General features: G+C 42.4%; 1 protein-coding gene across 2 annotated transcripts; it reads right to left on the bottom strand.

The window, feature by feature from the left end:
* Positions 1-70,430: 70,430 nt before the first annotated feature.
* ZNF567 (zinc finger protein 567) lies at positions 70,431-130,772 on the bottom strand. Of its 2 annotated transcripts, none has more exons than XM_059666884.1 (6): positions 130,673-130,772; positions 128,145-128,245; positions 125,442-125,511; positions 75,138-75,264; positions 74,768-74,854; positions 70,431-72,905 (listed from the first exon to the last, which is right to left on the bottom strand). In XM_059666884.1, exons 3-6 carry the CDS (start codon positions 125,448-125,450, stop codon positions 71,185-71,187), a joined length of 1,944 nt encoding a protein of 647 aa, XP_059522867.1. In that variant the 5' UTR covers positions 125,451-125,511; positions 128,145-128,245; positions 130,673-130,772; the 3' UTR covers positions 70,431-71,184. The 2 variants fall into 2 exon arrangements, with proteins under 2 accessions (XP_059522867.1, XP_059522868.1); XM_059666885.1 differs by having other exon boundaries at positions 74,783-74,854.
* Positions 130,773-144,179: the final 13,407 nt, after the last annotated feature.

Here is a 144,179-nt window from a genome sequence, read left to right as displayed (position 1 = left end):
CTGATCAACTGAACACTGTCTCCGTGTCCTTCCTTCTTCGCCTTCTCTGTCCACACCTTTGGGGATCCCTGGACCTGCTGGGGTTGGACCCCGGCAGCATGTGGCCATATTCGTCCACACCTCCCTGCTTTTGGTCATAAATCAATCCTAAAAATGACCAAACTTTTGGTTGGATAATGAGGTCCCATGGTGCTAGGAAGGCTTATTGTTAAGAAGTCTCATTATAGTGTTTACTCTGCTGAACAAAAGACCATTGGGGATGGGACAAGACAATAACCTTGGATGGAAGTCAAGGCCGATTTTTTTTTTCCTCCAAAGTGAAAGGCAGGTAAATGGGAGGCAGTCAGTAGTTCAGGGACTGTATTAAGAAAAGCACTCTGTATTATTTTTAACCTACTGGCTATTATGATCCAAGTTTTGTTGACTGTCTTACTTTTTTATATTTTGCATTTAATATAACATTCATTTTTAGTTGGAGGGTGTAATATACACTGTTTCACTTTTTATAATCTGACCATGAGAGGGGTTTTTATTTACTATGGTCCATTTACTTTCCATTGGGAATGAAACTGGAGAACCGATGAGTCTGGGCTACCTGCCACTACTTGAGCCAATTAAGCAGAGACAGGGTTGAATCATGTATGAGCGTTTATTCCAATAATGCCTGCAAAAAAAATAAAACAAACAAACAAAACCCTCCAATAATGCCTGCAGTATGGGAGAGCAGCAGGTCATCCATGAAAATTTGCTCTACCCTTCCCCATAAGCAAGCTGCTTATATTGGGTAGGAGGACCCCAATATAAGATTACATAGGAAATTAGGAATTATAGGCATGGGGAAGTAGGCATGATTATAGGTTACAGGGAATGCTAGCTGGGGTCCCCAAAGGGTCGGCACATCTGGGACCAGATTGTTTTAGCAACAAGGTTGTTACTCTTTCCATGATGATAGGCAGTTCTTGGAAAAAGAGAATGTTAACTCTCATGTCCTTGGATGTACAATTCTGAAGCCAGGTTAGAATATGCTTTCTCTAATCAAAACATAACAGAACAATGGAGATTAAAAATGGCGGCAGAGTAAGTGGATGCTACACAGACATGATCCCAGGACCAAACTGGAAATACAACTAAAATATAGAAAAACTCACTGAATAATCAACTGAAGACTCACTGGAGAGAAACCTGATAACTAAAGACAGAAAGTGGAGACTGCATAGAGACTAGTAGGAGGGGCAGAGGTGTGAAAAGGCTGGCTGGGCTCCCACAGACAGCAACTGAAATTCTGGAGAGATATCTCAGCTGTGGGGGATTGCCATTGAGAACTCTGGGGTCTAATCCCCAATCTGGGCCCCCCAGCGGAGAGCACCAGAACTGATAAAGATAGCCACATAACATCTAGCTGTGAAAAGCAGCGGGGTTGCTGTCTGCTGGGGAGTGATGGCTAGAAATGCAGGCAACCACTTAGAGCAGTGGTTCTCAACCTTCCTAATGCCGTGACCCTTTAATACAGTTCCTCATGTTGTGGTGACCCCCATCACAAAAACAATATGTAATTATATATGTGTTTCCAATGGTCTTAGGTGACCCCTGTGAAAGGGTCATTTGACCCCCAAAGGGGTCGCGACCCACAGGTTGAGAACCGCTGACTTAGAGGGCCAATGCACAAGATTCCCTGTGGAGCTGCTCAGCCCGTGCTCTGATAGAGGGAGTGCAGAATGGACTGGAGCTGAGTGAGCAGAAGCTAGGGTTGGGGGCTGTAGGGTTAGAACATAGAAGGCAGACACCCAGGTATCCTGTGCTGAGTCATTACCTCAAACTTTTTTGAAGTGTATTTTATCACATATGAGTATTGATACCCCAGCTTTTTTTTTGTTTCCATTTGCATGGAAATGTTTTTTCCATCCCTTCACTCTTTTCTTATGTGAGTCTTTTGTCATCTTTTTCATGTAAGTCATCTTTTTCATGTAGACAATTGCTATCTAGGTGGTTATGCCTAGGGGGAAGACGGTTGACCCACCATATTGGAAAACACCTTGCCCCACATTGTGGAGTTTCTGAGGCCTATTAAGAGACTGGCAATAACAGTTAGCCTCTGGGCAGAAGCAATTGCCCCACCATGTTGGAAAAACTCTCGCCACACCTGTGGATGATTGCCTGAGGACTATGCAAGACTGAACCCAATCAGTCTGTAGGCAGAGGTGGTCTTTGGAGACTTTGAGTCTTTGCCTGATCTAATTAGTCAAAAACAGTGTTTGTCACTGTCCTGCACTAGAGATTGAGAGGTGTAACAGATCTATTTAATACATAGTCACAAACCCAAACAGGCAGCCAAAATGGGGAGACAAAAAAACAACTCCAAAATGAAAGAACAAGAGAATTCTCCAGAAGAGATAAATGAAATGGAGATAAGAAATTTATCTGATATTGAGCTCAGAATAATGATGGTAAAGATGCTCAACAGCATGAGAAAAGATATAATAATGATGAAAACAGAAATAAAGAATGACAACAGAAATAACACATTGGAAGAAATACACAGCAGATTAGGGGAAGCTGAAGATCACATAAGTGAATGATAAGACAGGGTAGAAAAAAGCATGAGGTATTCATGATAATAAAAAGCAAAGTTTTGAAACCAAGGTTACTATATCCAGCAAGGCTAGCATTCAAAATAGATGGTGCAATAGAACTTCCCAGACAAAAAAAAGGGCTAAAGGAGTTTATCACCACCAAACCAGTGCTACAAGAAATGCTAGAGGGATTGCTACAAGGAGAAGAAATAGAGAGAATAACTTAGGCATAAAGACCTAAAATGGCAAAAAATAAGTACCTGTGAATAAAAACCTTAAAAGACTCACATAGGAAAAGAGTGAAGGGATGGAAAAAAAATTTCCATGCAAATGGAAACAACAACAAAAAGCTGGAATACACTTCAAAATGAAGGCCATCACAAGAGACAACACAGGTCACTACATAATACTAAAGGGAGCAATCCAACAAGAGGATATATCCCTAGGGAACATATATGCACCTAATATAGGAGCACCTAAATATGTAAAAACTTCTAGAAGAATTTCATGGAGAGATCGACAGCAATATAGTCATAGTAGGGAACTTTAACACCCCATTGACTTCACTGGATAGATCTTCCAGACAAAAAATGAACAAGGAAATAGTGACTCTAAAAACACACTGGATCAGATGAATTTGTCATTTGTAAAACATTTCACCCCAAAGCAGCAGAATATACATTCTTCCTAAGTGCACATGGGTCATTCACAAAGATAGACCACATTTAGGACACAAAACAAGTCTCTATACATTTAAAAAGCATGAAATCATATCAAGCATCTTCACACATCATAATGGAATGAAATTAGAAATCTACAATAAAAATATTCAAAAACATTCAAACAAATGGAGGCTAAATAGCATGTTATTAAACAATAAATGGGTTGCCAATGAGACCAAGACGAAATAAAAAACTTCCTGGAAACAAATGAAAACGAACACACCACAACCCAAAATTCATGGACACAGTGAAAGCAGTCCTGGGAGGAAAGTTCATAGCACTACAGGCCTACCTCAAAAGAGAAGAAAAATGAATAATAAACTATTTAACCTTACAACCTAAAAAATTAGAAAGAGAACAACAAAATCCCAAAGTAAGTATAAGGAAGAAAATAATAAAGATAAGAGCAGGAATAAATGACATAGAGGCTAAAAAAAATATACAAAAGGTCAATGAAACCAAGAGCTGGTTCTTTGAAAAGTTAAACAAGATGAATTAACCATTAGCTATACTTATCTAGAAACAAAGAGAGAGAACCCAAATAAATAAAATCAGAAACAAAAGTATTGAAGTAAAAAACCACTTGCACCTTACCCTCCAGGGGGGCGGGGGTGGGGTGGGGAGGGGAAGTATTGAAGTAAAAACTGACACCACAGAAATACAAAACATTGTACGAAAATACTATTAACAACTATATGCCAATAAACTGGACAACGTGGATTAAGTAGACAAATTCCTAGAAAAATATAATCTTCCAAAACTCAATCAGGAAGAATCAGAAAACCTGAATAGGCCAATAACAACTGATGAAATGGAATTAATAGTCACAAAAGAACCAAGATGGTGGCGTAGTGCCGGAGACCAATTCCAGCATGTACAGCAGGGCTGCATCTGGGAATGGCTAAAGGCATTTCCCCAAACCTGAATAGGATACATTAAATTGATTCTTGGCTGCCACACAGCTAAAAGGCATCTGAATCTACATGTTATTGCCTCCTACTGGCCAAACACCTGAACAGCCATAGGCTAATTCCCCTATTCTGACAATGGACTCTGTACTAAACCCTGACCCTTTGAAGTGTATATCTCTGCCTTGCCTCAGGACAAGTTGTGTTAATAAAAAGCATGGGGTCCTGGGGATGGAGAGAGAACTTAAGACCTTAGACTTAAGACCTTAGAACTTAGCTCCTTTAGCTAAGCTCCTCTGACCCCCAATGCCTTTCTAAATTATATTTTGTCTCCCGACTCTTTATTAGTCTCTGGATTCCTATTTAACATCTACGCACAGCCTTCTCCAGATTCCTGAACCCTTCTAGATGCTGGGACAAGAACCCTGGCAGCATAGGCAAATGCCTGTACTTACTGCCTCCCACAACCACATCAAAATTACAACTAAAATACAGAACAACCATCATTCAGAACTTCTTGAACCTGGCTGAATGAAAGTCCAACATCAAGAGAAGTGAACAAGAAAGCACATTGAGACTGGTAGGAGAGGCAGAGGGGTGGAATGGGCTGGTCTTACACCCATGTGTGCCGTTTTTTTTAATTGGGAAGAAGATTGTCTCTGTGGAGGCCACCCATGAGGAGCACAGGATCCTAGTCCCACACCAGACCCTTCAGTCCAGTATTCCAGAGTTGGGAAGAGAAGTCCTTGAAACTACAGGCTGTAAAAACCAGGGGGATTATGGTCACTGTGATATGGAGTGATATGGAGGCTGCTGGAGACCCAGGTGTTCCATCTAAAAGGCCAGCACATGTACTAACTCAGACTCCCAGCACCAGGTTGCTTTGGGGAACCAGACACATACTTGGAAGAACTGGATTGTCTGGCATTGAGACAGGAACTCAGGGGTGGCTTTCTTCCAGAGCGGGGGTGCTCTCAGAGGTCTCGTTCCTGTGTTGGGACCTCTCACATTCCCAGACCTGACTGGCAGCCATATCTGACTCTTCATCAGTCAGAAGTACACTGTTTGCCCCACCCTGGAGAGTCCTTGAGACCCCACCCCATCCAATTTGCAGCCCCATCCAAGCAGTTTGCAGCAGCTTTTCCATATGAATGGCCTGTCCTGGCTCAGGCTTCAGACTTTGCTAAAATCTCTCAAATAAGCTTTAGCTCATGACAGGATGCCCCAAATCTATCAATAAAGGGCCCAAGACCAGCACTAGCACCAGGCTGCCTTGCTTCACAGCTGGGCCTCACCTGGGCACCTCAAAGCCCAATACAAATAGCAATAGCAGCCATCTGCAGATCCCTCTGTAGCTCCTGCTGGGTGGCCCCAGGAAGTGGCTGACATTGCACCTCCCTGGAGGCCCTAGAGCCAGAGCACTCAGTGGAAAGCTTCATAGCATAGTAGATTACAACTCTACACATTCACAATCTATTTAAGAGGCAGACTCAGTGAGCACCAAAACCCCACTGAAGCAAATCCTGGGTGTCTCCTGTATAGGAGCTCTCCCACTGTAGTTTCAGCTAGTCCTCACAGCTAATTGGCTGGAGATCAACTCCTACCAGTGATGCCAACAGCAATTAAGGCTCAACTACAAGACTCTGCACAAAGCCCATACAGGGGCACATCTAGAGTGCCCAGCTCAAGAGACTGGGGAGGCTGAGTCACTGGGCTCTACAGGACACCTACTACACAAGGCCACTCTACCAATTCCAGGAGACATAGCAGCTCTACCTAATACATAGAAACAAACACAGGGATGCAGCCAAAATTCAGAGACAAAGAAACATGTCACAAATGAAAGAAATGGAAGCAAGCAAACCACTGGATACAGAGTTCAAAACCATGGTTATTAGCTTACTCAAGGATCTTCATGAGACTTTCAAGGATCTTAGTGTGAATGTCAAAGACATGAAAAAGGACCAGTCAGAAATTAAGCATACACTATCTGAAATAAAGAATAATTTACAGGGATTCAACAGTAGAGCAGAGGATTTGGAATATGAAGAAGCAAAAAATACCCAATCTGAAGAGCAAAAAGAATCAAAAAATATGAAGATAGTGTAAGGATCCTCTGGGACAACTTCAAGGGTACCTTGCTCAAGAAAGAGATCAAGATATTGAAAACCTATTTTAAGAAATAATGACAGAAAACTTCCCCTACCTGGTGAAAGAAATAGACTTACAAGTCCAGGAAGCGCAGAGAACCCCAAACAAGAGGAACCCAAAGAGGCCCACACCAAGGCACATCATAATTAAAATGCCAAGGGTTAAAGACAAAGAGAGAATCTTAGAAGCAACAAGAGAAAAGCAGTTAGTTATCTACAAAGGAGCGCCCATACAACTGTCAGTTAATTTCTCAACAGAAACTTTGCAGGCCAGAAGGGAGTAGCAAGAAATATTCAGTGATGAGTAGTAAGGACCTACAACCAAGATTACTCTATCCAGAAAAACTCTCATTTAGAATTGAGGGTCAGATAAAAAGCTTCACAAATAAAAAGCTTCACAAATAAAAAGCTAAGAGAGTTCACACCTTCAAACCAGTATTACAGGAAATGTTGAAAGGTATTATTTTTTTTAAAAAAAATATTTTGATTGATTTTAGAGAGGAGAAGGAGAGCGAGATAGAAACCTCAATGATGAGAGAGACAATCATTGATTGGGTGCCTCCTGCACACCCCCACTGGGGTCTGAGCCCGCACTCCAGGCATGTGCCCCTGACCAGAGTCAAACCTGGGACCCTTCAGTCCACAGGCTGACGCTCCATCCCCTGAGCCACATAAGCCAGGGCTTTAAGGGTATTCTTTAAGAAGGAGAAGACGAAGGAGAAGAAGGAGAAGTAGGAAAAGGAGGAGAAGGAGGAGGAGGAGGTGGAGGAGGAGGAGGAGGAGGAGGAGGAGAAGAAGAAGGAGGAGGAGAAGAAGAAGACAGCCCTAGCCAGATTGGCTCAATGGATAGAGCATTGGGCTGCAGACTGAAAGGTCCCAGGTTCGATTCCGGTCAAGGGCATATGCCCAGGTTGTGGGCTCGATCCCCTGTAGGGGACGTGCAGAAGGTAGCCAATTAATGATTTTCTCTAATCATTGATGTTTCTATCTCTCTCTCCTTTCTATTTCTCTCTAAAATCAATAAAAATATATTTTATTTTTTTAAAATATATTTTATTGATTTTTTTACAGAGAGGAAGGGAGGGGGATAGAGAGCCAGAAACATCGATGAGAGAGAAACATCGATCAGCCGCCTCCTGCACACCCCCCACTGGGGATGTGCCCGCAACCAAGGTACATGCCCTTGACAGGCATTGAACCCGGGACCCTTCAGTCCGCAGGCCAACGCTCTATCCACTGAGCCAAACCAGTCAGGCAATAAAAATATATTTTAAAAAAAGAAGAAAAAAAATAAAAATATGAGTAATAAAATGGCAACAAAAACATATCTATCAACAATTGAATCTAAAAATCAAAATAAATGAACAAGAGATCTAATGAACAAAATAAACTGGTGAATAAAATAAAATCAGAGGCATGGAAGCATGGAACACACTGACGAATCTCAAAGGGAAGGGGGATGGAAGCGGGAAGAGTTTAATCAAAAATCTTACCTATGGACACAGACAGTAGGGTGGTGAAAGCCTGGGACAGGTTGGGAATCTGGTGGAGGGTACAATGGAGGGAAAAGGAGGGACTTCTGTAATACTCTCAACAATAAAATTTTTAAAAAAAGAACAAACAATATGCAAGATTGTACATAGCTTGTTGGAAGTGTGCATGGAGTACTGAAACAATTCATAAATGCCCCAATGTGTGGATCACAAACATCTGTAGTACTACTGCCAAATGCCTCCCATAGGAAACTATTATTCTAGGTTTGCCTGGTGTCATGGACAGGATACCTGTTACTCCTGAGAATTTCCTGTTTGAACTCAGCTTTGAATCTTTACAAGTTCCTTCCTAGAGCAGACTGAAATTTCCAGGACATTTATTTTAATATTAATATCCTATATAATAAAAGCCTAATATGCTAAGTGTCCAGTTGTCTGGTCATCCGTTCAACCACTCAAAGCATAATATGCTAATGATATGCTAAGGCCGCTCAACTGCTCACTATGATGTGCACTGACCACCAGGGGGCAGACAGTCGACTGGTTGACCCATCGCTATGACGTGCACTGACCACCAGGGGCAGACGCTCCAACCGGTAGGTTAGCTTGGTGCTGGGGTCTGGCCAATTGGGACTGAGCGAGACGGGCTGGACATGCCATGGAGCCCTCCCAGCTGGCCAGCCTCCTGTGTTCCTCCACAGGCCTGATCATGCACCTGTGGGGTCCCTTGGCCTTGCCTGCATCCTCTCGTAAACTGGGCTGAGGGACCTCCCCAAGTGCACGAATTTCGTGCACTGGACCTCTAGTATGTATATAAGTAAACATAGTTATTATTATTAATTTTTATTTGGCAAAGCTACCCATGTAATATCTCAAGCATCTTTTGAAATGTAAACTTTGGGAAGGTTGTCAAGTATGCTTAACCAAATGATTATATTAGAAATCTTTTGTAAATTTAGATTCAGTTTTATGGTATAACTTCAAAATCTATTAATTATATTTAAACCAGTTTAAATATTAAATATTTTGTCTAAACCATAGAATCTTGTTTAATTTTCTGTAGACCAACAAGATATTATACCTTAGTAAGTGCCATCTGGAGGCAGAAAACACATTTTAGATAATATATAGACAAATACATAAAGACCATATACATGAATGAAATTACTAATTTTGTAGAGAAGACATAAGATTTTTTACTTGCTTCTGATGGCTTTTAAGAAGGATAGAATATGAGAGAGAAGTTCCCAAATACCAACCTGGAAGACCTGTTGAGACTTTCAATGAAAGTGTTAAGGCCTGTGAATGAGTGGTGTGAACAAAGAAAGTCTAGGCTCCAATTTAAGGGCTTAAGCAAAAAAGAGAGCCTTGGCGGGGTGCTTTAGCTCACTGAAAAGTTAGAAATCCTGGGGACCTAAGATGTAACACAAGAGTGGGTTGTTAGAAATACTATGAGAGAAGGGGTTCTTCGGATGTCAGGGATGATCAGGTCGTGACTCACTGGACCCAGTTGGGTCGCCCAGTGTCACCTAGGGATGGTTGTGTGGGCAGGTGACTCAGTATCCAGAGGGCAGTTTTATTTATTTATTTTTATCTCAGCATTGCTGCGTTTTGAGAAAGGACTTACTCCTCAGCTGGACAGGTAGATTTCCCCCACATTGACAAAGAACAAGAGAAAGTGTAATGAAAGCAACTCTAGGTCCACTAGGGAGAAATTAGGTGGAGGAAGGGGACTGGAGCCTGACTGTTTTTTTTACAAACTTAAAACATTTACATATAAGCATAACCAATGGACATAAGACACTGGGTGATAGGGGAGGCTAGGGGACTGTCTAGGGCGGGGGGATAAAATGGATACATATGTAATACCCTTTGTAATACTTTAAGCAATAAAAAAAAAAAAAATTAGATGAAAAAAAAAAAAAAAAACATTTACAAACTTTTGCAACCTTCACAACCTCTTACAAATCTTTCTACAATTTGCACAACCCCTTTTTACCCATTTAGAAATAACCATCATTAGAATAACTCAATTTCAATCCCTTGTCCTGCAAAAATGTGTTTTTATACTTTTTGCCTTCTATTATAATAACTATACAATATCTTTTTCCATTTAATTTGAATTTTTAATTCTTAGAAACGTCAATTTTCAATGTTAACCAAAAAGTAAATAACTAGAATTTTAGATGAATGATTATGAACATACTAGGGGCACAGTGCACAAATTTGTGCACCTTGAAAAGAACTGTGGGCCGTGAGGCTGCAGTGGGCATAGGGGCAGATCTTGGCCCATCCTTTGTGCCCCTGCCCAGCCCCTCCCACCGCAGCTCCTGGTCCCCTGTCTGCCAGCAGCACCATTCCTGCCGCTGCTGCCCCCACGTGCTGACAGCTCAGGCCCCGCTTGCACTGCTGAGGGAGTGGAGCAAGTGGGGCCGGGCGCCAATTGTGGATGCGAGCAGCGGCTGTTGCCCCAATCAACCCTCAGGAGCAGGGGAAGGTGGAGAAGCCCTGAGGGGTGATCAGGGCTGGTAGCTGCCGCTCACACTCGCTGATGGAGCCGAGTGATTGGGGCCGGCACTGGGCACTGGTAGCAGGTGCGAGCGGGAATGGCGCCAGCAGCAGGTGCGAGTGCCAGGCGGGACTGTGGCTCGTGGGAGCAAAGAATTTTCAGTAATCACCAGAGGTTTGCCCCGATGACAGCAACTGGCACCCCGGCTTGGTCTGGCACCCCCCATACCACCTGCTGTCAACGCTCGCCTTGTTCCGTGTGCACCCCCTGGTGGTCAGTGCATGTCATAGCAACTGGTTGTTCAGTTGTTCTGTCGTTTGGTCTATTTGCACATTAGCCTTTTATTATATAGGATTTTAAACATACTTTTACTTTCAAGAAATTACACCTTAAATAAAGCACAAGACATTACATCAAAAGTTCCAAATCCACTTTATAGACTTTCTGTAATAAAAAGCTAAAAAGCAGGTGAACTTAAAAGTTATCTAACAATTAATGTTTTATTATTTTATGTTATTTTAAAACACTTAAATGTTCAATAACTTTTATTATTTAATCCAGCAATGCTTCAAGTTTTTAAGTCACCAAAGACTTTGAAAACTATGTATAGGCATATATAACCATCACTAAAAAGCTTTAGTAAAAACCCTTCTTTTCGGTGTTGATGTAAAAACATTGAAACCTGTAAAGAATTTTTGGGAGTTTATTTGAGCCAAACTATCAACAATCCTGGGAAGCAGTATCTCAACAGATAGGAATAGTGCTCCAGAGAATGGCAGTTTCTCATTTTTTTATTGTTTTATTGCTTAAAATGTTACACAGAGTATTACATATGTCTCCTTTTTTTTCCCGCCCTTGACAAGCCCCTAGCCTCCCCTACCCCCCAGTGTCTTATGTCCATTGGTTATGCTTATATGCATGCATACAAGTCCTTTAGTTGATCTCTTACCCCCCTACCTCCTGCCCCCCAACCCTCCCCGGCCTTCCCGCTGCAGTTTGACAATCTGTTTGAGGCAGCTCTGCCTCTGTATCTATTATTGTTCAAAAGTTTATAATGGTCTCTATTGTCCATGAATGAGTGAGATCATGTGGTATTTTTCCTTTATTGACTGGCTTATTTCACTTAGCATAATGCTCTCCAGTTCCATCCATGACGTTGCAAATGGTAAGAGTTCCTTCCTTTTTACAGCAGCATAGTATTCCATCGTGTAGATGTACCACAGTTTTCTAATCCATTCATCTACTGATGGGCACTTAGGCTGTTTCCAGATCTTAGCTATGGTGAATTGTGCTGCTATGAACATAGGGGTGCATATATCCTTTCTGATTGGTGTTTCTGGTTTCTTGGGATATATTCCTAGAAGTGGGATCACAGGGTCAAATGGGAGTTCCATTTTCAGTTTTTTAAGGAAACTCCATACTGTCTTCCATAGTGGCTGCACCAGTCTGCATTCCCACCAGCAGTGCACAAGTGTTCCTTTTTCTCCACAACCTCTCCAGCACTTGTCGTTTGTTGATTTGTTGATGATAGCCAGTCTGACAGGTGTGAGATGGTACCTCATTGCTGTTTTGATTTGCATCTCTCGGATGATTAGTGACTTTGAGCATGTTTTCATATGTCTCTTGGCTTTCTGAATGTCCTCTTTTGAAAGGTGTCTATTTAGGTCCTTTGCCCATTTTTTGATTGGATTGTTTATCTTCCTTTTGTTAAGTTGTATGAGTTCCCTATAAATTTTGGAGATTAGGCCCTTATCAGATATGTCATTGGCAAATATGTTTTCCCACACAGTGGGTTTTCTCGTTGTTTTGTTGATGGTTTCTTTTGCTGTGCAGAAGCTTTTTATTTTGATGTAGTCCCATTTGTTCATTTTTTCTTTAGTTTCAAGTGCCCTAGGAGCTGTATCAGTGAAGAAATTGCTTCGGCATATGTCTGAAATTTTCTTGCCTTTGGATTCTTCTAGAATTTTTATGGTATCCTGTCGTACATTTAAGTCCTTTATCCATTTTGAGTTTATTTTTGTATATGGTGTAAGTTGGTGGTCTAGTTTCATTTTCTTGCATATATCTGTCCAATTTTCCCAACACCATTTATTGAAGAGACTATCTTGGCTCCATTGTATGTTCTTGCCTCCTTTGTCAAATATTAATTGAGCATATTGGTTCGGGCTGATTTCTGGGCTCTCTATTCTATTCCATTGATCTATATGCCTATTCTTGTGCCAGTACCAGGCAGTTTTGAGAACAGTGGCTTTGTAATACAACTTGATATCTGGTATTGAGATCCCACCTACTTTGTTCTTTTTCAGGATTGCTGCAGCTATTCGGGGTCTTCTTTTATTCCAGATGAATTTTTGGAAAGTTCGTTCTAGATCTCTGAAGTATGCTGTTGGTATTTTAATGGGAAGTGCGTTGAATTTATAGATTGCTTTGGGTAGTATGGACATTTTAATGATGTTGATTCTACCAATCCAAGAACATGATATGTTCTTCCGTCTGTTTATGTCTTCCTCTATCTCTTTTTTCAACATCCTGTAGTTTTCTGAGTAGAGGTCTTTTACCTCTTTAGTTAAGATTATTCCTAGGTAGCTTAATTTTTTTTGGTGAGATGGTAAATGGGATTGTTTTTTTAGTCTCTCTTTCTGAAAGTTCACTATTGGTGTATAGAAATTCCATAGATTTCTTGGCATTAATTTTGTATCCTGCTACATTGCCAAATTCATGTATTAAGTCTAATAGTTTTTTTTTATGGAGTCTTTAGGGTTTTTTATGTATAATATCATGTCATCTGCGAACAAGGCCAGTTTTACTTCTTCTTTTCCAATTTGGATGCCTTTTATTTCTTCTTCTTGTCTAATTGCAATGGCTAATACTTCCAATACTATGTTGAACAGGAGTGGTGAGAGTGGGCATCCCTGTCTTGTTCCTGTTCTTAGGGGAAATGGTGTTAGTTTTTGTCCATTGAGTATGATGTTGGCTGTGGGTTTGTCATATAAGGCTTTTATTATGTTGAGGTATGATCCTTCTATTCCCACCTTGCTGAGAGTTTTTATCAAAAATGGATGTTGGATTTTGTCAAATGCTTTTTCTGCATCAATTGATATGACTATGTGTTTTTTTTCTTTCAATTTGTTTATGTGATGTATCACGTTTATTGATTTGTGGATATTGTACCATCCTTGCATCCCTGGGATAAATCCTACTTTGGTGTATGATCTTTCTGATGTACTGCTGGATCCGATTTGCTAAGATTTTGTTGAGGATTTTGGCATCTATGTTCATGAGGGATATTAGCTTGTAATTTTCTTTCATTGTGTTGTCTTTACCTGGTTTTGGTATTAGGGTGATGCTGACTTCATAGAATGAGCTTGGAAGTGTTCCTTCCTCTTGAATTTTTTGTAGTAGTCTGAGGAGGATAGGTTTTAGTTCTTCCTTGAATGTTTGGTAGAACTCCCCTGTGAAGCCATCTGGTCCCGGGCTTTTGTTTGCTGGAAGCTTTTTGATGACTGCTTCAATTTCTTCCATAGTTATTGGCCTATTGAGATTTTTAGATTCTTCCTGATTAAGTTTTGGAATGTTGTATTTTTCTAGGAATTTGTCCATTTCATCCAGGTTGTCTAGTTTGTTGGAGTAGAGTTGTTCATAGTATTTTTTAACAATCCTTTGTATTTCTGTGGGGTCTGTTGTTATTTCTCCTCTTTCATTTCTGATTTTGTTTTTTGGGTCCTCTCTCTTTGTTTCTTAGTGAGCCTGTCTAGAGGTTCATAAATCTTGTTTATCCTTTCAAAGAATGAGCTCTTGGTTTTGTTGATCTTTTCTATTGTTTTTTTTTTTTTTGGTCTCTATGTCATTTATCTCTGCTCTGATATTTATTATTTCCTTCCTTCTGCTTACACGGGGCTTTTCTTGTTGCTCTCTTTCTAACTGTTTGAGTTGTAGGGTTAGGTAATTTAGTATCATTGTTTCTTGTTTTTTGCCGTAGGCTTGTAGAGTTATGAACTTCCCTCTCAAGACTGCTTTCGCTGTGTCCCATAGGTTTTGGATTGTTGTCTTCATTGTTGTTTGCTGCCATGATGTTTTTTATTTCTTCTTTGATCTCTCTGGTAACCCAGTCATTGTATAATAGCATGCTATTTAGTCTCCATGTGTTTGATTTTTTTGGATTGTTTTTATTGTAGTGCATTTCCAGTTTTATGCCATTGTGATCTGAGAAGATGCTTGACATGATTTCTATCTTCTTGAATTTGAAGAGACTTTGCCTGTGACCCAATATATGGTCTATCTTTGAAAATGACCCGTGTGCACTTGAGAAGAATGTATTTCTGTGGCTTTGGGGTGAAATGTTCTGAAGATGTCAATTAATTCCATCTGATCTAGTGTGTCATTTAGGATTGCTGTTTCTTTGCTGATTTTTTGTTTAGAGGATTTGTTCAATGGTGATAGTGGGGTGTTAAAGTCCCCTAATATGACTGTACTGCTGTCAATCTCTCCATTGATCTCCTCCAGAAGTTTTCTTATGTATTTGAGTGCTCCTATATTGGGTGCGTATATGTTTACCAGAGTTATTTCTTCTTGTTGCATTGCTCCCTTTAGTATTATGAAGTGGGCTTCGTTATCTCTTTTTACGTCCTTCACTTTGAGATCTAATTTGTCAGATATAATTATTGCTACCCCAGCTTTTTTTTCATTTCCATTCGCCTGAAAAAACCTTTTTCCAACCCTTCACCATCAGTCTGTGTGTGTCTTTTTTCCTGAGGTGGGTCTCCTGTAGACAGCAGATATATGGGTCATGTTTTCTTATCCACTCAGTTACCCCATGTCTTTTGATTGGGGCATTTAATCCATTTACATTTAAAGTTATTATTGATAGATACTTGTTCGTTGCCATTTTAATTCTTTACCCCTGTGTTCCTTCTTTGTTTCCTATTTTCTTCTTTTACAGCAGACCCTTTAGCATTTCTTGCATCGCTGGTTTGGTGGTAATAAACTCCCGTAGTCCTTTTTTGTCTGTGAAGCTCTTGATTTCACCTTCAATTTTGATTGATAGCCTTGCTGGGTACAGTATTCTTGTATTCAGATTCTTCCTTTGCATGACTTTGTATATTTCATTCCATTCCCTTCTTGCCTGATGTGTTTCTGTTGAGAAATCCATTTCTAGTCTGATGGGGGATCCTTTGTAAGTAACTTTCTGTCTCTCTCCCGCCACTTTTAAGATTCTTGCTTTGTCATTGGTGCTTGCCAATTTAATTATAATGTCCCTTGGCATCAGTCTTTTGGGGTTCATTTTGTTTGGGACTCTGTGGGCTTTTTGGATTTGTGTGAGTTTTTTCTTCCCTATATCAGGGAAGTTTTCTGTCATTATTTTTTCAAACAGGTTTTCTATTCCTTGCTCAGTTTCCTCTCCTTCTGGCACCCCTATTATGTGGATGTTGTTTCGTTTCATGTTGTCCCAAAGTTCTCTTAGGCTCTCCTCCTGCATTTTAAATTTTTTTCCTAGAAGCTGCTCTGCTTGGGTATTTTTTCCTATCTTGTCTTCTAGCTCAGTGATGCAGTCTTCTGCTTCTTATAGTCTACTGTTGATGCTTTCTATTATAACCGTGGTTTTGAACTCTATGTCCAGTAGTTTGCTTTCCTCCATTTCTGTCATTTGTGACCTGTTTCTTTGTCTCCGCATTTTGGCTGCTTTCCTGTGTTGATAGAGTGGCTTTCTGTGCTACGGGTCCTACGGGACCCAGTGCCTCAGCCTCCCCAATTACCTGAGGTAGACACTCTTGGTGCACCCCTTTGTGGGCTGTGTGCACAGTCTTGTTGTAATTAAGCCTTGATTGTAGTTGGTATCACTGGGAGGAATTGACCTCCAGGCCAATTGGCTGTGAGAATCAGCTGTGTCTACGGTGGGAGAACTTCTGTACTGGAGTATTACCCTTATGCGGCAAGACTCGCTTCAGCAGGGCTTTGGTGCTCACTGAATCTTACCCCTGAGTGTGTCCCTTATGGATCTGAGGAGTTGTAATCTGGATGGTCCCACTCTGACCACTGGGTATACGGGCACTTGGATCTCTAAGGAGGTGCTAATTTAACTCTGCCTTAGGCTACCCAGCAGGGGCTATGGAGAGATCTTCAGATTCCTCTTCTTTTTTTGGGATTTGGAGGTGCCCAGATGAGGCCCAGCTGTGAAGCAGTGCAAGCTGCTATGGGGCCTTGGGCCTTCTTTTGGATGTTCTGGGTCTCTTTGACCCAGCTGCTGTTTGTTAGGTAATGTTAGATTGCAAAGAGCCAGGTCATTCATATGCAAAAGCCTCTGCACACACCTTGGGTGGGGCGGAGACTCAGGGAATCAACAGAGTGGAGCAAACAGCTATGGCTGCTCCTCAGTCCTACCCTAAGAGGCCCCATGTCTCAGTGTCCTGGTAATGTTGAGCGTCTGCCCCCTGGTGGTCAGTGTATGTCATAGTGACCAGTCATTCCCAGTTGTTCTGCTGTTAGGGTCAATTTGCATATTATCCGTTTATTATATGCCTGGTGCATGGGTGGGGGCTGGCTGGTTTGCCATGAAGGATCTCCTGGATCAGGGTGGGAGTCCCGCTGGGGTGCCTGGCCAGCCTGGGTGAGGGGCTGAGGGCTGTTTTCAGACTGTCCACACACCCTTCAGGGAGGGGGCTTCTGCTGGGGTGCCTGGCCAGCCTGGGAGAGTGGCTGATGGCTTTGCAGCCTGGCCACAGCCTTTTCAGGTTGGGGGTCCCCACTGGGGTGCTTGGCCAGCCTCAGTGAGGAGCTGAGGGTTGTTTGCAGGATGGCCACACTCCCTTTAGGGTGTGTGTGTGTGGGGGGTCCTGCTGGGGTGCCTGGCCAGCCTGCATGAGTGGCTGATGGCTGATTGCAGGCTGCCAAGACCCCAGCGGGGACCCTCACCCCATGAGGGTGTGGCCAGCCTGGGTGAGGGGCTGATGGCTGTTTGCAGGCTGGCCAAGGCCCCCAGCCACCCAAGCTCCCAATGGAGGCTGGCTGGATGCAGGTATCTGGGATTTATATCTTCTATAATTGAAACTTTGTTGCCTTTAGCGGAGGCCACAGAGGGCCAGGGCAGGAGGGAAGCTTGGCTTCCTCCATTGCCAGGGCAACCAAGCCTCTTGCTCCAGCTCCGTCGCTTCCAGCCGCCATCTTGGTTGGGTTAATTTGCATATAGTCACTCTGATTGGCTTGTGGACGTGGCTTGGGGCATACAAAGGTATGGTCAATTTGCATGTTTCTCTTTTATTAGATTAGATTGTTTGAAAATATCATCTCCCATTCAGTTGGTTTCCATTTTTTAAATTATTATTGTTGGTTTCTTTTGCTGTGTAGCAGGTTTTTAGTTTTATATAGTCCCATATATTTATTTTTTGCCTTTACTATCTTGCCTTTGGGGTCAAATGCATAAAATGTTCTCTACAATTAAGGTCTATAAGTTTGGTACCTATGTTTTCTTCCATGTATTTTACTGTTTCAGATCTTATATTTATGTCTTTGATACATTTTGAATTAATTTTTGTACATGGGGATGCAGTGTAATATAGTTTTTTTCTGTTGCATGTGGCTTTCTAATTCTCTCAGCACCATTTATTGAAGAGGCTTTCATTTCTGTATTATATGTTTTTGGCTCCTCTGTCAAAAATTATTTTCCATATACATATAGTTTTATATCTTCAGTCTCACTTCTGTTCCATTGATTTGTGTGTCTATTCTTCTGCTAATACCATGCTGTTTTGATTACTATAGCTCTATAGTATTAATTTAAAGTCAGGTACCGTGATACCTCTGTGAATGTTGGTACGCTTGAAGTTATTCCAGAGGCTCCTTACACTATCTTCATATTTTTGGATTCTTTTTCTTTTTCTGTTCTAATTGGGTGTTTTTTGCTTCTTCATATTCCAAATCACTGATTTGATTCTCAGCACCCTTTATTCTATTGTTGATTCCTTGTAAATTATTCTTCATTTCAATTAGTGTATGTTTCATTTCTGATTGGATCCTTTAAAAGAAATCCTTACCAGAGGGTATTTTTTCCATTGAATTTTTTAGAGAGAATGGAAGGGAGGGGAGAGACAGAGAGAGAAACACGGAAGTGAGAGAGACACGTAAATTGGTTGCCTCCTGCACACAACCTGACCAGGCCAAGGACTGAGCCTGCAACCAGAACATGCCCTTGTCCAGAATTGAAACCGAGACACTTCAGTGTTCAGGCTGATGCTCTAACCACTAAGCAAAACTGGCTAGGGCCTGACTGTTCCTTTTATATATATATATATATATATATATATATATATATATATATATATATATATATATATTATTGATTACAGAGAGGAAGGGAGAGGGAGAGAGATAGAAACATCAATAATGAGAGAGGAAAGAGGGAGATTTCGAGAAACCAAGATGGCAGATGGCGGCATAGGTAAACACCTGAAATTGCTGCCTTGCCCAACCACTTCAAAAATACAACTAAAAGACAGAACGGACATTACCTCGAACCACAGGAAGGCTGGCTGAGTGGAAATTCTACAACTAGAAGGAAAGAGAAAAGCATACTGAGACTCAGGGGAGGTGCGGTGCGGAAGTAAAATACTAAGGTGCAGAGGTGCATGCGGAGCAGGCTGGCGGCTGAGGGTGCGGTTGTCTTTTTCAATCAGGAGGGAGTCTCAGGCTCTGAGCTCCAATTCCAGGCGAGTCTCTGGGGACCCAGACTCATACGGGAGAAGCGGGACTGTCTGGCATTGGTCGGAACTTGAGGGCAGCTTTTTCTCCGAGGTACTTGCAGCAGTTGCTGGGACACTGAGAAGCAGAGCCTCTGAAGGCAGGACTAAGAGTAGCCATAACTGATGACTCAGCCCACCCTGTAGATCCCCTGGGACCTGCCCCGCCCAAGCCTTGCATGGAGGCATTTGCTGGATAGCAACAGGCAGAGGCTAGATTAGCACCTCCCTAGAGATCAGGACAGAAGTTCTCCCACTGAAGACACAGTTGATTCTCACAGCCAATTGGCCTGGAGGTCAAATCCCCCCCAGTGTTACCTACAACAATCAAGGCTTAAGTACAACAAGACTGTGCTCAAAGACCACAAGGGGGTGCACTAAGAAAACATTAAAAATGCGAAGACAAAGAAACAGGACACAAATGACAGAAATGAAGGAAAGCAAACTGCTAGATATAGAGTTCAAAACCACACTTTTAAGGTGTTTCAAGAAGTGTCTAGAAGCCGCCGATAAATTTAGTAAGGCCCTCAAAAAGACTGGTGAGACAGCCGAAAAATGTAGTGAGATCCTCAAGAAATCTAGTGAGACCCTTGATGTTGTGATAAAGGACCAACTAGAAATTAAACATACACTGACTGAAATAAAGAATATTATACAGACTCCCAACAGCAGACCAGAGGAGCGCAAGAATCAAGGCAAAGTTTTGAAATATGAACAAGCAAAAAACACCCAACCAGAAAAGCAAAATGAAAAAAGAATACAAAAATACGAAGATAGTGTAAGGAGCCTCTTGGACAACTTCAAGCGTACCAACATCCGAATTATAGGGATGCCAGAATAAGAGAGAGAGCAAGATATTGAAAACCTATTTGAAGAAATAATGACAGAAAACTTCCCCTACCTGGTGAAGGAAATAGACTTACAAGTCCAGGAAGCACAGAGAACCCCAAACAAAAGGAATCCAAAGAGGACCACACCAAGACACATCATAATTAAAATGCCAAGAGCAAAAGACAAAGAGAGACTCTTAAAAGCAGCAAGAGAAAGAAAGTCAGTTACCTACAAGGGAACACCCATACGACTGTCAGCTGATTTCTCCACAGAAACTTTGCAGGCCAGAAGGGAGTAGCAAGAAATATTCAAAGTGATGAATACCAAGAACCTACAACCAAGATTACTTTACCCAGCAAAGCTATCATTCAGAAGTGAAGGCCAGATAAAGAGCTTCACAGATAAGAAAAAGCTAAAGGAGTTCATCACCACCAAACCAATATTATATGAAATGCTGAAAGGTATCCTTTATGAAGAGGAAGAAGAAGAAAAAGGTAAAGATACAAATTATGAACAACAAATACATATCTATCAACAAGTGAATCTAAAAATCAAGTGAAAAAATAATCTGATGAACAGAATGAACTGGTGATTATAATAGAATCAGGGGCATAGAAAGGGAATGGACTGATTATTCTTGGGGGGGAAAGGGGTGTGGGGGATGTGGGAAGAGACTGGACAAAAATCGTGCACCTATGAATGAGGACAGTGGTTGGGGAGTAAGGGTGGAGGGTGGGGTGGGAACTGGGTGGAGGGGAGTTGTGGGCGGGGGGAAGAGGAATAAATGAAATAATCTGAACAATAAAGATTTTTTTTTAAATATATTTTATTGATTTTTCACAGAGAGGAAGGGAGAGAGATAGAGAGAGTTAGAAACATCGATGAGAGAGAAACATCGATCAGCTGCCTCTTGCACATCCCCCACTGGGGATGTGCCCGCAACCCAGGTACATGCCCTTGACCGGAATCGAACCCGGGACCTCTCAGTCCGCAGGCTGACGCTCTATCCACTGAGCCAAACCGGTTTTGGCTGAACAATAAAGATTTAATTAAAAAAATAATGAGAGAGAATCATTGATTGGATGCCTCCTGCATGCCCCACACTGGGGATTGAGCTTGGAACCTCGGCATGTGCCCTGACTGGGAATTGAACCGTGACCTGGTTCACAGGTCAACATTCAACCCCTGAGCCACGCCAGCCAGGCATGGCTGGTCATTTTTTTTATGTGGTTGATGTTCCAAGTTTCTTGAAGGTGTCACTAAGTTCCTTGAAGTTGTCCCTGTTCCTTGAAGTTGTCACTAAGTTCCTTGAGCATCCTTATAACCACTATTTTGAACACTGTATCCGGTAGTTTGCTTGTCTTCGTTTCACTTAGCTCTTTTTTTGGAGATTGCTTCTGTTCTTTCATTTGTGACATTTCTTTGTCCCCACATTTTGGCTGCTTTCCCATGTTTGTTTCTGTGTATTAGGTAGAGCTGCTATGTCTCCTGGAATTGGTAGAGTGGCCTTGTGTAGTAGGTGTCTTATAGGGCCCAGTGGCTCAGCCTCCCCTTCACCTGAGCTGGACACTCCAGGTGCGCCTCCTGTGTGGGCTGTGTGCACCATTCTGTTGCAGTTGATCCTTTCTTGCTGTTGGCATCACTGGGAGGGATTGACCCATAGGCCAATCAGCTGTGCAGACCAATTGTGACTACTGAGGAAGAGCTGCTATGCAGGAGATGCCCCTATGGAGCAGGGCTTGCTTCAGTGGGGCTTTGGTGATCTCTGAAACTGCCCTCTGAGTGTATTGCTAGTGGATGTGGTAGGGTTGTAATATGGAATGGTCTGAAGCTGACCACTGGGTGCACTGACTCTGGGGCCTCTCAGGAGGTTCAAAGCCAGCTGGGGCCACCAGTGATCTGAAAATGGCTGCTACTTGTGTTGGGCTTGGAGGTGCCCAGGAGAGCCTAAGCTGTGAACCAAGGCAGGCTGCTGCTAGTGCTGTGCTTGAGGCCTCTTATTGAGAGGTATGGGGCATGCTGAAGCCAGCTGCTGCTTGTTTGAGAGATTTTAGGAAAATCTGAAGCTTGAGGCAGGACAGGCTATCCATATGTGCCGGGGTCCAGCCCCAGCGGGTCCAGGGGTCCCCAAAGGTGTAGACGGAGTCGGCGAAGAAGGAAGGGCATGGAGACAGTGTTCAGTTGATCTCTTGCCAGGCTCCGCCTCCAGGCTCTGAGGCCAGTCCCTGTCCAGGATCCTCCAGCATGCTCTCGCCAGTGAAGTCCTTCTGTCTCTAGAGAATGTTCTGTGTAGGTTCTGTGCCTAGGCTCTGTCTCTCTTGGTCCTGTCTTCCAAGCCCTGTGTCCTTAGTTCTGTGTTCTGAGTTCTGTCTTCTTGATTCTGTTCTAAGTTCTGAGTGTTTCTGTCTTGTTACAACTGTATTTATACCAGTTGATTCAATCCTACCAATCTCTATTACAAAGGTTAGGGCGTTTCTTATCTCCATTCCAGGGAGAAAAGATTATGTAGTTTAAGCATGATTGTTCGTAGTTAAAGGGATTAATTACCCGCCTGGCACTTAGTTGAGGGGTTTTATTCCCTCCCTAACTTCAGGGGAAAATCCCTACCTGGGGATTCAACCTTTCTCGGAGAGGTGACCTTGGTTAAAACACAGCGCCAAGAAGGTGAGCAAACATATTAAGAAAAGTATGCCATATATGCCAGGTCCCTTGAAACAGCAAGCATGGACCGGCTCCTGGCACATATGGAAAGATCACTGCAAACAGCTTGGGTGGAGGTGAAAATGGGACAGTTTGGGGTCTCAAGGATTCACCAGGGCAAGGCAAATAGTGTGAGCCAGGTTGATAGAAATTCAGATATGGTGCTTTCCAGTAGGCTTTGTGGTGGGGGAGGTCTCAGCATAGGAACAATGACCTCTGCCAGCACTTTTGTCTTGGATAAAGCTTCCCCCAAGTTCTTGCCCTGATGGCAGACTATTTAGTTTCTCCACATATGTCCCTGGATCCTTTCAAGGTGCTGCCCCAATGCTGGAGCTCAGAAGGAGTAAGTCTGTGTGCCAGCACTTTAAGAAACACCTGGGACTCCAGCAGCTTGTGTGTCACTCAGACACAATTCCCGTTATTTTTTACAGCCTGAAGTTATGGGGACTTTTCTTCCTGGTACTGGAACTATGGGCTGAGGGGTCTGGTGTGGGGCTGGGACCCCTTGCTTCTCACATAGATCTCTGCAGTCAAGCTATCCCTCCCAATTAAAAAAACCTGCCACACGTGGGTATCAGACCAGCCAGTTCAGCATCTCTACCAGTCCTACCAGTCTCAATGTGACTTATTTATTTTTTTTAAAATATATTTTACTGATTTTTTACAGAGAGGAAGGGAGAGGGATAGAGAGTTAGAAACATCGATGAGAGAGAAACATCAACCAGCCGCCTCCTGCACACCTCCCACTGGGGATGTGCCCACAACCGAGGCACGTGCCCTTGACCAGAATCGAACCTGGGACCCTTCAGTCCACAGGCAGACGCTCTATCCACTGAGCCAAACCGGTTTGGCGACTTATTTTTTTTTAATAATGTTTATTTCTTAAAGTATTACAAAGAGCATTACATATGTCTCCTTTTTCCCCCCCATTGACATTCTCCCAGCCCCTACCCCCCCCCCCCCCCGGGTGTCTTGTGTCCATTGGTTAATCTTATATGCATGAATATAAGTTCTTCGGTTGATCTCTTAATCCCCCCCCAAACCCTCCCCAGGCTTCCCACTGTAGTTTGACAGTTTGTTCAATGTTGCTCTGCCTCTGCATCTACCCCTGTTCATCAGTCTATACTGGTCTCCATTGTCTGTCCCAACCTCACTGGAGCAGTCCCAACCTCACTGGGGCCGTCTCAACCTCACCAGGGTCATCCCGACCTCACTGGGGCCGTTTCAGCCTCACCTGAGCCGTCTTGACCTCACTGGGGCCGTCTCAACCTCACCAGGGCTGTCCCGACCTCACTGGGGCAGTTTCAACCTCACCAGGGCCGTTTCAACCTAACCAGGGCCATTTCAGCCTAACCTGGGCTGTCCCGACCTCACCGGGGCCGTTTCAACCTCACCGGGGCAGTCTTGACCTCACCAGGGCCGTCCCGACCTCACTGGGGCCGTCCCGACCCCACCGGGGCAGTCTCGACCTCACTGGGGCAGTCTTGACCTCACCAGGGCCGTCCCGACCTCACTGGGGCCGTCCCGACCCCACCGGGGCAGTCTCGACCTCACCGGGGCAGTCTTGACCTCACCAGGGCCGTCTCGATCTTTCCGGGGGCATCCCGACCTCACCGGGGCCATCCCAGCCTCCCCGGGGCCGTCCCAGCCTCACCAGGGAAACACGAAGTTTGGCCCTCTGTCCCCTGCCGAGCGGCTCCCTGCCAGACAAAATCTCCAGATGTTCCAGGTGGCTGAACATCCAGCACTCCTGCTCGGACCACACCCTCCACCAAGTGCACAGACTGCCCATCTGCCGTCCCCCAGCGCCCCATGCGAGACTGGAACTGGTGGGCATGTTTGTGCGCCTGCTGGTACAGTGGTTCCACAACACTGGCCCAGCTGGGCCCAGCCCCAGCCTGCCCTGAACCCAACTCCGCCCCCCGATTGCGTCCCTCCCCGATGCAAGGACCTGAAATCTGCAGCCTGCTGGGTTGGGCTCTGTACTTGGTGCCTCTGCACATCCTACTCAGTCTCAATGCTCTTCTTTCTATGTGAGGAGTTGAAATCTGCAGTTTGTTGGGTTGGGCTCTGTACTTGGTGCCTCTGCACATCCTACTCAGTCTCAATGTTCTTTCTTTCCTTCCAGTTGTAAAGCTTCCACTGGGCCAGCTTTCCCATGGTTCCGTATGATCGCTGTTTGTCCTATAGTTGGTAGTTTCAATGTTGTTGTGTGAGGCAGCACGCACAGGTCTCTTCCTTACACCGCCATCTTGGTTCTCCTGGGTCTGCTTCTTGAGTGTGTCTCCCATGGCTGTGAGCAGCTGAAGTCTGCAATTTGTTGGGTTAGGCTGCAAAAGCGCAGGTGGGTCTTTTTGTGCACCTGGCACAGCTTGGATGGGGGTGTAAATTGATTAGGGCTGGGTCTCAGGGAGTCGCCATGGCGGAGCAAATAGCACTGGCTGCGTCTCCATGGCCCCTCACCTCTCTGGGACACCGGGGCTTCATGTCCCCCAGTGCCGGCGAGCAGCTGTGCGAGGGAGCCTCCCTCGCTTTCTGACGGCTGCAAGGCCAAGCCGCCTCTCCCCGTAGGGTCTGGTGCCTCATTATCCCCCTCGAACCAGCTCAGTGGATTTGAGTTTGCAAAAGCACAGGCGTTTCCTCTTGTGCCTCTGGCACAGCCCGGATGGGGATGTAAATTGAGTAGGGCGGGGTCTCAGGGAGTCACGGGGGGGGGGGGGGGCGGAATCTCAGCGGCCCCTCGCCTATCCAGGACACCGGGACTTTGCGTCCCCCAGTGCTGGAGAGCAGCCGCGCGCAAGAGCCTCCCTCGCTTTCTGACAGCTGGAAGGCTGTGTCAACTCTCCCCATGGGGCCTGGGGCCTCAGAGACCTGCCCGAACCAGCTCAGTGGATTTGAGAGTTTGTAAAAGCACAGACATTTCCTCTTGTGCCTCTGGCACAGCTTGGATGGGGATGTAAATTGAGTAGGGCGGGGTCTCAAGGAGTCACCAGCGCAGAGGAAATAGCAATGGCGGTCTCCGCGCCCCACGCCTCCCTGGGACACCAGGACTTCGCGTCCCTCAGTGCTGATGAGCAGCCGCCAGCCGCGCGTCAGAGCTTCCCTCGCTTTCCGACTGTTGCAAGGCCGTGGCCGCCTCTCCCCGTGGGATCTGGGGCCTCAGAGACCCGCCCCGAGTAAGCCCAGAGGATTCGAGGGTTCGTAACCGCTTCCGATTGAAAAAAACCCGCAAATCCAGTTGCAGCCCGCCTGGCGTGTGACTGCGTACCTCTGTTTTTGGCGCCTCCGTAGCTCCCACTCAGTCTCACTGCGCTTCTTTCTTTTCTTCCAGTTGTAGATCTCCCACTGGGCCAACTTCCGCATGGTTCTGAGTGGTGGATGTTTGCCTCATAGTTGGTAGTTTCAATGATGCTGTGAGAGAGCAGCACGCACAGGTCCACTCTCTACACCGCCATCTTGGTTTTCTCGTGACTTATTTTTTAAATTCCCTAGTTGTAGAACTTTCATTCAGCCAGATTTCAGGCAGTTCTGAATAATGGTTGTTCTGTGGTTTAGTTGTAATTTTTATGTGCCATGTTTATTTATGCTGCCATCTTGACTGGAAGTTCTGTGCTTGGTATTTTATTTTATTTAAATTTTTTTTTTATTGTTTAAAGTATTACATGTCTCCCTTTTCTCCAATTGACCCCCTCCCCACCCCCACCCCCGTCACTCCCGCCCTTGTGCTTGGTATTTATCCAAGCAGCTACTCTGTGCCTCTTAAATTGTGAGCTCAGTCCATTTACATTTAGGGTGATTATTGATATACTAGACTCTATAGTAACTAGAGGCCCAGTGCACGAAATTTGTGTGTGTGTGTGTGTGTGTGTGGGGGGGGGGGTTCCCTCAGCCCAACCTGCACCCTCTCCAATCCGGGAGCCCTCAGGGGATGTCCTACTGACAGCTTTGGCCCGCTCCCTGTGGTTCTCTGGTCTCTGCAGGGCCTGCCTGCTCAACGCCATGGCAACCCGTAAGCAGGCCCTGCTGTCTGCTCTCTTTGGGCCCGCTTGCCTGCTTGCCTGGTTGCCACGGCAACCCGCAAGCAGGCCCTGCTGTCTGCTGTCAGCAGGGCGCTTGCCTGGTTGCCTGGTTGCCATGGTGACCTGGAAGCAGGCCTTGCTGTCTACTCTCTGCAGGGCCCGCTTGCTGGCTTGCTGCCAGTGGGACTGAAAGGACTGGAGGACTCCTGGGGGCAGGTCTAGCTGCGCCACCTGCCTGCTGCTCCCCCGGCGGGGCTGAGGGGACTGGGCACCATCTGGTGGCTATGGGCACCACCATATTTGTGACAGAGTGATGGTCAATTTGCATATTCCCTCTTTATTAGATAGGATATGAGGATTTCATATAGCAAATTTATCTTTGGTTTTCTGTTAACTTTGTGCCTCCATTGTTTCTTTCCCCTTGTGTTTCTGTCTTTTGTTTTAGCTTGGTGGTGTTTTATAATTTTCCCCCTTTTAAACTGAATTTATTGTTTCTCCTTTTTTCGCATCAAGTGCTTGTTTTCTGTGTGTGTGCATGTGTGCGTGTGTGTGTGTGTGTGTGTGTGTGTGTGTAGTTACCATCAGGTTTATGTAAGAGAATGTTTCATATATACCGTAGTCCTTTTTTTCTTCAGAATGCATCTAATCTCCATCACCCTTAACAAATTCAGACCTTTATCTAAATGTTTTCATTGTAAAAAAATGATTTTTTTTATTGGTGCTGTGAGTTTATTTTCAAATTGCAGTAGCTATTGTCTTCTTCCTCTTTTTAAAATGTCATTACCCTTTTTAACCTTTATGTGATTTTTAACAGGGTTGTAATATTTTGTTTCTGTTTGCCTATTGGTGATCTTATTCATAGTTTTGTGTTATTTTCTTGTTTTAGGTAGAATACCCCCTTGAGTCTTTCCTGCAATGGAGGTCTTCTGGTTGTAAATTCTCTCAGCTTCTCTATGTCTGGGAAAGTATTTCTCCTTCATATCTAAAGGATAACTTTGATGGATGTATTTATTACTCTTGGTTGGTAATTTCTCTCTTTCAGTAATTTGAATATTTGGCTTTACTCTTTCCTAGTTTGTAGGTTTTCTGCTACAAAATCCAATGCTTTGCATCTCTCTGATGATCAGTGACTTTGAGAATTTTTTCATATGTCTTTTGGCCATCTATATGTTCACTTTGGAGTCATGGCTACTTAGGTACTTCACCCATTTTTAATTGGATTGTTTGTCTCCCTTTTGTTAAGTCGTATGAGTTCCTTATATATTGTGGATATTCACCCTTTATCAGATGTATCATTGCCAAATATATTGTCCCAGGTAGTGGGCTCCCTTTCTGTTTTGCTGATGGTTTCTTTTGCTGTGCAGAAGCTTTTTATTTTGATGTAGTCCCATTTGTTCATTTGTTTATTTTCTCCTAAGTTTCCTTTGCCCTAGGAGATGTATCCATAAATATATTGCTATGAGAGATGTCTGAGATTTTGTTGCCTATGGTTTCTTCTAGGGTTTTTTATTGTTTCCCAACTTACATTTAAGTCTTTTATTATCCTTTTCGAGTTTATTCTTGTGTATGGTGTAAGTTGGTGGTCTAGTTTTATTTTTTTTGCATGTATCTGTCCAATTTGGTATCACTTCACACCTGTCAGAATGGCTACCATCAACAAATGACAAGTGCTGGCAAGGATATGGAAGGAAGGGAACCCTAGTACATTGCTGGTGGGAATGCAGACCAGTGCAGCCATTATAGAAAACAGTATGGAGTATCCTCAAAAGATTAGATATGGAACTGCCATTTGATACAGTTATCCCACTTCTAGGAATATATCCTAAGAAACCTGAAACACCAATCTGAAAGAATGTATGCACCCCTATGTTCATAGCATAGCAATTTACAGCTAAGATTTGGAAACAGCCCTAGTGCCCATCAGTAGACAAGTGAATAAAAAAGTTGTGGTACATTTATACCATGGAATACTATGCAGCAATAAAAGAGAAGAATCTCTTACCTTTTGAGACAGCATGGAGGGACCTGGAGAGTATCATGCTAAGTGAAATAAGCCAGCCAGAGAAACACAAGTATCACATGATCTCACTCATATGTGGAATCTAATTAATAAAATAAACTGATCCAGAGACATGGAAGCATGGAACAGAGTGAGGAATCCCGAGCAAGGCACGGGAGGGTGGGTGGGAGATAATCTATCAAAGACCTTGTATGCATATATACCTAACCCATGGGCACAGACAATAGGGTGGTAAAGGTCCGGGGTCGGGTCGGGGGGTGGGCTAGATTGGGTTAATGGGGGAAAAGGGAGACATATGTAATACTCTCAATAATAAAGATTTTAAAAAATCCAATGATAATTAATAGAATTTCCTTTATAGATTACTGTCTTATTTTCCCTGGCTGCCTTGAGAATTCTTTTGTTGTCATTAATTTTTGACAGTTTTAATAAAATGTGCCTCAGAGAAGGCCTTTTTTGGATTGAGATAATTAGGTATTCTTTTTGCATCTTGGATTTGAGGATCAAACTCTTTACATACATTTGAAAAGTTCTCATCAACTATTTGTTTGAATAGGCTCTCTGTTTTCTTCTCCCTGTCTTCTTCTTCTGGCACACCTATTATTCTTGTACTAGAGGCCCGGTGCATGAAATTTGTGTATGGGTAGGGTCCCTAGGCCTGGCCAGTGATCAGGGCCGATTGGGGCCTTGTGGCTGCCAGCCGGGCCTTCCTTCATTCTGCATTGCCCTTTTCCTTCGTTCTGCACATCATAGTGAGAGGTTGAACTCCTGGTTGGTCGAACTCCCAAGGGGACAATTTGCATATTAGCCTTTTATTATATAGGATTACTCTTTCTGATGGAGTCATATAGTTCTTGTAGAGTTCTTTCTCTTTTTTTTATGCCCAAGTCTCTCTCTTCTCCCATCTGCATCATTTCTAGATTTCTATCTTCAATATTGCTAATTCCTTTCTCCAACTGGTCAGCTCTATTTCTTATGCCCACTAGTTCATTCTTTATCTTTTTTAAATTGAGTTCTTCATCTTCAGAATTTCTATTTGGTTATTTTCTAAAGTTTTAATCTCTTTTATAAAGTACTTTTTTTTTTATTGCTTACAGTATTACAAAGGGTATTACATATGTGTCCCTTTTTTTCCCCCTGCCCTTGACAATCCCCTGGCCTCCCCTACCCCCCAGTGTCTTATATCCATTGGTTATGCTTATATGCATGCATACAAGTCCTTTGGTTGGTCTCTTACCGCCCTCCCTTTCTGCCCCCCACCCCTCCCCGGCCTTCCCGCTGCAGTTTGACAATCTGTTTGAGGTTGCTCTGCCTCTGTATCTATTATTGTTCAAAAGTTTATAATGGTCTCTATTATCCATGAATGAGTGAGATCATGTGGTATTTTTCCTTCATTGACTGGCTTATTTCACTTAGCATAATGCTCTCCAGTTCCATCCATGCTGTTGCAAATGGTAAGAGTTCCTTCTTTTTTACAGCAGCATAGTATTCCATCATGTACCACAGTTTTCTAATCCATTCATCTACAGATGGGCACTTAGGCTGTTTCCAGATTCTAGCTATGGTGAATTGTGCTGCTATGAACATAGGGGTGCATATATCCTTACTCATTGGTGTTTCTGGTTTCTTGGGATATATTCCTAGAAGTGGGATCACAGGGTCAAATTGGAGTTCCAGTTTTAGTTTTTTGAGGAAACTCCACACTGTCTTCCACAGTGGCTGCACCAGTCTGCATTCCCACCAGCAGTGCACGAGTGTTCCTTTTTCTCCGCATCCTCTCCAGCACTTGTCGTTTGTTGATTTGTTGATGATAGCCAATCTGGCAGGTGTGAGATGGTACCTCATTGTTGTTTTGATTTGCATCTCTCGGATGATTAGTGACTTTGAGCATGTTTTCATATGTCTCTTGGCTTTCTGAATGTCCTCTTTTGAAAAGTGTCTATTTAGGTCCTTTGCCCATTTTTTGATTGGATTGTTTTTTTTAAATTAAATCTTTATTGTTCAGATTATTACATTTGTTCCTCTTTCCCCCCCCCCATAACTCCCCTCCTCCAAGTTCCCGCCCCACCCTCCGCCCTCACTCCCCACCCACTGTCCTCATCCATAGGTGCACGATTTATGTCCAGTCTCTTCCCACATCTCCCACACCCCTTCACCCCCAAGAATAGTCAGTCCATTCCCTTTCTATGTCCCTGATTCTATTATGATCACCAGATTATTTATTCACTTGATTCTTAGATTCACTTGATAGATGCATGTTTGTTGTTCATAATTTGTATCTTTACCTTTTTCTTCTTCCTCTTCTTAAAGGATACCTTTCAGCATTTCATATAATACTGGTTTGGTGGTGATGAACTCCTTTAGCTTTTCCTTATCTGTGAAGCTCTTTATCTGACCTTCAGTTCTGAATGGTAGCTTTGCTGGATAAAGTAATCTTGGTTGTAGGTTCTTGGCATTCATCACTTTGAATATTTCTTGCCACTCCCTTCTGGCCTGCAAAGTTTCTGTTGAGAAATCAGCTGACAGTTGTATGGGTGTTCCCTTGTAGGTAACTGAGTTTCTTTCTCTTGCTGATTTTAAGATTCTCTCTTTGTCTTTTGCTCTTGGCATTTTAATGATGATGTGTCTTGGTGTGGTCCTCTTTGGATTCCTTTTGTTTGGGGTTCTCTGTGCTTCCTGGACTTGTAAGTCTATTTCCTTCACCAGGTAGGGGAAGTTTTCTGTCATTATTTCTTCAATAGGTTTTCAATATCTTGCTCTCTCTCATCTTCTGGCACCTCTATAATTCGGATGTTGGTATGCTTGAAGCTGTCCCAGAGGCTCCTTACACTATCTTCGTATTTTTGTATTCTTTTTTCATTTTGCTTTTCTGGTTGGGTGTTTTTTGCTTCTTCGCATTTCAAATCTTTGCCTTGATTCTTGCGCTCCTTTGGTCTGCTGTTGGGAGTCTGTATAGTATTCGTTATTTCAGTCAGTGTATGCTTAATTTCTAGTTGGTTCTTTATCATAACATCGAGGGTCTCATTAGATTTCTTGAGGATCTCACTACATTTATCAACGGCTTCTAGACAGTTCTTAAGAGACCTTAAAAGTGTGGTTCTGAACTCAATAGCCTCCATTGACAGTTTTGTCCTGTTTCTTTGTCTCCGCATTTTTTATGCCTTCTTGGTGCACCCCCTAGTGGTCTTTGTGCGCAGTCTTGTTATAGTTAAGCCTTGATTGTTGTCGGCAATACCGGGGGTGATTTGACCTCCAGGCTACCTGGCTATGAGAGTCCGCTGTGTCTGCAGTGGGAGAGCTTCTGTGCTGGATCTCTAGGGCGGTGCTAATCTAGCGTTTGCCTGAGGCTATCCGGCAAATGGCTCTGTGCAGGGCTTGGGCGGGACGGGTCCCCGGGGATCTACAGGGCGGGTGGAGCGAGCAGTTATGGCTGCTCTCAGTTCTGTCCCTAGGGGCTCTGCCTCACAGAGTCCCAGCAACCGCTGCAAACCTCGGAGAGAAAGAGTTCCGACCGAAGCCAGACAGTCCCGCTTCTCCTGTTTGAGTCTGGGCCCCTAGAGACTCGCCTGGATCTGGAGCTCAGAGTTTGAAACTCCCTCCCGATTGAAAACAACAACCGCACCCTCCGCCACAAGCCCACTCCGCATGCACTGCGCACCTGAGTATTTCACTTCAGCACTGTGCCTCCTCTGAGTCTGGGTATGATATTCTCTTTCCTCCTAGTTGTAGAATTTCCACTCAGCCAGCCTTCCTGTGGTTCTGGATGATATCTGTTCCATCTTTTAGTTGTTTTTTGAAGTGCTTGATTGAGGCAACAATCTACCGGCGTTAACCTATGCTGCCATCTTGGTTTCTCCTTGATTGGATTGTTTATCTTCCTTTTGTTAAGTTGTATGAGTTCCCTATAAATTTTGGAGATTAGGCCCTTATCAGATATGACATTGGCAAATATGTTTTCCCACACAGTGGGTTTTCTCGTTGTTTTGTTGATGGTTTCTTTTTCTGTTCAGAAGCTTTTTATTTTGATGTAATCCCATTTGTTCATTTTCTCTTTAGTTTCAAGTGCCCTAGGAGCTGTATCAGTGAAGAAATTGCTTCGGCATATGTCTGAGATTTTGTTGCCTTTGGATTCTTCTAGAATTTTTATGGTTTCCTGTAGTACATTTAGGTCCTTTATCCATTTTGAGTTTATTATTGTGTATGGTGTAAGTTGGTGATCTAGTTTCATTTTCTTGCATATATCTGTCCAATTTTCCCAACACCATTTATTGAAGAGACTATCTTGGCTCCATTGTATGTTCTTGCCTCCTTTGTCAAATATTAATTGATCATATTGGTTCGGGTCGATTTCTGGGCTCTCTATTCTATTCCATTGATCTATATGTCTGTTCTTGTGCCAGTACCAGGCAGTTTTGAGAACAGTGGCTTTGTAATACATCTTGATATCTGGTATTGAGATCCAGATACTTTGTTCTTTTTCAGGATTGCTGCAGCTATTCAGGGTCTTTTTTTATTCCAGATGAATTTTTGGAGAGTTCGTTCTAGATCTGTGAAGTATGCTGTTGGTATTTTAATGGGAAGTGCGTTGAATTTATAGATTGCTTTGGGTAGTATGGACATTTTAATGATGTTGATTCTACCAATCCATGAACATGGTATGTTCTTCCATCTGTTTATGTCTTCCTCTATCTCTTTTTTAAATGTCCTGTAGTTTTCTGAGTAGAGGTCTTTTACCTCTTTAGTTAAGTTTATTCCTAGGTAGCTTAATTTTTTGGTGTGATGGTGAATGGGATTGTTTTTATAATCTCTCTTTCTGAAAGTTCACTATTGGTGTATAGAAATGCCTCAGATTTCTTGGTGCAAATTTTGTATCCTGCTACATTGCCAAATTCATGTATTAAGTCTAGTAGCTTTTTGATGGAGTCTCTAGGGTTTTGTATGTATAATATCATGTCATCTGCAAATAAGGACAGTTTTACTTCCTCTTTTCCAATTTGGATGCCTTTTATTTCTTCTTCTTGCCTAATTGCGATGGCTAATACTTCCAGTACTATGTTGAACAGGAGTGGTGAGAGTGGGCATCCCTGTCTTGTTCCTGTTCCTAGGGGAAATGGTGTTAGTTTTTGTCCATTGAGTATGATGTTGGCTGTGGGCCTGTCATATATGGCTTTTATTATGTTGAGGTATGATCCTTCTACTCCCGCCTTGCTGAGAGTTTTTATCAAAAATGGGTGTTGGATTTTGTCAAATGCTTTTTCTGCATCAATTGATATGACCATGTGGTTTTTTTCTTTCAATTTGTTTATGTGATGTATCAGGTTTATTGATTTGCAGATATTGTACCATCCTTGCATCCCTGGGATAAATCCTACTTGGTCATGGTGTATGATCTTTCTGATGTACTGCTGGATCATATTTGCTAAGATTTTGTTGAGGATTTTGGCATCTATGTTCATGAGGGATATTGGCCTGTAATTCTCTTTCATTGTGTTGTCTTTACCTGGTTTTGGTATTAGGGTGATGCTGGCTTCATAGAATGAGCTTGGAAGTGTTCCTTCCTCTTGAATTTTTTGTAGTAGTCTGAGGAGGATAGGTTTTAGTTCTTCCTTGAATGTTTGGTAAAACTCCCCTGTGAAGCTGTCTGGTCCTGGGCTTTTGTTTGATGGAAGCTTTTTGATGACTGCTTCAATTTCTTCCATGGTTATTGGCCTGTTGAGATTTTTAGATTCTTCCTGATTGAGTTTTGGAATGTTGTATTTTTCTAGGAATTTGTCCATTTCCTCCAGGTTGTCTAGTTTGTTGGAGTAGAGCTGTCCATAGTATTTTTTAACAATCCTTTGTATTTCTGTGGGGTCTGTTGTTATTTCGCCTCTATCGTTTCTATAAAGTACTTTTTTGTTCATTGATTTGATATTTGAGATTATACTGCCGTTTTGTTTTCTTGCATCTCATTGAATTTTTTTCAGAACTGCAATCTTTAATTCTATGTAATTTAAATCCCACATTTCCATGTCTTTAAATTCATTTTCTGGAGATTTCAAATTTTCTTCTTGAGCTGTCTTGTTACCTTGGTTATTCATGGTTTTTGATGGATTCCTTCTTTGTCTAGTTACCTATGTATGAGTAATATTTCTCTAGTAGATTAATAAGAAGTCTTTTTATTCTTTTCCAGTAGGTGATACTGAATCACAAGTTTTGTATTTCTCTTGCACTACTTTGGCTTTTCAGATTTCTCTGGGCTGGTATAAGATATCCTGTGTTCCCTAGGAAGGTAGGCATCTCCTCTGTGATCAGTCTCAGGGGATCAACCCTGAGATTGTGGTGGGTGATGAAAGTTTAAATCCATGAAATCCCAGTTCTGTCCCCTGTAGCCAGATGCATCTGTCATTGCAGCCTTAATGGGTGAGGATGGTGTGAACTGGCAGAGGCTGGCTGGTGCCTTTGTTGCTTTGTTCTCTCAATAATGGTTCCTGGCAAATATTTGCAGCCTCACCTCTGTATCTCCACTTGACTATGAGATTAGTCACAGAGTGTGCCTGTCATTCAGGAAAAAAATATTTTTAAATTCCAGTTCTCAGGCTTGCAGATAATGTGCTCTGCAACCTGACACTCACTACTATACCTTCTTTTGGGGTGCACTGCTAGCTCTGGGAGCATGAGGGGAAGGGAGCTCTGCGGGGGTGGGGAGGTGGCCAGGCTCTGTGGCTTTGTTTTTTGGCCTGGAAAAATTGCTCGACAATTGGAGCTGCATCTTTGTGCTTTGTCCTTGCCCAGGTCAGTGGGTTCATCCATAGCACATACTGACAACTCCCACAGGAATGCTCACTGTATTTTGCTGCTTCTCCCAGCTGAAGGGAGTGCAAGAAGCAACCTGATTTCTTCTCTCTTCACAGTGAGATTTGGGCTACATCCCTGGTACCATCTGAGCTCTTCTTTCTTCCCACCTCCTTGGTTGGCTCTCTTGCCCAACTTCGGATGTTTTAATGCATGGGTATCTCTGACTAGTTTGTGATGAGCAGGACATCTTTTGTTGAATTATAGCTGTTCAAATTGCTGAAACTTCAAGGGGAGAGATTAAGAGAACCTTGCAGGTGACCATTCCTCTAACATCACCTATCTCATGTATTTAAAAATCTCTTTGTACTACTGAAGTTCCACCTTAAGAAACACTAAATTTTTTAAAAATGATCTCTCTCTCTCTTTTATTGATTTCAGAGAGGAAGGGAGAGGGCAAGAGATATTGAAACATCAATGATGAGAATCATTGATCAGCTGTCCCCCGCAACCTGGGCATGTGCCCCTGACTGGAATCGAACCCAGAACCCCCAGTCCGCAGGCCCAACACTCTATCCACTGAGCCAAACCAATCAGAGCGTTAGCTCTATCTCATACTGAACTTTCTGTTCTGTTCTATTCATAATGCCTGTATATTTATTTACCAGTCTCACAAAGTTTTTATTATTTATAACATAATATACAATGTTTATATTATTTGTAATACAATGCAACATAACATAATACAGTGTAACATCTGGTATGATATTTCCTACATTGTTGCTCTTCTAAAAATATTTTCATGCTATTCTTGCTTATTTTTACATAAGAACTTTAACATGTCTAGTTGTAGAAAGGCTATCTGCTGGTTTTTTTATGGGAATCACATGAAGTTTGTAATAATCTAAGAATATTGATATTTTTGTATGATGTTGAGTTTTCCTATTCAAGAATAGAATATGTTTTCCATTGTTTAAATGCATTTTTCTATCACGTAGGAGTGTTTTACTGTGTCCTTCATAAATTTTTGTTAACTTTATGCTTTTAAAAATATTAATTCCAATATGAAATGAATTATTTTTATATATGAAGGTATGAAATTTCTGTATGAATAAAGGCGAGCACCTGTGTATGTGTGTTTGTTTGTTTTTTGCTTTAACAGGAATGCCTCCAGTGTTTCCCTAAGTTCTTGGCTTTTAGACTGCAATATATGTATATATCAATTCATATTTTAAAGAATTTTAAAAAAACAAGATTGGGTTTTGAATTTTTCACTTGCTTTTAAAAAAATGTTTTTATGGATTTCAGAGAGGAAGGGAGAGGAAGAGAGAGAGAGAGAGAGAGAGAGAGAGAGAGAGAGAGAGAGAGAGAGAGAAACATCAACGATGAGAGCAAATCATTGATCAGATATTTCCTGCATGACCCATACTGGGGATCGAGCTCATACCCATGCCCTGACCAGGATCTGAACCATGACCTCCTGGTTCATAGGTCAATGCTCAACCACTGAGCCATGCCAGCTGGGCATTTGAACATCTAAAAGGAGAATTACATGATTTTTCTCATTAGATCTAACATTAGTGTTAATCATATTAACAGATGATCTAGTAGTGACCAATTTGTTATTTCAACTAAGTCCAACTGAGACACTATAAAATAACGGTCCCCCCAAATATTTACGTTCTAACCCCTGGAGTCTATAAATATATTCTTACATGGAAAAAGGGATTTTGCAGATGTGATTAAGTTAAGGATCTTGAGATGAAGAAATTATTCTAGGTTACCTAAGTAAGTCCAGTATAAACGAAAGGGTTCTTATAAGACTAAGAGGGAGGAGTGACCATGACCCAGTGACGTGGCATACCCAGCTACCTGACCCTGCCATCGCAACCCAGCATGCCTGACCCTGCTACCACTGCCCAACCTCACTGCCACCCAGTGCACTGGTCCAGGTTGTGTGGCCCCACTACCAGAAGTCAAGGCTGGGAACTAGTGTTTGTTGGAGAGGGGGATGTCGCCTACCCTGGGCCAGGGTGCTTCTAGCTAGGGCCAGATGGAGACTGAAAAAGCTACAGGTCTGTGGGAGCTCTTGGTGGATAACAGGATGTGGACTGGACAGTGAGTTCTCGGAAGGAAGATCAGTCCTGCCCAACTGGAGCACAAGAGAAGTACTATTTACCCCACGTGCAGAAAGGTTACTTCTGCCCTGCCCTGCAGTGACCTAAGGCAAGAGAGAATGGTGCTAGACAGGAAATCTGCACATCTGCAGCTGGCTCTGGAGGTGCAAGGGACTTAGGCATTAGCCCTTGTTGGAGCCTGGGTAGAGTGCCCACCCAGCAGGAGCCAGCAGTGTTGAAAGTTTGGAGTGTCAAGCTGGGATGATTTTTATTAATATTATTATTTTTTTATTTCAGAGAGGAAGGGAGAGGGAGAGATAGAAACATCGATGATGAGAGAGAACCATTGATTGGCTGCCTCCTGCATGCCCCACACTGGGGATCAAGTTTGCAACCGAGACATATACGCTGACTAGGAATTGAACTGTGACCTCCTGGTTCATAGGTCAATGCTCAAACCCTGAGCAACACTGGGCAGGCTATTTTTATTAACATTTTAAGCACCTCCTGCTTGAGGTGGCAGTGAGGGGGTGCCAGAGAGTCTGAAGAGCTGAGACATTAAAAGTAGAGGAACTGCCCACCCCACTACCCCACTACAAGCTACAGACATGACTCCCAACGAATCTATTCAAACCATTCTGGTCAGGACCATGTCCACAGGGGCAGGGAGCACAGCTCAGGACAGGGACATTCAAGGTGTGAGACTTGAGGCAGACCCAGCCTCTGGGCTATGGAGGCCCCACCCACTGGACACCTTGGGGAAGTTCCTCATAAAGGGCCTGCAAAAAGACTTACTTGGACTCACTTCTGAGCTCCAGCACAGACACAGCAGTTTGAAAGGCATTAGAGACATATGGGGAGGAACTGAATTGTTTGGCATCAGGGTGAGAGCTGGAGAGTAGCTTTCTCCCAGACAGAAGTGCTGGCAGAAGCCACTGTTCCTTTGATGACCCCTTCCTCCACAGAGCCAGAAGACTGGTGACATATCTGCGTTTCCAACAATCTAGTTTACATTGCTTGCCCCACCTGATGATTGGTTCCCTGAGGTCCTGCCCCACCCAACTTTCCAGCCCACCCAAGCTGTCTCCAGTGGCTTTAATATCAGGCTTCAGATTTTCATAAAATCTCTCAAACAAGCAGCATCTAGTCTTTAGCAAGCTGATACCACTCGCTAAGTGGCCCCAGGCCCATCACTACCAACATCCAGCCTTGGTTTACATGTTGGCCTGGCCTGGCACCTCCAAGGCCAGCATAAGAAGCAGACATCTGCATATCACTTTGCACCTATGGCAGTGACTAATCTTGGCCTGCATCTCCTGGGAGGCCCCAGAGCCAGCACACCCAGTGGCAGTTTTAGACCACTTCAAAGCATCACCACCCAACCATCTCCACAAGTAACACACTCAAGGGTTGACTCTGTGGGTACTTCAGAGCCCTGCTGAAGTAAGCCTTGCTCTGTGTGGTGGGCCCCTGCACAGCTGATCCTCCAAGGTGGTTGGAGGTGGGTGGGCAGTGGCTACATCTAGTCCTTGCAGCTTATCATCTCAAGTAAATGCATCCCATTGATGTGCCCACAGCAATCAAGACTCAATTACAACAGAAGGGTGGATAGCCCACACCTTGAATGCCCAGCTGGGGTGATCAGCAAGGCTGTGCCATTGAACACTACAGGACACCTACTACATTAGGCCATGCTACCAAGCCTAGGAGATGTAACAGCTCAACCTAATACATAGAAACAAACACAGGGAGGTGGCTAAAATGAGGAGACAAAGAAACATGTCCCAAATGAAAGAACAGAACATAACTCTAGAAAAATAACTAAACAAAATGGAGACAAGCAATCTACTAGATTCAGAGTTAAAAACAATGGTTATAAGGATGCCCAAGGAACTTAGTGAGTACCACAACAGCATAAAAAATAACCAGTCAGAAATGAAGGATGCACTAACTTAAATAATGAATAATTTAAAGGTAATCAACAGTAGAGTAGGTGAATCTGAGAATCAAACCATCAATTTGGAATATAAGGAAGTAAAAAAACACCCAATCAGAAGAGCAAAAAGAAAGAAAAATCCAAAAAATGGGGATAGTGTAAGGAGCTTCTGGGACAACGTCAAGCATACTAACATTCGCATCATGGGGGTGCTAGAAGGAGAAGAGAGAGCTCAAGAAATTGAAAATCTATTTGAAAAAATAATGACAGAGAGCTTCCCTAACTTCATGAAGGAAACAGACACACAAGTCCAGGAATCACAGAGTTCCAAAGAAGAACACAAAGAGGCTCATGCCAAGACATATCATAATTAAAATGCAAAAGGTTAAAGACAAAGAGAAAATCTTAAAAGCAGCAAGAGAAAAGCAGTTAGCTACCTACAAGGCAGCTCCCACAGACTGTCAGCTGATTTCTCAAAAAGAAAAGAAAAGAAAAAACAACAAAAACTGCAGGCCCGAGAGAGTGACAAAAAATATTCTAAGAGATGAAAGACAAGGAACTACAATCAAGATTATTCTATCCGCCGAAACCGGTTTGGTTCAGTGGATAGAGCGTCGGTTTGCGGACTGAAAGGTCCCAGGTTCGATTCCGGTCAAGGGCATGTACCTGGGTTGTGGGCACATCCCCAGTGGGGAGTGTGCAGGAGGCAGCTGATCGATGTTTCTCTCTCATCGATGTTTCTAACTCTCTATCTCTCTCCCTTCCTCTCTGTAAAAAAAATCAATTAAAAAATATATATAAAAAAAAGATTATTCTATCCGGCAAAGATATCATTTAGAATCACTGGACAGATAAAGAGCTTCCCAGACAAGAAAAAGCTAAAGGAGTTCATCAACATCAAACCAGTGTAATTTAAAATGTTAAAGAGTCTTCCCAAAGAAGAAATAATGATAGACAACTTCCATAATCTGGTAAAGGAAAAAGTCACACAAGTTCAGGAAACACAAGAGTCTCAATCAAGATGAACCCCAAAAGACCCACACCTAGACACATCACAATTAAAATGGCAAATCTTAAAGACAAAGAGAGAATCTTAAAGGCAGCAAGAGAGAGACAAAAAGTTACCTACTAGGGAGCTCCCATTAGACTACCAGCTGATTTCTCAATAGAAACACTTCAGGCCAGAAGGGAGTAGTATGAGGTATACAAAGTTATGAAAAGCAAGGGACTCAATCTAAGACCACTCTTTCCAGCAAGAGTATCATTTAAAATTGAAGGCAAAATAAAGAGCTTCCTAGACTAAAAAGACTAAAGGAGTACATTATCACCAAGTCATCATTGTAAGAAATGGACTGCTTTAAGAAGAAGAAAATTGGAGAGGAACAAAGGTATAAAGAAAAAAATGGCAATAAATAAGTACTTCTCATTAATAATATTAAGTGTAAAAGGACTAAATTCCCCTACCAAACACATAGTGTAGCTGAATGGGTAAGAAATTCACCTGTATCTATGCTGTCTACAAGAGACCCAACTTAGAACAAAATATTCACACAGACTGAAAGTGAAGGGATGGAAAAAAATATTCCATACAAATGGAAACAAAAAATAAATTTGGGTAGCAATACTCATATCTGAATTAATATACTTCAAAACAAAAGCCATAGCAAGAGACAGAGAAGATCATTACATACTACTAAAGGGATCTATCCAACAAGAAAATATAACCATTGTTAACATATATGCATCCAATACAGGAGCACCTAAATATATAAAAATATACTTGGTGGACTTTAAGGGAGAGACAGACAGAAATACAGTTATAGTAGAGTACTTTAATATCCCACTGACATCACTGAATAGATCTTCCAGACAAAAAAAATCAACAAGGAAATAGTGTCCTTAAATGACACACTAGATCAGTTGTATATAATTGATATTTACAGAACATTTCATCAACAAATGGCAGAATATACATTCTTTTCAAATGCACATTGATCATTCTCAAAGACAGACCATATGTTAGGACACAAAATAAGTCTTAACAAATTCAAGAAGTTTGAAATCATATCAAGCACCATCTCAGATCATGACATGAAACTGGAAATCAACTACAATAAAAAAACTCAAAAACATTCAAACACATAGAGGTTAAATATCATGTTATTAAACAATGAATGGACCACCAATAAGACCACAGAATAAATAAAAAAGAAATGCAAATGAACACACAACAAACCAAAATATATGGGACACAGCAAAAACAGTCCTGAAAGGTAAACTCATAGCATTACAAGCCTACTTCAAGAAACAAGAAAAAGCTCAAATAAGCAATCTAACCCAATAACTGAAATAATTAGAAAGAGAACAACATGAAAAGCCCAGAGTAAGTAGAAGGAAGAAAGTAATAAAGATAGGAGTGGAAATAAATGGCACAGAGAAAAAAATCAATGAAACCAAGACCTAGTTCTTTGAGAAGACAAACAAGATTGATGAACCTTTAGCCACACTCATGAAGAAACAAAGAGAGAACCCAAATAAGTAAAATCAGAAATTAAAAGGTGGAGTAACAACTGACACCACAGAAATACAGAAGATTGTAAGAAAATAGTATGAACAACTATGTGTCAACAAACTAACAACCTGGACGAAATGAACAAATTCCTAGAAAAAGACAATCTTCTAAAACTGAATTAGGAAGAATCAGAAAACCTGATAAGAAGTAATGAAATTGAAGCAGTAATCAATAAACTCAGCAAACAAAAGTCTGGACCACATGGCTTCACAGGCAAGTTTTACTAAACATTCAAGGAAGAATTAGCACCAATCCTCCTCAAACTATTACAAAAAATTTAAGAGGATGGAACATTTCCAAGTTCTTCTTATGAGGCCAGCATTATCCTAATTCCAAAACCAGATAAAGATACTACAAAGAAAGAGAATTACAGGCCAATATCCCTGGTGAACTAATATCCTCAACAAAATATTAGCAAATCAGATCCAGCCATACAATATAAATATTATACACTATGACCAAATATGCTTTATTTAAAAGATTCAAGGCTGGTACAATATTCACAAATCAGTAAGTGTAATACATCACATAAACAAAATGAAGATTAAAATTCACATGATCATATCAATAGATGCAGAAAAAGCATTCAACAAAATCCAACACCCATTTTTAATAAAAACTCTCAGCATAGTGGGAATAAAGGGATCATACCTCAACACAATAAAGGCCATATGACAAACCTACAGCCAACATAATACTCAATGGGCAAAAACTAAAAACATTTTCCTCAAGAACAGGAACAAGGCAGGGATGTCCACTTTCACCACTCTTATTCAACATAGTACTAGAAGTCATAGCCACAGTGATCAGACAAGAAGAAAAAAATAAATGGCACCCTAATTGGAAAGGAGCAAGTCAAATTGTCATTATTCACAGATGATATGATATTGTACATAGAAAACCCTAAAGACTCCACCAAAAAAAACTACTAGTTAAAAAATATGAATTCGGCAAGGTAGCAGGATACAAAATCAACATACAGAAATTGATGGCATTTCTTATACACCAATAATGAACTCTCAGCAAGAGAAACTAAAAAAAGTCACTATTGCAACAACAAAAAAATAAGATACCTTGGAATAAACTTAACCAAGGAGGTAAAAGACCTGTACTTGGAAAACTATAGGACATTGAAAAATGAAATAGAGGAAGATACAAACAAGTGGAAGACTATCCCATGTTCATGGGTTGGAGGAATTAATATCATTAAAATATCCACACTACCCAAAGCAATATATAGATTGAATGCAATCCCTATTATAATACCAACGGCATATTTTACAGATTTGTAACAAATGCTCCAAAAATTTATATGGAAACAAAAAAGACCCTGAATAGCTGTAGCAATCTTGAGAAAGAACAAAGTTGGAGGAATCATAATACCAGATATCAAACTATATTCCAAAGCTATTGTAATCAAAACAGCCTGGTACTGGCATAAGAACAGGCAGATAGGTCAATGGTACAGAAGAGAGGACCCATAAATGAACTCATGCCTTTATGGTCAATTACTATTTGACAAAGGAGGCAAAAACATACAATGGAGTAAAGACAGTCCCTTCAATAAATGGTGCTGGGAAAATTACTCCTGTACATGCAGAAAATGAATCTAGATCATCAACTTAGACCATCCACAAGAATATACTCAAAATGGATAAAAGAGTTAAATGTAAGTCATGAAGCCATAAAAATCCTAGAAGAAAACAGGCAGTAAAATCTCAGATATCTGAAGTAGCAGAATTTTCACTGGTACATCTAGGTCAAGAGAAACAAAGGGAAAAAATACAGAAATGTGACTACATCAAACAGCAAAGGAAACCATCACAAAAATGAAAATAGAATCTACAGTATGGGAAAACATATTTGCTAATTATACATTTGATAAAGGGTTAATTTCCAAAATACATAACGAACTCCTACAACTCAAAAAAGGAAGGCAAATAACCCAATTAAAATGGGCATAGGTCGAAACCGGTTTGGCTCAGTGGATAGAGCATCGGCCTGTGGACTGAAAGGTCCCAGGTTCGATTCCGGTCAAGGGCATGTACCTGGGTTGCGGGCACATCCCCAGTAGGAGATGTGCAGGAGGCAGCTGATCGATGTTTCTCTCTCATCGATGTTTCTAACTCTCTATCTCTCTCCCTTCCTCTCTGTAAAAAATCAATAAAATATATTTTTAAAAAATGGGCATGGGGCATGAGTGGGGGGGGGGTAGGGGGTAATGTGGGGATAAGGACACAAATGTAATAACTTAATCAATAAAAAAATTAAAAAAAATAATAAATTGCCCTGGCCGGTTTGGCTCAGTGGATGGAGCGTCAGCCTGCAGACTGAAGGGTCCCAGGTTCGATTCCAGTCAAGGGCATGTACCTTGGTTGCGGGCACATCCCCAGTAGGGGGTGTGCAGAAGGCAGCTGATCGCTGTTTCTCTCTCATCGATGTTTCTAACTCTCTATTCCCTCTCCCTTCTTCTCTGTAAAAAAAATCAATAAAATATATTTTAAAAATAAATTTAAAAAAATGGGCATGGGACCTGAATTGATACTTCTCCAAAGAGGACATACAGATGACCAAAAGATATATGAAAAATGCTCAATGTCATTAATCATCAGAGAGATGCAAATTAAAACTTCAATTAATAAGTTATCACCTCACACCTGTCAGAATGGGTACCATCAATAAATTATCAAACAACAAGTGGGGCGAGGATGTGGAGAAAAGGGAACGCTAGTGCACTGCTGATGGGAATGCAGATTGCTGCAGCCACTATGGAAAACAGTATGGAATTTACTAAAAAAAATTAAAAATGGAACTGTCGTTTGATCCAGCAATCCCACTTGTAAGAATATATCCTAAGAATCCTGAAACACCAAGCAGGAAGTATATATGTTTATAGTAGTGTTATTTACAACAGCCAAGATCTGGAAACAGCCTAAGTGCCTATCAATAGAGGAGTGGATAAGAAATCTGTGGTACATTTACATGATGGAATACTATGCAGTTGTAAAAAAGAAGCCACAGCATGGATGGATCTGCTGAAATAAGCCAATCAGTGAAAAACAAATATCACATGATCACACTTATATGTGGAATCTATTGAGCATAATAAACTGACAAAACAGGTCCAGAGGCATGGATGCATGGAACAGATTGACAGATCTCAGAGTGGAGAGGGGTATGGAGATGGGAAGATATTAACCAAAGAACTTATATACATACCAGAGGCCCGGTGCATGGGTAGGGTCCCTAGTCCTGGCCGTCAATCAGGGCCAATCAGGGTCTTCCCACTGCCAGCTGGGCCTTCCTTCATTCCGTGCTGCCCCCTGGTGGCCAGTGCACATCATAGTGAGTGATAGAACTCCCGGTTTCCCAGTCGAACTCCCAAGGAGAAACTTTGCATATTAGCCTTTTATATATATGCATAGTCCATGGACACAGACAATAGTGTGGTGAAGGCCTGGGATTGGGGTGGGGCCTGGGTGGAGGGGATCAAAGGGGGTAAGAAATGGGGGACACATCTATAATATTGTCAATAATAAAAAAATATTAAAAAACATGGTAAACTAAGTTTAGGTCCATCCACTCTCTGGAAAGTCAAGCACAAAGTTAAGAAAGAAGAGGAATCAGCAAATACCGAGCACATCTCAACAACCCTGTCGAACAGGTTATTATGGTCTCTATTAGGATGAGAAAAATGACTGAAAGATTAGATAACAGTCACAAGGACTCTGCTACTAAACAAGGAGGGTTTGAATTAAGATCTGTCTCCAAAATGCCTCCAAATATATCCAAATGACTTTTATTATTTCTCTAAATTCTCTTGAAGACAGAAGTTACTGATAAAGATTATGTTGCAGTTGTGCCCATCTTCTCCTAGTGTATTTTATTGCACTAGACATCTGCACATTCATTTGCCAGCTTTATTTATTATATCTAGCTAATATGCAACTAATTAATTTGCTACATACAGAAACATCAATCTTGATAGTAATAATGTTATTTTAATAGGTTACACATTTAATCCCATTAATCTTTCTTAACATACATTTTTTAATTAATTACTTTTTCAAATATGTTTTTATTGATTTCAGAGAAAGGAAGGGAGAGAGAGAGAGATAGAAACATCAAGGATGAGAATCATCCATCGGCTGCCTCCTGCACGCCCTCTACTGGCGATCAATCCTGCAACCCGGGCAAGCGCTTTGACCAGGAATCGAACCATAATCTCTTGGTTCATGGGTCCTCACTCAACCACTGATTACACTGGCCAGGCAACATGCAAACATTTTAAAAGAAGTAAGATTAAAGAAGGACTTACTGTCAGTTTTATTATACAAAACTACAGCAATATATTCTTTCCAGAACCCTCCACTTTTCTTCCACTTGATAAAAAATAGTTATTATCCAAAAGTAAAATTACAAAAAGTAAGTTTGTGATGTGGACAATTAGAGAGTGAGAGAGAAACAGAAAGATTGAGGGAAAGAGAAACATAAAACTGAATATCATACCCATTCCCACCCTAAATATAAATCATAAAGGAGCCCAATATGGTTTCCCCTGGTATCACGCTGTGTGACTAAGGCACTGAGTCCTTGCAGCTAACAGTACTCTGAGCTGGTAGAGCATACATAATTAAGTAGACTACACATGAATACCGCTGCAACATCTGGATTAGTTATCAAAACAGCAAAACCCCATCTGATACCCCAGCATAAAGCACATGTTCTGGAACTCTTTCTGCTATGGACTACTTGCTTGAATCACAAAACTACCACAACATACCCAATATGAAAGAATTAATGTGAATAGTCAAAAACCATTTAGGAAATTAAATCTGTAATTAAAATCTCCCCCAAAGACAAATCTCCAAAGTCAGATAATTTCACTGGAAAATTCTGCCAAATGCTTAACAACTACAATTCTTTCAGAAAATAGAATGCTAATATTACCTTGATACTAAGACAGACAAAAACTGTATAAAATAAGAAATATATAATCTAATATACTTCATGAATATAGACACAAAAATCCTTAGCAAAACTGTAGAGAATTCAGCAGTATATAAAAACATTTTACATGACCAAATGGAGTTCACTCCAGGGCTTTGAAATTAATATAATCTACTATTTTAACAAACTGAAGAAGAAAACAATCATATCAATTGAGACAGACTTAACATTAGTTAAAATTCAACACCCATTCATGATAAAAACTCAGAAAAATAGGAATAGAGAAACTTCAATTGATAAAAAATACCTACAAAAAAACAACAGTAAATATTATACTTAATGGTATAATAGTAAATCCTTTCTCCTGAAGACCAAGAAGCAAGAATTTCTGCTCTCACCACTCTTATTTAACATAGTGCTTGAAGTTTTGTGTGTGCAATAAGGAAAGGCTATAAAAGGCATACAGATAAAACTGACCTTATTTATAGATGACATGACTGATTTATGTAGAAAACCTCAACAAGTCATTAAAAATATTCTAGAACAAGTGAGTTCAGAAAAGTCACAAGGTAGAAGATAAACATGCAAAAATCAGTTGTATTTCTATATACTAGCAACTGACATGTGAACACTGAAATTAAAAATATGTACACCCTGGCCAATGTGGCTCAGTTGATTGAGCATCATCCCGTGTATCAAAAGGTGCTGGTTCAATCCTGGTCAGGGCACATGCCCAGGTTGTGGATTATGGAAAGCAACTGATGGATGTTTCTTTCTTTATTTCTCTCTCTCCCCTCCTTTCCTCTCTCAATAAAAAAAAAAATCAATAAAAAACCATATTATTTATAATCAGTAAAAAATACATAGGTGTAAATCTCAAAACATATATAGGATTTGTGAAACTATACAACACTGGTGAAAGACATAAAAGATATAAAAATATATAAACACTATTCCTATGGATGGAAAGACTAAACATAGTAAAAATGTAAATTCTCTCCACATTGATGCAATTTCTGTTAAAAATCCCAGCAAGAATTTTTGAAGACATATTATTGCTGCTGTAACAAATGGTTTAAAAGAATACAAATTACCTTAGAGTTCTGTTTAAGTCCAAGATGGGTCTTACTGTACTAAAAGCAAGTGTGAGTAGCAGGGCTGCATTTCCTTCTGGAGGTTCAAAAAGGGCCTTCTTATTTTTCTTCCTTCTCCTCATTATTATTATTGTTATTGCCATTTCCAGCTTCTAGAGACTGCCTGCCTGCATTCTTTGGCTCATGGCCCTCTGTATCCATCTTCAAAGCAGGCAACAACAGGTAGAGTCCTCACAGCACATCACTCTGACTTCTTTTACTTTCCTCTTCTGTTTTAAAGACCTTTGTTATTACATTACACCCACCTGAATACTGTAATCCAGCATAATTATACTTAAGGAAAGATGGTTAGCAACATTGATTCCATCTGCAAACTCAATTCTCCTTGCCATGTAACAGAGATTCACAGATTCCAGGGATTAGGATGTGGATATATTGTAGGGCCACTATTTTGTTACCAAAATAAATATAGTTCAGATTACTCTAAAATTTATATGGAAAGACATAGGAACTGAATTAGATAAAGTAATTTTGATAAAGACTAAAGTGGAAGGAATTAACTCTACCCAATTTCAAGACTTAATGTATAGATACAATAACAAAGACTGTGTGGTATTGGCAAAAAGTGACCCATAGGTTAATGAAACAAAACAAAGAACCCAGAAAGAGATTCACATAAGCACACCCAACTGATTTTTGACAAAGTTGTAAAAAAAATTCAATGGAGGTAAGCCAATCTTTTCACAAATGGTGCTGAAACAATTGGGGTTTCATGGGCAAAAACAAAACAAACCAAAATTATCTGCCTAAGTCATATGCTTTTAATTCAGATAAGATTACTCATATGATTACAATAACATAACACAAATGAACAAAAAATGGATCATAGAATTACATGCAAAAACATAAAACTATGAAACTTTTAGGAAAAAAACACAAAGAAATATATTTGAGGATGTAGAGCCAGACAAAGAGATCTTAGAATGGAAAACAAAATTATGATTCACAAAAGACAAATTTGATAAATTGGACCTCTTCAAAATGAAAATCTTGCTCTCTTAACATGTCAGTTCTGCCATACTCAGAGTGGTCACAGAGCCCACAGACTCAAGGAGAATGGATACAGACTACAACTGTTGATAGAATTGTAAATAACTTATGCACATCTTGAATATGTCACAGCTTTCTATCCAAAATGATTTAATGTTACTCCCACATGCAAAATGCACTCAGCCCCCCCCCTCCCAAAACTCCAGAAGTTTCATCCCAATACAGCATCACGTTCAATATTAGGATCCAGGATTTCATCATCTAAATCAGGCTTAGGGAGACGGAAGATGGCGGCGATATAGGCAGACGCGTCCCAGGTCGTGTCCGGGAGCAAATGGAATGAGCAGCTGAAACTAGTAACACCCACACCGAATTGGCGAAATTGCTCAGCTGGTGAGACAGTTTGCAGCCGGGAAGAGCAGAACTCCCCTGGAAAGGTAAAAAAACCAGGGATTTGGGCAGGAAAGTTTGCCAGACCTCTGAGCCCAGAGGGTCCGAGGGAGACCGCGTGGCAGACAGCCGCGTCCCTTGGGACAGGCACAGCCCCTGACGGGGGGGGGGGGGGGGGGGGGGGGCGGGGGGGGGGGAAGGAGAACGCCGGGATTCCTGGCGCCGCCAGGGAAATTGAGAGCTGGGTTCTGTGATCACAGAGGACTGAGCCTAAAGGGGGTAGCCTGAAGAGCTGACCTGACCATGCAGTCCCGGTAAGAGAAGAAGCTTACAGAAACCAAACCTTCCTCGTTTCCGTGGCCGGCGTTTGTTTGTTTTCACTGAATCCTGTTCATGGGACATTTCGGATACAGACACTCACCTGTGCTGAAGAGAGGGAGAGTGTGCGGAGGAGTGGAATCTGGGGAGAGACTGGGGAGAGAGGGGGAGCCGGGAGAGGTGGCAGCGAATTGAGTGCTGAGACACCCCTGAGCCCAAGACTGGGGCAGCCATTCTCTCCAGATAGTGAGACTCCTCCCCTCAGCCCCCAGGCAAGGAGCATAGCCACACCCAGATTCCACCCTGTACGAGATCAAGGATTAAAATAACCTTATCAGTCCCTGGGAGTTAACAGGGTCTGGCCTATAGAGGGATTTTCAACCCCAGCAACAACACAGCGCCAGTAACTAACTATTACGCAGTCAGCTCTGGGCAGTGAACTTCCACTGGACAGAGAGGCCCTATAGCCTCAGAGGCCAACCCCAGAACACTGCCACCCAGAGGCTGACCCACAAACTGACTCTTTGCTAAACACAAAATAAGGCAGTCTGGGAAATAAATGCGGCCTGCTTTACAATAAGGACTGTGGTTTACAACACAGAGGAACAGTATATCGCAGGGAAACTCAACACTCTCCTGAATACCTGGCAGGTCTAAGGCGAGCCACACTGAAGAATAGAAGAACCGAAGGACCTTCACTACTGCATTTTTTTCTTTTTTCACCTTTTAACTAAGAAACCATTTTTTTCCTTTTTTTTTCTTTTCTTTTTTTTTCTTCTTTTTCCATCAACTGATTTTACCCTTTTAATTACTACCTTCTTATTTTTAACCAGTATTATTACTGCTACCATTTTACCATTTTTTAAAGTGCCATTTTATTTTCTCTTTATTTTATTTTGGGATTAGTGTTCTCCATTCTATTTTCATCGTTATATTATTGGTTGTTTCTAGTCTGCATTCATCTCCAGGGAACTGTTGCTGGAATTTGTTGGGATTAATGGCTGTTCTATAGGAGTATTCTCCTCATATAAAAAGTCTCTTCCCCTCTTCCACTTCATTCTCTCTTTTCGCTCTATTTTTTTTTCTTTTCTTTTCTTTTCTCGCTTTTATTTCCCCCCCTCCTTTTTCCCAATTTTATTTTTGCACTCCTTTTTTTGGTCCCTACTTTTCTTTTCTTTTTTCTCTTTTATCTTTTTCTCTTCCTTCTTCCTTATCCCCTAATTCTCTTAATTCGGGTGGTCACCTTTATTTGGGGTTATTAATATCGTGAATATATTTGTGTATAGTGCCTGGTACGTGGTGCCTTGTTGTGTTGTATTTTGTGCCTTTAAATCAACGCAGCAGATCCAAGCAACAGCAACCTCCTGAACACCACATCCTCTGCTGAGGAACAGCAGCTGTACGTGAAACCTCGCCCCACCAGCCAGAAGAGCCACCACAGCTGTGAACAGCACCCACCAGAGGAGCTGCTGCCAACTGAAGAGCAGCTGCTACCGCAACCGCCCGAAGAGCAACCACAGACCAAGGAGTCACTGCCACCAAGGGAGCAACCACTGAACGACTCAACGTCTAGATATGTCAGTGAGATCAAACATGGGTAGACAAAGAAACCCCCAAAGGAAAGAGAAGGAGGACTCTCCAGAAAAGCAGCTAAGTAATACAGAGGCATGCAACATGACAGAAAAAGAATTCAGAATAAGGGTCCTAGAGTGCATAAACCGGATGGAGGAAAAAATCGACAACCTCTGCAAGAAGCAAGAAGAAACAGATGAAAAAATCGATAACATATGGAAGAAGCAAGAAGAAACAGATGAAAAAATCGATAACATATGGAAGAAGCTAGAAGAAACAGATGAAAAAATCGACAACCTCTGCAAGAAGCAAGAAGAAACAGATGAAAAAATCGATAACATATGGAAGAAGCTAGAAGAAACAGATGAAAAAATCAATAACTTAAGTAAGACCCAAGAAGAAATGAAGAGTGATATAGCTGCAATGAAAAACTCGATTGAAAGTATCAACAGTAGACTAGTAGAAGCAGAGGACTGAATTAGTGAATTAGAAGACAAGGAAGCAAAACACACCCAAAATGTACTGCAATTGGAGAAAAAAATTAAAAGACAGGAGGAGAGCCTAAGGGAGCTTTGGGACAACATGAAATGAAACAACATACGAATAATAGGAGTACCAGAACAACAGAAGGATGAACAAGGATTAGAAAACCTATTAGAAGAAATAATATCAGAAAACTTCCCTGAGGTGGGGAAGAAAAAAGTCACACAAGCCCAGAGAGTCCCAAACAAGGTGAACCCGAAAAGACCCACACCAAGACACATCATAATTACCATGGCAAATGTTCAGGACAAAGAGAGAATCTTACAGGCTGCAAGAGAGAGACGGAAAGTTACATACAAGGGATCTCCCATTAGATTGTCAAATGATTTCTCAACAGAAACACATCAGGCCAGAAAAGAATGGACTGAAATTTACAAAGTGATGCAAAGCAAAGGACTGAATCCAAGAATACTCTATCCAGCAAGGCTATCATTCAAACTTGAAGGGGAAATAAGAAGCTTCACAGACAAAAAAAGGCTAAGGGAGTTTATCACCACCAAGGAATGCTAAAGGGACTGGTATAAAAAGAAGAAATAAAAAGCTCAGAAAGAAAACAGCCACACACACACACACACAAAGAAATGGCTACAAACAAGTACCTTTCAATAATAACTTTAAACGTAAATGGACTAAATGCTCCAACCAAAAGACACCGAGTGGCTGAATGGATAAAAAAACATGACCCATACATCTGCTGTCTACAAGAAACCCACCTCATTAGAAGGGACTCACACAGACTGAAAGTGAAAGGATGGAAAAATATCTTTCAGGCAAATGGAAAGGAAAAGAAAGCTGGGGTAGCAATACTTATATCAGACAAAATAGACCTCAAAGTGAAGGCCATAACAAGAGATAAGGAAGGCCACTTCATAATACTAAAGGGTTCAATACAACAAGAAGATATAACCCTGGTAAACATATATGCACCCAATGCAGGAGCACCCAAATTCATAAAAAAACTCCTGGAAGATATCAAAGGAGAGATCGACAACAATACAATCATAGTAGGAGACTTTAATACACCACTGACAGCACTGGATAAGCCCTCTAAACAAACAATCAGCAAAGATACAGCAATCCTAAATGACTCACTAGATCAGATGGACTTAATAGACATCTTCAGAACACTTCACCCCAAAGCCAGGGAATATACGTTCTTCTCAGGTGCTCATGGGACATCTTCAAAAATAGACCACATATTGGGTCACAAGCAAAGTATCCCCAAATTCAAGAAGATTGAAATCATAAAGAGCGTCTTCGCAGACCACGATGGCATAATATTAGAAATAAGCTACAATAAAAACAACCCAAAATACTCAAACACCTGGAAGCTGAATAGCATGCTATTAAATATTGATTGGGTTACCAATGAGATCAAATAAGAAATTAAAAACATCCTGGAAAGTAATGACAATGAAAACACAACAATCCAAAACCTATGGGATGCAATGAAAGCAGTCCTGAGAGGGAAGTTTATAGCTCTACAGGCCTATCTCAAAAAAAACAAGAAAAAATGGTAGTAAATCCCCTAACTCTACAACTCAAAGAATTAGGAAGAGAGCAACAAGAAAACCCCAGAGTGAGCAGAAGGAAGGAGATAATAAAGCTTAGAGCAGAAATAAATGACATAGAGACCAAAAAAAAACAATACAGAAAATCAATGAAACCAAGAGCTGGTTCTTTGAAAGGATAAACAAGATTGACAAACCTCTAGTCAGACTCACCAAGAAGCAAAGAGAGAGGACCCAAATAAACAAAGTCAGAAACGATAGAGGCGAAATAACAACAGACCCCACAGAAATACAAATGATTGTTAAAAAATACTATGGACAGCTCTACTCCAACAAACTAGACAACCTGGAGGAAATGGACAAATTCCTAGAAAAATACAACATTCCAAAACTCAATCAGGAAGAATCTAAAAATCTCAACAGGCCAATAACCATGGAAGAAATTGAAGCAGTCATCAAAAAGCTTCCATCAAACAAAAGCCCAGGACCAGACGGCTTCACAGGGGAGTTTTACCAAACATTCAAGGAAGAACTAAAACCTATCCTCCTCAGACTACTACAAAAAATTCAAGAGGAAGGAACACTTCCAAGCTCATTCTATGAAGCCAGCATCACCCTAATACCAAAACCAGGTAAAGACAACACAATGAAAGAGAATTACAGGCCAATATCCCTCATGAACATAGATGCCAAAATCCTCAACAAAATCTTAGCAAATCGGATCCAGCAGTACATCAGAAAGATCATACACCATGACCAAGTAGGATTTATCCCAGGGATGTAAGGATGGTACAATATCCGCAAATCAATAAACGTGATACATCACATAAACAAATTGAAAGAAAAAAACCACATGGTCTTATCAATTGATGCAGAAAAAGCATTTGACAAAATTCAACACCCATTTTTGATAAAAACTCTCAGCAAGGTGGGAGTAGAAGGATCATACCTCAACATAATAAAAGCCATATATGACAGGCCCACAGCCAACATCATACTCAATGGACAAAAACTAACACCATTTCCCCTAAGAAGAGGAACAAGACAGGGATGCCCCCTCTCACCACTCCTGTTCAACATAGTACTGGAAGTGTTAGCCATTGCAATTCGGCAAGAAGAAGAAATAAAAGGCATCCAAATTGGAAAAGAGGAAGTAAAACTGTCCTTATTTGCAGATGACATGATATTATACATACAAAACCCTAGAGATTCCATCAAAAAGCTACTAGACTTAATACATGAATTTGGCAATGTAGCAGGATACAAAATTAACCCCAAGAAATCTGAGGCATTTCTATACACCAATAATGAACTTTCAGAAAGAGAGATTATAAAAACAATCCCATTTACCATTGCACCAAAAAAATTAAGCTACCTAGGAATAAACTTAACTAAAGAGGTAAAAGACCTCTACTCAGAAAACTACAGGACGTTGAAAAAAGATATAGAGGAAGACATAAACAGATGGAAGAACATACCGTGTTCATGGATTGGTAAAATCAACATCATTAAAATGTCCATACTACCCAAAGCAATCTATAAATTCAACGCACTTCCCATTAAAATACCAACAGCATACTTCACAGATCTAGAACGAACTCTCCAAAAATTCATCTGGAATAAAAAAAGACCCCGAATAGCTGCAGCAATCCTGAAAAAGAACAAAGTAGGTGGGATCTCAATACCAGATATCAAGTTGTATTACAAAGCCACTGTTCTCAAAACTGCCTGGTACTGGCACAAGAATAGGCATATAGATCAATGGAATAGAATAGAGAGCCCAGAAATCGGCCCGAACCAATATGCTCAATTAATATTTGACAAAGGAGGCAAGAACATACAATGGAGCCAAGATAGTCTCTTCAACAAATGGTGTTGGGAAAATTGGACAGATATATGCAAGAAAATGAAACTAGACCACCAACTTACACCATACACAAAAATAAACTCAAAATGGATAAAGGACTTAAATGTACGACAGGAAACCATAAAAATTCTAGAAGAATCCAAAGGCAACAAAATCTCAGAAATATGCCGAAGCAATTTCTTCACTGATACAGCTCCTAGGGCACTTTAAATGAAAGAGAAAATAAACAAATGGGACTACATCAAAATAAAAAGCTTCTGCACAGCAAAAGAAACCATCAACAAAACAACGAGAAAACCCACTGTGTGGGAAAACATATTTGCCAATATCATATCTGATAAGGGCCTAATCTCCAAAATTTATAGGGAACTCATACAACTTAACAAAAGAAAGATAAACAATCCAATCAAAAAATGGGCAAAGGACCTAAATAGACACCTTTCAAAAGAGGACATTCAGAAAGCCAAGAGACATACGAAAACATGCTCAAAGTCACTAATCATCCGAGAGATGCAAATCAAAACAACAAGGAGGTACCATCTCACACCTGTCAGACTGGCTATCATCAACAAATCAACAAACGACAAGTGCTGGAGAGGATGTGGAGAAAAAGGAACACTTGTGCACTGCTGGTGGGAATGCAGACTGGTGCAGCCACTATGGAAGACAGTATGGAGTTTCCTTAAAAAACTGCAAATGGAACTCCCATTTGACCCTGTGATCCCACTTCTAGGAATATATCCCAAGAAACCGGAAACACCAATCAGAAAGGATATATGCACCCCTATGTTCATAGCAGCACAATTCACCATAGCTAAGATCTGGAAACAGCCTAAGTGCCCATCAGTAGATGAATGGATTAGAAAACTGTGGTACATCTACACGATGGAATACTATGCTGCTGTAAAAAGGAAGGAACTCTTACCATTTGCAACAGCATGGATGGAACTGGAGAGCATTATGCTAAGTGAAATAAGCCAGTCAATAAAGGAAAAATACCACATGATCCCTTCATTCATGGACAATAGAGACCATTATAAACTTTTGAACAATAATAGATACAGAGGCAGAGCTGCCTCAAACAGACTGTCAAACTGCAGCGGGAAGGCCGGGGAGGGTTGGGGGGCAGGAGGTAGGGGGGTAAGAGATCAACTAAAGGACTTGTATGCATGCATATAAGCATAACCAATGCACATAAGACACTGGGGAATAGGGGAGGCTAGGGGACTGTCTAGGGTGGGGGGATAAAATGGACACATATGTAATACCCTTTGTAATACTTTAAGCAATAAAAAAATAAATAAAAATAATAATAAAAAAACCCAAAAAAACAAAAAACAAAATGAAAATCTTGTGCTCTGTGAAAGACCTTGTTAAAAGGATAAAATACAATCCTTGCAAATCACATTTCTGACTAAGTACTAATCCTATCTAATAAAAGAGAAACATGGTAATTAGCTGTATGACCGCTACCCTTCCCATTGCCTAATCAGTGCGATATGCAAAATAACTGCCAGCCAAGATGGCGGCCAGCAGCTTGAAGCGAACACGAGGCCTGCTTGCTTCAGTGACGGAGGAAGCCAATGTTCCCCGCCTGCTGCTGCCGGCCTCTGAGCTTGCAGTTTGAAACATTGTTACAAATATAGAAGCTAAACAAAACCCCAGTAACCTGCTTTCAGCCAGCCGGGATCTCAGAGCTGGAGTTGAAACAGTGTTTCAATTATAGAACCCAAACAAACCAGATACCTGCTTTCAGCAATGGAGGCCTAAGAGCTGGAGCCAAGCCGCAGAGCTAAAGCTGGCCCAGAATAAAAAAAAAGGAAAAAGAAAAAATGGAGCGGTTGGGAGCTTCAGTCACCCGCCAGCCTGAAAATAGCCCTCAGCCCCTCACCCAGACTGGCCAGGCAACCCAGTGGGGACCCCCACCCTCAAAGGTGTATGACCAGCTGCAAAAAGCCATCATCCCCTCATCCAGGCTGGCCAGGCACTCCAGTGGGGACCCCCACCCTGATCCAGGACACCCTTCAGGGCAAACCAGCCGGCCCCCACCCGTGCACCAGGCCTCTATCCTATATAGTAAAAGGGTAATATGCCTCCCAGCAATGGGATCAGCGGAGCTGAGAGGCCTCCCTGCACCGGGATCAGTGTGATAGGGGGCAGTGCCCAAACCCCCTGATTGCCCTGCGGCTCTGTGTGTGACAGGGGGTGGGGCCACAACCTCCCTATCCACCCTGCTCTGTTCGTGACAGGGGAAGGTGCCCCAACCCCCTGATCAGCCCTGCTCTGTGCCTGATAGGGGGGAGCTCCCCAACCCCCTGACCACCCAGCAGCTCTGTGTGTGACAGGCTGTGGTGCCACAACCCCCTGATCGGCCCTGCTCTGTGTGTGACAGGATGCAGCGCCCCAACCCCTTCCCCACGGGCCCTGCTCTGTGTGTGACGGGGTAAAGCCATAACCTCCCCATTGGCCCTGCCCTGAGTGTGAAGAGTGGTGGCGCCCCAACCCCCTGATCCGCCCTGCTCTGTGTGACAGGGGGCGGTGCCCCAACTCCCCTATTGGCCCTACTCTGTGAGTCACAGGGGGAGCTCCTCAACCCCCTGTTTGGCCCTGCTCTGTGCGTGACAGGGGGAGCTCCCCAAGCCCCTGATCGACCCTGCTCTGTGCGTGACAGGGTACGGAGCCCCAACTCCCTGATGGGCCCTGCTCTGTGAATGACGGGGCAGCGCCCCAACCCCCTGATTGGCCCTACCCTCAGCGTGACTGAGGGTGGCATTGCAACTTCCCGGTCCGCCCTGCTCTGTGCATGACAGGGGGTGGCGCCCCAACTCCCCAATCGGCCCTGCTCTGAGCCCAACCAGGGGCTGCACCTAGGGATTGGGCCTGCCCTCTGCCACTCGGGAGCAGGCCTAAGCCAGCAGGTCGTTATCTCCCGAGGGGTCCCAGACTGCGAGAGGGCACAGGCTGGGCTGGGAAACCCCCCCTCCCCCCAGAGTGCACAATTTTTTGTTCACCGGGCCTCTAGTATCTAAAATAAATGAAGAACTCCCAAAATTAAAAAGTAAATCCTGCCAATAGGCAAAATATATTAACATTCACCAAAGTGATTAGATGGATGGCCAGTAAGCACACAAAAAGTTACCAGTCCTAAGCAAACTGAAAATCCAACAGAGCAAATTCCATTAATTTTTAAGGTTTGGGAGTAATTCTCTGTGGCTTGAGACTTTGCCCTCAAGTTGTATCTCAGCTCTCAAGATCCACAGTTCCTCAGGCTCTGCCTCTGTGTCCAGAGTCATTCATCCTTTTTCTTGAAGGACCACACATGTTTGTGGTCAATTATCTCTATTAATCCATTTTCTGTCTGTGTCTCTTCCAGTTCAAGCTAGTACTGTTTCTGCTGATCTAACATTTGACAAGACCTGGTGTGTCTCCTATTTGTCACAGGAACTCACACAATTAGACCAGAGGATCCTCCACAGATCATTCTTGGTTGGGTAAGACCATTTGTATTGTTTCTATTTAAATGGTTGATTGGATCTGTGAGTCACTCAATGCTTCAGAAAAAGGTGTACACATCCTCTGTCTAGAGCACACTTTCCCCACAGTGAATCTCCTAATTTTAGCGTGCTTACAGTTTGGATAAGCTGAAAATTTCCCAAATGATCAAGTTTTGGTTCCTTTTTGCTTAAAATTTCCTTCCTAAACCTTTTTCTCTAACATCTATAATAATAAAATTGTAATATGCTAATTAGACCAGACAGCTGAACGACCTTCCGGATGTCATTCCAGACAACCTTCCGGACGACCTTTCAGACAAAGCTGCAGCTGCAAGGGCCGAGCCCCTTGCATGAATTTCTTGCACTGGGCCTCTAGTTTTAGTATAATCAGCAAGATAGGTGGCCCCACCTTCAACATTTTCTTTAGAAACCCCTTCAGCCAAATATCCATGTTCCTCACTTACAACTTTGCTTTTCTGTGTAGATGCGGCTGTACACAAAAACAAACTCCATCTTTGTGTCTTCGATTTCATGCTGTGACTTTTAACCAATCTTACTGTCCTTAGCAAGCATACCAAAGCCTTCTTCTAGTTGAAGATTATTTGTGCTCCTTAAACTTATACAATGTAGTGATAAATATTTTTGTTAGTTACAGCCAGAATGGCATGACCACAGAGATAAATATCATACTGGTGATAGTATCAATTATAATTATAAACAATCGTCCATTACAAATCCAACAGGAGGTATGGATTCTGGCACATACTGCATTCCCTTTGCCTTGTCAATCATTTGTACCTGAGTTATACTATAAGAAAAAGTACTGGGCGGATGGAAGATGGTGACCGGCAGGAAGGTAGGGAGGGAGAGAGTGTGAGAGAGTGAGGGAGAGTGAGGGAGCAATAGAGGAGTGTGTGGACTTGTGTGGTGTGTGTGTGAATGAGTTAGGGATAGTTAGATTCTGCAGGTCTTCCAACGGGCTGCCAAACTGGGCAGTCTTAGATGGCAGAGCCCCACTACCAACGTGGACACTCTGGGGTGACCAGCGTGGACACAGAGTCCACGCCATCTTGAGAAACAGAGCTGCTTGAGACTAGGATCCTGGCCTCAGCACCACCCAGTCTGGTCTCAGATGCAAACCAGGATCCTGCAGCCACTGGGGACAGAGACCTGCGACCACAGCTGCAGACCCACAGATACCAAGAATCCAGACAACCTGGCCGCAGATTTCTGTGAGTCACAGAGCCTATCCCCTCCCCACAGGCTAGCGGGCATCACCATAGTAACTGATAGACCCTCCCCTCGCACGGGCCACTACAGGAATTTGAGCCTAGGAGCATGTGGACACTGGGAGTCTGTTCCCGCAGCCGCTACAGGAATTTGGGCCTGGGAGCGCACAGACACTGGGAATCTGTTCCCCGCAATGCAATCGGGCAACCAAACCCGAAGCCCATGCAGGGCGGCAGTGCCACCTGACTTTGATTCTGGGCAAGCGCACACTGATGTCTGTTTTCCACAGTGCAGGAACAGACCTTCTGCTGACAAAGTGCTACTGAGCAACCCAGTCCCCCAAGCTGACCGGGACCCCGATCCTCTGGGCAGGAGGCAGAACTAAGCACCAGTGACTTGACTCTGTTTCTTATCACATGCGCCTAGGATCTCTGACTCCCAGTGCATTCACACTTAGAGCCGCTGACTCCAATTCTTAGTGCATGTGCACACAGGGACCCTGATTCTCAGCGCAAGGCTATGTGAAGCAACAGAGACTCTGATACTGGATTCTTGGGGGAACTCTGACTCCTGGCACGCGCTAGGGGGCTCTGATTTTCGGCACACGCTAGGTGTGGGGGGCGTGTCTCTGTTTCAGCACGGTGCAGGCGGGGTCCCTGATTCTAGGTGCACACAAGAGGCCACACTGAGTGCTGGTAACAATGACTCTGGGTGAGCCTGGTTCCCACCAACCCATGGCAGCCACACATCTTAGTGTCGGAGCACTTCAGTGACACTAGGGTGGTGCGAAGCTCCCACTGAACACAGCCCAGGCCCACACAACTTGACCTTTGAACCTTCTGGTAATAGTCAGATAGGGGAGACGACACAATCCCCAGAGGAAAGAAAATGGAGTTGCCAAGAAAGGAAATTAGTGAAATTGAAGCATGCAACATGTCAGAAAAAGAATTCAGAGTAATGGTTGTACAATTCATTCACCGGATGGATGAGAACATCAACAACCTATGAAAGAATCAGGAAGAAATGAAAAGTGATATAGCTACAATCAAAAACACCATGGAAGGTTTCAACAGTAGACTAGAAGAAGCAGAGGACCGAATTAGTGAGTTAGAAGATAAGGTAGAGAAACAAGCTCAATCTGAACAGCAACTGGATAAAAAAATTAAAAAGCAGGAGGAGAGCCCAAGGGAGCTTTGGGACAAAACAAAACAAAGTAAAATATGCATAATAGGACTGTCAGAAGGACAAGTACAGCAGCAAGGATTAGAAAAGCTGAAGAAATAATAACAGAAAACTTCCCAGATATGGGGAAGAAAAAAGTTACACAAGTATCGAGAGTCCCAAGCAAGATGAATACCAAAAGACCCACACGAAGACACGTCATAATTACAATGGCAAATGTTCATGACAAAGAGAGAATCTTAAAGTCTGCAAGAGAGATGGAGAGTTACCTACAAAGGATCCCCCATCAGATTATCAAATGATTTCTCAACAGAAAAACATCAAGCTAGAAGGGAATGGAATGAGGTGTACAAAGTGTTGCAAAGCAAAGGACTGAATCCAAGAATATTCTATCCAGCAAGACTATCAATCAAAATTGAAGGGGAAATTAGGAGCTTCGCAGACAAAAATAGGCTAAGGGAGTTTATCACTACCAAGCCAGCAATGCAAGAAATGCTAAAGGGAATGCTGTAAAAAGAAGAAATAAAAAGGTAAGAAGGAACACAGACATAAAAATAGAAATGACTACAATCAAGTACCTTTCAATAATAACTTTAAACGTAAATGGAATAAATGCTCCAATCAAAAGACGCTGAGTAGCTGAATGGATAAAAAGACACGACCCATATATATGCTGTCTACAAGAAACCCATTCCAGAACAAGGAACTCATACAGACTGAAAGTGAAGGGATGGAAAAATATCTTTCAGGCAAATGGAAATGAAAAAAAAGCTGGGGTAGCAATACTTATATCTGACAAAATAGACCTCAAAGTGAAGGCCATAACAAGAGATAAGGAAGGCCACTCCATAATACTACAGGGATTGATACAACAAGAGGATTAACCCTGATAAACATATGTACCCAATGCAGGATCACCAAAATACATAAAAAACTCCTGGAAGATATCAAGGGAGAGATTGACAACAACACAATGATAGTAGGGGTCTTAAAAACACCACTGACATCACTGGATAAATCCTCTAGACAAAAAAAATCAGCAAAGAAACAGCAATCCAAAATGACTCACTAGATCAGATGGACTTAATTGACATTTTCATAACATTTCACCCCAAAGCCACGGAATATACCTTCCTCTCAAGTGCACATGGGACATTTTCAAATAGAGACTACATACTGGGTCACAAGCAAAGTATCCCCAAATTCAAGAAGACTGAAATCATACCAAGCATCTTCTAAGACCACAATGGCATAATATTAGAAATAAACTACAATAAAAACAATCTAAAAAACTCAAACACTTGGAAGCTGAATAGCATGCTACTACATAATGATTGGGTTACCAATAAGTTCAAAGAAGAAATTTAAAGCACCCTGGAAAGTATTGACAATAAAAGCACAACAATCCAAAATCTATGGGACACAATGAAAGCAGTCCTGAGAGGGAAGTTTATAGCACTACAGGCCTACCTCAAAAAACAAGAAAAAATGATAGTAAATCATCTAACTCTACAACTGAAAGATTAGAAAGAGAGCAACAAGAAAAGCCCAGAGTGAGCAGAAGGAAGGAGATAATAAAGATCAGAGCAGAAATAAATGACAGGATAAATAAGATTGATGAACCTCTAGCCAGGCTCAACAAGAAGCAAAGAGAGAGGACCCAAATAAACAAAATCAGAAATAAAAGAGGCAAAATAACAACAGACCCCACAGAAATTCAAAGGATTGTTAAAAAATACTATGAACAATTCTACTCCAACAAACTAGACAACCTGGAGGAAATGGATATATTCCTAGAAAAATACAACCTTCCAAATCCCAATCAGGAAGATTCTAAAACTCTCAATAACTATGGAAGAAATTGAAGCAGTCATCAAGAAGCTCTCAGCAAACAAAAGCCCGGGGCCAGGTGGCTTCACAAGGGAGTTATACCAAACATTTAAGGAAGAACTAAAACCTATCCTCCTCAGATTATTCCAAAAAATTTAAGAGGAAGGAACACTTCCAAGCTCATTCTATGAAGCCAGTATTACCCTAATACCAAAACCAGATAAAGATAACAAAATGAAAGAGAATTATAGGCCAATATCCCTCATGAACATAGATGCCAAAATGCTCAACAAAATTCTAGCAAATCGGATCCAGCAGTACATCAGAAAGATCATACACCATGACCAAGTAGGATTTATCCCAGGGATGCAAGGATGGTACAATATCCGCAAATCAATAAATGTGATACATCACATAAACAAATTGAGAGATAAAAATTACATAATCATATCAATTGATGCAGAAAAAGCATTTGAGAAAATCCAACACCCTTTCTTGATAAAAACTCTCAGCAAGGTAGGAATAGAAGGATCATACCTCAACATAATAAAAGCCATATATGACAAACCCACAGCCAACATCATACTCAATGGGCAAAAACTAAAACCATTTCCCCTAAGAAGAGGAACAAGACAGGGATGCCCACTCTCACCACTCCTGTTTGACATAGTACTGGAAGTACTGGCCATTGCGATCAGAGACGAAGAAATGAAAGGCATCCAAATTGGAAAAGAAGAAGTAAAACTGTCCTTATTCGCAGGTGACATGATACTGTACATAGGAAACCCTAAAGACTCTATCAAAAAATTATTAGACTTAATAAATGAATTCAGCAATGCAGCAGGATATAAAATTAATGCCAAGAAATCTATGGCATTTCTTTACACCAATAGTGAACTTACAGAAGAGAAACTAAAAAAGCAATCCCATTTACCACCGCACCAAAAAAATTAAGATACCGAGGAATAAACTTAACTAAGGAAGTAAAAGACCTATATGCGAAAAAATACAGGACACTGAAAAAAGAGATAGAGGAAGACATAAACGGATGGAATAACATACCATGTTCATGGATTGGTGGAATCAAAATCATCAAAATGTCCATACTACCCAAAGCAATCTATAGATTCAATGCAACCCCCATTAAAATGCCAACAGCATATTTCACAGACCTAAAAAGATCGTTTCAAAAATTCATCTGGAATAAAAAAAGACCTCGAATAGCGGAAGAAATCCTGAGAAAGAAGAACAAAGTTGGTGGGATCTCAATACCAGATAGCAAGCTGTATTACAAACCCACTGTTCTTAAAACAGCCAGTACTGGCACAAGAACAGACATATAGATCAATGGAATAGAATAGAGAACTCAGAAATCGACCCAAACCACTATGCCCAATTAATATTCAACAAAGGAGGCAAGAGCATATAATGGAGTCAAGACAGTCTCTTCAATAAATGGTGTTGGAAAAATTGGACAGATACATGCAAAAAGATGAAACTAGACCACCAACTTAACCCATACACAAACATAAACTCAAAATACATAAAGGACTTAACATAAGATGGGAAACCATAAAAATACCAGAGGAATCCACAGGCAGCGAAATCTCAGACATAAGCTGAAGGAATTTCTTCACTGATACTGCTCCTAGGGCAATGGAAACGAAAGAGGAAATAAGCAAATGGGACTACATCAAAATAAAAAGCTTTTGCACAGCAAAGAAAACCATCAATAAAACAACAAGAAAGCCCACTGTATGAGAGAACATATTTGCAAATGTTATCACCGATAAGGGCTTAATCTCCAACATTTATTGGGAGCTCATACAACTTAACAAAAGGAAGATAAACAATCCAATCAAAAAATGGGCAACGGACCTAAATAGATACTTTTTGAAAGAAGACAGAAGGAAGGCCAAGAGATATATGAAAACATGCTCAAAGTCACTGATTACATGAGAGATGCAAATCAAAATGACAATGCGGTATCATCTCATACCTGTGAGAATGGCTATCATCAACAAATCAACAAACAACAAGTGTTGGAGAGGATGCGGAGAAAAAGGAACTCTCCTGCACTGCTGGTGGAAATGCAGACTGGTGCAGCACTGTGGAGAACTGTATGGAGTTTCCTCAAAAAACTAAAAATGGAACTCCCATTTGACTCAGTGATCCCACTTCTAGGAATATATCCCAAGAAGCTAGAAACACCAATCAGAAAGGATATATGCACCCCTATGTTCATAGCAGCACAATTCACCATACTAAGATGTGGAAACAGCCTAAGTGCCCATCAACAGATGAATGGATTAAAAAACTGGTACATCTACACAGTGGAATACTATGCTGCGGTAAAAAAGGAATTCTAACCATTTCCAACAGCATGGATGGAACTGGAGAGCATTATGCTAAGTGAAATAAGCCAGTCAGAGAAAGATAAATACCATATGATCTCACTCATTTATGGAATACTAGGGGCCCGGTGCACGAAATTTGTTCACTGCGTGTGTGGGCGCGGGGGGGAGTGTCCCTCAGCCCAGCCTGCCCCCTCTCACATACTGGGAGCCCTCAGGCATTGACCCCCATCACCCTCCAATCGCAGGATTGGCCCCTTGCCCAGGCCTGATGCCTCTAACAGAGGCATCAGGCCTGGGCAGGGGACCCACATTTCCCCCCATCACTGGTTCTGCCCCAAGCCCAGGCCTGATGCCTTGGCCAGAGGCGTAGACCCCCATCACCCTCCGATTGCCTGATCGGCCCCTTGCCCAGGCCTGACGCCTCTGCCAGAGGTGTCAGGCTTGGACAGTGGACCCCCATCTCCCCCTGATCACTGGCTCTGGCCCCCGCCCAGGCCTGAGGCCTCTGGCCCAGGAATCATGCCTGGGCTTGGGACCCCCATCTCCCTCTGATCGCTTGCTCCACCCCCCGCCCAAGCCTGACGCCTCTGACCCAGGCTTCAGGCCTGGGCAAGGGGACCATCATATCCCCCCAATCCCCGGCTCCCCCCCCCGACCCAGGTCTGATGCCTCGGCCAGAGGAGTTGACCCTCATCACCCTCCGATCACCAATCACCGGATCGGCCCCTTGACCAGGCCTGAGGCCTCTGGCAGAGGTGTCAGGCCTGGGCAGGGGACCCCCAGCTCCCCGTGGTTGCAGGCTCCGCCCCTGCCCAGGCCTAACACCTCTGGCCTAGGCATCCGGCCCAGACAGCGGGGACCCGCAGCTGCAGCGGCCCCGCGATCGTGGGCTTCGCTTTAAGCCCAGGCAAGGGACCCCTAGCTCCCGGGACTGCCAGCTTCGACCATGCCCAGCTCCCATCGCTGGCTCCACCCCTACTTCCTGCTATCACTGGCCAGGGCGGAAAAGGCGCCTGATTCTCCGATCATGGCTGGGGGGCAGGGCAAAGGCGGCCCCGGGGCCGCCTTTGCCCTGCCCCCCAGCTCTTAGCTCCCCCCTGGGTTTCCGATCACTGTCAGTGGCAGGGGCCTTCTTCCTGCTTTCCCTTTCGCCTCCCTGCATTGTGCCTACATATGCAAATTAACCGCCATCTTGTTGGCAGTTAACTGCCAATCTTAGTTGGCAGTTAATTTGCATATAGCCCTGATTAGCCAATGAAAAGGGTATCGTCGTACGCCAATTACCATTTTTCTCTTTTATTAGATAGGATAATGAACAACATAAACTGATGAACAAAAATAGATGCAGAGACAGAGAAGCAGAGATCAGGCTGTCAAACCTCAGAGGGAAAGTAGGGGAGGGTGGGGGTAAAGGGGGGAGATCAACCAAAGGACTTGTATGCATGCATATAAGCCCAACGAATGGACACAGACAACAGGGGGGTGAGAGCATGAGTGTGTGTGTGTGGGGAAGGTTGGGGATTAATGGGGTATGAGGACACATATGCAATACCTTAATCAATAAATTAAAGATTAAAAAAAAGAAAAAGTACTGTATTAGGAGTCTGTTAGTGAAGAGGGCTGGGTCATTTGTCTGTTTTGATCCTACAATCCTATAAATGACCCTATAATAAATTCATTATATTCTATGGAGTTGCCATTTCCTGGTACCAAAATATGCATATTAGTTTTCTGTGGCTGCCATAACAAATCACTACAATTTTAGTAGTTAAATCTACAAACTTTAGTGTATTTTTTAAAAATTATAGTATATATTTTAAAAAGTGATATCCTATCTAATAAAAGAGAAAAATGGTAATTGGCGTACGACGATACCCTTTTCATTGGCTAATCAGGGCTATATGCAAATTAACTGCCAACTAAGATTGGCAGTTAACTGCCAACAAGATGGTGGTTAATTTGCATATGGAGGCACAATGCAGGGAGGCGAGAGGGAAAGCAGGAAGAAGACCCCTGCCACTGACAGTGATCGGAAACCCAGGGGGGAGCTAAGAGCTGGGGGGCAGGGCAAAGGCGCCTTTGCCCTGCCCCCCAGCCATGATCAGAGAATCAGGCGCCTTTGCCGCCCTGGCCAGTGATAGCAGGAAGTAGGGGTGGAGCCAGCGATGGGAGCTGGGCACGGTAGAAGCTGGCAGTCCCAGGAGCTAGGGGTCCCTTGCCTGGGCCTAAAGTGAAGCCCACGATCACGGGGCCGCTGCAGTTGCGGGTCCCTGCTGCCCGGGCCAGACGCCTAGGCCAGAGGCGTTAGGCCTGGGCAGGGGCGGAGACTGCAACCGCGGGGAGCTGGGGGTCCCCTGCCCAGGCCTGACACCTCTCCCAGAGGCCTCAGGCCTGGTCAAGGGGCCGATCTGGTGATTGGTGATCGGAGGGTGATGAGGGTCAACTCCTCTGGCCAAGGCATCAGGCCTGGGTGGGGGGCGGAGCCGGGGATTGGGGGGATATGATGGTCCCCTTGCCCAGGCCTGAAGCCTGGGTCAGAGGCGTCAGGCTTGGGCGGGGGGTGGAGCAAGCGATCAGACGGAGATGGGGGGTCTCCTGCCCAGGCATGATTCCTGGGCCAGAGGCCTCAGGCCTGGGCGGGGGCCAGAGCCAGTGATCAGGGGGAGATGGGGGTCCCCTGTCCAAGCCTGACACCTCTGGCGGAGGCGTCAGGCCTGGGCAAGGGGCCGATCAGGCGATCGGAGGGTGATGGGGGTCTACACCTGAGGGCTCCCAGTATGTGAGAGGGGGCAGGCTGGGCTGAGGGACACTCCCCCCCCCCCCCCCACACACCCAGTGCACGAATTTCGTGCACCGGGCCCCTAGTATATTTATAATATTAAATTTGACATAGTTTTAAATGGAAAAGCTAAAATTTAAAAAACAGAAAAATCATATGAAAAACAATTTGCCACTTCTTTGAATTTTTGCAGGGACACTTCAAGTAGGATAACTTTAAAAATATATATTTTTATTGGTTGTAGAGATGAAGGGAGAAGGAGAAGAAACATCAATGATGAGGGAGAATCATCGATTGGCTGCTTCCTGCACGCCCCTCACTGTGGATGGAGCCTGCAACCCCAGCATGTGCTCCTGACCAGAATCAAACCCAGCACACTTCAGTCTGCAGGCTGATGCTCTATCCACTGAGCTAACATTTTCTTTAGAAATCCCTTCAGCCAAATATCCAAGTTCTTCACTTACAACCAGCTAGAGCTAGGATAGCTCTTTATGGTCAAACTTTTGCAGAATGTCTTTTCATTGCTCCTCTCCCCTCCAGCCAACTGAGATTATATATATAATGTTTCAGATTTGCATGAGGATAGTTTAATATAGAATTTGGAAAATAATGGAAATATAAAATGTAAAAATAAGTTTAGGATATTTATTATCTGCCCTAGGATGTGACTGGCTTGAGTTTTAAACATTTTTTATTCGAATGAATATATTGGCAATGTGTTTCTTCTAATAATACCCCATCTCTTTCCTTCCTGAAAGTGCTATATATTTTGGTGGGTATAGCAACTATGATAGGAGAGTAAAAATTAAGATCTTGGGAAATAGCCAAGAAATGGAGAGATAAATATGCTATGTAACAGGATAAATATGGAGAGATACCCAATGATAACTATACAAATAATTTTATAACTTCCTATATTAACAGTTCTCTTAGGTAAGAAAAAAGCCTAATCATCTGTCAGTCTATAACTGTACCTTTAAGTTGAGTCATTTAAAAACTGTCCATTAGTACACCATACTTTCTAGTACCTCATACACAAGACCTACAAAACATGAATATAATGTCCTACCTATAAAAATAAAGTAGCAAAAACAAGGAAGAGTAGACTGTCCAAGAAAATGTGACTCACACATTTCCAATACCTTTCATGGGTCGAGGCTAGAACAAACAGATGCAATTAGATCATGCCTCCCACTTACTACATACCCAGAAAATAGAGGAAGGCTTGCACCCCTGCTCATGAATACAATTCTTTTGTTAGTTACCATTGATAGTACCATTCACCTACAAACAGATTTATTTAAATGAATAATTCTTAGGTTTTCATAGTTCTGAATATAGGACCTGTAATCTTAACTACTTGTAGTTATTTTATATGTTCATCTTGTCTGTACTCTTAAGCATGATTCCATTTACTACCCACTGGCTATTGTTAACCTATAGGCCAGAGGGCTTGTTAAACATTTTTTTTTTTGCCAGATAATTAAGCTATCAACCATGTTCCTGCTTACTTAGATCTGGTTTACAGTTCTACCCATTTGAGAAAAAAAACTTCATGGTTATTTTAATTTCTACAAAATTTTATTACACACAATAATTGTATGTAGTAAATATAGGTTAAAATTAACCTCCTCAAGGGCATTTAGTAACACAATTCAAGTTGCTGCTGAGCTTACTGTTTTCACAGAGATGTATAGATACTACTGTCTTAGCAGATTTTGAATTTTCAAACATCAAAACCTCTTCAGTGAGTTTTCATTTGAAATTTCCAGAGACCAACATGTTCTGCAAGATAAATCAAGCTATAAAAAGCTTATTTTATATAGGCATATTATATTATATATAGCCTTACTTATACATATTTCCTGTAACTGTGCCTACTATAACAACTATACTCCCAAATTTTACTCACCTATGTTCCTTCTTAACCTCCCTGTCTCTAGAATGAACTCTTTGATGTTGAATTAGGTGTAAACTATGCCTAAAATTACCCCTTTAATCATGACAACTATAGGATTCCCTCCAATAGCATTGTGTAAGGATTCAGCCACAACTAAAGATCTTTCTACATTAATGACATTCATATATTCATGATTAACAACATTCTCACAAGTATGACATCATAAGGATTTGATTTAATAGGAATTCTCCAGTTGAATGATTACTAAAGACCTTTCTCCACATTGATTACAATCAGAGCTGTTACTTTCCAAAGTTGAGAAAGGTCCGAGATGTTTGGCAGTATCTATCATAAACTGAAAAAGCTTACATATTCCCTTGGATGGAATAATTCCAGTCTTAATGTAAAATCAACAGAAATACATACACACATGCACAAAGAAATATACAAGAATACTTATAGTAGTAACTTTATTATAACACAAAATTATAAAAAATACAAATAACCATCAAGAGGATAAATAGCAGGCTCTTTTTAAAGTGGAATACTATACAAAATAAATATGAAAACACTACTGCCACACAATGCATGAATCTTCAGAATGTTGCGTGAAAAAAGACACAAAAGAATTCATGATGTATGATAAAAATATGTAAAAACATGCAAAAACTACTTCATGCTGTTGTAAGCCAGGGAAGTGATAATCTTTGGGGAAGTAATAACTATGTGTGTTTTTTTCACCGAATGCAATGAGAAATATAGTTCATATTTCATTTCTGTTATGAAGACTAATGCTTTTGGCCATTTAAAATTCTTGCCTCTCCCTGTATACATTTTTAAAAAGTAAATTGAGTCATCAGAACTTGAAAACAAAAATTAGATTCACTGCTGATAGAGTTCAGTAACAATGATCATACCAATTTATATGCTAGTAAGCAGTAAAAAGTTATGCTGTATGGTACTTTAAATTAATAACATCTGTTATTAAAATGACCTTATTAGCATGCTTTTAAAAACTAAAGTTTTACAATAACTTGGGAAGGAAGGCTTCCCAAAGAAATCACATTTTATTGCATGTCCATTTTTTCTCCCTTGTGAGTTCTCTGATGGACAATGAGGTTTCTCTTATAACTAAAGGACTTACCACACTCATTACAAATATAGGGTTTCTCCCCTGTGTGAGTTCTCTGATGTACAATGAGATTTGTCTTCTGGCGGAAGCACTTTTCACATTCATTGCACTTGTATGGTTTCTCTCCTGTATGAGTTCTTTGATGATGAATGAGATAGGACTTCCTGCTAAAGGCTTTCCCACACTGAGAACATTCATAGGATTTCTGACCCGTATGTATTTTGTGATGTACAGTGAGGGTTGCTTTCTGGCGAAAGGACTTCCCACATTCATTACAAATATAGGGTTTTTCCCCTGTATGGATTCTCTGGTGTAGATTGAGATTTGTCTTCTGACTAAAGGATTTTCCACATTCATTACATTCATATGGTTTCTCTCCCGTGTGAGTTCTGTGATGATCAATGAGGTATGATTTCATTCTAAAGGCCTTCCCACAGTGAGGGCATTCATAAGATTTTTCCCCAGTATGTGTTCTCTGATGTGATACAAGGGTTGTCTTCTGGCGGAAGGACTTTCCACATTCATTACAAATATAGGGTTTCTCCTTATTATGAGTTTTCTCATGAAGAGCAAGAGTTGTCTTCTGGGAAAAGGATTTCCCACATTCATTACAAATATACGGCTTTTCCCCTGTATGAGTTCTCTGATGTACAGTAAGGTTTGCCTTCTGGTGAAAGGACTTCCCACATTCTACACAAATATAAGGCTTCTCTCCTGTATGAATTCTCTGATGTAGAGAGAGTGTTGTCTTCTGGCGGAAAGACTTCCCACAGTCATTACACTCATATGGTTTCTCTCCTGTATGAGTTCTCTGATGACGGATTAGATGTGACTTCAATCTGAAGGCATTCCTACACTGTAGACATTCATATGATTTCTCCCCTGTATGTGTTCTCTGATGATCAGTGAGGGCTGTCTTTAGACGAAAGGACTTACCACATTCATTACAAACAAAGGGTTTCTCTCCTGTGTGTGTTCTCTGATGATCAGTGAGATATGACTTCCTTCTAAATGAACTTCCACACTCATGACATTGATAGGGTTTTTCCTCTGTGTGAATTCCCTGATGCAGAATCAACACTGACTTCCTGCAGAAGGACTTTCCACATTCAGTGCAAATATGTTTTTTTTCAATATTGGTTGCTCTTCTCCTTTTATTATATTCAGATGTGTTTTCTTTTATGTATGTTCTCTGATATGTAAGTAAGCTTCCTTTTTTAAGCAATAATTTCTCGCAGTCATTATATCCAAATGACTGTGCTGGAGTTTCCATCTTACGATACTGCATCCGAACTTCATTATGACTGATAGCCCTACCATTTTGATTATGGGATTTGACTCCATAGTGAGCTGTCTCTGATTTAGCAATAAAGAGTGGCTTCTCATATCCATCACACTCACTATGCCTCTTTCTTGCAGGACTTATATTATTGATGATTAATTCTGATACATTTTTAAAAATCTTTCCATAATGGTTATATTCAGGAATTAGATTTTTTGAATTTATAGGGTTTTTGCTTAAAGTAAGTGTGTTGTCATACACATTATTGTTCTCCTGAATCAGTGTTTTGTGACTGATGAATACAACTGATCTAGAATACTTAGGTTGGTGTTCCTTGAATTTCACTATAAAGTCTTCAGCTTTCCAGTTTTTTTCTAGAAAAGAATATAATAATAACTTGTGAATGTTCACACATTTGCTATGAAAAGGAATTGAACTAAGGTCTATTATGTGAGGCAAAAGAAGACTTCAGACAAATTACTCACTGCATGGGACACAAAAGCTAAATGAAACATCTGCTTCAGTGTGGAAAATAAAAAAATAAGCAATGAATGCTAATAACTTTTCCACTTTGCACCAGAACATCATACATAAAGGTGACTGAACATAAGAAGCAGTGAAGAGAAGACAAAAATAGTGGAAGAGGGATTGATGTTTTGATAGGTAGATTCATAGGCAATAAAGTGAAACTATCAAGGGCATTAAGCTTTAAGTAGGATGGACAAGATTAGTAGATAAGCTTATTCAGGGAAAATATTAGAGAAAGGATTACTTTGGGAGGACACAGATCCGAGCCTATACTTTTAATTATCACTTTTGGATTGCAAGGTAAAACACTTCTAGTTGTTCTACCACCCCTGTCCTTGTAGCTATCAATAGTTAATTAATGATTCTAAGCATCAATTAATTTCCTAGTGTTTAGAAAAACTATCCTATAGTCTTAGTCTACTTCTCCATATAGCTGGGAATCATTATCTCTTCTGAAAAAAAAACAAAACACAACAACAAAAAAACAAAACTAAGAGAACACAACAGGAAATTTAAAACTGACTAGGGTTATACTCACTGGTGTATTCAGATTGCTGTTACTACCAATTCTTTCAGAATTGTTAAAAAAAACCTCTGATGACCATCAATTATAACTATTCCTCTTTTTAATTGCTGACTTATTTTTTCAGGTTTAAAGAAAGACTGTTCAATTTCCCCAATTTACAGTAACATTCCCAACTCCAGATGAGATTGTTCATTCTGGTTCTAGATTGTTCTTTAACTTTCACCTTCATTTCTCTTGTAAGTTTAGAGCTATATTTGACTTCTGTTACTTTGCAATCATCCAAATCTAGTGGGGCAATGCTAAACCTAGGCTCACAAATATTTTTATGCCTTGAGTCCATTACCATCAATACTAACATACAAGGAATTTATTCTGTAAACAAAACTTTAAACCCCTTAGAATCACTCTTCATATTCAAGCAAGTTTTAAGGGTTGTTCCTATATCTGACAAATCTCAGCCATAAAAAGTTTACATTGATTTTATGTGTCATAGGTAGTGTTTGGTAGAAACAAAACATTTTATTCAGAATGCATACTGCCATGGCCTAAACAGGTATATCCTGAAAGGAACTTATAAGTACATGCTTTCTGAATGAGGGAAACAAGATATCTCCCCTGTATAGCTCCACAAAAAGTTCATGAAGCAAGTACTAAATATCTACAGCAAAGACTGAAACAAGGGATCTTATCTTTGAGGGAAAGGATTCTTAAGCATAAACCATGTACAATCAGATATTACACTATCTAATCATATCCAACTACTATATATGTTATAATTCATAAGTAGCAAGGGAATTAACAGAAAAAAACACAACAGTGGATACGATGAGTAGTCAAGCAATAATTTGTGGAGAAGAAATCTCATGACTGAACCATAAGATACACAGTTTGTGAAAGTGAGAATACAATACAATGAAAAACACAGATATGACAAATCCTACATTGTTGGAGAAAAGTTAGTAGACTGGATTAAGTGGAAATTAGGAAGAGTTTCCAAGAGAGAAATAAATTTGAAAAGACCAGATTAAGACTTATTATGTTAATCCTTGAATAATTAAGCATTTCAATTTCATATAAAAAACAATAATAAGTAACAAGTGATAGATATCTTATCACCAACTTCATAACCATTTAAACCTTTATATTCCACTAGTTTCATCTGTTTTAGAGTCAGAAACTCACCTAAGCAGGTCTGACCTGTCAATGATGTCCATGGCTCTTCTCCTCGTTCCAGCTTCAGGATCACATCAGGCTTGGTCATGTGACACCCTGATAAGGAAAGATTTGGATTAAGTTGCTTAAGGTTCAATATACTTGGAAAAAACTAGTAAGGTTTTTTTTAATACTGCATTTCCAATACTGCATATTAAGATACACCTTTGTGTAACAGTAAACTTAACACCTTGTACTGTGCAAGTGAAAGATATAATCATTCTTTCTGTTAACCACAAAGGAATCATCACCTGTTATCCCTGAAATTCAAGATCACACATACTTTAGGCACTATGAAAGAAAATACATGCTACTGAAAGTGTCAGAAAGGTTTTCTTACCCACAGAAATGAGGTGACAATAGTTTTCCAACATCACATCCATGTATAGAGTCTTCTGAGCAGGATCCAGGTGCTGCCATTCCTCCTGTGTGAAGTCCACAGTTACATCCTTGAAAGACACTAATCCCTGCAATGAATAGAAACTGTGTTCACAACAAGTTGACTAGATATTAGGCACTAGTTTTGATCCTGTTTCTTTGTGGCATTCATAAGAAAACTTGTAAAGAAAGCCTGTCATTTTTGTGATTTACATTGTGAGGAAAACAAAATCAAAGTATAAGTACCTGCCACCAAATTTATTTAGTAACTTATTTTAAACTATTTACTGTGAAGTCACTTTGTACCCTAAATCTGCATTCATTCACTGGGATGCCAAGACATACAAAACAGCTCAGCCAGTGTGGCTCAGTGGTTGAGCATTGACCCATGAACCAATAGGACATGGGTTTGATTCCTGGCCAGGGCACATGCCTGGGTTGCGGGCTTTATCCCCAATAGGGGGCATGCAGGAGGCAGCTGATTGGTGATGTTTCTCTCTCACTGATGTTTCTATCTATCTCTTTCCCTTCCTCTCTCTCTAAAAATCAATAAAAACATATTAAAAAGAAGACATACAAAACAATGTCCCTGCTTACAAGAAGTTACAGCCTCAAAACTTGTAACATATACCTTCAAGAAAGCATGTGTAAACACAAACCTGCAAGGTATTACAAGTAGTACAACAGAAGTATGTACAAGATGCAGTATGTCATAACAGCAGAACAATTTTCTCAGCATCCAATGAGGAGGTTAATTTCTCCCCCTTCAAGATTACTGTAATGTGCAAGAAGAATATGGTTTTAAAATGCATGGAAGTGAGTTTTGGCATGAAGTGATCATACAGTGAATTGGCCAGGAAAACAATACCTCAGATCCTATATAATAAAAGACCATTCGACCATTTGACCAATCGCTATGACGTGCACTGACCACCTGGGGGCAGATGCTCCAACTGGTAGGTTAGCTTGCTGCTGCGGTCTGGCCGGTCAGGATTGGGCGAGACAGGCCGGACATGCTTTGGAACCCTCCTGCAGTCCTTCCCTGGCCAGCCAACCTCCTGAAGTCCCTCCCTGGCCGGCTGGCCTCAATCAGCCCCCCATTGGGGCTGGGTGAGATGGCCTCAATTGGGACTGGGCAAGAGGGGCCTGACACACCTTGGAGCCCTCCTGCGGTCCCTCCCCAGCCGGCCAACCTCCTGAGGTCCCTCCCTGGCTGGCTAGCCCTGATGGTCCGATCAGGACTGCGTGAGATGGGCTGGACACGCCCTGGAGCCCTCCTGCAGTCCCCTCCGGCCCCAATCATGCACTGGTGTGGTCCCTGGGTCTGGCCTGCACCCCTTTGCAATCCGGGACCCCTCAGGGGATGTTGGGGAGCCTTTTTTGGCCTGATCCCCGCAGACCAGGCTGAGGGACCCCACTAGTGCACAAATCTGTGCACCAGGCCTCTAATCTCTCTATATAAAAGCCTAAGTGACTGAATGACTGAACGACCAAATGATCAGTCAACTGGTAGCTATGACATGCACTGACCACCAGGGGCAGATGCTAAATGCAGGAGCTGCCCCCTGGTGGTCAGTGCACTCCCACAGCAGGAGCGCTGCTCAGCTAGAAGCTGGGCTCAAGGCTGGTGTGTGCAGCTCTGGCAGCACGAGCCTCTCCTGCCTCCACAGCAGCAGGTGCCACAGGGCTGGGATGAGTGGGAGTGGCTCCCGGCCCCGGCTTGGGCTCTTCCCCAGCCATCTGCGGCTTTGTGTACTGCTACATCCCCAGAGTGGTCCCGGGCTGTGAGAGGGTGCAGGCCAGGCTGAGGGACCCCACCAGTGCACCAGGCCTCTAGTAATAATGATAAAATCTGAATACAATATATAATAACCAACTAATAGCACTGAAAGGCAACCAAAACAAGCAGAAATATCCTTAAAAGACAGCACCTACAATGGGTAAGACTGTTAAGTTTGTGGCTTTTTTGCATGAAGTATTGTACCCCAAATCACATAGCTGTTAAGGTAGAAAATCACAGAGTACTTCCTCAAAGGTGGTATAGAACAGGATGGCAGACGAGCTGAAGAATTAGGGATAAATTCTTAAAGCTAGAGAACTGTAGAAGAGATAAGACCTAAATTCTGAGTCTAAACCATGACATACTGTATCTTGTAACTCGAGGGCCACAATGGGTTCTTAAACTGGACCGGAGGGCCGGAACAAAAGCATGGATGGAGTGTTTGTGTGAACTAATATAAATTCAAAGTAAACATCATTACATAAAAGGGTACGGTCTTTTTTTTTTTTAGTTTTATTCATTTCAAACGGGCCGGATCCGGCCCGCAGGCCGTAGTTTGCCCACGGCTGGTCTAAACTCTGCCAGAACTCCAGGTTGAGTTAAATTAAGCAATTGTTGGAGAGATCACAGAGGGCTTAGGAAAAGCAGACAGAAAGATATCAGAATAAAGTTTTAAAAAATAAAAGTGCTCCTAAAGAGATTGAGATTTCTGTATTTTTTATTACCAGCATTCCACAACTTGCTGATAGCTCAAAGAGAATAAAACTTAAGTCTTACAGGCGCAGGTATTAGAAATTGAGGCTGACAAAACAGTAGGATAGTATAAAGGGTAAAACCCTGGGAAAAAGAAAACAGCAGAAAGTAAGCCCCCAAAGCTATGTATAAGCACTAATCAACTCCTTGCCTGAGAGCTAAAGAACATGAGGAGAAGGAGAACCTACCTCTCCTTAGTGGGCCAGGGTAAAAAGCAGTAGCTGGAGTTTAAAAAACTAAGCAAATATATGAGCTGCTTCATACTTGAAGTGGAAATTGAGGGTGGGGATGGGGGGCACAGTAGGGCAGAATATGAAGCTTGAATCCAACTAAGTGAATCATCTGCTAGAAAAAACACACAATAATCATTAGAACAATAGATATAACTGATTTTGAATTACTATAAATAAGTATTCACAAAGCCCAAGTTTTTAGCTAAAATGACTGAACATGCAAAGAAAACAAAACAAAAACAAAGGAGGGAGAAAATGACCCATATTCAGAAAATGATAGAGTAACTAAGTAATTAGTGGGCCACAATGTTGTATTTTGTCCCAAAAGGCTTCCAAGTATTTATTCTAAACGTTTCAAAGAAGTATGGAAAGCTTGGCATGGAGTGCCAGAATGTAAACTATAAAAAAGACCAAATAAAATACTAGAATTAAAAGTACAATAACTCATATGAAAACTTCACTACATAGACTCAGTAGCTGGCCAGAAATAGAAAAAAGAATCAGCAACCTTGTAAACAGGTCAATAGAAAGTAAGCAATCGGAATAGAAAGAATAAAGAATAAGGAAAAATTAATAGAAACAGAGATCTGTGGGTCAATTTCAAAATAATCCAATAAAGATGTAATTAATGTGCCAGAAAGAGAAAAAAAAAGAGCTTGAAAAAATTTTAAGGTAATAATGGCCTAACACATTCATAGTTAGCAAAAACTTTAGCTTCCATATACCAAAAAAGCATAATGAATCTCAAAAGGACAAAAATCAGAGAAAACCACACCCTAGAAAACCCTCATCAAATTGTTAAAAGTCAAAGATAATGTCAACCAAGAATATTTAAGGCAAAATTATCTATTAAAAATAAAGACAACATAAAAGCTCTTTTCAGGTAAAATCTGAGATAATTCATCACTAGCAATACATAACCACGTAAAGGAAGTTCTTCAGATTGAAGATAAAAAAATGTCACCCAATGATAACTAAGATCTTTAGGAAGGAATGAAGAGGATGAAAAAATTTATATTATGAAAGACTATAAGTATTAATTTCTTTCCTTCTTTAAAAGACATGACTACGTTAAGCAAGTGTTGGTGAACATTTTCTGTTCTTTTAGCATGAAAGCAACCACAACAGTATGTAAAATGAATGAGCAAAGTGTGTTTCAATAAAATTTCAGGTATGGACACTAAATCGGAACTTTATAAAACTTTCATAGAACAGAAATATTTTACTTTTGCATTTTTCAAACATTTGTGAACTATAAAAAAAATTCCTAACTCACAGTTTGTACAAAGGCAGATAACAGTTTGGATTTGGCTTGTGGGTTGTAGGTCGTTGATTTAAAATAAGCATTCTAAAACCAATTATTTACAAACATAAATATCCCATACATGGCAAAACCAAAACCAAAACAAACCCAAAAAACAAAAGATGGGGATATCAGGAAACATATCTATAATGTTGTAAGATTGATGTATATTCCTTTAGTAATTCAGTATTCTCTCTAAGTAAATCATAATGAGTTAAAGATGCATGCTGTTCCTGGCTGGTGTGGTTCAGTGGTTGAGCATCGACCTATGAACTATGGGTTGTGGGCTCAATCTCCAGTGGGGGTCATGCAAGAGGAAGCCAATCACTGATTCTCTCTCATCATTGATGTTTCTACCTTTCCCTCTCTGAAATAAACAAATATATTTTTAAAAAAGATGCATGTTGTAATCCTTAAAGCAATACTAATACAGCGATAACTAAAATGTCAATAGATAAATAAATATATATTATTAAAATGTATTTGACTTACACAAAATAAGAGAAAATTAGGAAAAAATGAACAAAAACATGTTAGAAGGAACCTTAATGAATATTATGAAGTGTAAGACACCAATCAAAGACTACATACTTTATCATTTCAACTATACAAGGCAAAGGCAAATTTATTGAGACAGTAAAAAGATTAGAGGATGCCAGAGATTAGAGGAGAGGAAGTGATGAGTAGGTAGAGCACAGAAGATTTTTAGGGCAGTAAAACTGTTCTGTATAATACTATAATCTATACTAATAATAGTGGAATATGCAAATTGTCCAGGACGCTGTCACAGTATTAGTAATGACTGAACAGTAGGCTGGCAGGCTGTGTGGGGTGACAAAGCTGGCAGGGGGGTTAGTGAGGGACGACCAAATGACTGAACAGCAGGCTGCATAGGGTGACCAAGCTGGCGGGGGGCCAGTTGGGGTCAACCAGGCTGGCATGTGGGGCAGTTGGGGGAAACCAGGCTGGAAGGAGGGCAGTTGGGGGTGACCAGGCCCGCAGGGGGGGGCAGTTAGGGGTGACCAGGCCGGCACGGGGGGCAGTTAAGGGGCAACCAGGCCTGCAGGGGGGGCAGTTAGGGGCGATCAGGCCGGTGGGGGGGCAGTTAGGGATGACCAGGACAGCAGGGAGGGCAGTTAGGGGCAATCGGGCCAGCAGGCAGAGGTGGTTAGGGGTGATCAGGCCTAAACCAGCAGTCAGACATCACCCGGGGGGTCTTAGATTGGAGAGGGTAAAGGCTGGGCTGAGGGGACCCCTCCCGTGCATGAATTTTGTGCATCAGGCCTCTAGTGGTGGATATATGTCATCATACATTTCTCAAAGTGTATAGAACACACAACACCATGAATGAACACTAATGTAAACTATGAACTTTGGGGGATAATGATGTGTCAGTATGGAAGATGTTGATAGTGGAGGAGGTTATGCATTTGCGGGGTAGGGGGTAAATTGAGACTCTCTGTACTTTCTTTCTTTCTATTTATTTATTTATTTATTTATTTATTTATTTATTTAAAATAAATCTTTATTGTTCAGATTATTACAGTTGTTCCTCTTTTTGCCCCAATAGCTCCCCTCCAGCCAGTTCCCCCCATCCCCTTTCCACAAGTCCCTCCCCACCACCGTCCTCATCCATAGGTGTACGATTTTTGTCCAGTCTCTTCCCACATCCCCCACACTCCCTTCCCCCTGAGAATTGTCAGTCCACTCCCTTTCTATGCCCCTGATTCTATTCTATTCACCAGATTATTCTGTTCGTCAGACTTTTTATTCACTTGATTTTTAGATTCACTTATTGATAGATATGTATTTGTTGTCACTTTGTTGTTCATAATTTTTACCTTTATCTTTTTCTTCTTCTTCCTCTTCTTAAAGAATACCTTTCAGCATTTCATATAATACTGGTTTGGTGGTGATGAACTCCTTTAGCTTTTTCTTATCTGTGAAACTCTTTATCTGACCTTCAATTCTAAATGATAGCTTTGCTGGGTAATCTTGGTTGTAGGTTCTTATTATTCATCACTTTGAATATTTCTTGCCACTCTCTTCTGGCCTGCATAGTTTCTGTTGAGAAATCAGCTGACAGTAATATGGGTACTCCCTTGTAGGTAACTAACTTTTTTTCTCCTGCTGCTTTTAAGATTCTCTTTGTCTTTTGCCCTTGGCATTTTAATTATGATGTGTCTTGGTGTGGTCCTCTTTGGATTCCTTTTGTTTGGGGTTCTCTGTGCTTCCTGGACTTGTAAGTCTATTTCTTTCACCAGGTAGGGGAAGTTTTCTGTCATTATTTCTTCAAATAGGTTTTCAATATCTTGCTCTCTCTCTCATTCAGATGTTGGTACACTTGAAGTTGTCCCAGAGGCTCCTTACATTATCTTCATATTTTTGTATTATTTTTTCCTTTTGCTTTTCCAGTTGGGTGTTTTTTACTTCTTTGTACTTCAAATCTTTGACTTGATTCTTGTGACCCTCTAGTCTGCTGTTGGATCTCTGTATATTACTCTTTATTTCAGTCAGTGTATGCTTAATTTCTAATTGGTCCTTTTTCATATCTTTGAGGGTCTCACTATATTTCTCGGAGGTTTTTAAAGATTCCTGAGTAACCTTATAACCATGGTTTTGAACTCTATATCCAGTAGTTTGCTTTCCTCCATTTCTTTCATTTGTGACCTGTTTCTTTGTCTCCGCATTTTGGCTGCTTTCCTGTGTTGATAGAGTGGCTATGTGTGCTAGGTGTCCTATAAGGCCCAGTGGCTCAGCCTCCCTAATTACCTGAGGTAGACACTCTTGGTGCACCCCTTTGTGGGCTGTGTGCACCACCTTGTTGTAGTTAAGCCTTGATTGCTGTTGATATCACTGGGAGGAATTGACCTCCAGGATAATTGGCTGTGAGGAACAGTTGTGTCTAAAATGGGAGAGCTTCTGTGCTGGAGACACCCTTATGGGGCAGGTCTTGCTTCAGTGGGGCTTTGGTGCTCACTGAGTCTGCCCCCTGAGTATGTCTCTTATGGATCTGAAGAGCTATAATCTGGATGGTCTCACTCTCACCACTGGGTACACTGACTCTTGGATCTCCAAGGAGGTGCAAAGTCAGCCACTGCCTGAGGCCACCCAGCAGGAGCTACAGAGAGATCTGCAGATTCCTCTTCTTTGTTTGGGGTTTGGTGGTGCCAGATGAGGCGCAGCTGTGAAGCAATGCAGGTTGCTGACGAGCCTTAGGCCTTCTTTTGGAAGCTCTCGGGTTCTCTGACCCAGCTACAATTTGACAGGTTTTTAGGTGGAGAAAAGCCAGGCCATTCATATTCAAAAGCCTCTGCACAAAGCTTGGGTGGGGTTGTTAATTGGGTGGGGCGGGGTCTCAGGGAATCACCAGGGCGGAGAAAACCACAATGGCTGCCAGTCTGCTTTGCCTCAGAGAGGTCCCAGTGTCTGTGTCCTGCGGCCCTGTGCTGGAACAATGAACGCTGCAAGTACCTCTGCGAGAAAGCTGCCCTCATGTTCCTGCCCAATGCCAGACAGTACAGTTTCTCTCCGTATGAGTCTGGGTCCCCAAATTCTCACTCGGAACTGGAGTTCAGAGCAGTCGGGAGCTTGTATCTCCCTCCAGATTGAAAAAGACAACTGCGTACCAAGCTGCCAGCCCCTTTTGCGCGCGCCTCTGTACCTCCACACTTCCACACCTCTGCACCTCCTACTGGACTCAATGTGCTTTTCTCTTTCCTTCTAGTTGTAGAATTTCCACTCAGCCAGCCTTCCTGTGGTTCTGGATGATATTAGTTTTGCCTTTTAGTTGTAGTTTTAATGTGGTTGTGCGCAGCAGCAAGTTCAGGTGTTTATCTATGCCATCTTTGTTGTCCAGACTCTCTGTACTTTCTATTCATTTGTACTGTGAACCTAAAACTCCCCTATAATATAAATTATATTAAATGGGTTAAAAAAACAAACAGATTAGGCAAACAGAAAACAAACACCAAAATGGCAGCCCTAAATCCAATTATACCTTTAATTGTGTTAAAAGTAAATGGACTAAACACTGCAATAAAAAGGGCAAAATTATTAGAATGTCTAAAAAGCAACATTCAAATATGTTCAGTCTATAAAAGACATACTTTAAATAACATAGTCACAAATATACTAAGAGAAAAAGGATGGAAAAACATATAAACAGTAACTATGGAAAAGCTGATTTGGCTATAGTAAAAGCAAAAAGTCTATGATAAAAGTAAATACACCATTATGTAGTAAAATATAACAATTACAAATGTATACATATGTGTACAGTTTCAAAATACATGAAGTAAAAATTGGCAAAAGTAAAATGAGACTTTAAAGTCCCAAATGAGGTTCCAAGATGGTTGCAGAGAGGCTGGAAATGGCAGCCACTTGCTCCCAGCCCCACATCAGATTTACAGCTAAATTATAGACCAATTAACTTGAAAAATCACTTGAAGTATAGCTGATCTGGAATATTATAACCAAGGAGTACAGAAAAAGCCACAGAAACTGTTAAAAAGGGCAGAGATGGGGAAGGGGAGATGCAGGGGCGGCTGAGAAGCTGGAGGGATATATCACTGTTACAAAGCTTCCCCTCTATAAGAGCATGGGGTCTCAACCCTACACAGGGATCTCTAACCCAGAACAATAGATTGAAAGAGAAGCCTGTATAGCATCAACGGTGAAAAAATCAGTGGAATTCTGTCTGCCTGGGAGATTCTGATCACACCATGTCAGGGAAGGAGTGCTCCTATTGTTACAGCAAGAGTCTGGAGAGTTTGCTCTGGTCTCCAACTGCTGGAAAGGCCATGCTTTTGTAACTGGGCCCTGCAGAAGGGTCTGCTGGCTGAACCTGGCAGTGTCTTTAAGAGGCCCTCTATTTTGGGGCGGAGATCCAGACAGTGACTAAACTGTGTGGCTTGGGGAAGAAGAACGGTCTCCCCCAACTTGTTGAGATGCATGGATGGCTCCAGTCCTGCTAGGTTCAGCAGCACAGGGGAATGGCACAGGGCTGGGATATTTGGCCTGTACTGCTGGGTTCAGAGCCCAAGTGAAGCTGGAAATTTTAGCCCTGGACTGCTGGGACTAACTTCATGGAGAGATAGGAATGCTCCATAGGGCTGATTTTCGGCCCACTTCTGCTTGGTTAGGTGGTGAGAAGGTGCAGGGGAGTGGTACCAGAGCTGGGATTTTCAGACTGTGTCACCTGGGGAAGCTTTTGTCTAGGAGCCAGACAGGTAAGTGATGGGCTCTGAGGCTGCTTTGCGGGTAGGAGGGCAGGTTCAGACTCCCCTGTGAGTTCAGCCCATGCCACCATGGAAAGGAGGAGTGCCATAACCCTCCTACAGGTTACATGGACCACCCCAGATGGTAAACTGCTTGGATGAGCCCTGCCAATACTGGATACTCCACTGGGTACAGTTCGGTGTGTGTGTGTGTGTGTGTGTGTGTGTGTGTGTGTGTGTGACGGGGGGTGGGAGAATGGCTCAGAATGAAGACATTCAAAGTGTGAGACCGTCAGAGGCTATTATTTTCAGATAGTGAGGAAAGTGATTCCTCTTCCTGTGGGCTGGGCCAGCAACATCCTCAACGGGAGACTTCTGATTTAGCCCAGGGTGGCTGAACTTGCTCCAGCAGAGAAGATTGGCTATACACAACCCTAAACAGCAGTGAGCTTCTTAAGGGGGATTAGAGTTGGAGACTACTTTCCCCTCATTGAGTGCCTGAATGCATGATCCCCAAGTAGGGCAGCCACAACCCCTATCTTGGATAGCCTGAGTTCAGCTTAAAGTTCCATGTTGGAAGGTTTTGAAGGAAGACCAGGAAACCTCATGGGAGAGGAAGAGTAGCTAACAAGTGGAGAAGGCCCTTAGTGAGCCTCAGTCCTATAAGGTTCTGCCACCAGCTGGAAGTTGGAAGAAGCTGACCCTTTTACACAGATTGACCCCTCCAATGTAAATGCAGATCTAGAAGATGCAGACACAAACAATGAACAGTGTGATAGAAACAGGCAGCCCAAGGTCAGTTACACAGCATGTCTGACAGCAACCTGCACCTGAAACCCACCCAAGAGCAAAATCCAACTATCCACACAAGTGGCACACCCTAAAGGGGATCCCGGTAGGCATCAGACCCTGCTGGAAACAACCCTGCTTCAGGGGCAACCCCTATACAGCATGTCATAAACAGTGATTGATGTTTACCCTTATATTCACACAGCCTCTGAAAGGTTAACTCAAACCACAAAAGGGTCAATAGCAATCAAGCCTCAACTACAACAGGGGGTACACATAACCCACAAGAAACATTGCTGGAATACAGAGCTCAGGTCATCTGGAAAAGGATGCCACTGAGACCAATAAGACATCTCGAAACTGCACCTGCACAGCAGCCTGCACACATGGTCAAGGTTAAGCCTGAATATTGTTCCCACCCATGAATGGGCCAACAGCAGTCAAGACCCAATTACACCAGGAGAGCCCACATAATCCACAAAAGGGACACTCCTAGAGAACCCAGCTCAGGAGACCAAGGAGACCACTCCACTGGTCCCAAGGGACACCTACTAATTAAGGCTACCTGATGAAGTCTGAAACACATAGCAGTTCTATCTAATACATAGAAATAAATACAAAGAGATAGCCAAAATAGAAAGACAAAGAAACAGGCCTCAAAGGAAAGAACAGGAAGAATCTCCAGGAAAAGAGGTAAATGAAATGGAGGTAAGCAATATTTCAGATATAGAGTTCAAAGTAATGTTCATAATGATGCTGAAAAACTTAGAACTATATCATGAAGAGACACAGAAACAATGAAAAATAACCAGTCAGAAACATGAATAACATATATGACATAAAAAATACACTGGAATGAATAAAAAGTAGGTAGGATGATGCCAAAGATTGAATCAGCAATTTGGAAGACAAAGTAGGAAAAAAAACACCCAATCAGAACAACAAAAAGAAAGAAGAATTAAAAAAAGAATAAGGCCCTAACTGGTTTGGCTCAGTGGATAGAGCGTTGGCCTGTGGAATGAAGGGTCCCAGGTTCGATTCCGGTCAGGGGCATGTGCCTTGGCTGCGGGCACATCCCCAGTGGGAGGTGTGCAAGAGGCAGCTGATCGATGTTTGTCTCTCATTGATGTTTCTAACTCTATCCCTCTCCCTTCCTCTCTGTAAAAAATCAATAAAATATATTAAAAAAAGAAAGAATAAGGAAAATTGAAGGGAACTTTGGGACAACATGAAACATAACATCCGCATCAGAGGGGTGCCAGAAGGAGAAGAAAGTAGCAAGAGATAGATAAGCTCTGAAGAAATAATCCCTAACAGAAAACTTTCCTAACCTGGGGAAGAAAAAAGTCACAAAAGTGCAGATAACACAGAGATTCCCAATCAAAAGGAACCCAAAGTGACACACACCAAGATACATCATACTTAAAATAGCAAAGGTTAAAGACACAGAGAGAACCTTAAAGGTAGCAAGAGAGAAACAATTAATTACCTACAAGGGAATTCCCATAAGGCTGTTGGCTGATTTTTCAACAAAAACTCTACAGGCCAGAAGGAAATGGCATGAAATATTCAAAGTAATGAAAACCAAGGACCTGAAACCAAGTAAACACTATCCAGCAAGGCCATTATTTAAAATTAAAGGTGAAATAAGGAACTTCCCAGACAAGAAAAACAAAACCAAAACCAAACTAAAGAAATTCATTACCACCGACCCAGCATTGCAAGAAATGTTAAAGGGACAGCTTTCAGAAGTAGAAGAAATACAGAAATACACACACACATACATACACACATACACACACACACACATATACTAGGTGTATCGGTTAATAATGCAGATTTTTCTCAATAGATGGAGTTACACATATGTTGATATACATGCGATTTAATATGTATGTTATTTTGTTGTATTGACAAGCTTCAAAACTTCATATGTCAAACTTTCAGAAGGCGTTAACATCATAGATATTTTTATGCTTAAAAATGTCAAATTTCGTGCCAAAAAAAGAGCATTTGTGGGAAGTTTTAATTCATTACTTTATTTTGAAGAAAAGTGCTGCTGAATACTTCAGGAAGCTTTCATGGTTTCTGTGTCTCTTACATGCTCCATCTCAAGATATTTGTGAATGCTGGTTTAAATGCTTTAAAAGTGATGATTTCAATGTGAAAGACACAGAATGTCCAGGTCGACCGAAAAAGTTTGAAGACCAACAATTACAAGCATTATTGGATGAAGATGCGTGTCAAACTCAAAAACAACTTGCAGAAAGATTAAACGTTGCTCAGCAAACAATTTCTGATCGTTTACAGGCAATGGCAAAGATTTTAAAGGAGGGGAGAACCAAGATGGCGGCATAGGTTAACGCCGGAGTTTGCTGCTTTGAACAACTACTTCAAAAGTGAAACCAAAAAACGGAAGGGACATCACCCAGAACCACAGGAACGCTGGCTGAGTGGAAGTCCTACAACTAGGAGGAAAGAGAAACGCACACGGACACTCAGAGGAGGCGCAGTGCTGAAGTCAAATTCTGAGGTGCTGAGTGCGCAGAGCGGGCTGGCGGCGGAGGGCGCGGTTGTTGTTTTCAATCGGGAGGGAGTCGAAGACTCTGAGCACCAGATCCTGGCGAGTCTTTAGGGACCCAGACTCAAACGGGAGAAGCGGGACTGTCTGGCTTCGGACAGAGCGAGTGCAGCTTTCTCTCCCAGCTTTGCAGTGGGTGCTGGGACTCAGAGAGGCAGAGCCCCTGGGGACAGGACTGAGAGCCGCCGTAACTGCTCTCTCTGGCCCACCCTGTTGATCCTGTGTGACCCGCCCCGCCCAAGCCCTGCACAGAGGCATTTGCCGGATAGCCTCAGGCAAAGGCTAGATTAGCACCTCCCTAGAGGACAGAAGTTCTCTCACTGCTGACACAGCTGATTCTCATAGCCACTTGGCCTGGAGGTCAAACCCTCCCTGGAATTAGCTACAACAATCAAGATTTATCTAGACTGCGAACAAAGACCACTAGGGGGTGCACCAAGGAAGCATAACAAAATGCGGAAACAAAGAAACAGGACAAAATTGTCAATGGAAGAAATAGAGTTCAGAACCACACTTTTAAGGTCTCTCAAGAACTGTTTAGAAGCTGCCGATAAACTTAATGAGATCTACACGAAAACTAATGAGACCCTCGATCTTATATTGGGGAACCAACTAGAAATTAAGCACACACGGACTGAAATAACGAATATTATACAGACGCCCGACAGCAGACCAGAGGAGCGCAAGAATCAAGTCAATGATTTGAAATGCGAGGAAGCAAAAAACATCCAACCGGAAAAGCAAAATGAAAAAAGAATACAAAAATACGAAGATAGTGTAAGGAGCCTCTGGGACAGTTTCAAGCGTACCAACATCAGAATTATAGGGGTGCCAGAAGATGAGAGAGACCAAGATATTGAAAACCTATTTGAAGAAATAATGACAGAAAACTTCCCCCACCTGGTGAAAGAAATGGACTTACAGGTCCAAGAAGCACGGAGAACCCCAAACAAAAGGAATCCAAAGAGGACCACACCAAGACACATCATCATTAAAATGCCAAGAGCAAAAGATAAAGAGAGAATCTTAAAAACAGCAAGAGAAAGAAACTCAGTTACCTACAAGGGAATACCCATACGACTGTCAGCTGATTTCTCAACAGAAACTTTGCAGGCCAGAAGGGAGTGGCAAGAAATATTCAAAGTGATGAATACCAAGAACCTACAACCAAGATTACTTTATCCAGCAAAGCTATCATTCAGAATTGAAGGTCAGATAAAGAGCTTCACAGATAAGGAAAAGCTAAAGGAGTTCATCACCACCAAACCAGGATTATATGAAATGCTGAAAGGTATCCTTTAAGAAGAGGAAGAGGAAGAAAAAGGTAAAGATACAAATTATGAACAACAAATATGCATCTATCAACAAGTGAATCTAAGAATCAAGTGAATAAATAATCTGATGAACAGAATGAACTGGTGATTATAATAGAATCAGGAACATAGAAAGGGAATGGACTGACTATTCTTGGGGGGGAAAGGGGTGTGGGAGATGTGGGAAGAGACTGGACAAAAATCGTGCACCTATGGATGAGGACAGTGGGTGGGGAGTGAGGGCAGAGGGTGGGGCGGGAACTGGGAGGAGGGGAGTTATGGGGGGGGGGGAAAGGAACAAATATAATAATCTGAACAATAAAGATTTAATTAAAAAAAAAAGATTTTAAAGGAAGGAAAATGGGTGCCACAACAACTGAATGAAAGACAAATGGAAAACCGAAAAGTCACCAGTAAAATGTTGCTTCAACAGCACGAAAGAAAGTCTTTTCTGCATTGAATTGTGACTGGTGATGAAAAGTGGATTCATTTTGAGAAACCCAAATGCACAAAATCATGGGTTGATCCAGGTCAACCATCAACATCGAATGCAAGGCCAAATCACTTTAGAAAGAAGACAATGCTCTGTGTTTGGTGGGATCAGGAAGGTGTGGTGTATTATGAGCTTCTAAAACCAGGTGAGACTGTTAATACTGATCACTAGCGACAATAATCAATTTGAACACGCTTTGATCATGAAATGACCAGAATGTGCCAGAAGACATGGCAAAGTAATTTTGCTTCATGATGACGCACCATCACACACTTCAAAACCAGTTAAAGACACATTAAAAGATCTTGCCTCGGAAGTATTATTCACCAGACCTTGCTCCTTCAGATTACCATTTGTTCTGATGATGGCACATGCACTTTCTAAGCAGCACTTCAAAACATACAAAGAAGTGGAAAATGAGGTCTCTCAATGGTTTGTCTCAAAACAAGAAAAGTTCTATTGGGACGGTATCTACAAATTACCTGAAAGATGGGGGAATGTGTAGCTAGCAATGGACATTACTTTGAATAAAGCACTTCTGATGTTTCTCTTGAAAGTATCGTGTTTTCTTTGATTACAAAACCTGCATTATTAACTGGTACATCTAGTATATATATGAACTCTCTCTCTCTCTCTCTCTCTCTCTCTCTCTCTCTCTATATATATATATATATATATATATATATATATATATATATATATGAACATAGACATAAAGAATAAAAATGGTAATAAGTAAATACCTATCAATAATAACCTTAAAAGTAAATGGATTAAATGCTCCCATCAAAAGACATAGGGTAGCCCTAACTGGTTTGGCTCAGTGGATAGAGCATTGGCCTGTAGACAGACTAAAAGGTTCCAGGTTCGATTCTGGTCAAGGGCATGTACCTTGGTTGCAGGCACATCCCCAGTAGGGGGTGTGCAGAAAGCAGCTGATCGATGTTTCTCTCTCATCGATGTTTGTAACTCTCTATCCCTCTCCTTTCCTCTCTGTAAAAAAATCAATAAAATATATTTTTTAAAAAATACAAAGGGTAGCTGAATAGATAAGAAAATCTGACCCATATATATGCTATCTATAAGAGGCCCACCTCAGAACAAAAGATTCACAAAGGAGGAAAGTGAAGGAATGGAAAAAATTATGCCATTCAAATGGAAACAAACAAAAAAGCTGGGGTAGCAATATTTATATCTGACAAAATAGATTTCAAAACAAAGGCTACAACAAAAGACAAAGAAGGTGACTACATAATACTAATGGGACTGATCTAAGAAGAGGATATAACCCTGATAAACATATATGCACCCAATATAGGTGCACTTAAATATATAAAAATACTCTTGGTGGACTTTAAGGGATCGATTGACAGCAATACAGTCATACTAGGGAATTTTACCAACACACTGTTATCAATGAACTCGAGGCCCGATGCATGAATTCATGCATTGGTGGGGTCCTGTGGGCCCGCCCTGATGGGAGCACATTGGGCAGGCTGGCTGTGGGATCTAATGCTGGAAGCTATAGCTTTCCCCCAGCTAGATCTAATTATACTTCAAGGATGGCCAAAAGAAAACCCACAACAGAACTGTTTTGCATTTCATGTGCCATGAGATAAAGTTGTTTATGTGTTGTTTGCAAATGTATATCAAGATGGATGATGGCCCTTGAATGATTTTTGCGTTCTTCCCGGGGCTCTACCCTCAGTTTCCCAATATGATCTTCATGTCTGTTTGTTTAAAAGTTTTTCTGTTTTTGAATGTACCTACCCTTTGCTGCTGCTCCTGGAAGCCCATGGGTCCTCTTTGCTGGCCCTTTTAAAGACAGATTGAAAGCTCACCTAATCTGCAAGGCACCACAATTTCACAAAATCCCCACCCAGCCTCTCTACATTCTTCAGCAAAGGGCCACCATTCTGTTAATGCTTAGGTCACCTTTTTGGTTAATTTGGGAGGTCTCCTGGGGCTGCAGGCCATGGAGGGAGAATTCCACACCTTGGCTGCAGTATTAACAGAACCCTCTGGAGACTCTGATTAGGGACAGAAGGGACTGATAATTATTTTCTTGTGCTTTCACTAAATGTACATGCATCAGGGAGCCAGGCAGTGATTTAGTGGTGCTGGGGCTGATCGGGGGCAGGACTGGCCAGAATGAGGGGCCATGGGTGGTTTCCTGGCTGGCCCCGCCCCTGATCAAGGTGGGGGCCCCACTTGGGGGCGGGGCTGGCTGGGGCAAGGGGCCCCAGTCATTCCAGTCATTCTGCCGTTTAGTCTCTGGGCTTTTATTATATAGGATAGATTTTCCAGGCAGAAATCAACAAGGAAACGCAACTTAAAGGACACACTAGATCAGATGGATTAACTGATATTTAAAGAACATTTTATTCCAAAGCAGCAGAATTTATGCTCTTCTCCAGTGCACATGGAGAATTCTAAAAGCTAGACCTCATGTTAGGGCACAACACAAGACTCAATGAATTAAAGATTTAAATCTATGAAGCAAGTTCTCTGAACATAATGGCATGAAATTAGAAAACAACTAAAATAGAAGATAATAACATTAAGACACATGAAGCCTAAATAGCATGTTATCTATATATACAAAAGGCTAATATTCAAGTGTCCCCTCAGGAGTTTGACCAGGAGTTCGATTGCTTGCTATGATGTGCGCTGACCACCAGGAGGTGGCGCAGAACAAAGGAAGGCCCTGGCCAGCAGCCGGAAAGCCCCGATTGGCCCTGATTGCTGGCCAGGCTGAGGACCTTACCCGGTGCATGAATCTCATGCACCGGGCCTCTAGTTAAACAATAATAGGTTACTAATAAGATGAAGAAAGAAAGAAAAAATAACCTGGAAACAAATGAAAATTAACAACAACCCCAAATCTGTAAATACAGTGAAGGCAGTTATGAGAGGGAATTAGCATACTAGCCTACCAAAGGAAGCAAAAATAAAAATAAAATAAATATTCCAACACTACACATTAGAAAAAACACCTAGGAAAGAAAAGGCAAGATGAGGTCAGGGTAAATAGAAGGAAATAAATAATAAAGATAAGAGATTTAATAAATGACAGACAGAAAAAAACACAAAAATGAATGAAACCAAGAGCTGGTTCTTTGAAAGATAAACAAGATTGATGAATCTTTAACAAAACTCATTGAGAAACAAGGAAAGAACACCCAAATAATAAAATCAGAAGTGAAAAAGGTGAAGTAACAACTTACATCACAGAAATACAAAAGAATTGTAAGAAAATATTATGAACAATTATGTGCCAACAAATTGGACAACCTGGGTGAAATGAAAAAATTCCTAGAAGCATCTTCCAAAACAGAATCAGGAAGACATGAATAGACAGATAACCACTAATGAAATTTACCAAACATTCAAAGATAAACTAACATTCAAAGAAAAACTAACACCTATCCTCAAACTATTGCAAAATTTTCAATAGGAGGGATGCCGTCCAAGCTGTTTTTACAAGGCCAGCATTATCCTATTTCCAAAACCAGATAAAGACACAACAAAGAAAGAAAACTATAGGCCAATATCCCTGATGAACATAGATGCTAACACCCTCCACAAAATGTTAGTAAATCGAACCCAGCAGTACATTAAAAAGATCATACACCATGACAAAATAGGATGTATACTAGGAATGCAAGGCTAGGGTAATATTTGCAAATCAATAAGTTAAATAGATCCATAAACAAAATGAAAGATAAAAATCATATAATCATATCAATACATGCAGAAAAAGTATTCAATAAAATCCAGCACCCATTTATGATAAAACCTCTCAGCAAAGTGGAAATAGAAGAACCATATCTAACATAATAAAAGCCATATATAACAAACATCATACTCAATGGGCTAAAACTAAAACCATTTTCCTGAAGATCAGAAACAAGAGAAGGATATCCACTTTTAGCACTCTTACTCAACATAGCAGTGGAAGTCCTAGCCATAGTGATCAGATGAAATAGAAGGCATCCAAATTGGAAAGGAAGAAGTAAAACTTCCAATATTTGCAGATGACATGATATTGAACATAGAAAACCCTAAAGACTCCACCAAAAAACTACTAGATTTAAAAAATGAATTTGACAATTTAGCAGGATACAAAATCAACATACAGAAATTGATGGCATATTTATACACCAATAATGAACTCTAAGAAAGAGAAACTAAGAAAAGGATCACATTTAAAATTGCAACAACAAAAGTAAGTTACTAGGCATTTACATAACCAAGGAGGTAAATGGCTTGTACTCAGAAAACTATATGACACTGAAGAAAGACACAGAGGAAGATACAAACAAGTGAAAGCATATACCATGTTCATGGGGTTGGAGGAATTAATATAATTAACATGCCCATACTACCCAAAGCATTCTATAGACTGAATGCAATCCCTATTACAATACCAATGGCATATTTCAAAGACCTATAACAAATGCTCCAAAAATTTATATGAAAACAAAAAGGATTCCAAGTAGCTTCAACAATCTTGAGAAAGAAGAACAAAATTGGAGGGATCACAATACCAGATATCAAACTATACTGCAAAGCCCCTGTAATCAAAACAGCCTGATATTGGCACAAGAACAGGCAGATAGATCAATGGAATAGTACAAAGAGCCTATAAATGAACTCATGCTTTTATGGTCAATTGATATTTGACAAAGGAGGCAAGAACAAACAATGAAGTAAAGACAGTCTCAACAAATGTTGGGAAAATTGGACAGGTACATGCAAAAAAAAATGAACTTAGACCAGCAACTTACACCATATCCTATATAATAATCCTATATAATAAAGAGGTAATATGCAAATTAACCCTCACACCCTCACAATACGGCTGCCTACGACCAGGCCAGCAGGGGGGTTAGTGAGGGATGACTAAATGACTGAACAAGCAGGCTGCATGGGGCAACCAGGCCGGCAAGGGGTTTAGTGAGGGACGACCAAATGACTGAATAGCAGGGGAGGCCGTGAGGGGCGACCAGGCTGGGAAGGGGGGCAGTTAGGGGTGACCAGGCCAGCAGGGGGGGCAGTTGGGGGCGAACAGACTGGTGGGGGGACACTAAGGGGTGACAAGGCTGGCGTGGGGGGGGGCAGTTAGGAGCAACCAGGCCAGTAGGGAGGGGGCAGTGGGGGAGACCTGGCCAGCAAGGGGGGGGGGCAGGGGCAACCAGACAGGCAGGCAGGTGAGCGATTAGGAGCCAGCGGTCCAGGATTGTGAGAGGAATGTCTGACTGCCGGCAGCCAGACATCCCCTGAGGAGTCCCGGATTGGAGAGGGTGCAGCTTGGGCTGAAGGGATCCCCCCCCCCGCCCGCCCCCATGCACAAATTTCGTGCACCGGGCCTCTAGTACAAGAATAAAAGACTTAAATGTAAGTAATGAAACCATAAAAATCCTTAAAGAAAACTTAGGCAGTAAAATCTCAGAGTAATATTTTTGCCAATATATCTCTGAGGGCGAGGGAAACACAGGAAAAAATAAAGAAATGGTACTACATCAAAGTAAAAAGCTCCTGCACAGCAAAAAAACCAGCAACAAACAAAAAGGGAACCCACCATATGGGAGAATATTTGCCAATGATTCATCTGATAAAAAGTTAATCTCTAAACATATCCTATGTAATAAAGAGGTAATATGCAAACTGACCCTCACTCCATCATACCACCACAAGATGGCTGCACTCACAGCAGAGGCAGGGTTCCTGTAACACAAGATGGATGCGCCCATAGTGGAGGTGGGGTTCCCGTAACAAGCTGTAACAAGCCATCAGCAGGGACCTGTGGCTGCGTGGCGCTGGGCCGGGGAGGAGGACCTGAGGCTGCATCCCCCACCCAGTGGGGCTTAATGGGGGACCTCAGGCCATGCCCCCACCTGATGGGGCTTGATGGGGGACCTCAGGCCATGTACCCCACCCGGCGGGGCTTGACAAGAGACCTCAGGCCATGCCCCCGCCCCAGTGCCGGGGGACCTCAGGCCACACCCGCCACCCTGGCGCTGGACCGGGGGACCTGTGGCTGCACCCCCAGACCTGCGGGGCTTGATGGGGGACCTCAGGCCACATCCCCTGCCTGGTGGGGCTTGAAGGGGGACCTCATGTCGTGCCCCCCACCCTGCAGGGCTTGATGGGGGACCTCAGGCCGCACCCCCTGCCCTGCGCCTGGCCAGGGGACCTGAGGCTGCGCGCCCAGCCCAGCAAGGCTTGACGGGGGACCTAAGACTGTGCCCCCACCCCAGCGCCTGGCCTAGGGACCTGAGGCCGTGCGCCTGGCCTGGCGGGGCTTGACAGGGTACCTGAAGCCATGCCCCCCGCCCGGCAGGGCTTGATGGGGGTGGGGCCGGCCGGGTCTGGATCTTGCCCAATGGGGGTGGGGTCAGCCGGGTCTAGGTCTCGTGTGATTTCAAGGTGCATGCGGGTGGGCAGGGACTTGATTCTGGGTCCCGTGTGTGCCCCAGACTCTGACAGGAGTAAGATTTTCATATACATTTTACTAATTTTCTTTCATCTCTGACACTTCTATAGAGAAAGGGCAAATAGCAATATTAAAATATTTCCTCTAATTAATTCCCTTTTAATGTGCATGAATTTCATGCACCGGGCCACTAGTATGTGTGTGTGTGTGTGTGTGTGTGTGTGTGTGTGTGTATAAATTATACAAATGAAAACCAGAAAGGCAAACAATCCAATTAAAAAATGGACAAAGGACTTGAATAAATACTTCTCCAAAGAGGACATATAGATAGCCAACAGACATATAAAAAATGCTCAAGTACACTAATCATCAGGGAAATGCAAATTAAAACTAAAATGAGATATCACCTCACACCTGTCAGAATAGCTATTACCAAAAAATCAATAAACAACAAGTCATGGCGAGGATGTGCAGAAAAGGGAACTCTAGTGCACTGTTGATGGAATGGAGACTGAAGCAGCCACTGTGGTCAACGCTGTGGAGTTTCCTTAAAATATTAAAAATGGAACTGCCTTTTGACCCAGTGATCCTACTTCTGGATATAGTCTGTAGGAAATAGGCCTCTGTGATCCGTCTCCAGCATAGTCAACTTTTACTGGAAACGTTTGTTTTCTAACTTCCTGCCATTATGGAAACAGAATGTAGGGAGGAAGGAAGAGAATGTAAGAGCAATGAAGTGTGGACGTGGGCCAGCATCATGGTGAAAACCTCCGAGGTACCTGCCTCAACTAGACAGCGGGAGGTGGTGGCAACTAGAAAAGGCTGCAGCCCAATTTTTTGAAATGGCCCAATGGGAGACAATAAGACCTAGGTGACATATGAGGAAACAGGTGATCCCATAGTACTCAGCCAATGAGGAACCAGAGGAGGGACTGAATAAATGGGCTGTTTGCTGTCCCAGGTATGCCTGTACAACCGGTCAGACACCCACTCTAGAGAATGTATTGAAAGTCTCGTTTTTGCCATACTTCTGTCTCTGAGTCTGTTATTTGAATTCGGACAGGTGAGCATTTTTCACATTGTCTACGAGTCTTGAACACCAATCAGAAAGAATATATGTACCCCTGTGTTCATAGAAGAGTTATTTACAATAGCGAAGATCTGGAAAGAGCCAAGTTCCCTATCAGTAGATGAATTGATAAAAACACTGTGGTACAGGGGGCCAAGATGGCTGCAGGGTAAAAGGAATCTCTGACTGCTTGTTCCCAACACTGATGGACATGTGGCTGAATTTCAGGGAAACAGGTATGAAAAACCATTTCAGGTGAAGCTGGTATGAAATATTGTGAACAGAGAATGCAGAGAAAAGACACAGATGTGAAGAAGGTGATTCAACTCGCACAGGTGGGCGGGTGGGAAAATGGAGAGATATTATGGCAGCGGAGACCCTGCCCACCTGGTAATGCTGGGTCTCAGCACCACACGGATTCCTAATTCAGAAAAACAGAGAAGAGAAGGGGAATCGGTGTTGCCCTGGGTGGAGGGAAGCAGTGGAGATTCAGTACTCTTTGGAAGCTCAAACCACAACATCCAGGCAAGAGCATTCTCTCTGTTGTAGCTTTAAGGATAATCCATTTGACCTGGAACTGAGGTAGGGGACATGCTGCAAAGCTCCACCCCGCAGAGCTTGGCTGCAAGGTACACTCGGCAGTGACTCTGAGGGCCACCGTCCCCTCACAGAATATTGGGTATAGAGCCAGAGGAGGGCTGATCTGTGTGCCTAGGGGGAAAAAAGTGATTAGCCTTCCCTAATTCGCTTCCACCTCAAGTGCACGGACAGTGCCCTGCCCACAACCTGGGAATTTGGTAAATCTGTGATTTGAGTCAAAGGAAACAGTGCAGGGCTAGAAATCTGCACTGGTAGGGCTTAGTCTGACAGTACAAGGGACAGGGACATTTCACCAGTTGGATAGCAGGTGGAGGCTCTGCCCAAGGGCTGCCAGCACTGCAGAAAGATTAAAGTGCCAAGAAGGGCTGATTTTATTTGTTTGTTTGTTTTTATCCTCTCCTACTTTGAGTGGCGGCAAGGGAGTGCCAGGGAACCAGGTGGAGCTGAGATGTTGCAACAGTGTCTGCCCAGTGGGTTTCTGTCTGGGAAACAGAGGGGTGTGTGCTGGGCCCTTCAGCAGCATTATAGGGAAGGAGATCCAAGCTCCCCTGCGAGTACAGCCAGCCCAGCCCTGTGAAAGAGGAAGTGCCCACCTTCCCCCCTACAGATTACAAGCACTACCTCCAACATGAATCTGTTTAAACCACTTGGGCCAGGTCCCGATAGCCCCACAGAGCAAAGATCCATGGGGGAAGGGAGAACAACTTAGAGCAGAGGCATTCAAGGAGCAAGACACAGGCAGATCTAGTCTCTGGGCATCAGAGGACCCATCCACAGGACTGCTGGGGCTCTGCCCTGACAAGTGTCAGACTGGTGGCTGAAAACCAGGCAGAGATAGTGACTCACATTGATTTAATCAGAGGCCCTACCAGGAGGCCTGTGACAGACACACCAAGGGGCCAGTTTTGGACCATAGTAGAGAAACATCCAGCAAACTCCACAAATAGCAGATCCAAAGAATGAATACAGTAGCCAAAACTGGTTTGGCTCAGTGGATAGAGCGTCGGCCTGAGGACTGAGAGGTCCCGGGTTCGATTCCGGTCAAGGGCATGTACCTGGGTTGCAGGCACATCCCAGTAGATGTGCAGGAGGCAGCTGATCGATGTTTCTCTCTCATCGATGTTTCTAACTCTCTATCTCTCTCCCTTCTTCTCTGTAAAAAATCAATAAAATATATTTTAAAAAAAGAATGAATGCAGTAAACACAGTAGGCACTGAAATCTGGGAAGCTGAACTCCACTTTTTTTCTTTTTCTTTATTATTATTTTGTATATAATCTTCTCTGTATTTTTTATTTTAGTTTTCACTTTGTTTTTGCTTCTCTTTCTCTCTCTCTCATATCCTTTATTTCTTTTTCCTTTTGTCTATGTAGTTTTTTCTCTTTCATTTTTTCCTGTTTTTCTCTTCCTATTTCCTGTATTCTTTTATTCACTATTATTACCTTTAATTATTATCAGTCCATATACATATGTATATTTCTCTTCCTCTCTTGTATTCTTTTCCCCCCCTTTCTTTTTCTTCACCTTCTTTCCTTTCACATTCACTTCCTTCATTTCCTTCTTTATGCTCTCTAATCCTTTTGGTCTCTTGTATTATAGTATTCTCCCCCCCCCCCCACTTCTCTTTTCTTTTTTTTAAATTATTATTTTTAATTAAAACTTTATTGTTCAGATTATTACATTTGTTCCTCTTTTTCCCCCCCATAACTCCCCTCCTCCCAGTTTCCACTCCACCCTCCGCCCTCACTCCCCACCCACTGTCCTCATCCATAGGTGCACAATTTTTGTCCAGTCTCTTTCCGCATCTCCCACACCCCTTTTCCCCCCGCCCCAAGAATAGTCAGTCCATTCCCTTTCTATGTCCCTGATTCTATTATAATCACCAGTTCATTCTGTACATCAGATTATTTATTCACTTGATTCTTAGATTCACTTGTTGATAGATGCATATTTGTTGTTCATAATTTGTATCTTTACCTTTTTCTTCTTCTTCCTCTTCTTAAAGGATACCTTTCAGCATTTCATATAATACTGGTTTGGTGCTGATGAACTCCTTTAGCTTTTTCTTATCCGTGAAGCTCTTTATCTGACCTTCAATTCTGAATGATAGCTTTGCTGGATAAAGTAATCTTGGTTGTAGGTTCTTGCTATTCATCACTTTGAATATTTCTTGCCATTCCCTTCTGGCCTGCAAAGTTTCTGTTGAGAAATCAGCTGACAGTCGTATGGGTATTCCCTTGTAGGTAACTGAGTTTCTTTCTCTTGCTGATTTTAAGATTCTCTCTTTGTCTTTTGCTCTTGGCATTTTAATGATGATGTGTCTTGGTGTGGTCCTCTTTGGATTCCTTTTGTTTGGGGTTCTCTACGCTTCCTGGACTTGTAAGTCTATTTCTTTCAACAGGTAGGGGAAGTTTTCTGTCATTATTTCTTCAAATAGGTTTTCAATATCTTGCTCTCTCTCATCTTCTGGCACCTCTATAATTCGGATGTTGGTACGCTTGAAGCTGTCCCAGAGGCTCCTTACACTATCTTTGAATTTTCGGATTCTTTTTTCATTTTGCTTTTCTGGTTGGGTGTTTTTTGCTTCTTCGCATTTCAAATCTTTGACTTGATTCTTGCGCTCCTCTGGTCTGCTGTTGGGAGTCTGTATAATATTCTTTATTTCAGTCAGTGTATGCTTAATTTCTAGTTGGTTCTTTATCACAACATCGAGGGTCTCATTAGATTTCTTGTAGATCTCATTAAGTTTATCGGCAGTTTCTAGAAAATTATTGAAAGACCTTAAAAGTGTGGTTTTGAGCTCTAGATCCTCCAATTCTGACATTTCTGTCCTGTTTCTTTGTCTCCGCATTTTTTATGCTTTCTTGGTGCACCCCCTTGTGGTCTTTGCGCGCAGTCTTGTTGTAGTTAAGCCTTGATTATTGTCAATAATACTGGGGGGGATTTGACCTCCAGGCCAACTGGCTGTGAGAATCAGCTGTGTCTGCAGTGGGAGAACTTCTGTCCTCTAGGGAGGGGCTAATCTAACCTTTGCCTGAGGCTATCTGGCAAATGCCTCTGTGCAGGGCTTGGGCGGGGCGGGTCCCAGGGGATCTACAGGGCGGGTGGAGAAAGTAGTTATGGCTGCTCTCAGTGCCGTCCCTAGGGGCTCTGCCTCTCATAGAGTCCCAGCAACCGCTGCAAACCTCGGAAAGAAAGCTGCCTTCGAGTTCCAACCGAAGCCAGACAGTCCCGCTTCTCCTGTTTGAGTCTGGGTCCCTAGAGACTCGTCTGGATCTGGAGCTCAGAGTTTGAGACTCCCTCCTGATTGAAACAGACAACCGCGCCCTCCGCTGCCAGCCTGCTCCGCATGCACTCCGCACCTTAGTATTTTACTTCAGCTCTGCGCCTCCTCTGAGTCTCGGTATGCTTTTCTCTTTCTTCCTAATTGTAGAACTTCCACTCAGCCAGCCTTCCTGTGGTTCTGGATGATGTCCGTTCTGTCTTTTAGTTGTATTTTTGAAGTGGTTGTTCGAGGCAGCAAACTCTGGCGTTAACCTATGCCACCATCTTGGTTTCTCCTTCTCTTTTCTTATTCCTTCTTGGAGAGGTTGTTTTTGTTCTTGTTATCAGTTTTTATGGATATTTATTGAGAGAGTGGAAGGGGGTGTGCGGGCTGACGTTCTAACCACTAAGCAATGTCGGCCAAGGCTGTATGTGTGTTCTTTTCCGTTTGTTCTGTCAACACCTGTATATCAGCTGCCATGACATGATTGGGATTGAGCCTCAGTCAGCCAGCCAGCCCACCGATGAAAGGGACAACAGAAATCAAGAACCAATTACAATTGGAGGGCCCACATAACCCACAGAAGGGATATTTCTAGAGCACCCAGCTCAGAAGATCAAGGAGACTATACCACAAGACACCCACTACAGAAGGCCACACCAACAGTAGTGGAAGTCATAGCTAACCTGCTTAATATATATAATGAAAGCATGAAGAGGCAGCCAAAAGGGGGAGACAGAGAAATAGGCCCCTTATAAAAGAACAAGAGATTCTCCAGAAGAAGAGTTAAATGAAATGGAGATAAGCAATTTATCAGATATAAAATTAACATTAATGGTTATAAGGATGCTCAACACCATGAAAGAAGACATAGAAACTATGAAAAACAACCAGTCGAAAATGAAGAATGACATAGCAGAAATAAAGAATACACTGGAAGGATTAAACAGTAGAGTAGAGGAAGCTGAAAATCAAATCAGTGAATTAAAAGACAGTGTACAGAAAATCACTCAATCAGAGAACCAAAGAGAAAATAATAATTATAAAACAGGAGCACAGTGTAAGGGAACTTTAGGATAATATGAAACATAACAAAATCTGCATCATAGGAGGACCAGAATGATAAGAAAGTGAACAAGGGATAGAGAACATATTTGAAGAAATAATGGCAGAAAACATCCCTAACATAGCAAAGGAAAAAGTCACACAAGTTCAGGAAGCACAGAGAGTCCCAAACAAGATAAACTCAAAGAGGCCCACACCATGACATATCATAATTAAATGCAAAAATAAAAAACACAGAGAGAATATTAAAGGCAGCAAAAGAAAAGCAATTTGTTAGCTACAAAGGAGAACCGATAAGGCTGTGAGCTGATTTCTCAACAGAAACACTATAGGTCAGAAGGGATTGGCATGAAGTACTCAAAATAATGAAAAGCAAGTATTTGAAACCAAGACTACTCTATCTAGCAAGGCTATCATTCAACATGGATGGTGAAATAAAGAGCTTCCCAGACCAAAAAAAGGACTAAAGGAGCTTAGTATCATCAAACCAGCACTGTAAGAAATGTTAAAGGGCACTAACCGGTTTGGCTCAGCGGGTAGAGCGTCAGCCTGCGGACTCAACGGTCCCAGGTTCGATTCTGGTCAAGGGCATGTACCTTGGTTGCGGGCACATCCCCAGTAGTGGGGGTGCAAGAGGCAGCTGATCGATGTTTCTCTCTCATCGATGTTTCTGTCTCTCTATCCCTCTCCCCTCCTCTCTGTAAAAAATCAATAAAATATATTTTTAAAAAAAGAAATGTTAAAGGGACTGCTGGAAGAAGCAGAAATATATAGAGCAGTGGTTCTCAACCTTCTGGCCCTTTAAATACAATTCCTCATGTTGTGACAACCATAAAATTATTTTTGTTGCTACTTCATAACTGTAATGTTGCTACTGTTATGAATCGTAATGTAAATATCTGATATGCAGGATGGTTTTAGGCAACCCCTGTGAAAGGGTCGTTCGACTGCCAAAGGGGTCGTGACCCACAGGTTGAGAACCATTGATATATAGTGAGGAACATAGGCATAAAGAATAAAAATGGTGCCCAGCCGGCATGGCTCAGTGGTTGAGTGTCGACCTATGAACCAGGAGGTCACTGGTTCAATTCTCAGAGCACATGTGTGGGTTGCAGGCTCAATCCCCAGTAGGGGATATGCAGGAGGCAGCCAGTCAATGATTCTCTTTCATCATTGATGTTTGTCTCTCTCTCACTCTCCCTTCCTCTCTGAAATCAATAAAAATAAAAATATTTTTAAAAGTATAAAAATGGCAATAAATAAGTACCTATCAATAATAACCTTAAATGTAAATGGATTAAATGCTCCATGCAAAAGACATAGAGTAGCTGAATGGATAAAAAAACATGACCCACATATATGCTTGTCTTTAAGAGACCCTCCTCAGAACAAAAGACTAACTCCGATTAAAAGTGAAAGGTTAGACTAAAGATGGCGGCTGGCAGGATGGAGGTGAGGGAGAGGATGTGAGTGAGTGAGAGGGTGAAGGGAGAGTGTGTGTATGTGTGTGGTATGTGTGTGAGTGAGGGATAGTTAAATCCGACAGGAGTATCAGGGGCCAGCAGACCAGACTCTCCTGGGCAGAGAGGGGCTGCTACCGCTGCGGGCACTCCCCGGACTGCGGGACTCAGGCACGGAGTCCATGCCATCTTGAAGGGGAGAGCGCCCATCTGGAAACTCATCAACACCATTATCCAGACAGGCCTTGGACACTGCATGCGAACCAGCAGCCACTCCAGCCAAAATCTTGCTGCCCCGCCCACAGACTCGCAGACCCTGGGATCTCCACCTCCAAAGGAGGACCGTGCCTGCAGCGGTAGGTGCAGCCTCCCCCTCCCCAGTGGCGGACCTTCGGGCACCACAGTTGCGTGTTTCCAGCATGCAAGCCTCTGGGGCCCACCACCCCACAGGCAGCCCCTGGGAGCTACTACAGGCGCCCGCTGAGTGCAATGTTGTGCAAACGGGGGTGCACTGCTCCATAGGAGAAATTCTGAATTCACTCTCCTGAACAACTACCAATAGACACTGTCACACAATTTCAATGCCAGGGCCCATTAGGGTGCGTCAGAGCTCTGCGTGCAAGCCGCACGCCAGAATCGCACTGCCAAAGTTGCCGTTTCCAGCAGGCAGGCATCTGAAGCCCACCACCCCACAGGCAGCCCCTGGGAGCCTCTGCGAGCCCCCCACTCGGTGCGATATTGTACAGACTGTGGCACACTGCCCTATAGGAGAAATTCTGAATTCACTCTCCTAAGTAACGGCCAATAGACACTGTTGAACAATTTCAATGCCAGTGCCCGTTAGGGTGCGTCAGAGCTCTGCACGCATGCTGCAATCACACCGCCAGAGTCGCGTTTTCTAGCAGGCAGGCACCTAGATCCCACCACCCCACAGGCAGATCTGGGGAGCCACTGTGAGCCTCGCTGAGTGCAATATTGTGCAAACGGGGGTGCACTGCCCCACAGTAAAAATTCTGAATTCACTCTCCTGAATAACGGCCAATAGACACTGCTGCACAATTTCAATGCCAGGGCCCCTTAGGGTACCTCGGAGCTCCACTCCGCAAATCCACCACAGGTACCCCTGTGAGCTGCCACTGGGAGCATGTGTATCCATCCACAAACACAGTAGCAAAGACTGAGTCTTCCCACTCTATTGCTGCAGAACTCTGGACACTATAGTCGTGCTTTTCCAGTGCTAAGGCCTCCTGAGTCCACTGTGCCACAGGTGTGTTCTTATCCTAACAAGGGTGCATTGCCCCAACAATAGAAATTCTGAATACTCTCATCCTGGATACCTGCCCACAGACGCCTCAATCACTTGGCTTCAACAGGGCCCTTCAGAGTGCGCCAGGATGCCGCACTGGCTAGCACACCGCGGGTGCCCCTGTGAGCTACCACTGGGAGCGTGGGTAGCCAACCACAGGCCCAGTGGCAAAAACTGAGTCTTCCCACCCTACAGCTACAGAACTCGGGACACCACAGTTGTGCCTTTCTAGTGTGCAGGCCTCCTGAGCCCTACCACCCTGACAGGCAGCTTCTGGGTACCTCCGTGAGCCCCTGCTGGGCACGTGCGATTTTAGCCAAGGATGCAAGGCAGCAAAAATTGGAACATACCTCTCCCCAGCTGCTGACATCTGGACACCACGGTTGAACCTTTCCAGCTCGCAGGCCTACAGCAAGAAAACCCAAATAGCTCAAGTAGGGAGCTACACTAGGTTACCAAGTTCAGGAGACCTGAGAGATCACACCAGCAGCACCTTCCTCAAAAGAACCAGGGCAGCAAAACAGTAGGATCTAGGACACAGAAACAATTAAAATGTTAGAGAAAAAAATGGGGAGACAAAAAAGCAACCCCCAAAGGAAAGAAAAAGAGGAATCACCAGAGAGGGAGTTAAATGAAACCGAGGCAAATAACTTCTCAGAGACAGAATTCAGAGTAATGGTTATAAGAATGCTCAAACAGCTGGATGACAAATACAAGCAACTCAATGACAAATACACACAACTCAATGAGAATTATAAGGAGCTGAATGAGAATGTCACCAATATGAAAAGGACCCAAGAGGAAATGAAAAATGACCTAGCTGCAATAAAGAACAAAATGGAAGGCATGAATAATAGACTAGAAGAGGCTGAGGACCACATCAGCGAGCTAGAAGACAGGGTAGGAAAAAACACACAAACACAGCAGCAACTAGAAAGAAAAATTTAAAAACAAGGGAAGATCCGAAGGGAGCTTTGGGACAACACAAAATGAAACAACATCCGCATAATAGGGGTACCAGAAGGAGAGGAAGAGAAGCAAGGAATAGAAAACCTGTTCGGAGAAATAATGACAGAAAACTTCCCCGATATTGGCAAGAAAAAAACTATGCAAATCCAAGAAGCACAGAGAGTCCCAAACAAGATGAACCCAAAAAGACCACCAACACCTAGACACATCATAATTAAATTGGCAAACATCGACGACAAAGTACGAATCTTAAAAGCTGCTAGAAAGAGAAAGAAAGTTACATACAAGGGATCTCCCATTAGAATATTGATGGATTTCTCAACAGAAACACACCAGGCTACAAGGGAATGGAATGAAATATACAAAGTGATGCAAACCAAGGGACTGAATCCCAGAAATCTATACCCAGCAAGGCCATCATTCAAAATTGAAGGTGGAATCAGGAGCTTCACAGACAAAAAAGGACTAAGAGAGTTTATTACCACCAAGCCAGCAATGCAAGAAATGCTAAAGGGACTGCTGTAAAGAGAAAAAACAGAAAGGCAAGAAAAAACACAAATATTAAGAATAAAAATGACGACAAACAAGTACTTATCAATAATAACATTAAATGTAATTGGATTAAATACCCCAATTAAAAGACATAGGGTAGCTGAATGGATAAGAAAACACCACCCATATATCTGCTGTCTACAAGAGACCCACCTGAGAACAAAGGACTCACACAGACTGATAGTGAAGGGATGGAAAAAAATTTTTCAGGCAAATGGAAATGAGAAAAAAGCTGGGGTTGCAATACTTATATCTGACAAAATAGACCTTAAAGTAAAGACCATAACAAGAGATAAGGAAAGCCACTACATAATACTAAAGGGAGCAATCCAACAAGAAGATATAACTCCGGTAAATATATATGCACCCATTACAGGAGCACCCAAATACATAAAACAACTTCTGGAAGATATCAAGGGAGAGATCGATAGCAAAAAAGTCATAGTAGGGGACTTTAATACCCCACTGACATCACTAGATAAATCCTCTAAACAAAAAATCAGCAAGTAAACATCAATCCTAAATGACTCACTAGATCAGATGGACTTAATTGACATTCTCAGAATATTTCACCCCAAAGCAACAGAATATATATTCTTCTACAGTGCACACGGGACATTTTCAAAGATAGACCACATATTAGGTCATAGGCAAAGTATCTTCAAATTCAAGAGGATAGAAATCATAACAAGCATCTCCTCAGATCACAGTGGCATAAAACTAGAAATCAAGTACAATAAAAACAATGGAAGAGAGAAACTAAGATTGCGGCATAGATAAACACCGGGAAATTGCCGCCTCCCACAACAATTGAAAAATACCGCAAAGGACAGAGCGGACATCATCCAGAACAACAGGAAGGCTGGCTGAGTGTAAATTCTACAACTAGAAGGAAAGAAAAGCACACTGAGAACCAGAGGAGCTGCGGAGGGGAAGTGCAGAGGTACGGCGGCTCACGCGGAAAGGGGGTGGCACCTGAGGACGCGGCTGTCTTTTTGAATCACAAGCTCCCGACTGCTCTGAACTCCAGTTCCGGGAAGTCTCTGGGGACCCAGGACTCATACGGGAAGCTGGACTGTCGGGCAGCGGGCGAACTTGAGGGCGGCTTTCCCTCAGAGGTGCTTGCAGCAATTATCGGGTCACTGAGACGTGCGACTCCTTAGGGCTGGGCGGAGAATCAGCCATAGCTGCTTGCTCTGCCCTTTGATTCCCTGAGACCCCGCCCCACCCAGGCTGCGGCAGAGGCTTTTGCATGTGAATGTACCTAACTGCAGCCGAGCCAGGCAGACCTGGAACTTCCAAGAGAATGTCCAAGGCCCCGCAGCGGCTTGCACTGCTTCACAGCTGAGCCTCTTCGTGGATCCTGTTGTGTGGCCTCAGGCAGAGGCTGAATTAGCACCTCCTTAGATCCAGGAGCCACTGTACCCAGTGGTCAGAGGGGGACCATCCAGATTGCAACTCCTTAGATTCATAAAGGACACACTCAGGGAGCAGACTCAGTGAGCCCCAAAGCCCCACTGAAGCAAGTCTTGCCCCAGAAGGGTGTCTTCAGCACGGAAGTTCTCCCACTTCAGACACAGCTGATTCTCACAGCCAATTGGCCTGGAGGTCAATTCCTCCCAGTGATCCTACAACAACCAAGGCACCAAGAGTGCACCAAGAGTGTCCACCTCAGGTAACTGGGGAGGCTGAGCCACTGGGCCCTACAGGACACCTGGCGCGCAGGGCCACTCTATCAACACAGGGAAGCAGCCAAAATGCGGAGACAAAGAAACAGGTCACAAATGGCAGAAATGGAGGAAAGCAAACGACTGGATATAGAGTTCAAGGCCACGTTTATAAGGTTTTTCAAGAATTTTATGGAAATCGCCGATAAATTTAATGAATCCCTCAATAAGTATAGTGAGACCATGGAGGACATGAAACAGGACCAACTAGAAATTAAGCATACACTGACTGAAATAAAGAATAATTTACAGAGATCCAACAGCAGACAAGAGGATCCCAAGAATCAAATCAAAGATTTGAAATACAAAGAAACAAAAAATACCCAACAGAAAAAGAAAAAAGAAAAGAGATTCCAAAAATATGAAGATAGTGTAAGGAACCCCTGGGACAACTTCAAGCGTACCAACATCAGAATTATAGGGGTACCAGAAGGAGAGAGAGAGCAAGATATTGAAAACCTTTTTGAAGAAATAATGACAGAAAACTTCACCTACCTGGTGAAAGAAATGGACTTACAAGTCCAGGAAGCGCAGAGAACCCCAAACAAAAGGAATCCAAAGAGGACCACACCAAGACACATCATAATTAAAATGTCAAGAGCAAAAGATAAAGAGAGAATCTTAAAAGCATCAAGAGAAAGACAGTCAGTTACCTACAAGGAAGTACCCATACGACTGTCAGCTGATTTCTCAACAGAAACCATGCAGGCCAGAAGAGAGTGGCAAGAAATATTCAAAGTGATGAATAGCAAGAACCTGCAACCAAGATTACTTTATCCAGCAAAGCTATCATTCAGAATAGAAGGTCAGATAAAGAGCTTCACGGATAAGAAAAAGCTAAAGGAGTTCATCACCACCAAACCAGCATTATATGAAATGCTGAGAGGTATTCTTTAAGAAGAGGAAGAAGAAAAAGGAACTCTTACCATTTGCCACAGCATGGATGGAACTGGAGAGTGGATAAATACCACAGGATCTCACTCATTTGTGGAATATAATGAACAACATAAACTGATGAACAAGGGCTGATCCAGAACCGGAGAGGCATTGATTGGACTGTCGGGCCTTGGAGGGAAGGTAGGGGAGGGTAGGGGTAAGGGGGAAAGATCAACCAAAGGACTTATATGCAAGCATATAGGCCTAACCAATGGACACGGACAACGGGGGGGGGGGGTGAGGGCATGAGCGGGGGGGGGGTAGAGGTTAACGTGGGGACAAGGACACATATGTAATAACTTAATCAATAAAAAATATATTTAAAAAAAACAATGGAAAAAATCAAACACTTGGAGGCTAAATAGCATGCTATTAAACAATGATTGGGTTACCAAAGAGATCAAAGAAGAAATAAAAAGCATCCTGGAAACAAATGACAATGAAAACCCAACAATCCAAAATCTATGGGACACAATGAAAGCAGTCCTGAGAGGGAAGATCATAGCTCTACAAGCCTACCTTAAAAAACAAGAAAAAATGGTAATAAATTACCTGATGCTGAAACTTAAAGAATTAGAAAGAGAGCAACAAGAAAAGCCCACAGTATCCAGAAGGAAGGAGATAATAAAGATCAGAGCAGAAATAAACGACATAGAGACCAAAAAAAAATAAAATACAAAAGATCAATGAAACCAAGAGCTGGTTCTTTGAAAAGATAAACAAGATTGATGGACCTTTAGCCAGGCTCACCAAGAAACAAAGAGGACCCAAATAAACAAAACCAGAAATGAAAGAGGTGAAGTAACAACTGATCCCGCTGATATACAAAGGATTGTAAAAAAAATACTACGAACACCTCTACTCCACCAAACTGGACAACCTGAATGAAATGGACACATTCCTAGAAAAATACAAGCTTCCAAAACTCAACCAGGAAGAATAAAAAAACCTGAATAGGCCTATAACTACTGATGAAATTGAAACAGTAATCAAAATGCCTCTAGCAAACAAAAGCCCTGGACCAGATGATAGCTTCACAGGGGAGTTTTACCGAACATTCAAAGAAGAACTAAAACCAATCCTTCTCAGACTATTCCAAAAAATTCAAGAGTAAAGCACACTTCCAAGCTCTTTCTATGAAGCCAGCATTACCCTAATCCCAAAACCAGATAAAGACACCAGAAAGAAAGAGAATTACAGGCCAATATCCCAGATGAACATAGATGCTAAAATCCTCAACAAAATTCTAGCAAACCGGATCCAGCATTACATTAGAAAGATCATACACCATGACCAAGTGGGATTTATTCCAGCGATGCAACGCTGGTACAATATCCGCAAATCAATAAACGTGATACACCATATAAACAAATTGAGAGACAAAAATCACATAATCATGTCAATTGATGCAGAAAAGGGAATTTGACAAAGTTCAACACCCTTTTCTGATAAAAATGCTCAGCAAAGTGGGAATAGAAGGGTCATATCTCAACATAATAAAAGCCTTATATGAAAAACCTACAGCCAACATCATACTCAATAGGGAAAAACTAAAACCATTTCCCTTAAGAACAGGAACAATACAGGGATGTCCGCTTTCACCACTCCTATTCAACATAGTACTGGAAGTGCTAGCCAATGCAATCAGACAAGAAGAAGAAATAAAAGGTATCCAAATTGGTAAAGAAGAAGTAAAATTGTCCCTATTCACAGATGACATAATACTGTACATAGAAAACCCTAAAGACTCCATCAAAAAATTATTAGGATTAATAAATGAATTTGGCAATGTAGCAGGATACAGAATTAATGCCAAGAAATCAATGGCCTTTTTATACACCAACAATGAACTTACAGAAAGAGAGATTAAAAAACAATCCTTTTTACCATTGCACACACAAAAAATTAAGATACCTAGGAATAAACTTAACTAAGGAGGTAAAAGACCTATATGCTGAAAACTATAGGATGTTGAAAAAAGAGATAGAGGAAGACATAAACAGATGGAAGAACATACCATGATCATAGATTGGTAGAATCAACATCATTAAAATGTCCATACTACCAAAAGCAATCTATAAATCCAATGCACTCCCCATTAAAATACCAATGGCATATTTCACAGACCTAGAACGAACTCTCCAAAAATTCATCTGGAATGAGAAAAGACCCCGAATAGCTGCAGCAATCCTGAGAAAGAAGAACGAAGTAGGAGGGATCTCAATACCAGATATCAAGCTGTATTACAGAGCCCATGTTCTCAAAACTGCCTGGTACTGGCACAAGAACAGACATATAGATCAATGTAATAGAATAGAAAACCCCGAAATCGACCCGAACCAATATGCTCAATTAATATTTGACAAAGGAGGCAAGAACATACAATGGAGTCAAGACAGTCTCTTTAATAAATGGTGTTGGGAAAATTGGACAGATACATGCAAAAAAAAATGAAACTAGACCACCAACTTACACCATATACAAAAATAAACTCAAAATGGATAAAGGACTTAAATGTACGACGGGAAACCATAAAAATACTAGAGGAATCCAAAGGCAACAAAATCTCAGACATATGCTGAAGCAGTTTCTTCACTGATACAGCTCCTAGGGCATTGGAAACTAAAGAGAAAATAAACAAATGGGACTACATCAAAATAAAAAGCTTCTGCACTGCAAAAGAAACCATCAACAAAACAACAAGAACGCCCATTGCATGGGAGAACATATTTGCCAATGTTATCACTGATAAGGGTTTAATCTCCAACATTTATAGGGAACTCTTACAAATTAACAAAAGGAAGATAAACAATCCAATAAAAAAATGGGCAAAGGACCTAAATAGACACTTTTCAAAAGAGGACATTCAGAAAGCCAAGAGACATATGAAAACATGCTCAAAGTCACTAATTACATGAGAGATGCAAATCAAAATGACAATGCAGTATCATCTCATACCTGTGAGAATGGCTATCATCAACAAATCAACAAACAACAAGTGCTAGAGAGGATGCGGAGAAAAAGGAACCCTCCTGCACTGCTGGTGGGAATGCAGACTGGTGCAGCCACTGTGGAAGACAGTATGGAGTTTCCTCAAAAAACTAAAAATGGAACTCCCATTTGACCCAGTAATCCCACTTCTAGGAATGTATCCCAAGAAGCCAGAAACACCAATCAGAAAGGATATATGCATCCCTATGTTCACAGCAGCACAATTTACCATAGCTAAGATTTGGAAACAGCCTAAGTGCCCATCAGTAGATGAATGGATTAAAAAACTGTGGTACATCTACATAATGGAATACTACGCTGCTGTAAAAAAGAAGGAATTCCTACCATTTGCCACAGCATGGATGGAACTGGAGAGCATTATGCTAAGTGAAATAAGCCAGTCAGAGAAGGATAAATACTACATGATCTCACTCATTTGTGGAATATAATGAACAACATAAACTGATGAACAAGGACAGATCCAGAGACAGAGAGGCATTGATTGGACTGTCGGGTCTTGGAGGGAAGGTAGGGGAGGGTGGGGGTAAGGGGGAGAGATCAACTAAAAGACTTATATGCAAGAATATAGGCCTAACCAATGGACACGGACAACAGGGGGGTGAGGACATGAGCAGGGGGATAGGGGGTAAAGTGGGGATAAGGATACATATGTAATATTTTAATCAATAAAAATAATTAACAGTAAAAAAAAAGTGAAGGGTTAGAAAGATATATTCCATGCAAATGTAAACTAAAAAAAGGCTGGGGTACCAATACTTATATGTCCCAAAATAGACTTCACAAGAAAGGCCATAATAAGAAACAAAAGAGATCGTTACATAATACTAAAGGGAGAGATCAAATAAAAGAATATAATCCTGATAAACATAAATGCACCTCATAGTGGAGCAACTAAGTGTCAAAAAAAAAACAACACTCTTGGAGGACTTTGAAAGAGACATTGATAGCTACACAGTCATACTAGGGGACTTTAACACTCCACTAATAGGACAGATATGCCAGACAAAATATTAAGAAGGAAACAGCATCCCTAAATGGCACACTAGATCAGATGGATTCAACTGATATTCACATAACATTTCATCAAAAAGTAGCAGAATATACATTCTTCTCCATTGCACATGGAACATTGCCAAGGATAGATCACATCTTAGGACACAGAATAAGTCTTAACAAATTAAAAAAGATTGAAATCATATCAAGCATCTTCTCAGATCACAATGGCATGAAAGAAGAAATCAAATCATAATAAAAAAACCTCAAAAACATTCAAACACACGGAGGCTAAATCGTATGCTATTAGACAATGAATGGGTTACCAATGAAATCAAGGAACATATCAAAAACTTCTTAGAAACAAATGGAAATAAACACACAACCACACAAAACCTATGGGACACAGCAAAAGCTGTCTTGAGAGGAAAGTTCATAATGGCATTACAGGCCTACCTCAAGAAGTAAGAAAAATCTCAAATAATCTGACCCAACACCTCAAAGAACTAGAAAAGGAACAAGAAAAGCCCAGAGTAAGTAGAACAAAGGAAATAATAAATATCAGAGAGAAATAAATGACATAGATTCTAAAAAAAGATAATGAAAAGATCAACAAAACTGAGAATTGGTTCTTTAAAGACATAAACAAGATTGTGAACTTTTAGCCAAACTCAATACAAACTGAATTGCCCTGACAGATAACATATTGATTGCTCGATCTCTTGGTAAATATGGCATCATGTGCATGGAGGATGTGATTCATGAGATCTATACGATTGGAAAACACTTCAAAGAATCAAACAACATCCTGTGGCCCTTCAAATTACCTTATCCATTAGTTAGAATGGAGGAAAAGACCACCCATTTTGTAGAAGGTGGAGATACTGGTAACAGGGAAGACCAGATCAATAAGGTCATTAGAAGGATGAATTAAGGTATCTACCATGGTTATTTTGTAATCTAGTCAGTTAATTAACAGTGAATACTTTAAAATTGAAAACAAAAAAAGAGTTAATGATAGCTCTTTTGCTCAAGCCTATCATGCTGACAGGATTGGGAATGTGTTGTGGTCTTCATACTGCCAACAAGCTCCAGAGCCACCAATGAGATCAGAAGGGCATGATAAACAGTACAAGAAAGCCCATTTGGGCTCAGCCCTAAAACCCAACCATTTTGGAGGTGCTTCCCATGTAAAGGGAATTGTGCTAGAAAAAGTAGGGGTTAAAACCAAACAGCCGAAATCTGACATTAGGAGTATGTCAGGGTCTAGCTGACCAAGAATGGAAAAAAAAAAAAATCACAGCCTTGTACCCAATGATGGTTGTTTGAATTTTTATTGAGGAAAATGATGAAGTTTGGGTTGCTAAATCTGGTCACAAAGGTTTATAAAATAGATAATGTTGCCCAGATGGTGTGGCTCAGTGGTTGAGCATTGACCTATGAACTAGGAGGTCATGGTTCAATTCTCAGTCAGGGAACATGTCCAGGTTGAGGGCTCAATCCCTAGTAGGGTGTGTGCAGGAGGCAGCCAACTGATGAATCTCATCATTGATGTTTCTGTCTCTCTCTCCCTCTCATTCCTCTCTCTGAAATAAGTAAAAAAACATATAAAAAATAGAAAATGTCTCTTTTGGCCTTATACTAGTACAAAGGCAAAAAGAAAAGACCAAGATCCTAAGATTTGATGTTGGAAACATCAAATTAATAAGTTTTCATTTGCGCAAAAATAAAGTTAATGAGAGTATTATACTAGATCTTAAAAGAAAACAGAGTACTTTCTAATTTATTTTATGAAGTGACTGTTACACTGTTACCAAAACCAGAAAAAGACATTAAAAGAATATTACAGAGCAGTTTCCCTGATAAATTCTGATAAAAATTTAAAAATTGATCGATGATGACTCCCTCAAAACAACAAAAACAAAAAAATAATAAATTTAAAAATATACTAGCAAATTGAATAAAGTGACATATAAAAAGCATTACACATTATGACCAAGTGGTGCTTATTGGAAATACAAGGTTGATAGAACATCTGAAAACCAATAACAGTCATTATAATATCAGAATAAAGTAGGAAAACTATATGATTATTTTAAATGAAGAAAACTATTAGATAAAATTTTAAATTTACATATATTTGCTGTCACCAATTCTATTAACACTGTAGATATTACATAATTAGAAAAAAATGAGGCATACAGACTGGAAAGGGAGAAGACAAACTATTTACAGATAACATGATTAGATATGTAGAAAGGACTAAGGAATCTACAATGAAGGGTATTAGAAATAATAAGTGAATTTAGCAAGTCATAGGATACTAATATCAAAATATATAAATCAACTGTTTTTATACACTAACAATAATTGAAAATGAAATTAATGAATAAGATTAACAAAATATCTGTAAGACCTATACACCAAAAACTACAAAAATCTACTGAGAGAAACTTTACAAGACCATGGAAATACACCAGGTCCTTGGATTATAAGATGTATGACTGTTAATATTCCAATGATCTCCAACCAATCCATAAAGTCTTCTAAAACACAATTACAGACAAAGTAGGTTGTTTTATAGAGATCAATAAGTTGAGTCTAAAATTTTATGGAAATGTAAAACCCCTAACATATCTAAAACAAGTTTAAAAAGAATAGAGATGGAAAATTCACATTACCTGATTTCAGGACTTAATATGGTAGTATTACACTAGTAAAAGAATCCTATATAATAAAGAGGTGATATGCAAATTGACCCTCACTCCATCACACTGTCACAAGATGGCTGCACCCACAGCAGAGGCAGGGTTCCCGTAACACAAGATGGTTGCGCCCACAGTGGAGGCGGGGTTCCCGTAATGAGCTGTAATGAGTGATCAGCAGGGACCTGAGGCTGCATGGCGCCAGGCCGGGGTGGGGGACCTGAGGCTGCACCCCCCACCAGATGGGGCTTGACAGGGGACCTCAGACCACGCCCCTGCCTGGCAAGGTTTGACAGGGGGAACCTCAGGCCATGCCCCCTGCCTGGTGGCGATTGACGGGAGACATCAGGCCACACCCCCGGCCCCGGCCTGGGGGACCTCAGGCTGTGCCCCTCACCCCGGTGCTGGGCCAGGGGATCTCAGGCCACAACCCCACCCTGGCATAGGGCTGGGGGACCTCAGGCTGTGGGCCCCCCCCCCCCCCCGCCCAGTGGGGCTTGATGGTGGTGGGGCCGGATGGGTCTGGATCTTGCCCAATGGGGGTGGGACTGGACGGGTCTGGGTCTCACTTGATTTTGAGGTGCACGTGGGTGGGCAGGGACTTGACTCTGGGTTCCAAGGTGTGCCCCAGTCTCTGACAGGAAGATTTTCATATACATTTTACTAATTTTCTTTCATCTCTGACACTTCTATTATAGAGAAAGGGCAAATAGTATTAAAATATTTCCTCTAATTAATTCCCTTTTAATGTGCATGAATTTTGTGCACTGGGCCCCTAGTAACTATATAAATCAACCCAGCCAACATGGCTCTGTTGGAGGTCACAGCTCGATTCCCGGTTTCGGCATATTCCCAGATTGTGGGCTCGATCCACAGTGTGGGGTGTGTGGGAGGCAGCCGATCAATGATTCTCTCTCATCATTGATGTTTTTCACTCTCTCTCTCCTTCTCCCTTTTTCTCTGAAATTTATTTTAAAAATATTTTTAAAAAAAGGAACTTCAATTCCACCTTACAAGCATACAAAAGAATTAAGTTGAAATAGATTATACAGTTAAAAGGAAAATCTAAAAGCATGAATCATAAAAGTAAAAAACCTGATAAACTGGGTTTCGTTAAAATTGAAAACTTCAGCTCTGAAAGATACCACTAAGAAAATAAAAAATCAAGTCATAGACTAAGAAAAGATATCCAGAGTCCTTTTATTTGACAAAAGACTTGTATAAAGAACTCTCACAACAGAAGAATAAGAAAACAACCAATCCACTCAAAAGTTGGCAAAAGTTCTGAACTCAGATTATATAAATGACAAACAGAAAAATGAAAAATGCTCACCATTTTCATCATATCAGGGAAATGAAAATTAAAACAATAATAAAATACCATTACACATTTACAAGGATGACTAATAAAATTATGAAGTGGCCATACCATGTGTTGGTGAGGCTATGAAGCTACTCTAAATCTCATACATCACTGGTGGGAATGTGAAGTGGCACAACTTTGCATAACCATTTGGCAGTTTCTTATACAGATAAACATACATTTGTCATACAACCCACTGATTCCAAAACTACGTATTTACCCAAAAGAAATGGAAATATAGTCGATGCAAAGATTATCTCTGCAAATGTTCATAGAAGTGTCATTCATTATAGTCAAAAAGTGGGAAAAAATGTCTACCAAAAAGTGAATGGATAAACAAATTGTGGTATATTATTCATTCATATACTGGAATTCAGCAATACAAGGAATATTCTCATATACACAACAAATGAATGAGTTTGAAAAACATTATGTTGAGTTAAATAGGCTAATCCCTCAAAAAGCACATAATCTATTATTCCAATGATACGAAATTAGAGAAGAGGCAAAACTAATTTATGGCAGAAGCAGATATAGGATTCTTGAAGCCTTGGGGTGGCAGTGGAGCAACTGGATGTATTGAGGCATAAGGGAACAGTTTGGAGTAAAGGAAATGTTGTAATCTTGAGTGTTGTAGTGATTATACTGATCTATATACTTTTCAAAGTTCATGAACTCTACACTTAAAATGGTGATTTTCATTGTATGTAAATTATACCTCAATAAAGTTGAATAAGAAAATAAGGGTTGGTTTCCAGCTCTGCTCGGAGAAGCACAAAATTAGCTCTTATTTGACTGTTATTGTAGATAAACTATAAACTCCAAGTTAAAAAATGAAAAACTTTAACACCCTATCAACATCAATAAATAGATCTTCCAGGCAGACTAACAACAAGTTGCCTTAAATGACACATTAGACCAGGTATATTTAATTGATATTTAAATATTTCACCCCAAAGCAGCAGAATATACATTATTTTATTTTATTTTTTAATATATTTTTTATTGATTTTTTACAGAGAGGAAGGGAGAGGGATAGAGAGTTAGAAACATCAATGAGAGAGAAACATCAATCTGCTGCCTCCTGCACACTCCCTACCGGGGATGTGCCCGCAATCAGGGTACATGCCCTTGATCGGAATCAAACCTGGGACCCTTCAGCCTGAAGGCCGACGCTCTACCCATTGAGCCAAACCGGTTATGGCAATATATACATTATTTTTAAGTGCACTTGGAACATACTAGGCCACAAAACAAGATTTAATAAATTTAAGAAGACTGAAATCATATAAAGCATCTTTTATGATGACAATGGTATGAAACTAGAAATCAATTTTAAGAAAAAAAAACACCACAAAAAGCACACAAACACATGAAGGTTAAATAACATGCTACTAAGCAACAAATGAATCAACAATGAGATCCTGGAAGAAATTAAAAGATACCTTGAGACAAGTGAAAATGAAAACACAAAAACCCCAAATCTCTGGGACACAGCAAAAGCAATTCTAAGAGGGAAATTAATAGCAAGACAGGCCTACCTCAAGAAACATCTCAAGTAAATAATCTAACCTTACACCTAAAAGAACTAGAAAAAAACAATAACAAATAAGGCCCAAAATGAGTAGAAAGAAGGAAATAATAAAGATCAGAATGGAAATAAACAAAATATGTAGTTAAAAAAACACACACAAAACAATACAAAGATCAAGGAAACCAAGAGCTGGTTCTTTGAAAAGATCCACAAGACTAATAAACCTTTAACTAGACTCATCAAAACAAAAAGAAGAGGACCCCAATACATAAAATCAGAAATGAAAGAGAAGTGACAGCTTAAAACACAGAAATACAAAGGACTATAAGAAAATCCTAGCCAACATAATTATATGCCAACAAACTGGACAATCTGGAACATATGAATAAGCTCCTAGAAACATACAATCCTATAAGACTGAAGAAAAAGAAAATCTGAACAGACTGAATATGACCAACAAAATCAAATCAGCAATAAAAAAAAGTCACAACAAACAAAAGCCCTGGATTCGATGGCTTCACAGGTAAATTTTACCATACATTCAAAGAAGAATTAACACCTATGGTTCCCAAGGTAATCCAAAAAATTCAAGAGGAGAAAAGGCTCCCAAGCTCATTTTATGAGGCTAGCATCACCCTGATTCCAAAACCAGATAAAGACATTACAAAAAAAGAAAGTTATAGGCCAATATACTGATGAACATAGATGCAAAAATCTTCAACAAAATATTAGCAATACATTAAGAAGATCATACAGTGTGATCAAGTGGGATTTATTCCAGGGATGCAAGGATGGTTCAAAATCTGCAAATCAATCAACGTGATTATAACCACATAAACAAACTCAGTTAACATAATAAGCCACATAACCCAAAATCATATTTAATATGAATAGATGCAGAAAAAGCATTAGACAAAATCCAGCATCATTTCTGGATAAAAACTCTCAGCAAAGGGGGAATAGAGGGAATGTAGCTCAACATAATAAATGCCACATATGACAAATTCACAGCTAACATTATTCTCAACAGGGAAAAGCTAAAAGTATTTTCTTTAAGATCAAGAACAAGACAGGAATGTCCAGTTTACCACTGTTATTCAACATAATATTAGAAAGCATAGCTACAGCAATTGGGCCAGAAAAAAATAAATAAAAGGCATCCAAATTAGAAAGAAAGAAAGACATAAAAGTCATTATTTGCCAATAAGATGCTATAGAGAGAGGATCCTAAGGATTCCACTATAAAACTACTAGAACTGATAAATGAATTCAGTAAGGTAGCAGGATACAAAATTAATATTCAGAAATCAATTGAATTTTTATATGCCAATAATAAACTATCAGGAAGAGAAATGAAAAAAACAATTCCATTTACAATTGCATCAAAACATAAATGACCTAGCAATAAATTTAGCCAAGGAGATAAAAGACCTGTATTCAGAAAATCATAAGACATTGAAGAAAGAAACTGAAGATACGCATAAATGGAAGCATCTATTGTGCTCATGGATAAGAGAAAGTAACATGGGTAAAATGTCCATATTATCGAAAGCAATCTATAGATTCAGTGCAAAGACTATGAAAATACCAGTGCATTTTTTAAAGAACTAGAACAAATTCATATGGAACCAAAAATGACACCTCTGTAATCTTAAGAAAGAAGAACAAAGTTGGACGTATCAGGCTATCTGATATAAACTATACTACAAGGCTATAGTAATCAAAATGGCATGGTACTGGCATAAAACCAGACACATAGATCAATGGAAAGAACAGAAAGCTCAGAAATAAACCCATACCTATATGGTCGGTTCAGCTATGACAAAGAAGTCTAGAATATACAATGGGGTAATAAAGACAGTCTTTTTAATAACCAGTTTTGGGAAATTGGACAGATACCTGCAAAAAAAACCCCGAAATACCACCTTCTTACATCATATCAAGAATGAACTCAAGCCAAAACCGGTTTGACTCAGTGGATAGAGCGTTGGCCTGTGGACTGAAAGGTCCCAGGTTCAATTCCGGTCAAGGGCATGTACCTGGGTTGCGGGCACATCCCCGGTGGGAGATGTGCAGGAGGCGGCTGATCAATGTTTCTCTCTCATCGATGTTTCTAACTCTCTATCTCTCTCCCTTCCTCTCTGTAACAAATCAATAAAATATATTTTAAAAAAATAAATAAAAGATATTTCTTATTAAAAAAAAAAAGAATGAACTCAAATTGTATAATTGTCTAAGCATTTTGCTGTACACCTAAAACTAATCTATACTAATAAAAGGGTAATATGCTAATTAGACTGGGAGATCTTACGGATGACCTTCCGGACCTCCTTCTGGACAAAGCCGTGGCTGGGATGGCCCATCGCAGAGCCCCAGCTGGATGGGCAGGGAAGGTAGGTCCTCCCTGTGGGCAGATATTGATTTCCGGGTGGGCAGGGACTCCGTGTGGGCGGGGATTAATGGTGGAGGCCAGGCCAGGTGGGAAGTGCCTACCTCTGCTCTGCCACTGATCACAGAGCCCAGGTCTGGTGGGCAGGGCTTCCCTGTGGGCGGGGATTAATGGTGGAGCACAGGCTGGATGGGAAACGCCTGCCTCTGCTCTGCCATTGATCACAGAGCCCAGACCTTGTTGGCAGGCCTCGCTGTGGACAGGGATTAATGGCGGAGCCCAGGCCTGGTGGGCAGGCCTCCCTGTGGGCGGGAATCAATGGTGAGCTCAGGCCTGGTGGGAAACGCCTGCCTCTGCTCTGCCATTGATCCCAGAGCCCCAGCAGGATGGGCAGGGCCTCGGTGTGGTTGGGGATTAATGGCAGAGTGCAGGTCGGGTGGAAAAAACCTGTCTCTGCTCTGCCTTTGATCCCAGAGCCCCAGGTGGCCAGGGCCTCCCTCTGCACAGCACTGATCACAGAGCCCTGGCAGGGTGGGCAGGCAGGCAGGTGGGGGGTACAGTTGGAGGCGAGCAGGTGGGCAGGGTGGGGGCATTTGGGGGTGAGCAAGCCAGCAGTGCGGGACAATTGGGGGTGATCAGGCCAGTGAGGGGGGGCAGTTGGGGGTGAGCTGGCTGGTGGGGGTGGGAAGGGGAAGTTGGGGGCGAGCAGGCTGGCAGGCAGAGTGGTTAGGGGCGATCAGGCAGGCAGGCAGGTGAGCGGTTAGGAGCCAGCGGTCCCAGATTGCGAGAGGGATGTCCGACTGCCGGTTTAGGCCCGATCACAGAGGGATCCCATAGGCAGTCGGACATCCTCCAAGGGGTCCCAGATTGGAGAGGGTGCAGGCTGGGCTCAGGGACATCCCCCCCCCCCCATGCATGAATTTTGTGCACTAGGCCACTAGTTTATATATTAAAACCTTAATATGCAAATAGACCGAACGGCGGAACAACTGAACAACCGATTGCTATGACGTGTGCTGGCCACCAGGGGGCGCGTGTGGAGCATGGCAGGCATTGGCAGTAGGTGGCAGAGCATGGAACATGGCTGGCATCAGCTGTGGCGGGATGGTTGAGGTGAGCAGGGGCGCCAGACCAAGGTGGGGCACTGGTTGCTGTCATCGGGGTGAGCCTCAGGTAGTTACTGAAAATTCTTTGCTCCCACGTGCTGCGTTCCTGCCTGGCACTCACACCTGCTGCTGGTGCTGGCCCTTCTCACACCCACTGCCGGCACTGGAGCCATTGCTTGCACCTGCTGCCGGCACCTGGCGCCAGCCTGATCGCTCGGCTGTCAGCGGATGCGAGCAGCAGGTGCTGGCCCCAATCATCCCTGAGGGCTTCTCCACCTCTGCCTGCTCCTGAGGGGCAATCAGGACAGCAGCTGATGCTCGCACCTGCTGATGGGGCTGGCCCCGCTCACACCCACTGCTGGCACTGGCCCCAATTGCTCTGTGCTGCTAGCGGGTGCAAGCAGGGCTGGTGCCGTCAGGGCGTGGGAGCAGCAGCAGCAGGAGTGGGGACCAGGGACCAGGGCTGTGGCAGGAGGGGCCAGGCAGGGGCATGGAGGATGGGCCAAGACCCGCCCCTGTGCCCACCGCAGCCTCATGGCCCACCGTTCCTTTCATGGTGCACGAATTCGTGCACTGGGCCCCTAGTATAAAATAATATTGAACATCAACTACAATTAATAAAATTAAATTTTAAAAAAAGTTCTGGATATAGTGGTGCTGGCTATACATCAATGTGAATGTACTTAATGGCACTGAATTATACATTTACAATGGTTAAAATGGTAAATGTTATGGTATGTATATTTTATCACAATTTAAAAAAAAAGTTAAACAGAAAAGTGTAAGAAACACAAAGATTTGTGAGTACTGGAATGAGAGCTTAAAAGACTGGAGAAGGAGCAAAGGTGTTAAATGGGAAGACAAGTGACTGCTATGAAAGAGGCACCCAAATAAAGATACATCAGTGGTAATCCTATCTACACTAATAAAAGAGAAACATGGTAATTGGCGTACGACCGCTACCCTTCCCATTGGCTAATCAGGGTGATATGCAAATTAACTGTCAGCCAAGATGGTGGCCGGCAGCCAGGCAGCTTGAAACTAACATGAGGCTTGCTTGCTTCAGTGACGGGGGACTCCAACGTTCCCCGCCAGCCGCTGCAGGCCTCTGAGCCTGCAGTTTCAAACACTGTAACAAATATAGACGGTAAACAAAACCCCAGAAACCAGCTTTCAGCCAGCTGGGATCTCAGAGCTGGAGTTGAAACAGTGTTTTGATTATAGAACCCAAACAAACCAGATACCTGCTTTCAGGAGAGGAGGCCTAAAAGCTGGAGCCTCAGAGCTAAAGCTGGCCCAGAATAAAAAAAAAAAAGAAAAAAAGGAGCAGTTGGGGAGCTTCAGTCCCAGCCTGAAAACAGCCCTCAGCCCCTCACCCAGACTGGCCAGGCACCCCAGTGGGGACCCCCACCCTGAAAGGTGTGTGACCAGCTGCAAACAGCCATCATCCCCTCAGCCAGACTGGCCAGGCACCCCACTGGGGTCCCCCACCCTGATCCAGGACACCCTTCAGGGCAAACCAGCTGGCCCCCACCTGTGTACCAGGCCTCTATTCTATATAGTAAAAGGGTAATATGCCTCCCAGCACTGGGATCAGCAGAGCTGAGAGGCCTCCCGGCCCCGATCGTGCACTGGTGGGGTCCCTTGGCCTGGTCTGTGACCTCTCACAATCCGGGACCCCTTGGGGGATGTCAGAGAGCTGGTTTAGGCCTGATCCCACAGGCCAGGCCGAGGGACCCCACTGGTGCACAAATTCGTCCACTGGGCCTCTAGTGAAGGAATAAGATTCAACACTAAATGGTTCTGCAGTAGAAGCAATACATCTAATTCAAGTTAGCTGTATTAGTAGGTGGGCTGGTCCCATAAGCAGACTAGGGGAGGAAACAAAATCAGATGGGTAGGAGTTGATGAGATAAATAAATCTTGGGAATGTGCCTGAAGTATCTGTGGCACATGCAGGTGATGGTGATATCTATTTGGAGGCTGGATATAGTTTTGACACTCAGAATAGCAGTATACAATTAAAATTAATTGGGCATCATTAGAATGACAGTAGTGGATTGTGAATAGGAACAGAGGACTGTAAAGATAAAGAACCAATACAGAATCTGGGTAACACCAGTATTTACTAGATCCACATAAAAAGATAAATGTTCTGAAAGAAAACACCAAGACAATTCTCTTTGAAACCAAGGGCAGAATATTTCAAGGGTTACAATTCCAGTTCAGTAGGTGACCTAATCATATACAATTACTTCTCCTCCATCTGCGTATAGGAATAGAAGAAATTTTAAAATAGAAATAAATCTATAACACCATTAGCATCCTGGGGGAGTATTATTAGCAGGTCACAGATTTTAGGAATTGTTAGCAGCCATAAGCAATTAAGGATCAAACCACAAAAATACAGGAGTCTCAGTTCTGTGTATAATTTGCCAAGCACAGATTCTCAAAGCCTCAAGATAGGATTTCCTGTCATTTAATAATTGCAATCAATTCGATATCCATCTTGACTGTCTTATCTAAGCAAGACAGGTTATGCAGTAATATATTCTCATTTATTTATTTACTAGAGGCCCAGTGCACGAAATTCATGCCCGGTGTGGTCCCTAGGCCTGGCTGGTGATCGAAGTGCAAGCGTCTGGCATGAAGAGCAGGTCCCAACTGACCTCTGGGCCCTGGGCAGCACCTGGGCCCCCAGGCCTCCGTACACCCCCCTCTGCCTGAGTATAATATACTCAAGTATATTTTTTTCCATTGCTTTTTAGAGAGAATGTAATGGAGGGAGGAAAGGAGGAAGGGAGGGAGGAGGGAGGGAGGGAGGGAGGGAGAGGGAGAGAGAGAAACATTAATGTGAGATACACAGATTGGTTGCCTCCTGCATGCTCTCCAGCCCAGGTGCTCTCTGACCTGGGCCTGGATAGAACCTACAACCCAGGTTTGTGTCCCTGACCAGGAATCAAACTCATGACCCTTTGGAATGTGGGCAATACTCTATCCATTTAGCAACCCCAGCAAGGGTTATTCTCATTTAATTTGAGGAAATGCATTTTAGTCCCAGCAATGCTTCTGGGTGAAGACTGAGAAAGATGTTGAATGATATACCCTCTTAATGTGTAAACACTGGTTAAAATTAGAAGGAGTACTTGTAGAAGATAAATGCTTATCAGGCCAATATGGGAAGAAATGAGAACCACTTCTCTTAAGGGAAAGATAGGCAGGATTTAAAACAAACAAACAAAAAAACACAAAGGCTCAAATATCCTTCAAAAACAAAACAAAAAACTATTTCAGAGAGAAACCATCACCTCACCTGAGCCATGGTTTTGAGATTTGCAAGAGACAGTCTTCTTTTGGGATCCTCTTTGGAAACAGGGTGGTTCCTAAGAAGGCAAAGCTAAGATGAAAAGATGCCATGTTTCACCACACACATACTTACAGCTCTCTTATGACTCAAATTAAAATTCCCTCCATTGCCCTTGTTTTGGCCCTTGTCAACTCAGAACATTCCACATAAACAGTATAGGGAATGGGGGATAAGCTAGACAACTCTTATTTTACCCCCAAAATCAGAGATACAGGCTATTGGGGCAACAGGTTAAATTTTGGGAGCGCTCCCCTCCCCTCTAGCACCATCTTTTCTTGCATAAGTAGCCTACTGATATTAACTACTTCTAAGCTGCTCTCCATTAAGGCTCTACCATTTATACTGTCACCAGCAATATATGAGAACACCTGTCACCCCTGATGAATACTGCTGATATGAACTTCTTAATGCTTGCCTATCTAACAGATATAAATTGTGCTTCTAGTTTTTATTTTTCTTATTATGAGAGAAGATTCTTTTTGTAAGTTTAAAAACCATCTTTAGTTTCTTCTCTCTTAAAATTCTTTTGGTTTTCTATTAGGTCATTTTTATTTTCTAGATTGATCTTAGATCTCTTTTAAAGGAAGGAAATTAATCCTGTGTTTACTTAAAGTAATTTTTTATACTTTCTCACTTGACTTTGTGTTTTTCCCATACAAAAATAACTAAAAAAAAAATACTATGGGCCATCTGGTTATATAATAACCTATATTTCCTCCACTCACTGAAACTGCCATCTTTATCATATACTTTATTGCCTGTATGTATTTGACTAGATCTGGACTTTATATTTAGTTCCACTGATGTGTTCATAATTGCCAAGATCACTCTACAGTTATTATAGTTTTAAAACACATTAAAATACTTTCCCCTTCATTACTTTTCTCTTTCAGAATTTCTGGCTTGTTTATATTCTCCTAAGAACTTTAGAAAGTTCAAAATTTTACTGAAATATTAATGGAGCTGCATGAAATGTTTGGGAGTTTGGACCTTTTATCATATTGTGTCTTCCTTCCTTTTACTTGTCTTATTTTTAAGTCTCTTAGGAATATTTTTTTAAAAATTTGAACAACTCATGCAATCCTTTATATTTCATATTTTTGATAGCCACTGGTCACTTTCATGTTTTCAGATATATCTATATCTATATATCTATATCTATATCTATTATATATCTACTAGTGGCCCGGTGCATGAAATTCGTGCACGGGGGGAGGGGGGAGTGTCCCTCAGCCCAGCCTGCACCCTCTCCAATCTGGGACCCCTCAGGGGATGTCCAACTGCCGGTTTAGGCCCGATTCCTGTGGGATTGGGCCTACACCGGCAGTTGGACATCCCTCTCCCAATTCGGGACCGCTGGTTCCTAACCACTCACCTGCCTGCCTGCCTGATCGCCCCTAACCACTCTGCATGCCAGCCTGCTCACCCCCAACTGCCCCCCCGCCAGCCTGCTTGCCTCCAACTGCCCCCCCTTGCCAGCCTGATCACCCCCAACTGCCCCCCACTGATGGCCTGCTTGCCCCCAACTACCCCCCGGCCAGCCTGTTCACCCCCAACTGCCTGCCCCCCCCGCCGGCCTGATCACCCCAACTGCCCCCCTTGCCTGCCTGCCCACCCTGCCAGGGCTCTGTGATCAATGCTGCGCAGAGGGAGGCCCTGCCCACTCTGCTGGGGCTCTAGGATCAATGGCAGAGTAGAGGCAGGCGTTTCCCACCAGGCCTGGGGTCACCATCGATCCCCACCCACAGGGAGGCCCTGCCCACCCTGCTGCGGCTCTGGGATCAATGGCAGAGCAGAGGCAGGTGTTTCCCACCAGGCCTGCGCTCCACTATTATTCCCAGAAGGTCATCCGGAAGGTCTCTCGGTCTAATTAGCATATTACCCTTCCTTTTATTAGTGTAGATATCTATACAGCTATACACACACACACACACACACACATATACATACACACACACACACACACACACACACACCTGTGCCTTGCTAATGTTTCTTCCCCACAGTAAACCTCTGAGTTTTCTAATTGTTTTCAGTGTTAATTTTTAACAGGATGGTAACTCAGAAATCTTCTGCCTCAGTTTTAGCGGATGCCCCCAAGATGGTGAGTGAAACAAGCTTTGAAGTATCCCTCATTCTAAATACTGTCTTGTAAAGTATCTGACTGCAGTTTTTGTACCATTAATTTAACTCCTACTTCAACTGGCTGGAGAGGCTGAGATAAGGGAGTAAATTATTTTTTGAACATAGTTTTCCAGGGGGAAGAAATGTGGGTGCTTCTCCCTTCCTGATAACATACAAGAGGCCTCTCACATCCTGATGCCACTGGGAACCAAAGCGATGAGAAAATGTGCGGGGAACTTGTACATGTTTCCAGGATTTAGGAGGGCAAAGTGACTAAGGTAGCTAATTCTCACCTGAGCTCTAGATAAGGAACCCATGCGTGGAGCCTGCCTGGGTTGGCTTGGATCCTCCTGTCCAAGAGGACTGACTGGAGAGACAAGCCCCACCACCAGAGCAGATGGGCCACTGCATATTCAGAGGAAAGTAGTGGGGAGGCAGCTGAAGAAGTGGCTGTGCCCAATAGAAGAAAAGTATATCTGGAAGTTCCCATCAGTAGGTTCTCCCAGAAGGTAAAAGATGACTTACACTAAATTATAGTATAAGAGGTACCAGCTTCTTCCTGTCCTGACTTCTGACTTCTCGTCCCTTTTCCAGCTCCTAATCCACTCTAACTGGAGACTAACCACCTAGGAGTAAAGAGGAGACAAAAGAGAGGTTGAGGAATTAGAGAAGACATTGCAGGTTTCCAGCAGGAGGGACAGTTTTCTGCTTTTAAAACAAGTTTTGAAGTATTAACTTCTGCAATGTATATTTTATTTAGCTAAATGACTATTATAAGATGGGACTGATGCTTAAATGTCCAACAGATTTTTTATTGTCTTTAGAATGACTGAAGAATTATTAAATCTGCCCAGGAATTCATCCAGCAGCTGCAGAAACAGCAGCAGGAGGGGAAAAATACACCCCCCCCCCCCCACACACACCCAAATGGAAATTCTGAGAGCATCAGTTTTGGGTTCTACTCATCTATCTATCTATCTATCTATCTATCTATCTATCTATCTATCTATCCATCCTATATAATAAAGAGGTAATATGCAAATTGACCATCATGCCCCCACAAGGTGGCTGCCTATGACCAGGCTGACACGGGGGTTAGTGAGGGACAACCAAACGACTGAACAGCAGGCTGCGTGGGGCAACCAGGGTGGCGGGGGGGCCATGAGGGACGACCAACGACTGAACAAGCAGGCTGTGTGGGGTGACCAGGCCGGCAGGGGGGTTAGTGAGGGATGACCAAACGACTGAACAAGCAGGCTGTGTGGGGTGACCAGGCCGGCAGGGGGGTTAGTGAGGGATGACCAAACGACTGAACAAGCAGGCTGTGTGGGGTGACCAGGCTGGCAGGGGGGTTAGTGAAGGAGTGAAGGACGACCAAACGACTGAACAAGCAGGCTGTGTGGGGTGACCAGGCCGGTTGGGGGGGGGGGCGTGAGGGGCGACCAGGCTGGCAGAGGGGGGCGGCCAAGCCAGCAGGGGTTGCAGTAAGAGGCGACCAGACTGGCGGGTGGGGGAGGCAATTAGGGGCAACCAGGACAGCAGAGGGGGACAGTAAGGGGTGACCAGGCCGGGGGAGGGGGTAGTTAGGAGCAACCAGGTCGGCAGGGAGGGGGGCAGTTGGGGGTGACCAGGATGGCACGAGAGGCAGTGAAGGGCGATCAGGCCGGCGGTGGGGGAGGGGGGGTGAGTTAGGGATGACCAGGCAGGCAGGCAGGCAGGTGAGCAATTAGGAGCCAGTGCTCCAGGATTGTGAGTGAGATGTCTGACTGCCGGCATCCGAGGAGTCCCAGATTGGAGAGGGTGCAGGCTGGGCTGAGGGGATCCCCGCCCCCATGCACGAATTTCGTGCACCAGGCCTCTAGTATATATAAAAGCCTAAGCCACCGATGGACAGCTCCACCGATGACGTGCACTGACCACCAAGGGGCAGACGCTCAGGATAGGTTAGCTTGCTGCTGGGGTCCCGTGGATTGGGATTGGGCCAGACAGGCTGGACTCGCTTTGGAGCCCTCCCACAGTCCCTCCCGGGCCAGATCATGCACAGTGGGATCCCAGATTGTGAGAGGGCGCAGGCCAGGCAGAGGGATCCCACTGGTGTACGAATTGGGGCAACCGGCGTCTGGTTTCAACATATTGGTCATTAGTCGATATGGGGTTTCCCAAAATACTATCCTGACATCTGGAAATTATTTTCATTTTATCTCATCCTCTCCATTTTGAAAATCTCTATTTTTTCACTTGTTTAAATGCCACAGACTCAAATTCTACAGGCATATAAAATAACCAATATTCAGATAATCTAAACAATACATATTTAACTAACCATGCACCCAATTCTCAAGCGTTCCATCTAGTTACACAATGAGGCACATTCATAGTCGCCCCGATCTGTGCACACAAAATACTTAAAAAAGTATACATACGTACAGTTATAGCACCCACTACACGATCACAGACACGTCATGCATAATCTCAGGGAGCCCATCACATTACATCTCACAAAGTAGCAAAATCTCACTCACAAACCCTTCACTGTCGTCTCTCCAAAATCGCATACAGTCTTAACACAAATCGACTCGCACCTATTTTAAAAATTAGACACAGAGACCCTCTCACTTTCACAACCAGTCGGTGTCACAACGTCACACCGGAGTAACATGTGCCCCAATACACACACGGACAGGCACAAAAAACTACACAAACAGAACGCCCGCGTGCTGGGGTTTCCTCCTAAGGGGGTGGGGAGTGACGGGCAAACACAGTTCCCGCCCACACCGAGCACAGTTCCCTCTTCGGCCCTCTCCAGCCAGGACCGCGGCCGGACGGGCTCCCGGTCCCTCCTCGGAGTTCCCGGCCTCGGCTCCCTGTTCCTTCTGCCTAGGTTTTCGCTTCCATTCTCGCATTCTCTAGGGCCAGAACTCGAGCTTTCCTCCCCGGCCTTCTCAGCCTAGGTTCCCTCTTCCTTTCACGCTTTCCCCAGCCCAGGTTCCCGCCCCCCAGCTCAGCGTTACCCCGGCCGGCCACCTCCCGCCCCCCAGGCGCCGCTGCCTCACCTCCGACCACTAGCCAGCCGTCTGCGCTTGCGCACTCCGCGCCCCTTCCGTTCCCCAGACGCCGCCGCTCGGCCGCTCAGGGTCCAGCGCGCCTCCTGCCCGTAGGGTCTTTCCAGCTTTGAACTACATTTCCCACCGGCCCCGCGGGATGCTTTGGAAAAGAACTTCGATCTCGGTTCATTACTAGTTCCCCTCCAGGAGTCCTCAAACACCTCCTCCTCCGACCTAGTGGTAACCTAGGAATCTGGGCGCGCCGGGCGCTCACGGTGTGTGCGCGCGGTAAGGAGGCCGGGAAGGGTCCAGGGTGCGGGATTTGTTCGTATCTTCCCGCCCCCACCCCCCACCCCGCCCCGCGGGATTTTTGGAATGGCCGTAGTTGGCTGTCACGTGGAGTATGTGGCAGGGTGGGGTTTGAGACCACCTATCATAAAACAGTGCTGCGCTTACTTAGTGCCATGCAAGAGGATTTTGATTGTGATCCGTTCATTTCGCTTGTGTCACCAGGATGGAGCTTCATTTCTGCAGTTCTGCTTTAACATTTGGGACTGAGAAGTTCTGCTGAAGATCTCCCTGAGAGTATCTATGTCCCTGAAAATGAGGAGGCCTGTGTTAGCCAGAGCTGCCGTGCACTGAAGCTTGGCTTGAGCTGCTGTCCTCATGGCATCCCCACCTCCATTGCCCAGCCTCCTGCTTAGTGTGTGTGTGTGTGTGTGTGTGTGTGTGTGTGTGTGTGTGTGTGTGTGAATGGAGAGTCCCCTACCCAGGGGCCAATTTTAGGTTCTCTACTTTGTTAGGATCTGTATTCCCGGGTTTCCTGCTGCTTCCTTTTCTCCCACTTCTCCCAAAATAATGAGGTCATTCATGTCTTTTTGTTTTCATCCACAAACTTTTGGGGTGGTTACACAGCAATAGGTAACTGAAATAGGTGTTTAACTCTCTAGTCTTTTTTCTGTCACCTTATATTGATATAATTATGTCAACCTGTTTTGTTAAGTGATTTTTTTTGCTGATATTATATCTTAAAAATATTCTATATCCTTCATTATTTTCTACAACTGTGCATATTACAAAGATATTTTGTAATTTATTTAACCAATAACTTTCCTGGGTAACTCTTTCTCTTTGCTGTCCAGCTCCAATGTCTTCACAAAACTTTACATTTCTTTCCAAGACCTTATGGGGGGTTATGGGTTTCTGTCATTATAGGGGTCTGTAGACTTCAGAGTGTGGCATTGACTTCTGCTGAGTGGAGTATTAGATGACTCACCCCACTCAGAGGAATTTGTTCAATGATGTGTGATATAGGACCTTATACACATTTATTTAATTGATCAATTGGGTCTCCCTGATTATGATAACTCTTTTCCCTTTTCCAATTCAAAATCTGCATTCTGGAGCCATCTTACTTTCTTTTCTTTTTAAAAAAATATATTTTATTGATTTTTTACAGAGAGGAAGGGAGAGAGATAGAGAGTTAGAAACATCGATGAGAGAGAAACAGCGATCAGCTGCCTCCTGCACACCCCCTACTGGGGATGTGCCCTCAACCAAGGTACATGCCCTTGACTGGAATCGAACCTGGGACCTTTCAGTCCACAGGCTGACGCTCTATCCACCGAGCCAAACCGGCTAGGGCCATCTTACTTTCTTCACTGTGACTCATTGGGGAATGCAACTCTTTAGAGTGCTTAGGTAACTTTCTGAAGGATTGGTTTAAGATTCCTAGAGGTGGAAATGAGCATCTCTGCTGTGTTATTTCTAAATGTCACCATCCCAGTCCTTCAGATTACTTTTTCAACTTCCTTTTCTGCCTGACGATCAAGGGAATGGTCTGAATTTCTGCATAGCCACATCAGGCCTAAGTCCCACCTATAAGAGTCATCCATACTGTACTTAGCAGAAGTTTGTAGTATGACATTGTTATATAGTATATCTTTGTCTGGATATACTATACTTTATCAGTTCTCCTGTTGATGGGATATTTGGGTGTTTTCAGTTTTTGGCCATTGTGAGGAAAGCTGCTATGAGCATTCTTGTACCAGTCTTTTGGTGTACATATGAAATCAGAATTTCTGGGTTAGAAAGTACACATATATTTAGCTTTTATAGATACTATTAGTATTTGAAGGTGATTGTTCATACCTACAATGTATGAGAATTCCAGTTGTTCCACATCATCAGCATTATTATTATTAACATCATTCTTTTGAATTTTAACCATTTTAGTGGGTGCGTAGTGGTACACTTACATTTAGTTTGCATTCCCCTCTTGACCAATGATGCTGCAAATATCAGTTCCTATGGGCAATGAAATAATTCTTTGAGCCACAGAGCTGGAATGAACAAAATGGAAATAAGTGACATTTCACAATAAAAAAAGTAAGTGCCTAACTTGCCATGTAGCTCAGCAAGTGCAGTCTTGGCCATTTATCCCAGAGAAGTGAAAACTTATGTTTATACAAATGCCTGTAGATGAGTGTTCATAGCAGCTTTATTTATAATAACCAAAAACTGGAAACAACCCAAATATCCTTTAACAGGTAATTGGTTAAATGAAGTAGGGCATATTTATACCATGGAAAAACACTCATCAGTAAAAAGGGGTGAGTTATTGAATCACAACTTAAATGGATATCAAGTGAATTATGCTGAGTAAGAAAGCAAAACTCATAACATTACAAACCGCATGATTCCATTTATGTAATGTTCTTAATATGACAAAAATACAGAGATGGAGAACAGGGAATGGAGAGGAGATGGTGTGACTATAAAAGGGTAGCATAAGGGATCCCTGTGAATCATGTTCTGAAGTGATGGAGGTGGTCACATGATTCTACACATGTGATAAAACTACATAGAACTAAATATACACAGACATACACAAATGGGTGCATGTAAAACTGAGAAAATGTAAATAAGGTCTGTAGATTGTATCAATATCAATGTCTTGGGTCATGACATTGTACTATAGTTTTATAAGAAGTTACCAGTTACCAGTGAAGGAAAGTGGATGAAGGTGATTTGGGAATCTCTATATTATTTCTTTCTTATTCTTTTTTTTTTTAAATCCTCACCAGAAGATATTTTTTCCATTGATTTTTAGAGAGAGTAGAAGGGAGGGAGGAAGAGGAGAGTGAGAGCGTGCGTGCAAGAAAGAGAGAAAGAGAGAGAAAAATATCGATTGGTTGCCTCCTGCATGCTGGGGATTGAACCTGCAACCAAAGTACGTACCCTTGACTGGGAATCAAGCCTGAAACCCTTTTGGTCCAAGAGCTAATGCTCTAACCACTGAGCAACTGGCCAGGGCTCTATATTATTTCTTTCAACGGCATATAGATTTACAATGATCTCAAAATAAAAAGTTAAAATATAAGCATATAGATGGCAAAAGTGGTTTGGCATTTGGAAAAATATAAAATTATACCCAGAACTCACATCACACTACAAGAATAAACTCCAAATAGATCAGGGATATAAACATAAAAAATGAAACCATATAGGAAGTCATGGGTGAATTCCTGTTTTCACTTCAGTGTTAGAAAAAACTATCTATGACCCAGAAAACAGACACCATAAAAGAAAATATTGAAAAATCTGAAATATTCAAAAGTTTGACTACATTGAATAAGTAAAGTCAAAAGATAAGTTACATATTGGGAGAAAATATTTGTTAAATATATCATAGATAAAGGGCTAATATTCCTGTATTAGTTTACTAGGGCTGCCATAACAAAAATACCATAGACTAGGTATTTTAGACAACAGAAATTAATTTTATCAATTCTCAGAGGCTGGAAGTCCAAGATCAAGGCATTGACAGGTTTGGCTTCTCCTGAGGTCTCGTCTCCTTGGCTTGCAAATAGCTGCTTTCTGTGTCCTCATATGGCTTTTTCTTTTTCTTTTTCTTTTTATTATTTTTTTTAATTAAATCTTTATTGTTCAGATTATTACATTTGTTCCTCTTTTTTTTCCCCCCCATAACTCCCCTCCTCCCAGTTCCCGCCCCACCCTCCGCCCTCACTCCCCACCCACTGTCCTCATCCATAGGTGCACGATTTTTGTCCAGTCTCTTCCCACATCTCCCACACCCCTTTCCCCCCCAAGAATAGTCAGTCCATTCCCTTTCTATGTCCCTGATTCTATTATAATCAACAGTTCATTCTGTTCATCAGATTATTTATTCACTTGATTCTTAGATTCACTTGTTGATAGATGCATATTTGTTGTTCATAATTTGTATCTTTACCTTTTTCTTCCTCTTCCTCTTCTTAAAGGATACCTTTCAGCATTTCATATAATCCTGGTTTGGTGGTGATGAACTCCTTTAGCTTTTCCTTATCTGTGAAGCTCTTTATCTGACCTTCAATTCTGAATGATAGCTTTGCTGGATAAAGTAATCTTGGTTGTAGGCTCTTGGTATTCATCACTTTGAATATTTCTTGCCACTCCCTTCTGGCCTGCAAAGTTTCTGTTGAGAAATCAGCTGACAGTCGTATGGGTATTCCCTTGTAGGTAACTGAGTTTCTTTCTCTTGCTGTTTTTAAGATTCTCTCTTTATCTTTTGCTCTTGGCATTTTAATTATGATGTGTCTTGGTGTGGTCCTCTTTGGATTCCTTTTGTTTGGGGTTCTCCGCGCTTCTTGGACCTGTAAGTCCATTTCTTTCACCAGGTGGGGGAAGTTTTCTGTCATTATTTCTTCAAATAGGTTTTCAATATCTTGCTCTCTCTCATCTTCTGGCACCCCTATAATTCTGATGTTGGTACGCTTGAAGCTGTCCCAGAGGCTCCTTACACTATCCTCGCATTTTTGGATTCTTTTTTCATTTTGCTTTTCCGGTTGGATGTTTTTTGCTTCCTCGCATTTCAAATCATTGACTTGATTCTTGCGCTCCTCTGGTCTGCTGTCGGGCGTCTGTATAATATTCGTTATTTCAGTCCATGTATGCTTAATTTCTAGTTGGTTCCCCAATATAAGATCGAGGGTCTTATTAGTTTTCGTGTAGATCTCATTAAGTTTATCGGCAGCTTCTAAGCAGTTCTTGAGAGACCTTAAAAGTGTGGTTCTGAACTCTATATCTTCCATTGACAATTTTGTCCTGTTTCTTTGTCTCCGCATTTTGTTATGCTTCCTTGGTGCACCCCCTAGTGGTCTTTGTTCGCAGTCTTATAGTTAAATCTTGATTGTTGTAGCTAATTCCAGGGAGGGTTTGACCTCCAGGCCAAGTGGCTGTGAGGATCAGCTGTGTCTGCAGAGAGAGAACTTCTGTCCTCTAGGGAGGTGCTAATCTAGCCTTTGCCTGAGGCTATCCGGCAAATACCTCTGTGTAGGGCTTGGGCAGGGCGGGTCGCACAGGATCAACAGGGTGGGCCAGAGAGAGCAGTTATGGCGGCTCTCAGTCCTGTCCCCAGGGGCTCTGCCTCTCTGAGTCCCAGCACCCGCTGCAAAGCTCGGAGAGAAAGCTGCACTCGCTCTGACCGAAGCCAGACAGTCCCGCTTCTCCCGTTTGAGTCTGGGTCCCTAAAGACTCGCCCGGATCTGGTGCTCAGGGTCTGCGACTCCCTCCCGATTGAAAACAACAACTGCACCCTCCGCCGCCAGCCCGCTCTGCGCACTCCGCACCTCAGAATTTGACTTCAGCACTGCGCCTCCTCTGAGTGTCCGTGTGCATTTCTCTTTCCTCCTAGTTGTAGGACTTCCACTCAGCCAGCGTTCCTGTGGTTCTGGGTGATGTCCCTTCCGTTTTTTGGTTTCACTTTTGAAGTAGTTGTTCAAAGCAGCAAACTCCGGCGTTAACCTATGCCGCCATCTTGGTTCTCCCTCCGGCTTTTTCTTTTTAAAAGGAATCCCTGGTGTATCTCTCCCTGTATGCCCTAATCTCCTCTTAGAAAGACAGTACTTAGATTGGAAAAGGCCCACCCTAACAGCCTCATTTTAGCTTAATTACCCCTTAAAAGGCCCTATCTCCAAATATAGTCATTCTAAGGTACTGGGGATTAGAGCCTCAACATATGAACTTGGGAAGTGGGGGACATAATTCAGTCCATAGAATTTCTAATATCGAAAGAACCTCTTCATTTCACCATATACACAAATATTGAATCATTATGTTGTATATCTGAAACTAATATAATGCCATGTCAATTATACTTCAATTAAAATAAAAAAAAACCCTTAAAATTGATGGAAAGACCCTCCCCAAAAGAAAACCTTGACAGAAAAAAAATGGATAAAAGACAATTCACAAAAAATATGCAAAAGTGACCCTTAAATGTATGAAAAGAGAAATGTATATTAAAATGATCCTGAAACTGTTTTCACCTATCAGAATGTCAAAAATCAAAAAGTTGAACATTAAAATTAAAATATTCTGTTGGTAAGACAGGGTGTAATGGGCAGAATGGCAACTTCAAAAAAGATATGTCCACATCCTAATCACTGGTACTTGTGAATGGTACTTTATTTGGGAAAATGGTCTTTATAGATATAATTAACGATCCTGAGGTGATGAATTCATCCTAGATTGATGGGGTGGACCTAAACCCAATGACAGGTGTCCTTGTAAGAGTGAGGCAGAGAGAGATTTGACAAAAGAAAAGGAGGCAATGAGATCATGGAGGCTGAAATTGGAGTCATGGGCTCTGGCAGGTAGCTCAGTTGGTTAGAGCATTGTCCTGATTCGCTAAGGTTGTGGGTTCGATCCTTGATCAGGGCACATACAAGAATCAATCAATGTATGCATGAGTGGGTGGAACAACAAGTTGATGTATTTGTCTGTCTCTCTCTCTCTCTAAGCCTCAATTTTTAAAAAAGGCTAACTTCTATGCTAAAACATGATTTAACAAAAAAATTGGAATCATAGGGCCACAGGTCGAGGAATACAAGGAGCTGGAAGAGATTCTCCCCTAGAGTCTCTCAAGGGAATGTGACCCTGCTGACACCTTGATTTTGGATTGCTGGCACCAGAACTGTGAGAGAGAATAAATATCTATTGTTTTAAACTACCCACTTTCAGGGGAAGACCTGAAAAAGAGAAAGCCTGAGTTTATAAAGGCAAAAAACAATTTTTCCTATTGGCTATCTAGTTGGATATGATGACTAGTTCAAAAACGATTGATTAGGTCCCTGTGTGAGACTCTGAAGTAAGCCTCTGCGTGATAGAGAGGCAAGTTCCAGAATGAGCTTCTATGGCAAGTACAAAAGCCCAAACCTCAACTGGGTGTGGATGTGCCGGAACCTGACTTTCCTAATGATGTCCTGAGTCCAATTTAGGTCCCCTCGACACCGCTGATTCCATTTTCAGATGATTCTGTTCAGAATGGAGACCAGTCTTTGGGAACTCAGGCTCAAGGTATTTCAGTTCTCTCCTCTGGCTTCTGAGAAGAAAGCTGCTCAAACATCTTACACTTTTGACTCTCCACATCAGCTGAACTGCATTGGCTTTCCTCTTCTTGGAGCTTGTTTAGTCATTGCTCTTGCCACTATTCAGAGCTGTCTCCTTTCCTGAAATGAGGAAATCACACATGACTTAGAGATATAAAGTCCTGTATATAGAAGAAATTGTCACCGTGCTAACTTCTAGAAAACCCTACTCTTCCCGAATATCGAAACTATATCATAAGCTGTGCTTGCTTACAGGTGAACTGCTGACAGTTAACCACAGCACCTACAGATAGCTCAGCCCCAGAATCAGCCGGATCAGATCACTTGAAGATGGTGTTCAGAACCTGCTACCCTCCACCACCTCCACTGTCCTCCAGTGAACTTGTCTTCATCTACATATTAAAAATCACACCCAGGGGGAAGAAATGGACATGGCTAGGCACAATTAGTACCCTGCATAAGGGAGCCATAAGCACTACACATAGCTCAGCTCTCCTGGTACTGCCTACCCAAGCAGTTTCTTTAACTGCCCGCCCCCACCCTTACCATAGAGAAGGTACCTTTCCAACATGAGCTTATCCTGCACCATTCCTTAACCAAAGAAAAAAGTTTTTGCTCTGCTTTATTGAACTCGGTCTCTTTCTATTTGCATGATCGGTAATTGGCAGAAGGACCTTGGCTTGTGTCCCTGACCCAAAAGGGTCAGCAAAAAATGGGACTGGGCTCTGCTGTGGTGATGTCTATAGTGAAGAGGAATACTAGTATTGGTTAATAATGCAGATTTTGTAATAAAAGAAAACATGATATTTAAAGAGAAACACCAAAAGTGCTTTATTCAAAGTAATGTCCATCGCTAGCTACACATTTCCCCCATCTCTCAGGTAATTTATGGATACTGTCCCAATAGAACTTTTCTTGTTTTGAGGCAAACCATTCAGAGACCCAATTTTCCACTTCTTCCTATGTTTTGAAGTGCTGCTCAGAAAGTGCATGTGCCATCGATCAGAACAAGTGGTAATCTGAAGGAGCAAGGTCTGGTGAATGCAGAGGGTGGGTTAATACTTCCCAGGTAAGAGCTTTTAACGCAGTGGTTCTCAACCTGTGGGTCGCGACCCCTTTGGGGGTCGAACGACCCTTTCACAGGGGTCGCCTAAGACCATCGGAAAACACATATATAATTACATATTTTTTGTGATTAATCACTATGCTTTAATTATGTTCAATTTGTAACAATGAAATTGGGGGTTGTGGCATTAGGAAGGTTGAGAACCAGTTTTAACGTGTCTTTAACTGGTTTTGAAGTGTGTGATGGTGTGTCATCATGAAGCAAAATTACATTTCACGATCAAAGTGTGGTTCAAATTGATTATTTGTTGTCTGTAGTGATCAGTATTAACGGTTTCACCTGGTTTTAGAAGCTCATAATATACCACACCTTCCTGATCCCACCAAACACAGAGCATTGTCTTCTTTTTAAAGCGATTTGGCCTTGCATTCGATGTTGATGGTTGACCTGGATCAACCCATGATTTTGTGCATTTGGGATTCTCAAAATGAATCCACTTTTCATCGCCAGTCACAATTCGATGCAAAAAAGACTTTCTTTCTTGCTGTTGAAGCAACATTTTTAAAAATATATATATTTTATTGATTTTTTACAGAGAGGAAGGGAGAGGGATAGAGAGAAACATCAATGAGAGAGAAACATCAATCTGCTGCCTCCTGTGCCTGCAACCAAGGTACATGCCCTTGACCAGAATCGAACCTGGGACCCTTGAGTGCACAGGCCGACGCTCTATCCACTGAGCCAAACTGGTTAGGGCAGTGGTCGGCAAACTGCGGCTCGCGAGCCACATGCGGCTCTTTGGCCCCTTGAGTGTGGCTCTTCCACAAAATACTGACTTCTGCGCATGGGCCATGAAGTTTCAATCACACTGTATGTGCGCGCCCGCATGTGGTATTTTGTGGAAGAGCCACACTCAAGGTGCCAAAGAGCCGCATGTGGCTCGCGAGCCGCAGTTTGCTGACCACTGGGTTAGGGCATGTTGAAGCAACATTTTACTGGTGACTTTTTGGTTTTCCATTTGTCTTTCATTCAGTTGATGTGGCACCCATTTTCCTTCCTTTAAAATCTTTCCCATTGCCTGTAAACGATCAGAAATTGTTTGCTGAGCAACGTTCAATCTTTCTGCAAGTTGTTTTTGAGTTTGACACACATCTTCATCCAATAATGCTTGTAATTGTTGGTCTTCAAATTTTTTCAGTTGACCTGGACATTCTTTGTCTTTCACATCGAAATCATCACTTTTAAAGCGTTTAAACCAGCATTCACAAGTATCTTGAAATGGAGCATGTTCACCATAAGCTCCCTGAAGTATTCAGCAGCACTTTTCTTCAAAGTAAAGTAATGAATTAAAACTTCCCGCAAATGCTCTTTTTTGGCACAAAATTCGACATTTTAAAGTGTAAAAATATCTATGATGTTAATGCCGTCAGCAAAATTTGACATATGAAGTTTTGAAGCTTGTTGTCAATACAACAAAATATAGCATACATATCAAATCGCATATATATCAACATATGTGTAACTCCATCTATTAAAAAAAAACCCGCATTATTAACTGGTACACCTAGTAAAAGGGCCAGAGGAAGACCAGGTCACCTTAGGTGTCAAGCAAAAGAAGTCTCAGTAATGTCAAAAGATAGTTGTATGCCCTAGAATAAGTGGGAAGTGAGCTTAATAATCACAGGACCCAATTGCTCTACTTCTGCTCCTTCCTTGGCCTAAGCAAGTCTCTATTTGTCCCTTTGGGCTCTGGAGAGAAGGAAACACCGGCTCCACCTATTTAATCTCTGAAAAATAGCAATTAGATTTATTTCCCTTATTTAAAAAAAAAAAAAGGAATGGGTTTAAAAATTGGGAGTCATACTCAGGCTTCCTGGCCAAGAACTAATCCCAAGGAACTATATGGCTCTAGAAGAGTCTCTACTTTTCCCTGACAGAAGATTCTCTGGGGTTCCCAGTGCCCCTCAAGAAGGGCAAGATAGTTCAAAACAGCTCACTGTGGTCCCACCCAAGCTATGCTTCTAGGAATCCATACCAACCCCCTTACACTTTCAGAATACAGCCTCTCCTTCCACCCAGGTGTGAAGGCCTCAGAGTAGGGCATCTCAGTAACCATGGTCCCCACTGCCCTTGTTTGCTAAAGGCCCCCCAGAAGAGCTAATATGGAAAGGCACCCTGTAGTAGAGGGTAGGGTGACGAGTCTGCCCCAAATCTGGGGGAGCACAGGCTCCAATTTGGAGCTGATGGCCTAGTCCAGTGATGGCGAACCTATGACACGCATGTCAGAGGTGACACACGAACTCATTTTTTTGGTTGAGTTTTCTTTGTTAAATGGCATTTAAATATATAAAATAAACATCAAAAATATAAATCTTTGTTTTACTACAGTTGCAAAGATAAAAAAATTTCTATATGTGACATGGCACTAGAGTTAAGTTAGGGTTTTTCAAAATGCTGACACGCCGAGCTCAAAAGGTTTGCCATCACTGTTCTAGTGAGTACAACTACGTTGCCAGCTTCTGGGACCAAGTGAAAAATCTCCAAGAAGAGTTAACCATGGTCTAGCTATCCTGATCAGTGCTCAGCATCAAGGGCAGGGTTCTAGAGCACTGTGTATGGAGAAGTCAGCATCGGAGAGCAGCAATTTTAGCACCTTAGAAAGTGCAGCAGTGGTCTGAAATCCCTCGTTGGAGGACTCTGAGATCCCAAATGCAGACCGAAAACCTGGCAGACAACTCCCGGGCTCTTTCCTCTCAGACTATGTTTCCCAGAAGACACAGATGTCCAAGCTACTTCGGGTAGGAATGTTGGTGGAGTGGTCAGCACGGAGGCAGGTGAGGGCTTCCCGACCTGAAGGAGCAGAAGGGCTAGGCATTCGGCTTCCTCTGTAATCCTAGCCAGAGGAGTTATTTTAATTCTTCAACCATGCTGAACATTTTGTTGCAAATCCTTTCACCCTCCTTATATGCATACATATATGCTTATGTACATATGTATTTTTCCCCAAAGATTACACCATGGTACACATCGTGTTGTAATTTCCTTATCAACACTAATAAAAGAGAAAAATGGTAATTGGCGTATGACGATACCCTTTTCATTGGCTAATCAGGGCTATATGCAAATTAACTGCCAAGATTGGCAGTTAACTGCCAACTAAGATTGGCAGTTAACTGTCAACTAAGATTGGCAGTTAACTGTCAACAAGATGGCGGTTAATTTGCATATGTAGGCACAATGCAGGGAGGCGAAAGGGAAAGCAGGAAGAAGCCCCCTGCCACTGACAGTGATCGGAAACCCAGGGGGGAGCTAAGAGCTGGGGGGCAGGGCAAAGGCGGCCCTGGGGCCGCCTTTGCCCTGCCCCCCAGCCATGATCAGAGAATCAGGTGCCTTTTCCGCCCTGGCCAGTGATAGCAGGAAGTAGGGGTGGAGCCAGCGATGGGAGCTGAGCACAGTCAAAGCTGGCAGTCCCAGGAGCTAGGGGTCCCTTGCCTGGGCCTAAAGTGAAGCCCACGATCATGGGGCCACTGCAGCTGTGGGTCCCCACTGCCCGGGCCAGACGCCTCAGCCAGAGGCATCCTGCAGGGGCAGGGGCGGAGCCCGTGCGATCACGCCCCCCGCTGCCACTGCAGGTCCCCGTGCCCGGGCCGGACGCCTAGGCCAGAGGCATCAGGCCTGGGCAAGGGGCTGATCCTGTGATTGGAGGGTGATGGGGGTCAACGCCTGAGGGCTCCCAGTATGTGAGAGGGGGCAGGCTGGGCTGAGGGACACCCCCCCCCCCACCCAGTGCACGAATTTCATGCACCGGGCCCCTAGTTTAAATATATTTAGGTCTCTCTGTCTGTATTCAGGGATAAATTTCAGCAGATTTTTCAGGATGCTTCCAGGTGTGATTCTTTAATTCTCACCAGTACTTCAAACTAAATACTCAGGTATTTATTTTGCTCTGGAATTTTTGTCCTATTTATTTATTCTTTTCAATCTGTTATTTTAGTCTCTATTTTTGACATTCTCATTACACATACATTAGGTCTTCTGGGTCATTTTCTACTTCCTTGATCTTTTCATAGGGTCCATTTTCTTTTCCCTCTTAATTCAGTGAGAATCTGTTTAGGGAATGTCTGAGCAGGTTGGTTGGGTTTATTTCATTCGTTTCATTCAGTGTTGGGACACTGGTCTGCCTCTCTAAAGTCCCCCCTACTAAAGACCCTGGGCCCATCTTTTTCTTCTTTTAATATGTTTTATTGTTTTCAGAGAGGAAGAGAGAGATATAAACATCAATGATGAGAGAGAATCAGTGATTGGCTGCCTCCTGCACACTCCCTACTGGAAATGGAGGCCGCAACCTGGGCATGTGCCCTTGACCAGAATTGAACTTGGGGCCCTTCAGTCTGCAGGCCAGTGCTCTATCCACTGAGCCAAACTAACTAGGGCTGGGCCCATCTTTCTTGACTCCATCCAGCTATAGCTGGATTTCCTTCTTGTTTTGAGTAAGGTTGGGATTTGTCCAACTTTCCTCTCATTTTTTATGTATGTGTGATTGGGGCCAGGGAGTAGGAGACATGAAAGGGCAAGAAAAATATCATTCTGAAGTAACATCTTGGGAGCTCAGAGTCAAGATCACCTCATGTCTTTATTTTTTCTGAACCTCTCTCATCCAAGAACACTGTGGAACCAAGACCGTAGCCAGTTTAGCTCAGTGGATAGAGCATCAGCCTGTGGAAGGAAGGGTCCTGGGTTTGATTCCAGTCAAGAACACATAACTTGGTTGCAGGTCCCCTGGCCCTGGTCCGGGTGTGTGCAGGAGGCAACCAATCGATGTGTCTCTCTCACAGTGATGTTTCTCTGTGTCACTCCCTCTCCCTTCCACTCTCTCTAAAAATCAATGGAAAAATATCCTCAGGTGAGGATTAACAAAACAATAAATAAGTGGAACCAAGAAGAAGACTAATAAATATATTGAATTCTTAAAAAAGCCATGCCCCATGTAAGTTTGTGTTTTCTTGTCCCTAATTGAAGTCCTTTCTATTCTGTAGGTCATATGAATACCTGCATTCTT

Source organism: Myotis daubentonii, chromosome 15 (genome assembly GCF_963259705.1).
Source record: "Myotis daubentonii chromosome 15, mMyoDau2.1, whole genome shotgun sequence".
NCBI classification, from domain to species: domain Eukaryota; kingdom Metazoa; phylum Chordata; class Mammalia; order Chiroptera; family Vespertilionidae; genus Myotis; species Myotis daubentonii.
The sequence above is the reverse complement of the archived record's forward strand: the minus strand, read 5'-3'. Positions and strand labels throughout refer to the sequence as shown.

Excerpts from the sequence above, each read along its gene's own strand:
- ZNF567 (XM_059666884.1), bottom strand. Across the intron at positions 74,855-75,137 it reads TTGTCACCTCATTTCTGTGG|GGTGTCACATGACCAAGCCT; the intron begins GTAAGAAAACCT and ends TTTCCTTATCAG. Across the intron at positions 72,906-74,767 it reads GACAGGTCAGACCTGCTTAG|AAAAAAACTGGAAAGCTGAA; the intron begins GTGAGTTTCTGA and ends ATTCTTTTCTAG.